The sequence below is a fragment of the Rhinoraja longicauda genome, chromosome 14 (genome assembly GCF_053455715.1).
Source record: "Rhinoraja longicauda isolate Sanriku21f chromosome 14, sRhiLon1.1, whole genome shotgun sequence".
Taxonomy (NCBI): domain Eukaryota; kingdom Metazoa; phylum Chordata; class Chondrichthyes; order Rajiformes; family Arhynchobatidae; genus Rhinoraja; species Rhinoraja longicauda.
Window position 1 is genome coordinate 19474876 of NC_135966.1, and position 110946 is coordinate 19585821.

The 110946-nt window shown below is 41.7% G+C and overlaps 3 protein-coding genes across 5 annotated transcripts; 2 read left to right on the top strand and 1 right to left on the bottom strand.

Moving 5' to 3' along the window:
* Positions 1 to 13368: 13368 nt before the first annotated feature.
* On the bottom strand, positions 13369 to 27002 carry LOC144599843 (eukaryotic translation initiation factor 4E-1A-like). The gene is made up of 6 exons (XM_078411094.1): positions 26914 to 27002; positions 23336 to 23431; positions 18615 to 18678; positions 16939 to 17052; positions 15927 to 16066; positions 13369 to 13483 (listed from the first exon to the last, which is right to left on the bottom strand). The coding sequence occupies exons 1-6, from the start codon at positions 27000 to 27002 to the stop codon at positions 13369 to 13371; spliced, it is 618 nt and encodes a 205-aa protein (XP_078267220.1).
* Positions 27003 to 38122: 11120 nt separating this feature from the next.
* On the top strand, positions 38123 to 93721 carry sncb (synuclein, beta). 2 transcript variants are annotated; one of them, XM_078411095.1, is made up of 6 exons: positions 38123 to 38511; positions 38783 to 38926; positions 39439 to 39477; positions 47855 to 48006; positions 62545 to 62646; positions 93145 to 93721. In XM_078411095.1, exons 2-6 carry the CDS (start codon positions 38806 to 38808, stop codon positions 93175 to 93177), a joined length of 447 nt encoding a protein of 148 aa, XP_078267221.1. In that variant the 5' UTR covers positions 38123 to 38511; positions 38783 to 38805; the 3' UTR covers positions 93178 to 93721. The 2 variants fall into 2 exon arrangements, with proteins under 2 accessions (XP_078267221.1, XP_078267222.1); XM_078411096.1 differs by lacking the exon at positions 38123 to 38511 and adding an exon at positions 38534 to 38669.
* Positions 93722 to 97756: 4035 nt separating this feature from the next.
* On the top strand, positions 97757 to 98989 carry adirf (adipogenesis regulatory factor). 2 transcript variants are annotated; one of them, XM_078411098.1, is made up of 3 exons: positions 97757 to 97869; positions 97954 to 98040; positions 98328 to 98989. In XM_078411098.1, the coding sequence occupies exons 1-3, from the start codon at positions 97791 to 97793 to the stop codon at positions 98429 to 98431; spliced, it is 270 nt and encodes an 89-aa protein (XP_078267224.1). In that variant the 5' UTR covers positions 97757 to 97790; the 3' UTR covers positions 98432 to 98989. The 2 variants fall into 2 exon arrangements, with proteins under 2 accessions (XP_078267224.1, XP_078267225.1); XM_078411099.1 differs by having other exon boundaries at positions 97785 to 97869; positions 97978 to 98040.
* Positions 98990 to 110946: the final 11957 nt, after the last annotated feature.

The following is a 110946-nucleotide window of genomic DNA, read 5'->3' on the forward strand; positions in this document are numbered from 1 at the left end:
TGACAATCAGGTGCCTGATTGGCACCTGATTGGCAGCATCTGTGAGCATGGGCCCTGCTACAGTGGTCAGTAGGTGTCTGCTCCACGAATCAGCATGCCACATTTGACTGATCTGGATAGGGCCCGTGCGATAGGGCAACTTCAAGCTGGTGTTCCGCAAAACCAAGTTGCAGCATTATTTGGAGTGAGCCCTAGTACCATCTCCAAAGTGAAGGCCAAGTTCTATATAACGGGGGATGTCAGAGACAGGCCACGAAGTGGGCGTCCCAAGAAGACGACACCCGAAGAAGACCGTTTCCTCACCCTGTCAGCACTTAGGAACCGTAGGCTGTCTTCTCCAGATTTGCAGTCAAGGTTTGCAGGACGATATGGCCGACGGCTCTCTGCCCAGACAATTCGGAACAGACTGCACACAGCCGATCTCCGGTCTCATAGGGCTGCCAGGAGGCCTGCCATGACTGCCCTTCACCGTCAGGCCCGTTTGCGCTGGTGTCGGCAACATGTGCACTGGAACCTGAACATGTGGAGGAACGTTATGTTCAGCGATGAGTCCAGATTCTGCCTACGGCAGTTGGATCATAGGGTCAAAGTGTGGAGAAGACGCGGAGAACGCTATGCTGATTGCTGCACCAATAGAGTAACATCTTTTGGTGGAGGCAGTGTGATGGTGTGGGGCAGCATCTCCCTCACTGGAAAAACGAGGCTTGTCATCATTGGAAGCAATCTCAATGAGATTCTGCAACCAGTTGCAATCCCATATCTCCACAGTCTGGGACCGAACTCTATCCTCCAAGATGACAATGCTCGCCCCCACAGAGCAGGGTTTCTCAGAGACTACCTCCAGAATTTGGGAGTGGAGAGGATGGAATGGCCTGCCAGCAGTCCTGACCTCAACCCCATTGAACACTTGTGGGATCAGCTTGGGCGTACTGTTCGTGCCAGAGTGACCAACACAACCACGTTGGCTGACTTGCGACAAATGCTGGTTGAAGAATGGGATGCCATCCCACAACAGTGTGTGACCAGGCTGGTGACCAGCATGAGGAGGTGGTGCCAGGCTGTTGTGGCTGTGTATGGTTCTTCCACACGCTACTGAGGCTCCTGTTTATTAAATGAATAAATTGTTAAATTGCCAATATGTCTTGTTTCTTCAGACTTCAATCATCCAATCCACCAAACAACACCGAACAAGAGTCAATGGCAGAATAAGCTGTTTGGCATTGGCAGAGAAGATTTGGCAGATTTTTCATGGGCGCAACCCACATACTCAGCTCTGCTGCTCATCCCACAAATGCATGTTCCTTACAAATGTGGCACCATTTAAAAGGGAAATAAACAGGCTTTCCAACGATATAAGATTTATTGCCAAGAAGCATTGTTACAACAAAAAAATAATCTACCAAACACAAATGTCCTTACTTTTTGTGCTATGTTTACATGTACAATAAAGAACCTGGCAGAATGCAATGGAATTAAATCCTTACGGGAAATGAGTTTGGATTGTGTGTAGGAAGGAACAGCAGATGCTGGTTTAAACGAAAGATAGACGCAAGATGCTGGAGTACCTCAGCGGGACAGGTAGCGTCTCCGGAGAGAAGGAATTAGTGGCTCTGGTTGATTACTGCGCAAACACCTCATAAGTGGTTATCTCACGCAGGTCAGAGTGAGTAGAATAGTGATTAAATTTTGAAGTGGGCCTTTTTGACCAAGTTGCTCAATCCCCTTTTGGGCGTTGGTTGGGTGGTAACATGTTCCATTCCCTTATCGTCCTAGGGTAAAGGGAATATTAGTAACAAAATTTATTGAAATTCAGCGAGTTGATGATGTAGGGACCGGTATTGTGTCTTGTTTCATGGCAGTTGGTGCTCTGGGATGACGGAAGTTTTGATGGCGTGATTTTGTGAATCTCTTTGTAAATTACAATAAGTCTTAGCCTGATTCTGTGGAGCTCTAGGGTATCCTATCCGAGAGAAATCAGCATATTATTCACGCTTGATTTGCACTTGTACTCATTACATACAAAGCGAGCTGCTCGGCGTTGTACTTTCGGGGTTTTGGGTCGAGACCCTTCTTCAGACTGAGAGTCAGGGGAGGGGGAGATAGAGATAAGGAAAGGTAAGGTGTGAGAACGAGACATCAAAGGGAGTGGAGATCAAGGAAAATGTAGAATAGATCATTGTTAGCTAGGAGCAGGTAACAACAAAGTAAACAAAAGCCCGTTCTTGCAACGTAGAGAGACCTTGGTCATCATCCTGATCAGCCTCCCAACCAGCAACAGGGAAAATGCATACATGATTACTTCCCACATCAAATATTAAACTGGTTGGTACGTAGTTACGTGAATCATTTTACAGAACAAAGATGTAACAAAGATTTTTGCATTGGCAGTTCCTTGCGACTCCAAAGCCAGGAGGCCGTGGCTGAGGTACATAATGCATGCCTCATCAGTTTTCAGCGAGGAAGGCGATGCCTTTGTCGTGTTGGCAGGATCGATACAGAACTGATTGAGAAAGGAATGTCAGAAGGTCGTGGTCTGGGGGCAAGTACAAAGTGCAGTTCTCAGTACTAGATCCAGTGCTTTTCTTTGTTATGATTTCGATGTGGAGTCACAGGATAAATTTACTGGTGATAATCTTTGGCAGAAGAATATTTCAAAAGAGATAAACCGTTTGTTGGAATGAGCAGATAGGTAGCAAGTGAAACTTAATGCTGGGGACTCCAATGTTTGATATTTTGGGAGGAAGCATGAAGTCGAAGGCATTATTCTAAAAGTACAATGGAGATCTGAATTTTTATGGATAGTTCATTGAATTGGTAGGGCATCATGAGAAAATGGTTAGCAAAATCAGTCAGGGTCCTGAATAATGTAGAATGCAGGAGCAAAGTTGTGATTAAAAAGTGCAAGACTGTAGTTCAGCCATAGTTGGTGCATGATCCCACAGATGAGCACCAGGCCTTAAACTCAAGCACCATTACTGATTTCATCACTTCTGCCTGTCTGCCTTCCATAGCCTCCAAACTTATCTTTCCCCAGCCCCTCACAGCCCATTTTTAACTTCTCCCCAAAATCCACAAACACAACTGCCCTAGCAGACCCATTGTTTTTGCCTGCTCCTGTTCCACGGAAATGATTTCCTCATACCTTGACTCCATCCTATCCCCCCAGTCCAAACTCTCCCGACCTATGTCCAAGATACCTCTCATGCCCGTCATCTCTTTAATGACTTCCGCTTTCCGAGCCCCCACTCCCTCATCTTTACCACCATCCCCCACCAGGAAGGCCTTAAAACCCTCAGTTTCTTCCTCGGCTGCAGAACCATCCAATTTCCCTCTCCTGACACTCTACTCCGCCTAACAGAGCTGGTCCTCACCCTCAACAACTTATCCTTTGACTCTCCCCACTTCCTCCAAGTGGGACCCAGCTATGTACCCTGCCTCTTTGTAGGGTACATCGAACAATCCCTCTTCCAGGCATACACTGGCCCTATCCCCGAACTCTATCTCCGCTACATTGATGACTGCATCAATGCTACCTCCTGCACCCATGCAGAACTCATGGTCTTCATCAACTTCACCACCAATTTTCATCCTGCACTCAAATTTACTTAGACCATCTCAGACACCTCCCTCCCCTTTCTTGATCTCAGTCTCCATCACAAGAAATAGACTATTAACTGCATCTATTACAAACCCACTGACTCCCACAACTATCTCGACTACACTTCTTCCCACCTTGCTCCCTGCAAAGACTCTATCCTCTACTCCCAATTCCTCCATCTTCGCCACATATGTGCTAAGATGAGGTGTTCCTTACTAGGACATCTGAGACGTCCTCATTCTTAAGGAAACGGGGTTCCCCTATCCCATCATAAATGAGGCCCTCACTCGTGTCTTCTCAGTACCCCGCAGCTCAGCCCTTGTTCCCCTAGTCGCAGAGACAGAGTCCCCTAGTCCGTACCTTCCACCCAATCAGCCGTCGCACACAATCCTCTGAAATTTCCACCACCTCCAACGGGATCCAACCACAAGCCGTATTTTCTCATCTCCACCCCTTTCTGCCCTCTGCAGACTGTTCCTTCCACAACACCCTAGTTAACTCATCCCTTCCCACCCAAACCACCCCCTCCCCAGGTACCTTTCCCTGCAACTGCAGAAGATGCAACACCTGTCGCCATACCTCCTCCCTCATCTCTGTCCAGGGATCCCAACAGTCCTTTAAGGTTAGGTTCACTTGCACCTCCCCCAACCTCATCTACTGTATCCGTTGTTCAAGATGTAGACTCTTATACATCGGCGAAATCAAACACAGGCTGGGCGATTGTTTTTGCGGAACACCTTCACTCAGCCTGAATGAACCAACCTGATCTCCCGGTTGCTGGATGCTTTAATTCTCCTTCCCATTCCTACATAGCCCTTTCTTTCCTCGGTCTCTTCCATTGTCAGAGTGAGGCTAAATGCAAATTGGAAGAACAGCATCTCATATTTTGCTTGGGCAGCTTACAGCCCAGTCGTACGAGTATTGATTTCTCTCACTTCGGGTAGCCCTGGCATTCCTCCTCTCTCTATCCCTCCCCCACCCTAGTTTCACTAGCTTCTCATTTTCCCCCAAACAGATGACAATGGCCTGTTTCCTTTATCATTGTTACTGTTTTGCATATCTTTCATTCATTGTTCTTTGTCTCTCCACATCACTGTCTTTATCTCTCATTTCCCTTATCCCTACCAGTCTGAAGGGTCCGAAAGGTCACCCATTCCTTCTCTCCAGATGCTGACTGTCCCGCTGAGTTACTCCAGCTTTTTGTGTCTATCTTCGGTTTAAAGCAGCATCTGCAGTTCCTTCCTGCACATAGTTGGTACTGTGTTCAATACAGGCAATGCACTTTAGAAAAGAAATAAAGGCTTTAGAAAGGGCACAGAAGAGATTTACTATAGTGATTCCCAGTATTCGTTGAGTTTGTGGATAGGCTGCTGAAGGGGTGCCAGTTCTCCATCAAACAGAAGAGGTTGTGTAGGCATCTGAATAATGCATTAGTTACTTGATTTCGTTGTGGATCCTTTTACTGAACAAAACTGCAACAATGTTCCAATCATCAGGTACGATGCTCAAGTGTAAAATAAAGCGGGAAAGGGGAGCATAGGACCAGGCTGATTGTAGGAAGCTCAGGAATGGGAGTATAAATGAAAGGATACAAGAGGGAATCCAAACATAATCTGTAGGCACCTAATCGAAATGTTCTGAAAGGAAGAGCTGAGCAGATTAAAAAATTCTGATTGTACGCCTCGTCCTCACTTTCCCATCAACTAACGATGAACCATTGTACATTTCCTTGATCAATCATCCCCTATGATCTGTGTTTTCACACCTTACCCTTCCATATCTCTATGTCTCCCTCTCCTCGACTCTCAGTCTGAAGGGTCTCGTCCCAAAACGTCACCCATTCCCTCTCTCCAGAGATGCTGCCTGTCCAGCAGAGATACGGCAGCATTTTGTGTCTATCTTCAGTGTAAACCAGTATCTGCAGCTCCTTCCTACAAAACTTTCCGAAGGTTGGCTATGGGCACCCAAGCAGTAGTGATGTCAGGCATCACACAAATCTTGATCAGTAAAGGTGTCTGGGGAGAAGGCAGGTGAATGGGGTTGAGAGGGAGAGATAGATCAACCATGATTCAATGGCAGGGTAGATTTGATGGGCCAAATGGCCTAATTCTGCTCCTAGAACTTATGAACAAGTCAGCTAATGCGAGGCACGTGTATAAATGATAATAAAATTAGTCTAAAATATCTTAAGCAAATCAAATCACCAGTAATAGTGTGGAGGATAAAGTAAATGATGAAGTGATTATCTAAACTAGTGTAGAGTCACAGCTCAGAAACAAGCTCTTCAGCCAACTGATCCCTGCCATACAAGATGCCCCATCTAAGCCAGTTCTATTTGCCCATGTTTTACCAATGTCCCTCCAATCCTTTACTATCCATGTACTTAACTGTCCTTTCAGTTATTGGGGTATGGGGAGAAGGCAGGAACGGGATACTGATTGCGAATAATCCATGTACTTAGGATATTTTAGACTAATTTTGTTATCATTTATACTCGTGCCTCTCATTAGCTGATCACATTGAATGGCGGTGCTGGCTCGAAGGGCCGAATGGCCTCCTCCTGCACCAATTGTATCTGCCTTAACTACTTACCCTGGCAACTTCTTCCATGTACCCACCACCCGCAGTGTAAAAAGGTTATTAATCAATATCCCATTTAATCTTGCCCTCTCACCTTAAACCGATGCCCTCCAGTTCTTAATTTCCCTATCCTGGAAAAAGAACTCTGCATTCACCCAATCTATTCCCCTCAATTTTATACGCCTCTGCAAGATCATCCCTCAGCCTCGTGCCCTCCAAGGAATAGTGCTAGCCTACCCAACTGAACACAATACATTACACCCAGCCTTGTACAACTGCAACATAGTGTCCAACGTCAAACAGCTCCCTAACTGATAAAGGCCAGCATGCCAAAAGCTTTTTCACCAACCTGTCTAACTCTGATGCCACTTTCAGGGGACTACGTATTTGTACAATATCCCTCTGTTCAGGGTTATTAATAATCTGGTGGTCAAAGAGAAGTAATGAAATTGAGTGATATAGTTCAATCTGAAACTAGAGTTCCAACTCTAAACAGAGAAAACCATGAATGAAGGTACAGAGCACAAATTGGCACAATGTTTAAAGGAATTAATATATAATTCAAAATAACTATTGGAGGAAACAAAAAACAGCAAAAAACTATTCTTTTGTGTTTAAAGACCAAATGGTGATGATATATTGCCAAAAAATGTAAACCTAAGGTTTGAGGAAACTCCATTCAGCAGGAAGAACCAGACATTGGAAAGAAAAGTAGAATGTGTAATGTTGCAAGAAAAATCTGAATACATAATTATGCAAGAAATGGAAAAGATCAGTTGAAGTTAATGTTGGTCACTAAACACCCCAAGATAGAGGTTATACTGGGGAAATGGCAGAGAACTTTAAACAATTTGTCTTGTTTTCACAGGTGACAAAGAAACCTCCCCAAAAGTTATCAAGAGTACAATGGACACAGAGTGGATAAAGAGCAGGATGAAATTGGTGTTTGAAAAAATAAAGTGATTTGAAACCACCAAATTCCCTGCATCCAGAGTTTGCAAGTAAAGTTTCTTTAGAAATAGTGGTTACAGTAGGGGATATAGAGGCTAATTAAATGGGCAAAGACATGACAGATGGAATACAACATGGAAACATATTTGCTCTGCTAAAATGGATGAGCATGTAAGAAAAAAGTTTTTAACGATGCAAGATTGATGTGTTCAGTGGAATAGAGCTGTCCTCTTCTGCTAAATCAGTTAACATCCAGGTGCAGTAACAATTCGGAAGACAAACACTATAATGACCTTTATTTCAATAGATTTGAATACACACATAAAGACAATTTAACCCAATATATAGGGATCCATGCTGGAATATACTGGACAGAATATCCAGAATATAGACTCTCCCTCCCTACCCAAGGAAGAATATACTTGTGACAGGAATTATAACAAAAGGTTCAACAGATTGATTCCTGGAGGAGTGGGGGTGGTTGTGTAAAGGAAGGAGACTAAGACTACTGTCTAGAGATTAAAATTTTAAAAAGTTACCTCATTGATTAATTTTCAAAATATGCTATTCAGATGCAGGGAGTCTTGGAACAAAAGGCCGCTCTTAAAATAAGTAACAGAAAACAGCAAATGTATCTTCACCCAGAGAGTAATGATCGTTGAAATTCTCTATTCAAGGGATCTAATGAAGCCCGATTACCAAGTATATTCAAGACAGATCTATAGATTTTTGGTTAATGAGGGCAAATTAGGGCAAACGGGGTTAGTATAAAAAAGTGACAAAGTAACAACTATAATCTTATTAAATAACAAGCAGGCGCATAAGGCTGAACAGATTGTTTCTGTTGTTAGTTCCTTAAACACTTTCTCTTTTGGTTACTTTTTTTAAATAATGGTTTCAATTTACATCTTTCATTGTTTACAATTTGTTGATATTAAGTGGTATTTCATTGGCCAACAACTTAGAAAACCTCTTAAGCAAAAATTCTATTATATTACTAGGCTTATAACAAAATATTCAACCTATGCGCACAATTTATAAGCGGGCACAATTTCTGGTATAATTCTGCCATATTGTGTTAATGTCTCATAATAAATCCCAAAACTTGTATTCTCTACTAGCGAGAACAAGGGACTGAACAGAAATCACATACACATTCTCAAAGGCAAAATAAAACATCCAAATAAGAAATGCTTTGGAAATACTTTGGAAAGCTCTCATCATTAGAACAACTCCAGCAGAAGAGCTTAAATAGTTCAGAGGCAGGCTAGCACTTCAAGGACAAACAGGAATGGGAAGTCAATGCTGGCTTTAGCAACAACCCACAACATTCATCCTATAAATGAACAAAAAAAAACTAAGCCCAGAGTTGTATATTTATCACACAAATTACCAAAGATATAATGGAGAATGAAAATACTCTTCAGTTATGAGAATAGTGATTGAATTAAAGTGGGGAAACCAGTCCAGTTATCCTTCACTTCAAGCCTTCAATTTCTCCCAAGTGCTGTAATTACAGGCAATAATCTGTAGGTGGCACCCCTACTCTCCTTTTGGCCTTGCCACCCCCCACCCCCCTCCCCAACCCTCCATAAATCTTGAACATGTTTGGTCCTCCACATCCCTTTACAATAAAATCAGACATTGATTTACAAGTGTCCAAGAATGTCATGCACATTGGAGAGAAAATGTTTTATTCAATTATTGTATAAATGAAGGACACCGGAACAGCAGAGGTACTACGAGATTTAAGAGTCCATTGGCAATGCTCTGGCATGATTAATATCCAGGAGAAATCACACCAAGGAGTCAACCTGCGTTTTATAAGGCAAGTCGTCTTGTATATCAGCTTCGTTAATCTAGGTTGACAATTATATACTGGAATCCCATGCCAACTCCATCCTTTCTTGGATTCTCCTTATCTGCCAGAATATTCTCCAGCCCCCTTTTTGCACTACTGATTTACTTGAATGTGTGCCCCCCCCAAATTTCTTCCAGGGATATAGTCAATCTCTGGACTATGCATCCTCCTTTTTCATGAGCAAAGCCTAATTTCCCTCGTCATTCAGGCTTCCTTACTCCAAACTGCCTTGTCACACTTTCCAGACATCCCTTTGCCTCCAAAACACCTATTCCAATCAACTATTGCAAGTTCCTGTCCAATACGATCAAAGTTGGCCTTGCTCCAATTGAGAATTAACATGTGGGCCCACCCTGCCTTTATAATAAATATTTTAAAACTCAGGTCCCTTGTTCCCAAAGGCTCACCCGCAAACACTTCAGTCACTTGCCCTTCCTAATTTCAAAAGGGTAGATCAAGCTTTGCCCTCTCGCAGCACCCTCTTCCTCTTGCCCATGGAAACTTTTCTGAACACATTTGCAAGTTAAAATCACCTCTGATAACCCTATTAGTGTTGGAACTGCCTGCAATCTCTGGCATTTGTTCTTTTAATTCGCATGACTATTTGGGTTTCTGTAGTGCACTCCCAAGAAGTTGATCGTCCCCTTTTTATTTCACAACTCCACTGTAGCTTCACTGGATAATCCTTCAGTAGTCATCTTGGACTATGGCTGTGAGATTTTCCTTAATCAATACAGCAACACCCCACCCTCTTTTACCCCTGTCTCTATCTCACCCATAGCACTGCACCATTAAGCCTCCAATCCTGTCCCCCTCGTGACCAGCTTTCTGTAACGACCATAATGTCCCAGTCACATGCACTTAGCCACATTCCAAGCTAATCTACCTTGCCTGCCATGACTCTCAAGTTAAAAATCAGTGCAATTCCGTCCTACAGTCCTTCCTTGCTCCTGCCTATCCCATCTACTGAACTCTCATCACCTTCCATACCAAATTCCAGTCTCTCCCCTACCTCAGTCCTGCACTGGATCATGTCCCCTACTAATCTAGTTTAAAATCCACCCAAGTAACACTAACAAACCTGCCTGTCAGGCTATTGGTTTCCCTCCAGTTCAGGTATAATTCATCCCTCTTGAACAGATCACCTCTGCCCCAGAAGTGATCTCCATTGTCTAAAAATTGGAATCTGTACCCCCTGTATCAAATCCTCAACCACACATTTCCATGCCCCATTTTCCTGCTCCTACCCTCACTATCACGTTGCTCCAGAGTAAGCTGGAGATAACTACCTGGTAGTCTTGTTTTTGAACTTTTTGCCAAACTCTATTTCATTGGATCTCATCCCTATTCCTACCAACTCCCATTTGTTCCATGCATGGCCACAGTTTCTGATCAGGCAAAACCTGGTGCAGAAAGAAACACAAGAGTGCTTCAGTTACAAATAGAAAGATGCAGACTGTCGTTTGGAGGTTCAAGGATAGGTGGACAATGATAACTTAGATGAAATGAGGCCGAAATGGGACAAAAATGGATTGCAAATGGTGTGCACATAGACACCATCACCCCCCCAGCAGATAATGAATGGAGGCAGCACCAAGCAAAGCCATCAATCCGAATGTGTAGAAAGGACCTGCAGATGCTGGTTTAAATTAAAGATAGACACAAAGCTGGAGTAACTCTGCTGGACAGGCAGTATCTCTGGAGAGAAGGCATGGGTGACGTTTCAGGTTTCGACCCAAAACGTCACCCATTCCTTCAGTCCAGAGATGCTACCTGTCTTGCTGTGTTACTCTAGTATTTTGTGTCTACCATCAATCTGAATGGTCCTCAAACTGCTTTGAACCATTGACAGAGAACACAGAACAGAACCTTTGGCCACCTATGTCTGTGGGAAACAATGCCAAGTCCAACTTACCTACTTAAAATTTTGAAATTAAATATTTAGAGGATAAATATCAAGGAATAAAATATCTCATATCTGCAACAAAAAAAGTGTCAATACCAAGGCCAGATGATTTGCACTACAATTTATAATTCCAGTCTGTCTCAAGTGGGGTTTTTTCAAGTGACAAAGAGCCACAAGATACCAAGTGCAAGCAACTCAGCTTGAAAATGCAATAAATTTTTAGTACTCAACGACAGGTAGCTACTTTATCCCGGATCAAGCTTATAAAATGCATGCAATTAGAGCTGGGAACCCTTGCCATAGGTTACTGAAAGCAGCCATAAAACAATATTAAAGGCTAAGTGGAACATTGGCCTCAGAGTGCAAGTACTGAAATTGATTTAAAGCAGGCTTACCTTTCCGGAAATAGTGAAAGTGAAGGGGTTTGATATTCCATCTTTTTCAGAAAAAAAGCAATTTAAGATAAACAGGTGGAGGGGAAAAATAATATCCAACCTAGGAGAGTTTAGGATAAGAGGCAAACATTTCAGTAAATCCTCTCGGGTGAAAAGTGATAGACATGTGGAATTATTCCACAGAAAGATGGGAGCTTATTTTAAAATACACGATTGATTATAGTACAAGATCTCTAACAAAATACAGCTCAACTGCAAATCCCATTTGCACTTTTCTAAATAACTACACAAAGACAAGACCATGGCCAGATGTAGACATGTTTAGGATAGCTCGAGCTTATAAATCATAAAGGTATTATGCAGGTATACTCAGCCTCCACAATGCTCTGGGTTAAGTGATACTGTAAATTCACTGCAACAGCTTACTTAACATTACAATCTCATTTTCACAGCATTGTTTCTTTTAAAGTGCCAGATTCTTTCGACCCAAGTCATTTTACTTGCCTAGCTTGCATAATTTTACATGCATTCACAGTGAGTGCAAAACAGCCCTTCAAACTTTGTTAGTTAAAAACAATATGCAGGAATCAAACTTAGATCCAATGTACCTGGAATGCACATCAATGAGAAAAGGAATGTATTTAAAAAAAATAATCTTTTCAGCCCACCATGTCAGTGCCCATTCATACCATTCCCATACGACAGCACCGTGCTGGAACGGAGCCGGCCGGCCATCAAAGTGACCGAGAGAGAGAGTTGGACAAGGACTGCCGAGAACAAGGAACAATGACAGGCCTGGGGGTCGATGAGAACAAAGACCTGCTGGCTGCAGAGAACGAAGTCCCAACGGCCACATGCAACGCAAGCCCCGAAGACTAAAGGGTCAAGGGTGGAGCCGCTGGTGGCGACGGATGCAAGTAGTGAGATCGGGATATTACCTCCAGTACCTTCAAAGTCTGCTGCAGGAGACACCCCCTGTGATAGTGGTCGGCAGAGTAGAGGGTCACCAGCCTGCAGGTTTCCTGGACGGGGTGCGTTCCAGGACTTTAACATGTGGACTGAACATTGGATTGTTTGTGTCTTGTTTTTTTTTAATTTTCAATGGTGCAAAAATTGCAGTGACAATGCATTTTGTGGTTGTGCAAAATAACTTCACTGTGCATATGAGACAATAAAAAACCATTAATCCATAGCCTTCTATGGCTTAGTGATTCAAGTTCTCACTGGATGCTGAAGATGTTGAGGTTGTATATCCCGCCACCGCCCATTCTGGCAATGTGGGAGATTCAACAAACCCGAGTGAAAGTTCTTCTGCTGATCTCCAAGGCTCTTGCCCCAAATCCATACCCTTTAATCTTAGATAATTCAATTCAATAGGGAATAGTTCCTGACTATCTACCCTATCTACATATGCCGTTAATTTTGTACAGCATCTCCTTCACTCCAGAGTCCCTTCATTCCAAGGAAAACAAACCCAGCCTATGCAGTCTCTCATTATAGCCGAAACACTATCCCATGTAACATACTCCATGAATTTCCAGTCCATAAAATTGGTTTAAAGACGCTACAAAGAAAGCAAAATCAAAAAAAGTGCTTTATTTCAATGTTAATTTTACATCTTTGAAAAAGACAAATTTAAATATTCTACATTAAATGTTTGAAACTCACCTATAATTCTTCATTCTTAACAATAAGCAAAACATGCAAAATAGTGTATTAAAGGAATGGCAGAACTACAGATCAAATACAATTACACCAGGATCAAAACTGTTGCAGGTGATTAATCTTCACCAAGAGTACAATGCTTCTTTTATTGGTCGAACATCAATTATACTCAAGAACAAAAATTAAAAATCCTGCAATTTAAAAGGAAAACTTGGGTACATCTTTCATATTTTGTTCAAAATGATAATTAACAGTCATACAGTTGAATAAACCAATTGCTGTTGTTGGAACAAGAGATTGCAACTGCCTTGGATTTAACAGTTTAATTTGGGGAATTTGCTCAAACCCGATTTAAGTATTCCCCAAATCCAATTTTACAATTTCATATTCGATTTACGATTCAAAACCATCTTCAAACAATGAATTTGTTGTTAACTCCTACTCCACTCTTTGTAGCTGTATCTGCATGTGCTTGATAACCAATCACAACCTTAACAGGCAAGCCGAGCCTTTCCTTGTAGGTTTTTCTGTGCAAATGATAAATATTAAATTCAATATTTTTATAATAATATTGCAAAAAATGTTTTAACACAAGTGTACCATTTATATTCATGATCTGATTAAATAGTTATTCAAATGTTCAGCCAATTAATCAAACAATTTTGAAATACAAGGTGGGTTGACAGTCTGAAGAAGTGTCCCGACCCTAAACATCACCTATCCATGTCCTCGAGAGACCCGCTGAGTTACTCCAGCACTATCTTTTTTGTAAACCAGCATCTGTAATTTCTAGTGTCTAACAATTTCGAAAGTTGCTCTGGTATTGAAAGCCAGGCATCCAAACCACTTTAGCAGCAACTTATGACACTTCACAAAGTATTATTGCCAACTGTCACATGAAATGTGAAGTCAGGCAGCTAAACCTTTGGGCCAGAGTTAAAATGTCAGTTCTCATGCAGTACCTTGGGATATTTTGGCATGTTAAAGGTACACAAATTAAGTTTTATAAAATAAAATGTTTGACATGGGTACAAAATATTTAACTTTGTTACTATTGAGGTTTGCAAAAATACTGCCCTGGCAGTAATTTATCAGGCCATATCCAAAAATGTTAGCAATAGAATTTGCCTTTGAGTGGTGCTTAAAATCTACATGGGTAATTAAGAGTTCACTTTTTAAATAAAGATTCAGATCGATCAATATCTGTAACCACACAATAGAATGGTGGAAGGGAGTAGTTGTGCATTGTGATATATTCTGTGGTAATACATAATGTATTAACACAAATTCCCCCAGAAACTGAAGCATGTGGATATCTGGTACAGAAAGTCATAAAGTGCTGGTCCGATGAAACAGAAGAGTTCCTCAGTAACTGCTTTGAGTCAGAGGATTGGCTCACATTCAATGACTCGGCAGCCATTCTAAAATGAGTAAGCCACGACCGCCACAGACTTAATTAGTAATTGTGTAGAAGTAATTGTGGCATCAAAGTCAATACAAGTGTTTGCCAAGCAGAAACCATGGATGAGTGACAAGATCCACTCCCTATTCAAGTCAAGGTCTGAGATGGTTAAGTCAGGTGACCCCAACCTGCACAGGAAGTCTTGGTACAAACCTCATAAAGGCATCAGGAATACCAAGAGACAACACCAGGCCGAGTTAGAGTCCCAGACTAACCACAGATACCCATTGATTGTGACAACATGTATATAATATTACAGGCTACAATGCAAAAATCACTGACACCAAGGCATCCGTCAGGTGCACCTGCACCCAGTTACTTCAGATTGGCCTTCCCAAGACGGAACCCGTGGAAAGCAAATAGCTCAATTGAAGTCCCCAGCTATGTCTTTAGAACTTACTTGGGCACGCTGTTAGGAGTATGCATGGATAATTTTAACTTCCCTCTACTCTAATTTGAGGTTCACACCCATTTTAAAATCTCAATTATAGAAAACAAAGTAACGTTCTTTAATGACTACTGCCTTCATCATGAAGTATTTTGAGAGGCTGGTTATGGCATATATTTACTTTAGTCTCGCAGATAAATGGGGAATACGGCACTTGAAAAGCCTTTAAAAAAGATAAGTGCTGGAGTGACTCAAATGGACATCTCTAGAATGTAAAGGTGACATTTTGGGTCAGGACCCTCCTTTTAACCAAAGAAATCTTAAGGATTAAAGAAGTGGCAAGAAAGTTTTATTCTCATAATGTGGGCAAGAAGAGATTACATTTGTAAATTGGAATGAAAGGAAGCAAATGTTGAAGAATTGAAAGTGAAATGCATCCATTGTTGAACAATGATTTTGCTCTTGTATAGCTCCATAACTAAAAATACAGGAAGCAGATAAAAAGAGAACCATATTCACTGAATATGTTGTAAACACTTTTACTGCTTTCAAAAATTGTAAAGTAAAAACGGATCACAAACTTTGCCTCACCAAATTAGTTTGCACCAAAGCTTATCTAGCATAAATGAAAATCAAAACAGCAAATGCTGGAAATCTGAAATAAAAACCAAAACATGTTCCAAAGTTTCATTGGGTTAGGCAGCATCAGTTGAAAGAGAAATAGTAATTTTTTAGGTCTGTGACCATTCAGCTGAACAATTATTATACATCCTGCACCACAAGTTAATATTACCTCATCCCTCGATATGGCAGTTTTCCCAGCAAGAGTCAATATCAAGCTATCCAAAATTAAAGCATGTAAAATGGTAGTGCTACCTTACAACAGGGACAGGAAATAAAGGGTTATATGCCAAATCATAATGCAATATCTATTAATTGTAAGAGAGACAATGTAAAGAATAACAATGAAATTGACACTTTGGGGAAATAACTAAATGGACAATTTAGATTCAGCCAATTGACAAGGTAGACAGATGAGGACATCATTAACTGCTCAGATTTTAAAAGGGAATAACCAAACAATGATCAAAATACAGCCCAATCTAACACATCAACTTACCCTATACACAAAACAGCATCTTGGTTTTCAGTGTCACGGGTCCAGATAGCTATTTTATCTCCTTTTGCTCGAATATTAATTACAGCACCACAAACATCATTGCTATGTTCATCAAAAGCTTCTCCAATTAGGCACAACAACTGATAAAATATCAAATACAAAAAGATCAATGAAATTGTTATAGCAGGCTCTTGCATGTTAAAAAGGTAGTGGCTGAAAGAAACTCATTGAATTACAGCAAGTTGACGAAATGGAACATAACAGAAAGATGTTTTAGTTCAGTCCTACTATACAGATTAAAAACAAATTGATTTTTTAAAAATAGTTCTACAATATCACAGCACAATTAAACAGTCTACTAGAATGAAACATGACAAATAATATGCGCACAGCGATCAGCTTTAAAACAATGCGATTGTATCGCGATAACATACTGAAATGGATAGATTAGGAGGGAGAGATAGATCAGCCATGGCGAGGTAGACTTGATGGGCCGAATGGCCCATTTCTACTCCTATTCCTTATGACCTTGTGTCAGAATAAGCCATTGTGAATAACCCTCCTGCTTTTTGAAATACTGAATCGATCTCATACCCACTGAGGAAAAAAAGACAGGTTTCAAAAAGACTGCGCAATGAACAGGCCTGAATTCCTTCAATCCGAGGTTCAAGATTTTCCTGTTACAGTCCTTGGAGCTGGGCTTAAACCTACAACTTTCTGACTCAGTGGCAAGTATGCTACTAGCCAAATTCTAACACTGAAAGGGTGTCTTCACAATCACAAGTGCCGTAAATAGATACCTCTACTTTGAAGAATTTTCTCACGTATATCAAGTATGACTAATAACGATGCAAACCGAAAAATACATGAAATTTAAAATCAAGAATGCTTGCTGACATTTTTTTTAAATCAAGATGACAAGAACACAATAAGGTCCTGGGGGAGTTAAAGGTGGTCACTTGGAGATGCACTGCCCAAAAACAAAACAAAAACAAAAACAGATTGGACTCACTGTTTCAAGCCAGAACCGATCTAGTTCCAACATCCTTTGCTGCTTCGACAAAGTAATCAACCATCGTCCACCACACTTATTTCTGCTGTCCTCCCACATGGGCTCAATACCATCCTACAGGAAGAGGACAAAAATAAGTTACTAAGATAAGTGACCGGTTTAAAAATTCAGATCTTAAGTCACTGGAATTGAGAAATTCCCCATACCCTCGTCCTAATGAATGCTCATGTATTCATTCACAGTTGAAATAATCTTCATTACATTCATATATGATAATGAAAGCAATGAAATTTCACTCCTGCATACTAAATATTCAATATTGTGCACATTTCAAGTGTAATGCTTGGGCTGCTTTGAATATGTAACTGTAAACCTTTAGGCAACAAGGTCAAAAGAAGTTTCTAATTTCAGTGAAATCAGCTGCCACAGAGCAAGATAATATTTTGGCAGGGAGGTGAAGCCAAAAGAAATTGGGTCTTTGTTCAAGGGAATTTTCACACAAGCAAGTTTATAATCTGGAATTACCAGAATTTGTTCTGCAATTACATATTGCATTTCCTCTGGCAATATTGCTCAAGATTCATTAGTAATGTTTACAAATTCAGTAAAAGATTCTCTGCTACTGTAAAATCTTTGCAAAAAGAGAGAAGCATTTTGATTAAAAAAGACAAAGTGCTGGAGTAACTCAGCGGGTCAGGCAGCATCTCTGAAGAACCAAATGTGATGTTTCAGGTCAGGTCCCTTCTTCAGACTGTTTGTGGTGGTGGGGGGGGGGGGAGAAAGCCAAAGATGGAGGGGCAGGGGAAAGCCTGGCGAGTGATAGGTGGATACCAATGAGGGATGGTGGGGTTTGATAGGTAGATGGTAGGATAAAGGCCAGAGATGAAAAGACAAAAAATGAGATACGTATAGTAAATGCATAAATTTCAAAGCCAGAGGAGGAGAACTGAAAATGAAGCGAGGAGGAGAGAAATGGGTGCGAGTTCACTTGGGACACAGGGAATAACGTGGGGGGAGGAGGAGTTTAAAGATTAGCTACCCAAAATTTGAAATTCAATCTTCAAACCGTTAGGTTGCATGTGGCCTCACTCTAGCAATGGAGGCCCAGGAGAGAAAGGAGAGTTAAAATGGTTAGGAACCAAATGATCCAGCAAGCCTTAGCAGAAAGAGTGCCAGCGTTTGGTGAAATTGGTGCCAAGTTTACGCTCAATCTTGCCAATGTACACGAGGTTTTGATTGATTGAAAGATCATTGAAAGCCTGGAAACACTTGCTCCAACACTCCCACCTACCACCCATTCACACTAGTTCTATGTTATCCCTCTCTTGCATCCACACCCTACATTCAAAGGGGAAATTTAGAGACCAATTCACCTGCAAACACATACATCTTTGGGATGTAGGAGGAAATCCATGATAAATCCAAGTTTGGCGTTATCATGTAGAATTCTACACTGGGCATGAATGTGCTTTACTTGTGCTAGATGAGAAGACCAGACATAATTAATTAGTTGGTAAAGGAACTAAAGTACATTTCTGCACACAAACATTTCCCCACTGTGTACTTTGAACTGCATTCTTTACAAATGTGACTATGATACAGAACAATATATAGTTTAAAGTGTATGCAATTCCCTTTGGAACTAGTGGAAGCTTCACTCAATTAAGTTGACAAACCTTAAAGAGAGAGTAGTCACAGCCTGACATCAGCCTACTGGCAAGTTGAATATGATTGTATAGTCTATTGAAACAGAAACAAACAAAACATTTCAGTTTGAGGAAGAAAGGAATCAAATCCTATTGAATATTTACCTCAAGGCTACATTGCAAGTAAAAATAAATGATCAAATACAGATAAAATAGACCAAGTATTGTTAGGATCTCAGTATTTGTACTTGTAACTCAAAGTTTAGTTGAGATATACAGCACAGAAACAGACTTTTCAGCCCACCATTCCACGCCGACCACAGACCCCTGTACACTCCTGCACAATCCTACACATTAGGGACAATTTACAATTCTTACCAAAACTAGTTAACCTACAAACCTGTATGTCTTTGGAATGCAGAAGGAAACCAGAGGTCCCGGATAAACCCCATGTGGTCACGGGGAGTACATACAAACGCTGTAGAAACAGCATCTGTAGTCAGGATCAAACCCAGGTCTCCAGCGCTGGAAGGCACCAACTCTACCGCTGCCCCAGTGTGTCTTACTAAAAGAAATGGTCTGAAGTAACTCAATAGGTCAGGCAGCATAGCTGGAGAAAATAGATAGATGAAATTTCAAGCTGGGACTCTCCTTTCAATACTCTAAAGTCCTTTGGGACATTTTGTAACTTTGCTTAAAGTCATTTGAGCAAAGGAAAGATTCAATGTAGAAGATAAGCCACCTAAAATAGGATGATAGAAAAGGAAAGGCTCAGTTAGAGGTTGGTAGGTATGACATTGTAGGGATCACAGAGACATGGCTGCAGAAGGATCAGGACTGGGAACTGAATATTCAGGGTTATACGTCCTATAGAAAGGACAGGAAGGTGGGCAGAGGAGGTGAGGTAGCTCTGTTGGTGAGGGATGTAATTCAATCCCTTGCAAGGGGTGACATTGGGACTGACGAAGTAGAATCACTGTGGATAGAGTTGAGGAATTGTAAAGGTAAGAAGACACTAATGGGAGTTATCTACAGGCCCCCAAAACAGTAGCCTGGATATAGGGTGTAAGTTGCAGCAAGAGTTAAAATTGGCATGTAACAAAGGTGATGCCACTTTGGTTATGGGGGATTTCAATATGCAGGTAGACTGGGAAAATCAGGTTGGTTCTGGACCCCAAGAAAGGGAGTTTGTTGAGTGCCTCCAAGATGGATTTTTAGAGCAGCTTGTACTAGAGCCTACCAGACAAAAGGCAATTCTGGATTTAGTGTTGTCCAATGAACAAGATTAAATAAGGGAACAAGATAAAGGAACTGCTTGGAGGTAGTGATCATAATATTAGTTTTAACCTGCAATTTGAGAGGGAGAAGGTTAAACCAGGAATGTCACTGTTGCAGTTGAACAAAGGGGACTATGAAGGCATGAGAGAGGAGCTGGCCAAGGTCGAATGGAAAAGGATACTAGCAGGAATGACAGTGGAACAGCAATGGCAGGAAATTCTGGGCATAGTCCAGAAGATGCAGGATCATTTCATTCCAAAGAGGAAGAAAGATTCTAAGGGAAGTAAGAGGCAACCATGGCTGACAAGGGGAGTTGGAGATGGAATAAAACCAAAAGAAAATATGTATAAGATAGCAAAGAGTGGTGGGAAGCCAGAGGATTGGGCAACTTTCAAAGGACAACAGAAGATAGCAAAAAGGGCAAAAGGGGCTGAAAAGATGAGGTACGAAGCGAAGCTGGCCAAGAATATAAAGGACAGTTAAAGCTTCTTTAGGTATGTCAAAAGAAAAAGATTAGTAAAGACAAAAGTGGGTCCCTTGAAGGCAGACATGGGTGAAATTATTATGGGCAACAAGGAAATGGTGGAAGAGTTGAACAGGTACTTCAGATCTGTCTTCACTAAGGAAGATACAAACAATCTCCCAGATGTACTAGAGGACAGAGGATCAAGGGAGACTGAGGAATTGAAAGAAATTTGCATCAGGCGAGAAATAGTATTGGTAGACTGATGGAACTGAAGGCTGATAAATCCCCAGGGCCTGATGATCCGCATCCCAGGGTACTCAAGGAGATGGCTCAAGAAATCATGGACGCATTAGTGATCATTTTCCAATGTTCAATAGGTTTAGGAACAGTTCCCGTGGATTGGAGGGTAGCTAATGTTATCCCACTTTTCAAGAAAGGAGCAAGAGAGAAAACAGGGAATTATAGACCAGTTAGCCTGACATCGGTGGTGGGGAAGATGCTGGAGTCAATTATTAAAGAGGTAATAACAGCGCATTTGGATAGTGGTAAAAGGATTGGTCCAAGTCAGCATGGATTTATGAAGTGGAAATTCTGCTCGACTAATCTTCTGGATTTTTTTTTTTTTTTTTTTTTTTTTTTTTTTGAGTACGCAACAAGTAAAATGGATGAAGGAGAGCCAGTGGATGCAGTGTATCTCGACTTTCAGAAAGCCTTTTGATAAGGTCCCGCACAGGAGGCTGGTGAGCAACATGAGAGCACATGATATTGGGGGTAGGATATTGACATGGATAGAGAATTGGTTGGCAGACTGGAAGCAAAGAGTAGGAATAAAGGGGTCCTATTCAGAATGGCAGGCAGTGGAGAGTGCAGGGCCGCAACTGTTTACAATATATATTAATGATTTGGATGATGGAATTAGAAATGACAGTAGCAAGTTTGCGGATGACAAAGCTGGCTGGCAGTATGAACTGTGAAGAGGATGTTAGGGTGACTTGGACAGGTTGAGTGAGTAGGCAGATGCATGGTAGATGCAGTATAATGTAGATAAATATAAGGTTATTCACTTTGGCGGCAAAAATAAGGAAGCAGATTATTATCTCAATGGTGTCAGATTAGGTAAAGGGGAAGTGCAGAGACCTTGGTGTCCTTGTACACCAGTCACTGAAAGTAAGTGTGCAGGTACAGCAGGCAATGACAAAAGCTAATGGCATATTGGCCTTCATAACAAGAGGATTTGAGTACAGGAGCAAAGAAGTCCTTCTGCAGTTGTATAGGGCCCTGGTGAGATCACATCTCGATAATTGTGTGCAGTTTTGGTCTCCTAATTTGAGAAAGGATGTCCTTGCTATTGAGGCAGTGCAGCGTAGGTTCACGAGGTTAATCCCTGGGATGGAGTGACTGTCATATGAGGAAAGACTGGGCTTGTATTCACTGAAGTTTAGAAGGATGAGAGGGGATCTTATAGAGACATAAAATTATAAAAGGACTAGACAAGCTAGCTGCAGGAAAAATGTTCCCAATGTTGGGGGAGTCCAGAACCATGGGACACAGTCTAAGAATAAAGGGGAAGCCATTTAAAACTGAGGTGAGAAGAAACCTTTTCATCCAGAGAGTTATGAATTTGTGGAATTCTCTGCAACAGAAGGCAGTGGAGGCCAATTCACTGGATGAATTTAAAAGAGAGTTAGAGAGCTCTAGGGGCTAGTGGAATCAAGGGATATGGGGAGAAGGCAGGCACAGGTTACTGACTGTAGATGATTAGCCATGATCACAATGAATGGTGGTGCTGCCTCGAAGGGCAAAATGGCCTCCCCCTGCCCCCCTGCTTCTATGTTTCAACATTAAAATATCAAGGAGCACAGGGTACAAAGTGTTAAAGTACAGAGGATGATTGGCAAAGATCCGACCATCACCGCAATGTCTATTTGAGAAAACAGTTACAGAAACCAAATCTACACATTGCCATAAAATATACCAAATAGCATTAACAGTAGTAGGCCCGGTTTACAATCAAGCACTACAATTGCATTCCAGAATCTGTAAAAATTATGCCATGCAGAATGCAGTTATTCTGCACATCCAACTCAATATTCAGTCGCTATTTTTCCTTAGCAATTTCTTACTGAAGAATTGAACAGCATTTCTATAATATATACAAAACCATTCTCTTTAGTACTAATTTATTGTTTGAAGAATATGACTGTCAGCAAGCAAGGAAACAATGTATAATTTTAACGATCATGATCCCAAAAGTATATTAACAAAACCAATCTAGGAAATTAATAAACTGTTTGTGGTCCTTTTCTACTAATCAAATTGTAGTACTGTACTTAAAATGGAGCAAGATGCATAATCTGATATCCCAATGTCAAATATTACTACAGCTCTTAAAGACCAGGGCTAAAAACAAACAAAATTTAAAATTATCCAAAACAACTTGTGATATTGTTGATCTTCATTACAAGTGAATTAACAAGGGATTTTGGCAGGTAGCATAGGTGGCTGCCTTCAGGGTCACAATTGCAATTACAACAATCCTCAAGCAAGTACGAAGACATGTGTTTATCCTGACACACCGATCAAAGCAACCCTCCCCGGCACTCTCCCAAACCTGTGTTTTAGTTCTTAGTGAGGAAAATAATCCACTGTTTTAGTCAGTCTATTAGATTCTGCAAAATTACCAACAACTTAAACTGTTTCAATTATTTCAACATTTGCAGCCAATTTAAGACAGCAAGTTTCATTCCCACACCTGACCCTAGCACCAGCAGAATATTGAAAGGAGTCGAAAAATAAATCTGAACCTGAAATATCACCTATCCATATTCTTCAGCTATGCTGCCTGACTTAGAGTTACTTCAGACTTTGTTTCTTTTTGTAAACCAACATCTGCAGTTCCTCATTTCTCCATATTGAAAGGTATCAACGGACTTAAAATTGTCTTTAAACATTTTCCACTTTGTGAATATTATTCCATTTAAAATATTGTTGAAATATTAGTACATACGCCCAAAAATCCTCCACAGTGTCAAATTTAGTGACAAGGCGAAGGTTTGCCTCCCAGGGTTTGCTTTTATCATTTTTGAAAAACCAGAGGGTCCACCTGTATTTGGAACAAGAATAAAAATAGGCAAAAAGTGAGAACTCTAAATAAAAGCAGTTGGTACTACTGAATTCAACTTTTCATAAAAACACAAATAAAATTTATTATTGCAGCACCACAAACCTAATTAAAAATATGTATATCAAATACTGTGCATAAAGTTACCTTAAATGGACATTACTTGATTCATTCACTAACTGGAATCAAGATTGAAAACAGACTTGCTGGAAAACTTCAGGGAAAAAAGCAGCTGTATCTGTTTACAGATGCTGCTTGATCCAGTGAGGTTCTTGCTTTGAGGCAAAATCAGGAACATGAAATCTTTTATTCAAGTAACAAAATTCCTACAATACCCCCTCTGCTCCCACAAAATGCAATGCAACCATTTTATCTGCCAGCACCCTAGAAAAACAGGTATTCACTATAAGAGTCAAACATTCATTAACACCTGCCTCAGGAGAATGCTAAACATCTGGAGGAGACAAAGTAAGTAATGTGGACCTGTGGAAAAGAACGAGCCAGGATCCCATTGACTTACAAATTCGAAGGAGAAAATGGAGTTGGATTGGACACACCCTCAGAAAACCTGCCACAAACATCACCCGGCAAGCCCTAAAATGGAACCAACAAGGAAAAAGGAAGAGGTCACCCCAGGAACAGCTGGAGAAGAGGTGTCCAGGCAGAAATGTCTGGGAGTGGGCTCAACTGGGAATATCTCAAAAGAACCGCCAACAACTGAGTGAGGTGGAGGACATTTGTCAATGGCCTATGCTCCCTAGAGGAGCAAAGGGCTTAAGAAGAAGCAGAAGAAGAAATATAAGAGTCATCTGTACAATCATATTTCTAGAAAAAAATACTGGAGCAGATTTTTTTCATGAAACATAGCTACATTTAGAACATTGTTCTGATTTTGGATGGGTTGGATTGCAGGGTGGAGCAACCATGGAGAAGGTCCAAAGTGGTTCATTAACATGGTTGATCCTCTGTGCATCTGATTATCACAGGATTAAGAGAAAGGTCTATAGCAAAGTTATTTAGATACTCCAAATAGCAGGGATGACGTTGAAACACAATGGCAGGTATTTCTGGGAATAATACAGAAGGTGCAGGATCAGTTCATTCCAAAGAGAAAGAAAGATTCTACGGGGAGCAAGGGTCAACTGTGGCTGACAAGGGAAGTCGAGGAGAGTATAAAAATAAAAGAGAAGTAGTATAACATAGCAAAGATGAGTGGGAAGCCAGAGGATTGGGAAACTTTTAAAGAGCAACAGAAGATAACTAAAAAGGCAATACAGGGAAAAAGATGAAATACAAAGGTAAGCGAGCCACAAATATAAAGGAGGATAGTAAAAGCTTTTTTAGGTATGTGAAGAGGAAAAAACGTTAAGAAAAATGTGGGTCCCTTGAAGACAGAAACAGGTGAATTTATTATGGGCAACAAGGAAATGGCAGACGAGTTAAACAGGGATTTTGGATCTGTCTTCACTAAGGAAGATGCAAACATTCTCCCAGATGTACTAGTGGCCAGAGATCCTCGGGTGACGGAGGAACTGAAAGAAATTCACATTAGGCAGGAAATGGTGTTGGGTAGACAGATGGGACTGAAGGCTGATAAATCCCCAGGGCCTGGTGGTCTGCATCCCAGGGTACTTAAGGAAGTGGCTCTATAAATCATGGATGCATTGGTTATCATTTTCCAATGTTCTATAGGTTCAGGATCAGTTCATGTAGATTGGAGGGTAGCTAATGTTATCCCACTTTTTAAGAAAGGGAGAGAGAAAACAGGGAATTATCGACCAGTTAGCCTGACATCAGTGGTGGGGAAGATGCTGGGGTCAATTATAAAAGATGAAATAGCAGCACATTTGGATAGCACTCCAAGTCAGCATGGATTTATGAAGGGGAAATCATGCTTGACTAATCTTCTGGAATTTTTTGAGAATGTAACTAGGAAAATGTACAAGGGAGAGCCAGTGAATGTAGTGTACCTGGACTTTCAGACGGCCTTTGATAAGGTCCCACATAGGGGTTTGTGGGCAAAATTAGAGCACATGGTTTTGGGGGTAGGGTACTGACATGGATAGAAAATTGGTTGGCAGGCAGGAAACGAGGAGGTATTAACGAGTCCCTTTCAGAATGGCAGGCAGTAACTAGTGGGATTCCGCAAGGCTTGGTGCTGGGACTGCAGCTATTTACAATATACATTAATGATTTAGATGAAGGGATTAAAAGTAACATTAGCAAATTTGCAGATGACACAAAGCTGGGTGGCAGTGTGAACTGTGAGGAGGAAGCTATGAGGATGCAGGGTGACTTGGACAGTTTGGGCGAGTGGGCAGATGCATGGCAGATGCAGTTTAATCTGGATGAATGTGAGGTTATCCACTTTGGTGGCAAGTAAAGGAAGACAGATTATTATCTGAATAGTGTCAAGTTAGGAAAAGGGGAAGTACAAGGTCTGGGTGTCCTTGTACATCAGTCACTTGAAAGTAAGCATGCAGGTACAGCAGGCAGTGAAGAAAGCTAATGGCATGTTGGCCTTCAAAACAAGAGGAGTTGAGTATAGGAGCAAAAAGGTCCTTCAGCAGTTGTACAGGGCCTTGGTGAGACCACACCAGGAGTATTGTGTGCAGGTTTGGTCTCCAAATTTGAGGAATTTGCTATTGAGGGAGTGCAGCGTAGGTTCACAGGGTTAATTCCCAGTATGGCAGGACTGTCATATGTTGAAAGTCTGGAATGACTGGGCTGGTATACACTGGAATTTAGAAGGATGAGAGTGGATCTTATTGAAAAATAAGATTAAGGGATTGGACACACCAGAGGCCGGAAACATGTTCCTGATTTGGGAGAGTCCAGAACCAGGGGCCACGGTTTAAGAATAAGGGGTGGGTCATTTAGAACAGAGATGACGAAAAACTTTTTCACCCAGAGTGTTGTGAATCTGTGGAATTATCTGCCTCAGAAGGCAGTGGAGTCCAATTCTCTGGATGCTTTCAAAAGAGAGTTAGAGAGAGCTCTTAAAGATAGCGGAGTCAAGGGATATGGGGAAAAGGCAGGAACGGGGGACTGATTGTGGATGATCAGCCATGATCACAGTGATTGGTGGTGCTGGCGCAAAGGGCTGAATGGCCTACTCCTGCACCTATTGTCTATCACTAAAAACCTAATTGCACAGTCTAGGCATGCTGAATAAATCTAAAATAATTATGTAAAATGCTCTCAATTGCCAGGGGACCAATGCTGGACAGCATTATGTTTATGTCTGCCAAATGAAACATTGTGCTATGCAATCAAATGGATGATATTTTATCTGGGTTTACATTTGAAGGCAATGCCTGGCTGTTATTGAATTATACCTAGCAATTGACATTTCTCTCCTCCCCCCCTCCCCCACGAAACAATAATTGGATTTTTTGCTTCAGTCGCAAATATCAAATCTAATTTTCCATCAGTGAATTTCAGGATAACTAGAGAGGTTGTACCTGTTCTGTAAAGGATGTTTCACCCGAGGTTGAACAGTCAGATCCTCTTTCCTAGGGGACTTTGTTTTCTCCGACTTTCGGATGGTCATGTGAACCTTAAATAGCAATCAGTAAGGTACATGTATAATACAAACTGCACATTTCATCCATTATTTTTTTTTTTTTTACTTTATTTTTATTATTTTTTTTTTACATACATACAAACACAAACTAAACAACCATAGGAGATGCATATTGAATGTAAATACCCTTACTTTAAGTTCCCAAAAACGGAAGAGACTCGAGTCCCGGCATTGCCTGTATTAATAATGACCATCTTTTATCAAACATGTCTGTTGTCAACTGTAACCTTGCTGTGATTTTTTCCATTATATACACATTTTTTACCCTATCTCTCCATTGCATTATGCTTGGAGGCTGTGGTTTCAACCACGAAGTTGTTATCGTCTTCTTTGCTATCAGCAGCAGGATTGTCAGTAAATGTTTCGAACTCTTATCTGTCATACTGTCAAGAATTATACCCAAAATGTAAAGTGCTGGTTCCAGAGGGAAGTTAATGCCCATAATCTGTTTAATTTCCTTTTGAATATTCTTCCAGAAATCCTGTATTTTTGGGCAATCCCAGAATATATGAGTGGAGTCCCCAACTTCTCCACACTCCCTCCAACATAAATCAGTTGTATTACTATATTTCGATGTAATGAATGGAGTATAAAAGTAACGCATTTTAACTTTCCAGTCAAATTCCCTCCATGTTGGGCTCTTAGTTAGTTTATGTCCCTCTTTAAATGATTCCTCCCACCCTTCTTCTGATATTATGATATTCGCTTCCAGTTCCCATTTTTCTTTGATATGTAAGTTGTTCTCTTTGGATTCATGTTGTAGTGCTTCATAAATTTTTGATATAATCCCTTTTTTTGACTTGTCTTCCGAGAACCCCCACAACACTTCCTCTAATTTAGATGGAGTCTTGCAGATGTTCTCCCATTCCTGATGTTTCTGTAGGTAATCTCTTAGCTGTAAGAATTTGTAAAAGTCATGAGCAGGTAAATTGAATTCTTTTTGAAGTTGTGTGAATATTTTCATTGTTTGTCCCTGAAACATTTGATCTATGTATATTAGCCCTTTGTCAGCCCATCTGTCAAATCCTGAGTCCATGGTAGATGGTACAAAGTCTGGGTTTTTTGCTATTCTAGTAGCCCTGCTTACAGAATTTGACAGCTTCAGCTTCTTTCTTACTGCTGACCAGATTTTCATTGTTACCCTAATCCACTCGTTGCCCATCCTGAGCCTCTTCAGGGCCTTCTCGTTTAAAAATGGGAGTGATTCTAAAGGCAAATTTTTACAAGCGTTTTGCTCCATCTCCACCCACATTGAATCTTTCTCTTTAGTGGTCCACATGATTAAGGCTCTGAGTTGCGTTGCCCAATAATAATTTCTTAAATTAGGCAAGTTCAACCCTCCCTTTTCTTTTTTGCTAAGAAGCGTCTTGTATTTAATTCTTTCTTTTTTATTTTGCCATAAGAATTTCGATATAATTTTATCCAGTTTTTTTAGAAAAGCTCCCGAGATCATAATAGGCAACGATTGGAACAAAAACAACAGTCTTGGCAATATATTCATTCTGACTGTTTCTACTCTTCCCACCAGAGTCAACGGTAAAATCTCCCATCCAGCTAAATCATCCTTTATCTCAGATATCAGTTTCCCATAATTAGCTTCAAATAGCTGTGCTGTATTCGAAGTGATAATTATACCAAGGTATCTAAACCCTTTTTTGGTCCATTTAAAATGGACTTTTTCTTTAAGTTCCACTGGACAATCTCCTGAGAGCATCATTGCTATTGATTTGGCTTCATTTGTCAAATATCCTGATATTTCACCATATTCTTTTAGGTTATCTAGTAGAGCTGGTATAGACGTGGAGGGCTCCACTATGTATGTTAATAAATCGTCCGCAAATAATGACGTCTTGTGTTCTATGCCCCCTTCATCTTTTATTCCTTTAATGTTTTTATTTTGTCTTATTGACTCTGCTAACGGTTCAATACTTGCAGCAAACAGTAGCGGGCTCAGGCAATCTCCTTGCCTGACTCCTCTTTTGAGGTAGAAGAAGTCTGAGCAGCAGCCATTAATTCTGATCCGTGATTTGGGATTTTTATAAACAATTCTTACCCAGTCTATAAACGTTGAGTGAAACCCAAAAACCTTCAATGTTTGATATAAAAAGTTCCATTTCACACGACATTTCATCCATTATAATGCAAAATTAATATTTTGGCAGAAAATATGTGTTAAAAACAAAATGCTGCAAGTCCTACTAAACAAATTAAGAGAGCAACTCCAGAGAAAAAAAGACCACTGAACAAGCTGATGACCCAACACCTTATTCTGAGGAAATGTTGTATTAGGCACAAGTGTTTTCTCAGTAGCATCCTCCACAATCAATTAAAAACACTTAACTGTTCTAAATCAACTAGCAGGTGATGTGGGGTGGGGCAACGGGGGCAGGGGGGAGTTTGCCAGGACAAGACAATACTAAAATAGGGTTCAAATCATTCAAAAGGAGGTCAGCAAAGTTACTTTAGCAGCATATTTAGCATGCAGTAAAACCCAAATAATATCCAGGACATACAGATCAATAATTTATACCACATAATTGTCTGACAAAGACCATAATCAATACTAACTTTTGACATTAAATCATATTCACATGAACAACTCTTCCATCATAAGAATCCTTAGGGTGTTCTAAGGCAGATGATAGCAAACAAACAAATTTGGACCTTGAAACATAACCTGGAAAATATTATTTTAGTACTGTGATAAAGTATGCCATGCTTCACAAGGCCAGTCACACAAAAGGCAAAAACAAACTGAACGTGCAGGAAGAAACTGAACATTGACTGGTCTAAGATTTATATAGACATTTGTTATTATACATATAGTCTACATAATCCAGCAACTGAACTGGAGTACCCATATACTCCATCAGTGGGCCCCCAGAGGCCTGCAGCAGCCTAGGACTCAATTAGATCAGATGCCAGACCAAGTGGACAAGTGCACGGATTAGAGGCAGACTGCAAAGGCTCAGAAAGGCAGAGCAACAGTGGTGGACAGCAACAGCAAGCCAACCTTGTAATTTTGACAGTGCCAAAACCTGGACAACTGGCCTAACATTTATGGCAAAGTTAAGAATCTATATTGCTAACAACATCAAACTTAAATCACACAAAATGACACCAGAAAAATGGTGACTCTTGTGTACTGCCTCAGTGTAATCTACAATTGATACACTTGTACTTAAGTATGATTGTGCCTATACATAGTAAGATTTGTTTTTACTGAACTGTATGCAAACATGGAATTTCACTGTAAACTAGGTACATGTGACAATAAATTACCATTGAACCACAATAAATGTGGGCTTCAAGTGGAAGTTGGGTTAAGGATCCTGAAGTAACTCAACTCCTAACTTCCCAAACTTTGTTCAACATCTACAAGGATCATATCAGGAGTGGTGTAAAATATACTCCATTTGGCAGGATTAATGCAGTTTCAACAACACTCAAGCAGTTTTGTACCATGTAGGACATAGCAGCTCACTTGATAGTCACCCTGTCCACAACCAATTACTCTATCCACCTCTGATACATTTTGGCAACAGTTTGTACCATCAACAGGATACACTACAGCAACTCACCCACCCACCTTCCAAAGCCACAACTTCAATCAGCTGGAAGGACTAGGGGTGCACCAACTGGACGTTGTCTTCAAGCTACTCACCATCCTAACCTTGAAATATATCATCATTCCTTCATCAGATCAAATCCTAGAACAATCTCTCTGATAGCATTGTGGGCACATTCACTTTGCAAGAACTACAGCAGTTCAATAATGCATCTCACCACCACCACCACCTCCTTAACAAGGGCAATTAAATGCTGGCTCAGTCCACATCCCTTCAATTAATTTTAATCTAAATTATATTGAATTTGCATATATTACCACCCTCCATCTGATTTTTAGAGTTCCTATAAATATGCAAATTATTTCAGTTAAATAATTCCAATAAGCTGTTCTATTTTTTAAATGGCCTTATCCAGCCATTTTTAAGAAAAATGGTATGGATAGGACTTTGAGAATGAGTTTGCTTCCTTATGGTATAGCACTGCTATCTTGTAGATTCATAGCATCATTTCTTCACTAGGGAAACAAATTCCTCTGTGATCACAACAATCCTCTAATGGTTTAGATTAGGCTGATTTTAACTGGTTTCTAACCAGCATACAACATTAGAGTAAAATCTTATACCAAACTAAGTACAGGAAAATTCACTGCCATTTCCTCAGATATTTTGCCACGTGGAGTCTTATCCTCAACGTTCGCCCATCCACCAAAGTCATAATGTGTCGGAAAGGAACTGCAGATGTTGGTTTAAACCGAAGATAGACACAAAATATTGGAGTAACTCAGCGGGACAGGCAACATCTCCCATTCCTTCTCTCCAGAGATGCTACCTGTCCCGCTGAGTTACTCCACGAAAGTTAAAAGTTCTCCCTCAATCCATGGAAAGAAACAAACCATTACCGGCTGTGCTACCGCCATGCTGAAGTGCGAAGTCACCAAACCAATCTCACCAAGCTCCCATTTAAGGAGTTAATTGAGCACTTGTTAGTGGCCCTGCTCCAACCAGATTTGGTATTTGTGAAGGGTGTTATAATCCTCAAGTTATCCTCCAATTAAATGACAAGACGTCATCGGAAGCTTTTTTTTTTGGAGTGAATTTAACGTCGGGGAGTAAGTAATCTTGGTCCCAAAAGTTCACCATTTGGGAAGTTTGTAAATATAGGAAGCGTAAGAGTATAGAGTTGCTTATGAGGATACACTTAAAGGATTGTTCACTTGCATCTGTTTTTGCAAAAGTAAAAAGAGTAGTTTTTGATTATAAGTATTTCCAATGCCCCTTTTAGTCTTTGGAAGTCAGCTAACATAAAATCTATCAAAATATCAGGAGTTTACCAAAGTGTGTTACACAGGGTGTTGTAAGGTGCCCCGGGGAAGGTTTTGAACAGCAATATGGCTATTTCTGAATTATTTACTTTTAACATGAAAAATTGGCTTCATTGCGCCCTCTGGGTGCTAAGAAACCTGGTTTGACTTCAATAGTATGATCAATGTGTAAATTCATGGTGTTATTCACGCCGCCCGCCATATGGATAAGAGCATCACCATGTATGTGCTCCGCTGGTGCCTGCTGGATAGATGCAGAGCAGAATGATCTTTGCATCCGTTCACAAACAACGGTGATTGAATGCCAGCTCTGCTAGCTTGTCGCTTCATTGTTTTAACCCAGTGTGGCGGAATATGTATTAAACAGCAGGTGAAAATCCCTCTCATCGCCCAACGCGGCAGACGCGGCACGCACACAACACACAATGTCATTTAAAGGGACCATCAATGACTTGGAAATACCGTGGTGATTATATTCTACAATCTGTTCATACATAAACAAAAATGCTTTAACTCTGCAGCACCTGTGAAGAGACGTTTTTGGTCAGTGACTTCCTCAGAACGGGGAGGGGAGGGGGGGAGGAGGGGAGATGGGGAGGAGGGGAGGAGGGAGGAGGGGGGGGCAAGAGTGGAGGGTTTACAGTTTTTGAAGCAGATCTGGGAGGAATGAGAGGCAAATCAGAAAACTATACGAGATAAGTTAAGACAAATGAAGTGAACTGGCTGTGAGCAAGACAGTTTAAAGAAACAGATTGAGAAAAGGACATCAATATGGGAGATGATGGAGAGCAGTATATATATATCTCCATGGTTCACTCATCCCTTCCCATCCAAACCACACTCTTCCCAGGTACTTTCCCTAGCAACTGCAGAGGATGTAAACCTGTTCCCATACATCCTCCCTCGCATGCATCCGGGGACCCTAGCAGTCCTTCCAGGTGAGACACATTGTCATGTGCACCTCCTCTAACCTCATCTACTGCATCCAGTATTCCCGATGTGACCTCCTATATGTTAGTGAAACTAAGCATAGACTCGGTGACTGTTTGCTAAACACTTGTGATCGGTCAGCCAAGGCCTACTGGGTCTCCTTGTTGCTAACCATTTTAAATCCCCTTCCCATTCCGATACTGACCTTGCTGTCTTGGGCTTCCTCCATTGCCAGAGTGAGGCGTCGCACAAAATGGAAGAACAGCACCTCATAATTTGCATGGGTTGCTTACATCCCAAAAGTATGAACATTGTATTCTCATCTATCCATGTTCTCCAGAGATGCTGCCTGACGTGTTGAGTTAATCCAGCACTTTGTGTCCTTTTGTTTTAATCACTTTTCAGATTTGTTCTGCCCCATCTACTTGATTTTAAGTGTACTACCATGAAAAATCAGTCTACATGGAAAAATTAGCGGTTGAGTTAAATTATTAATTTTGGCTATTCTTCAAAAGGTTTGCATGTTTAAGAGTTCCAATATATTTTGAGGTTTCCAGATTTACCAGTGTAGATTAAATCACTGTCAAAAGAATAAGACCTTCGTCTATGTTTGAACAAGACAGGTGGATGGATATAATTTTTTATGTAATTCTCACCGTCCAGCTCCTGAATCTACCTGTTTACCTTTTCCTAAGTGCCACAGTGGAGTTAACACTATTTCTTAAAATAATAACACCGACACACCAGGGATGATGGCACAGAGACACAACTGGTGGAGCCGCTATCTCACCGTTCCAGCAGCTCATGGTCAATGCTGATTCCCAATTGTATTGGTTTCGAGTTTGTACATCCTCCTTGTCGTCATATTTCCCCCAGGCACTCCTGCCTTTTCCAATGTCTGAAAAACACACAGGTTCATAAGCTAATTGGCTTCTTTCAATTCTCGCTAGTGAGTAGGAAGAAGAATCAGAATGATGTTAGAAGTCCTTCTTCGGACTCTGAAGAAGGGTCTTAACCTGAAATGTCACCCATTCCTTTGGGTTACTCCAGCATTTTGTGTTTATCTTCGGTGTGAACCAGCATCTGTAGTTTCTTCCTCTACAATCAGAATGGTGATAATGGGGCATGTGTGAGTGAACAGACTACCAGGCCCTGAACTGATAGAATTCTTCTGAGAGTCAACACAGACTCAATGAGCCAAATCGGCTGCTTCTATGTTGTAAGAAAATATATAAAACATTGTTCATATTTAGTTTCAGGATGTAGATCCAACAGGATCAGGATTGATATACATTCCTAGTGGATTCTGTGTGCCTGCTGCTTTTGTCCTCCCAGGTTGTTTGAGAGTTGAGATCAGAATTAAACACACAGTGCTGGAGAAATGTAATGGGACAGGCAGCATCTGTGGAGGGAATGGACAGGTGACATTTTAGGTCAGGACCTTGAAGAAGGGTTCCGATCCAAAACATTTTTTTGTCCATTCCCTCCACAGATGCTGCCTGACCCACTGAATTCCTCCAGCACTTGTGTTTTGCTGAAGATTCCAGATCTGCAATTTCTTGAGTCTGCTGTCAGAATTTGTTTGCCAAGAACTGCAGTACATTTCGATTTATTCACAAAATGCTGGAGTAACTCAGCAGGTCAGGCAGCATCTCGGGAGAGAAGGAACTGCAGTACATTTTGTTGTTCCAATCCAGATGCATCACAGCTTGGTATGGCAACTGCTGAGCCCAAGACTGCAAAAAATCGCAGAGTTGTGAACGCAGCCCAGTCCATCACACAAACCTACTTCCTCCCCCCCCCCCCCCACTAATCCCCCAGCCTCACCCACATCCACCCCCCAAACCCCCAAACCAACTTCATCTACACCTCAGGAAAGCAGCCAACATAATCAAAGACATCTCACAACTCAGCCATTCTCTCTTCTCACCCCTCCTGTCAGGTAGATTGAAAAGCTTGAAAACAGTACCATGAGATTCACAAAAGGCCGATGAAAAGACAAAAGGTGTGAGATGAGGATAGAAGAGGTGAAAATTGTGAACCTAGAGGAGCGAATAGACAATAGACAATAGACAATAGGTGCAGGAGTAGGCCATTCAGCCCTTCGAGCCAGCACCGCCATTCAATGCGATCATGGCTGATCACTCTCAATCAGTACCCCGTTCCTGCCTTCTCCCCATACCCCCTCACTCCGCTATCCTTAAGAGCTCTATCCAGCTCTCTCTTGAAAGCATCCAATGAACTGGCCTCCACTGCCTTCTGAGGCAGAGAATTCCACACCTTCACCACTCTCTGACTGAAAAAGTTCTTCCTCATCTCCGTTCTAAATGGCCTACCCCTTATTCTTACACTGTGGCCCCTTGTTCTGGACTCCCCCAACATTGGGAACATGTTTCCTGCCTCTAATGTGTCCAATCCCCTAATTATCTTATATGTTTCAATAAGATCCCCCCTCATCCTTCTAAATTCCAGTGTATACAAGCCTAATTGCTCCAGCCTTTCAACATACGACAGTCCCGCCATTCCGGGAATTAACCTAGTGAACCTACGCTGCACGCCCTCAATAGCAAGAATATCCTTCCTCAAATTTGGAGACCAAAACTGCACACAGTACTCCAGGTGCGGTCTCACCAGGGCCCGGTACAACTGTAGAAGGACCTCTTTGCTCCTATACTCAACTCCTCTTGTTATGAAGGCCAACATTCCATTGGCTTTCTTCACTGCCTGCTGTACCTGCATGCTTCCTTTCAGTGACTGATGCACTAGGACACCCAGATCTCGTTGAACATCCCCTCTTCCTAACTTGACACCATTCAGATAATAATCTGCCTTTCTATTCTTACTTCCAAAGTGAATAACCTCACACTTATCTACATTAAACTGCATCTGCCATGTATCCGCCCACTCACACAACCTGTCCAAGTCACCCTGCAGCCTTATTGCATCTTCCTCACAATTCACACTACCCCCCAGCTTAGTATCATCTGCAAATTTGCTAATGGCACTTTTAATCCCTTCATCTAAGTCATTAATGTATATCGTAAATAGGTGGAAAGGGAGGGGAATGGGCAGAAATGGATGGGGCACAGGAAAGAGAGGTGGGGGAGGGGGTGGTTTGTAGATTAATAACCTAGTTAGGTTGTAAACTACACAAGCCGAATACGAGGTGCTGTTCCTCCAGTTGGCCTGTGGCCTTACTCCAGTAATGGAGAAGGCCCAAGGAAGAAAGACCCATGAGAATGGAAATGGGGAGTTAAAATGGTTCTCAACCAGAAGATGGAGCAGGCTTTGCCCAAGTATTCAGTGCCCTTGGACCGAGCCCAAGTATTCATCAAAAACAGTCGCCAAGTCTACACTTGATCTCACTGATGTAACAAAGGTTTTAATTGACTGAAAGATACAGTGTGGAAACAGGCCCTTCAGCCCACACTGACCACGTTTCTAAGTTCTCTACCTCCTTCCTCTACTCCTTCCCTTCATTGTTTATGATCCGGCCCACCGCAGCGGTGTCATCTAAAAACTTGTTGATGGAGAGAGAGCTGAATTTGACCACACTGTGGTGAGTTTAATGGAATTTAATAGGGGACTGAGAACGCATCCTTGTGAGGCACCTATTTTGAGAATTTACTCAAGGCTGCAGTGGCAGAGGCGGGGGTGCTAATTCCTAGATCCAGGAGTTTGGAAATTAGTTTGGAAGGGATTATGGATTTGAAAGCAGAGCTATCGTCGATAAATAGGAGTCTAATGTCAGAGTCATTGGTGTCAAGGCATTCCAGAGATGAGTTTAGGGCCAGGGAGATGCTATCTGCGGTGGATCTGTTGCAAAGGTAAGCAGACTATAGTGGATCAAGGCTGGCTGGGAGGCTGGAGTTAATGTGGCCATCACTTGTCTCTTGTAGATGGTGGATGTTAAAGCCACTGGATGATAGCTAATAAGGCATGCAACCTTACATTTCTTTAGCACTGGGTTGATAATGGTGTTCTGGATCCGCATGGGTCTTTAGACCTTAGGCTTCAGAGATACAGCGTGGAAACAGGCCCTTCGGCCCAACAAGTACACGAGCACCACCTACACATTGGGGACAATTTACAATTTACAGAAGTCAATTAACCTACCGTTGGACCGCGAACCTACTAACGTGTCCGTCTTTGGCGTGTAGGAGGAAACAGAAGCACCCGGAGAAAACCCACGCAGTCACAGAGAGAACGTACAAATTCCGTACAAGACAGCATCCATAGTCAGGATCGAATCCGGGTCTGTAAGGCAGCAACTTTGGGTGATTAAAATTAAAAAAATAACGTGGATAAATCACAGAACATATAAAATTCTTAAGGAGTTGGAGAGGCTAGATGCGGGAAGATTGTTCCCGATGTTGGGGAAGTCCAGAACCAGGGATCACAGCTTAAGGATAAGGGGGAAGTCTTTTAGGACCGAGATGAGAAAACATTTGTTCACACAGAGAGTGGTGAGTCTGTGGAATTATCTGCCACAGAAGGTAGTTGAGGCCAGTTCATTGGCTATATTTAAGAGGGAGATAGATGTGGCCCTTGTGGCTAAAGGGATCAGGGGTATGGAGAGAAGGCAGGTACAGGTTACTGAGCTGGATGATCAGCCATGATCATATTGAATGGTGGTGCGGGCTCGAAGGGCCGAATGGCCTACTCCTGCACCTATTTTCTATGTTTCTATGAGCTTGATTTATGAGATTTATTGACTTATTTCTTTCCCAGGACAACGAGCAAAGCAAGGGAGGGTATTGCTGTGGCCTTGACAGTGGTCTTTTGTATTCTCCCGTGGGTTTGGACAAGGTGCCCGAAACCGTGGAATAAGCCGAAATGATACATAAATAAATAGGCAGGGAACTGAGGGGTCCGACCTGGCTCAGGCAGTTTGGACAAGTTTAAATTGGGATCATGTTTGGCACAGGTGTGGTGGGCTGTTTTATGTAATCCAGGTAATTTACCAACAAGTTGCAAACTATACTTAAGAAAATATGAGTTTAAAGTTCCCCAGGTTTCACAGGTCCCACGGGGGTCTTTCTCCACAGATGCTGCCCGACTCGCTGATTATTTCCAGCATTTTCTGCTTTTATTAGATTCCAAAAGCCGTGCACTTCGGAAGTGTACTTTCTGCCATCCGACTACTGTTGTCCATAATAGTTTATAGAACAGACTCCGTTAATAAATTAATATTTCGCCTCGGAAAGACCCCAAAACGCTGGAGTAACTCAGTGGGTCAGGCAGAATACGTCTGAATACGTCTCCAATATTTCGCCTACTTTGGAATCGTTTTCCGAAGTCCCTTCTACCTTGGAAATGTCTTCGTTGATTTAGAGTAGAGCGATGAAACTCGTCAAATGTGCTTGAAAGAGAAAACCGAAGATTGTTCGGGCCCCATAATTACAGCGCAAACACCCTTCGAGGCAGAAATCGTGGTTACGGGAGAGACGCGAGATCGTCGGTGAAAATAATGTGACTCGTCTCAGGGGGGGATTACATTCCTCGAAAGGGGAGGATGTGTGAGTGTGTCCGTGTGTGGTTGCACGGCACTTTGGTGAAATCACACGCGCTTCCACAACAGCAATAGATAGATACGGAAGAGGACTAGAGGAAGCAGCTTACTGCAGACAGCGCGAAGGAGCATTAGTTTGACAGGTCAGTTAATCGGTGGCATCATCATCCCAGAACAAGATGATCTCTCTCCTCTGTTAATCTGAAAGCACCCCCCCCCCCCTCCCCCCACCCCCTCCCCTCCCTCCCCGACGGTGTTGTGCTCAAATCCAACCAATCCATTATTATCCAGTTTGACCAAGGTCAGTGTATGTTTGTATAATTTGTTGGTCGATGCCTGTTGTTGTTCTTTTTTTTGTGGGGTAGGGGGTGGGGGATATAAACAAATCACATTTAGTAGATGTTTATTCTGCAGTGCTCCGTTTACCGAGGACCAAAATGGATGTTTTTATGAAAGGATTGTCCAAGGCAAAGGAAGGGGTGGCTGCGGCGGCTGAGAAAACCAAGCAGGGAGTAGCAGAGGCGGCTGAGAAAACTAAAGAAGGGGTGTTTTACGTTGGTATGTACAGACTGGCCAGGGTCAATGTTAAAGCAATGTAAGGCAGTGGCGTTACACAATGAAACATCGCCTTCGCAGGTAGCTGACTACTAAGTCACTTCTACAGTTGTGCTAAAGCGATGTTATTTTAATGAATATTCCAAATACACATTAATTGGAATCGGTGGCTAAAAATAAACTAGAAGCGGTTTTTTTAAAAATTCTCGGGAGAACGTCGTATTCTCCTTTCAACGCTGATCTCGTTACTTGCTGGGGTCTGATTCAGTCTCAAAGGACTTATTTACGCTGAGCAGATGGACCAGCCATTTGGCACTCTCCATCGCCCTGCAAAATATATCCCTTTCCAACGATTTACATACATCCATTCTCTTCAGCGGGAATCCCTTCAAATGTAACAAAAACAATGGCGACGCGGAGCGATATATATATATATTTTAAACAATCAATTGCAGAACGACGGTTTCGTGAAAAATGCACAAAAATAATGATATTTATATGTAATATTTCCTTAGGATCCAAAACTAAAGAAGGCGTTTCAAGCGTCGTTTCAGGTAAATTCACCATAATGTTGACGTGATTAAAGAATTAAAATGTATAACAATCCAGAAGTAGCAGTTTTGTATTCGTGTTAATCAGTGTTTCGAAAGCAAATGATTTCTATCGTCTACTGTACATCGAGGACTGGCGATCGGTTTTGGTTCTTCAATGGGCAGGTTGTTAATGTTAGTACAGTGATCCGTCTGTCGACATGATTTGGAGTAATACCAGTAACTTTTACATGCCAATAGCGTTTACGTTAAAATAATCCCTCATCAGGAGTGTATTTTACATTTACTACGTACCTGTAGCTGAATACCTTATCCTCCTATATAGCTGTTAACTGTAATTACTGTTTTGCAAATGGCCAAGTTAAACCCGAGATCAAATCCCACTGCATTGAGCAAAACATTCCACAAAAAAAGGTTGCCTGCCATATAAATCTATTGGTAATTCAGTTTTTGCAATAAGCAAAATTAAAATCACATTGAAGCATAGTACTGTCTTATTTTATAATAATAATAATAATAATAATAATAATGCATTACATTTATATAGCCCTTTTCATATACTCAAAGACGCTTTACAGGGATTTAAAGAACATAGGGAAGTGAATAAATAGATAAATAAGTAAACGAACAGAGAAAGGAGACAGAAGGTGAGGTGACCTTCAGTGGTTGAAGGCAGTACTGAACAGGTGAGACTTCAGTGATGTTTTGAATGTGGTGAGTGAGGAGGAGTCTCTGATGGTTTGGGGTAGTGAGTTCCATAGGGTGGAAGCAGCGATGGAGAAAGCCCTGTCCCCCCAGGATCTGAGTTTGGTCCGGATGTGGGGGGATAGGAGATTGGCAGCAGCAGAGCGGAGGGTGCAGGTGGGAGTGTGCCTGTGGAGGAGGTCGGTCAGGTAGGATGGGGCCAGGTTATGGAGGGCTTTGTAGGTCATGAGGAGGATTTTGTACTGGATTCTCTGGGGGATGGGGAGCCAGTGGAGTTTGTAAAGGACGGGGGTGATATGGTCACGGATCGGGGTGTGGGTGAGTAGACGGGCAGCGGAGTTTTGAATGTATTGAAGTTTACTGATGATTTTTGAGGGTGCGCCATAGAGGAGGCTGTTGCAGTAGTCCAGACGGGAGGTGATGAAGGCGTGGATGAGGGTTTCTGCAGCTGTGGAGGAGAGGGATGGACGGAGACGGGCAATGTTTTTGAGGTGGAAGAAGGCTGTCTTTGTGATGTGTTTGATGTGTTTGTCGAAGGAGAGGGTTTGATCAAAGATGATTCCAAGATTCCGGATGTGAGGGGAGGTGGATACTGGGAGACCATCAATGTTGAGGATGAAGTTTTGGGTGGATTTGGTGAGCGTTTTTGGACCAATGATGATGATTTCAGGAACAGGTAGAGGATGAAGAGGAGGGGGCCAAGGACTGAGCCTTGGGGGACACCTTGGGGGAGGGGAGTGGTGGGGGATTTACAGTTGTTAATGGAGATGAACTGGTGCCTGTCAGAGAGGTAAGATTTGAACCAGGATAGGGCTGTGCCGGTGATGTTAAAGGAGGTTTCAAGTCGGGTGAGGAGAATGGAGTGATTTATGGTGTCAAAGGTGGCGATGAGGATGTTGAGGTTGCCAGCGTCGGAGGAGAGGAAAAGGTCGTTTGTGATTTTGAGGAGCGCAGTTTCAGTACAGTGGTTGGAGCGGAATCCGGATTGGAAAGTTTCATACAGATTATTGGTAGAGAGGTGGTATTTGAGTTGGGAAGCTACAGCACGTTCCAAAACTTTGGACAGAAAGGGTAGGTTGGAGATTGGTCTGAAGTTGTTTATGGTATGAATGCTTAATATATTCATAAAGTATTATTTTGTTCATTGACATTTAAAATATGTTAAAGTGTTCATTTTATAAGTTCATTAGTGACAGGAGCAGAATTAGGCCATTCGGCCCATCAATTCGATGATGGCTGACATATCACTTGCTCTCAACCCCCTTCTCCAGCCTTCTCCTCATAACCGTCCTAATCAAGTATCTATTTATCTCTGCATTAATAATGTCCATTGACTTGGCCTCCACAGCCTTCTGTGGCAAGATTCACCACCCTCTGACTAAAGAAATTCTTCCTCATCTCCTCCCTAAAGGAACCTCCTCTAATTCCGTGCGTATGACCTCTGGTCTTAGACTCTCCCACGAGTGGAAACATCCTCTCCATATCCACTCTATCCAAGGTGCACAAACTAATATCATAATTGTTATTTTAATGCACTGCTGTTAAAACAACACAGCAATTTTTAGCCAACGGTTGTGGCAACAACACGAACTTGACTAACAGCAAGTTTATGAAAAGTCTGTTAAATAGATCAAGACTGTGGTTATATTGCATTCAAAGGCTCATAGAAGTAAGATGCTGCCTGATTCACTGATTTACTCCAGCACTTTGTGACTTTACCTATTTCATTACTTAGCTGAACATCTTCAACGGTGTATAAAACCATGGGGGCTAAATTGGTAGCAGTGGTAAACGAGATTTAGGATTGCAATGCAAGATTAAAGCACTCTGTTCAATACAGTGCAAATCTCAAATGAAGACAGGTGCCTGATCACATTAATATGGTTTCTGCTACTAAACAAGGCTAGAAACATTGGTGACATGTGAAACTACAGACGCAGCTTTACAAATAAAGACACTGGTCAGGCAGCATCTCTGGAAAATATGGATAGGCAGCATTTCGGGTTCTGACCCAAAACTTTGCTTATTCATGTTCTCCACAGATGCTGCCTGATCCGCTGAGTTTCTCCAGCACTCTGTGTCTTTTTCAGAAACATTGTTGATTGGCTTTGTGTTTATCATGAGTACAGCGTTGTGATTGACTTGGGTGAATAGCGCAAGGTAAAGCTGATTTCAGCCTAACTAGTACCTCTTAAAAGACAGATAAATGATGGCTGGCATTATTGCTGCAAGTCATTCCAAAAGTCTTTACACTTTATAGTAGAATATGTGTGGCCAGAATGAGCTCTCGGATGTTCAGATGGAGTACAGGAGGTTTGGTAGTGTAAGATTTTTAGTCAGGGTTGTTGCAGAGTGAGTGGAGGGCTGCACGTTCAGGAGGGGAGAGGTTAGAGTTCCTTCTCTCCTGAGATGCTGCCTGACCTGCTGAGTTACTCCAGCATTTTGTGAATAAATACCTTCGACAGGAGGTTTCGTAGATGAGCAAAAGTGGAGAGATTTTCTAGTCGTAGAGACGTATTTTCCCTCCAAATAGATGTGGAGTGGCAGTGGGGAAACAGCTCTCGAGAACATTGTGGGTCTTGCAGCCCCACACATAGAAATGCAATGGGACAAAATATACTGTGGTTATATAAGCATGGCCAAGGTCAGTGAACACATCTTCAAATGCTGTATCTTCCCCAAGGCACCACTAGTCTTCTTCAATGCACATGACCTTATCATTCACTAACAACAGTCTCTGTCAGCTCGGGACCAACATTTCATTTGGCACATCACATCATCATATACTTACCTCTACTCCAGACATTATTTGCAAATCTCATACTCTCACACACTGCCAGATATTGTACCATGACAGGCATGTCATCTAAACATACTGTATTGCATTCCTTAAAACATTTCTTGCTTTCTTTCAAAAAGGGTCTCGGTCCAAAACGTCATTCATTCATTCCTTCCACAGATGCTGCCTGACCCACTGAGTTACTCCAGCACTTTGTGTTTTACTCAAGGCCAAGCACAGGTTCTGCTGCAAATGACTGATCAGATGAATACTTTGAATGAGCAGTCTGTTGAAGCAAGGTAACAAGCTGCATGATGAAATGCTGGATGCATTGATAGGTAGAGTGGAAAGTGTCCGGAAAATGCTGAATGCCAGGAGCCCAGCTACAACCTTGAAAAGTGCTTTGTATTGAGATTAGTTTTGTTTAGATTATAGATACAGCGCTGAAACAGGCCCTTCGGCCCACCGAGTCCAGAACAACCAGCGATCAGCCTGTACACTAGTACTATCCTACACACTAGGGACAATTTACAATTTTTACTGAAGCCACATTAACCTACAAACCTGTACATCTTTGGAGTGTGGGAAGAAATCGGAGCACCCGGGGAAAACCCACGCGATCACAGGGAGAATGTACAAACTTCATACAGACAGCACCTGTAGTCCGGATCGAACCCGGGTCTCTGGCGCTGCAATTGCAATTAATTTGTTAGCCAAGTATGTAAAAACATACAAGGAATTTGATTTGCCATAGTTATACCAAAAAAGCAACAAGATACACAACTACATAAAAAATAACATAAACATCCACCACAGCGCACTGTGATGGAAGGCAATAACATATTACCTTCTTCCCTCCTTTTCTCCCGCTGTCAGGGCAGGCAAACCATCTGCAGTCGGGTCGATCGAAGCTCCTGCAACCGGCGATCAAAGTTCCCATGTCGGGCCAGTCGAAACTCCCCCGATCAGGACGGTCGAAGCTCCTGCGGTTGGAGCTCCTGAAGTCGATCCCTAACCAAGCTCCTTAACCGAGCTCCACAACATTAAGTCTGCAGGCTCCTGTGGTTGGAGCTCCTAAAGTCGATCCCTGACAAAGGGATCGCAAGCTCCACGATGTTAAGTCCGCAGGCTCCCGCGGTTGGAGCTCCCGAAGTCGATCCCCAGCAAAGGGACCGCCAGCTCCACGATGTTAGGCCACAGTGCGGATGGAGATATGATCCGGAAAAAGTTGCATCTCCGTCGAGGAAAGAGATTTAAAAAGTTTCCCCCACCCCCCACACCCCACATAATACAAAACCAAAGATACACGAGAACATACATTTAACAACAGACTAAAAACAACAAAAGAAGAATAGGATGAGACAGACTGTTGGCGAGGCTGCCATGGTACGGCGCCACCCGATGTAAAGCAGCAACGCTACTGCTGCCCCACCGTGCAGAGTCCTTTTTAAATTTAGAGTCCTTTTGGACCCCTTTAGGAGATTAGGGCCTGTCAATAGTCAATAGTCAATAGTCGTTTATTTGTCACATACACATAAATGTGTAGTGAAATGAAACATTACCCGCAGTTAAACAATAAGACCAATAAGAATAATCAATAAAAATGCAATAACACATACAATCACAACTAACACCAAACAAAAAGAAACATCCATCACAGTGAGTCTCCTCCAGTCCCTCCTCACTGTGATGGAAGGCCAAAAATGTCTTTTTCTCTTCCCTGCCGTCTTCTCCCGCGGTCAGGCTGTTGGATTTGCCACGTCGGGGCGGTCGGGGCTCCCGATATTGAAGCAGCCGCTGGGCGGTGAAAGGTCAACGGCCTATTTCAGGCCGCGCCGGATGGTGAAAGGTCCGCGGGGGGCCGACCCAAGCCCCGCGATTCGGGGCGGGCGAACACGCTGCCTCTGCCGCTGCCGGAGCTCCCGATGTCGGCCCCCATCCAGGGGCCTGCGGGCTTCCGACGTCCACGCGGCCCGCGCCGGAGCCTCCGGAGACGAGTCGCAGCCGCTCCCGTAGCATCCGCAGGCAGCCAGCGCCGCAGGTGGTGAGTCCGGGCCGCGGGCTCTGCGAACCAGAGCCCCAGGTGGTCCCAGGTGCATGGCCGGTGGTAGGCCGCAGCGGGAACGGAGACACGACACAGAAACATAGGTCGCGTCTCCGTTCGGGAGAGAGAATTTTACAGTTCCCGTTCCCTCCCACCCCCCCCCCCAAACATAACATACAAACACTACACCATATTAAAACTACAATTCATACAAAAACAACAAAAAACACAAAAGACAGACGGACTGCAGGCAAGCCGCAGCTGCGACGGCAGCGCTGGCTCCTCCTCAATACAAAAATGGTAGCAACTCCTAAACTAGCACACCTAATCACAATGTTTGGCTGGATTGATTAATATTTCAGCTGCCATTTCAGCATAAATGTTGGAGTGAACACTCCAACATGAACCTTGTGAGCTTAGACTGCTCTCGTGTAAGGTTATCTTGCAACCATGCAAACTTTCACTGTTACCATCATGGCCCTGGGTTCAAATGTCTAAAGGGGTTTTGCAGAAGTCATACCACTCCAGCAATTTTTCCATGAGAATCTTTGAGGTCTTAGCTTGGAAGATTGATCGTGAATCTGTGGAGCATGAACCAGCTGCTCCCCTCAGGATAGCGGTTTTAATAATTTCACTACAGCCACAATCAAATGCCTTTGCTGTTTCTCAACTTCCAGCCAGCTTAGACACCACGAGTCATGGCAGGAGTTGCAATCCAAAGCTGAACCTAATGGGCATTCTCTCCACTGAAAGTCAGCAGTTGTCTGGAGCCCTGCCATAGCTATTGGCAAAGCACTAGATCAAGAAATGATGCATAGGATGCAAAATTCACAGTGATGAATTAAAGTTTGTATAGATTAGTTTGTGGTTAGATGTCTAAATATAGTTTGAAATGTTGATGGCATTGTGTTTTTATTCTGTCAGTGTTGTCAAACAGACATCGCTGTTTAACAGCAGAGAGAAGGTAAAATGAATAAAGACACAAGGTGCTGGAGTAATTCAGCGGATCAGGCAGTGTCTTAGTGTGGGTGTCAGGGCTTATGGGGAGAAGGGAGGAGAAAGAATGGGGTTGAAGGGGAGAGATAGATCAGCCATGATTGAATGGCAGATTAGACATGATGGGCCGAATGGCCTAATTCTGCTCCTATCACTTATGAACATGAATTTATGAGTGTCTCTGGCGGACATAGATAGGCAACATTTTGGGTCGGGACCCTTGTCGGACTGATTGTAGAAGGAAAGGGAAAGCTGGAAGAGTGGGGGGGGGCAGGATAAAGCCTGGCAAGTGATAGGTGGATACAGGTGAAGGGCAGTTTCAATTGCCACATCGTTAGTCAAAGGTCAAAGATGAAAAGGCCAAAAGAGTGAAATGAGGAGATAAGAATAGAAGAGGCGTGAAACATGAAGCCGGAGGAAGGAATATAGATAGAATGGGGCGGGGGGGGGGGGGGGGGAGGAGGGGTGGGGGGGAGAAATGGGTGTGCGTGCAGGGGAGGCAGAGGAAAGAGAGGGGGGGAGTGGGGAAAGGGGGAAGGGTGTTTGCAGGTTATTTATCTAAAATTGGAGAATTCAATCTTTCATTAAAGTTGTTCACTCATTGTCAAAATGGACCTTCATATGTTGCCTGTATAGGAAGAAACTACAGATGCTGGTTTACACTGAAGATAGACACAACATGCTGGAGTAACTCAGAGGGTCAGTCAGCATCTCTGGAGCAAAGACTGCTGGCTTCTCCGGTCTGAAGAAGGGTCTCAACCCGAAACGTCACCTATTCCCTCTCTCCCGAGATCCAGCTTAACCCACTGTATTACTCAAGGATTTTGTGCCTCTCTTCATATGTTGCCTCGTGTTCTACCTGTGCCCTTTTCTCCTCTTCTTACTCTGCTATTATTGGAAAAGGAAAAGTTTGCTTGTTTGCCCAACATTGTGGCACATAACAGGTTGGGAGACTCAGAAATACGTGACCGCAGATGCTGGAACCTGGAGCAAAAGAAAACCAGCTGCCAGAGGAATTCAGGAGGTCAGGCAGCATCTGTGGAGCGAAATGATCAGTCGATGTTTCCAGCCGAGACCCTTCATGTGGACAAAAAGCCTAGAGGGTGGGAATATGGTTTTGAGATAGATGATCAACCCATATGAGTGGTGGAACAGACTCAAAGGGCCAAATTATCATCTTGTACTCGTGTTTTATATCTTTTCACGCTTTATAATCTTATTTTACATGTAGTCACAATAGTTGGTCTTTAAGGACAGATCTTTCATTTTCTAAAATAAAATCATTGTTGCATGACCATGTAAGGACAGGCAGCTTATTTAAAACCTACCAGCAATCAGAAATAAGTTAGATTATTTTCTAAATGTACAGTATTTCTCTCAAAATGAGGAGCCAAGAGTGTTTTATTATTACATGCACAGAAAACGGAACAACAAAATTCTTACTTGCAGCAACAGCACAACAGGTTTATAAACACATATATAGTATGATAAACAAACCAAAAAAAGTGCAATAAATAAAAAACCCAGTAAGGTGCAAAAAAACACAACAAACCCAAAGTTCCTAGCACAAACAGGCAGTTAATAGTTTGGAGTTTAGTTGGAGTTTGTAGTGTTCAATAGGCTGATGGGGAGAAGAGTTGATGGGGAGAAGCTGTTCCTGAATCTGGACGTAGGCTTCTACACCTCCTAATATTGAACCTATGAATATAAACTTTTAAAAGGTCCCCTTAAAAAAACAAACACTTGGGGTAATTCACTTAAAATCGATCAGGAAAAGTGCCATTGGAAAGTAGGAACTGACATAAGAAATGTTCTTTCTGAATATGCATCAACATATTTTCACACTTGCTTTCTAGTGGCTGAGAAGACAAAGGAGCAGGCCTCTTTAGTGGGTGGAGCTGTTATCACAGGGGTCTCAGCTGTGGCTCAGAAGACCGTGGATGGAGCTGGAAACATTGCAGCAGCCACTGGTCTGGTGAAAAAGGATGATTTCCCATCTGAAATAAAGGTCAGCTTTCATCAAGCATGCACCCCCACCCTCTGCAACTGTATTTATAAATCAAAACCACTCATTATAAGCTTCTCATATGCTTAAAATAATAATGACGAACAGCCAGCTTCCAATGATTACACCCCAGAGAAAACTGAACATCTTCTACTTATTTGGATGACAATATTCACAAGCAGTTTTTGGAAATATATTTTCTCTATTAACTTGCATGTTATGGAGGTTGACAAAAATTCAAGAGGGGGCTAGATATTTTGCATACATTGTTTAAGTCAGTAATGCTCAAAATGTATAGATGTGATCACCTATTTGGTAAGTTTGTGTTTGCACAGCTTACCACTAATAGCTGAATACAGAACTGAAAGAAATGTGGTATAAATCAGTCCACATTATTGATTTGACATTAACCCAATTATTTTCTAATTCTACACTGCAGCCAGTGCTCTTTCTTAATTTACTGGGTTTTTTTACATTCTTGTTTAATGTATTAGAGTTGGCATGTACTGCAGTTTTGAACATAATGAAACTGTTGTGTTCTGTCACAATAGCAGCAATCTGAGCTTATCTCAGAATCTGAGCCTTCTGCAGCAGTCCCATACTTCCCAAAGCACATCTCGGGTCTTTTATGTTAGCTGTCTGTGCGTTGAGCAGAACTAATTGTGGCCTAGCCTTTTAGCAAGCAAACAGAGGTCATATTCCTGCCCTCTGCTCCATATATTATAGATCTGAGGTCTCATCATGAATAAACCCTCCTTTATTCTAGTTCTGAAACACATCGTGTCTCTGACCAGAGCTGTTTTTTGCCTCATTGGTTGCTTCCTCCCTACTATAATTGGGAGTAAGTTCCAGTTTTTGAGCCTCTGAAATGGAAAAGGGACAAGGCCATGCTGACTGAAGAGGAGTAAGCAAGATGTATGGGTATGTGCCATTTTTAGCTTGGTGGATTAGAAGTTGTGAGAAAGAAGAGTAAGGAGGAAAGGAGAATTGGATATGCAAATATCCCACAAATTATTCCTTATAATATTGGTTTTTCCCTTGATCATCAATATCCTGTCCTTCAACCAGCCTTGTCCTCCTCCGGTCTATTTGTGATTCTCCTGTTATGTGCTACATCCTCCTGAAAAAGAAAAGTGGATACAGTTGTCATCGTGTTTCCAACAACATGTGAGCCTCATGTGTGAATTGCTGGGTGAATTGCTGCCAATGTTTGCAGATTATAATTTGTGGGTGAGGGTTTTGCAATGTGCAGATTATGTGAGGTGAGGCATAGGAATCACAATAAAGTATATAGCAGATGGATAGACTATTGGCAGGTAGGTGATGAGAGGCACAGTACAATAGCAATTAATGCTGTTGCTTCATGCCTCGGTGAACAATGGTACTTTGTGTCTGAAGAAGGGTCTCGACCCGAAATGTCACCCATTCCTTCTCTCCAGAGATGCTGCCTGGCCCGCTGAGTTACTCCAGCATTTTTTGTCTACCTTCAATTTATACCAGCATCTGCAGTTTTTTTCCTACAATGGCACTTTTATTGTCACACTAGACTTAGGTGGACTCGTTGGGTCCAAATCTCTCCTGCGGTCCTCTCCTGGGGCAACCCTCCCCCAACTGACGATCCTGCGGGCCCGGCAACCCACTCCAACTGACGAAGCTCATCGCTGGGCGGGGAGTGTCCTCTGGGGCTGTGGGCGGGCGAGGGGGGACAGGGAAGGGGAGGGGTCCTGACTGTTGTCACCCCCATCAGAACACAATGTAAAAGTTAGTTAACCAGCAAATCTATTCTTTAAAAATGTATTAAAGTGTCAAAGCAATTAACAACATTCTTGTGCGCAAGTGAATATCTGGTATTTTTTGTGTACAGAACAGCTGGCATCTGTGAATCTTTATTAAGGTCATTGTTATTTTACAAGTAGATTGATGCTTATAATTAAGCTGGTCATTTGGACTGACAGTTGGGCCGAAGTGCCTGTTTCCTCACTGACTCAATAACTGCGAGCAAAGATAGAATCTTCAACCTAGATTCCAGACAAAAATAATGCTCCACATCTTGAGTTAGATTCAGACCTCAAATGAAGGAAAGTTGAGGCAGAACAAATGATTCAAGACAGAAGTCAGAATGAATCAGCTTTAGATGACAATGTTACTTTACAATCTTATGCACTGAGCCTCTTAAAAAATCATGAGTATGTAAAGATGTCCATGCAGTTGACTTTCTTTGCTCGCAGTTATTGAGTCAGTGAGGAAACAGGCACTTCGGCCCAACTTTCCCACAATGGCCAACATGTCCCATTTACACTAGTCCTACCTGCAGGCGTTTGGCACTTATCCCTCTGAACCTATCCTATCCATGTACCTGTTTAAATGTTTCTTAAACGCTGCAATAGTACCTGTCTCAACTTCAGCAGTTCGTTCCATACACCCACAACTCTATGTGTGAAAAAGTTACCCCTCAGTTCTCAAAACCGATCTTATGAAAAAACGTGTAAGCTGCATCATGATTGTCACATCTTTGAGGCCACAGCAAATATTATGCTCGGAAATTCAATTGTTGTGGCTCAGAAAAAGGGCAGAATTTAATTGAGAAGTCCTGCAGTACGCATCTACATTGGATGATGCCATTGGACAATGACAAAAATGTGGATTCCATTTTAACAGATGTACGAGAATGTTTAGGCATTAAAGATTAAGAGGACAATTTGCATCTTCACCACTACAAGAACTGTGCTTAGAATTATCCCAAGTAAACTTAAGGGCCTGTCCCACTTAGGCGATTTTTTAGGCGACTGCCGGCGACTGTCATAGTCGTAGCAGGTCGCCGAAAAACCGGCGACTGGACCTCTCTACAACAATGTCTACGACAAGCTACAACCTACCACCTAGTCGACGTCAAGCTACGGCAAGCTACCAACAACCGGCGACACAATCGTCGCGAGTGGGAAGTCCATCTACGACCGCACCTACGACAACCTACAACCACACAGGCGACAACTTACGACAACTGAAGTCAACCTACATTCACTCGCGACAAGCTACGACAAGCTATGACCCTGTCGGCGACAACTGAAGACAACTGAAGACAATTCACGTCATTTTGGCCTCCGGTTTTGACGTCGGTACCTGTCGCCGGTTGATGTAGGTTGACGTAGTAGTCGCCAATGGAATTCACTGAAGTCAGAACAGGCGACAACCTACGTCACCTGGCGACAACCTACGACAGCACCTACGTCAGGAGACGTCAAGCTACACTCATTGGTGTCAAACCCACTGTCGACCAGCGGCGACCAGAAAGACGCTACGACTCTTTGGAGACTACTCACGACCATATAGGTGACACCCCGGTGACCATGTGGCGACAGCCTAGTTGCCTGTAGGCACCTAAAAAATTGCCAAAGTGGGACAGGCCCTTTAGTACTCCTGGTACACTAGACCCATGACCTTCTATGTTTCTGCAATTCATGTGCTCATCTAGACATATATTAAATGCTGTCAGTCACCCAGTCCAAACCATTCTCCCAAGCAGTGCATTCCAGGTACTGGCCACTCTGGGTAAAGAAGGCCCCCTCAAATCCCCTCTTAATCGATCCCCTTTACTCTCAAATGATGTCCTCGGTGTTATCTATCTCTGATATGCGGGGAAAGTTTCCTGCAGTCTTGCCTATCTATACCATTCACACTTATATATACCTCAATTATGTCCTCTCCTTACCTTCTATGCTCCAGGGAGAACAAACCGAGTTCCTTCTCCAGTTTCTCTTCATACATTATATGAAACCCCATCAATATGATGAAATCATTCCTCCATTTAGGGATAAAATATCATGATTTAAATAGGTTTTATATTGTTAAATGAGCCCCGGGCTTTAAAATAAAATCTATTATCAGGTGAATAATTTCAATTTAGTTGTTTTACTTAAAATGCACTTAAAAGCATAATGCAGAGCAAGATGAATACTTAAGCCAAAAAGAAGCAGCTCTCCAAAGAAGCATTAAAACAATAATCAAGTTGCTATGAAATCTAAAAACACCATTACAGCTAAGGTGTGCATATAGTTGCAGTGGGAACTCAAGATTTGCAAGTAGTTCAATTAAAAGAAAGTACTTTGGAACAAAATATGTCTTGGTTGAACCTGTTTGACTTGTTATGTGGTAGGAATTAATATCCAGCATGCATTTATGGGCCCAATTGTACCAGATGCCATATTTGTGAGGAAGTTAATGTGTATTTAGTCATTGTTTCCCACGGTATTTCTGAACCTGGACAAATGGCTTTGTGGTGTTTTTGGTATTCAGCATTGCTAATGTGATAAACCCTCCAGGTCATGATATCATTTGGCATAGATCTGATATGATAATACTTGGCCATTTTGGAGGCCTACTTCCAAAACTGACATGTTCAACGACAAATAGCTGATGTAAGGTACTTGCGGGTTAGTTGCTGGTTCATTAATTCTATAAATGTTTAGTGTTTCTTATTATTATTTCAAGTGCAATGAATCTTTAGGGAGTGGTTGCCAGGGCTGAATGGAATTTAGCCTATCATATCATATCATATATATACAGCGCGGAAACAGGCCTTTTCGGCCCACCAAGTCCGTGCCGCCCAGCGATCCCCGTAACATTAACACTGTCCTACACCCACTAGGGACAATTTTTACATTTACCCAGCCAATTAACCTACATACCTGTACGTCTTTGGAGTATGTCCAATCATTTTCTATGTCCGATCATTTTCACATACTGATGTTCTCCCACATCGGACGCTAGTAAGAATTGTTCTTTCAATAAAGATAGAAAATGAAACTCTCAGCAGATCAGACAGCATCTTTTCTTATAATGTCAGTAACCAGATCCAACCTCTAGACAGTGCATTTCGGTTACTTGTCAATCTCTGGGTGAAGAAGGATACCCTACCAGCCCCTCTCAATCTTATCTCCCTTTCTCTAAATCTATACCCTTTCTCTAATCTATCTCTGACATGGACAAAATATTTCCTGTTACCTACCTGGTCTACACTTTTATATTCCTTGATCATGCCCCCTCTTAACCTTCTATGCTCCAGGGAGAACAGACCTAGTTTCTCCACATTGCTCTCATATATTAAAGTTGTGCATTGTAAATGGTGGAAATATTTTTTGGGAGGTTTAGAGGCAAGTTGTTTTCTGAGCTCCTGACATGGTCTTTTAGCCGCAATATTTCAAAGTCTGGACTAATTATATTTCTGTTTTATGGTGTTCGATGTATTCACCTCTGGTAATATCATTGAATGTGGAGGAGAAGTGATCAGCCTCTCTCAGCTGAGATGGTAATTTCTTGGCACTTCTGCAGCACACAAGTCACTTCCCACAAATAAGCTGTTGCTTGAATATTGGTCCAGGTTTTGCTAGATGCCATTATGAACTATTCCATTATCCAAAGAGTTGTGACTGGAGCTAAACACTGTGTTCAGTGGTGAGTATTCCCACTTTTGACAAGGCACAGGGCAGGAGTACCTTGTCACCATATTAGAAGTTTTCTTCTATCACCACTAGTTGAAACAGCCAAGATACCTCCACTTGCACAACTCCAGCTATAGATGGGCTGCAGAACCAAAGTCAGAATTCATGATGCCTGTAGCATTTTACAAATCACGTCCATAAGGACATAAGAATTCAGAGCAGAAGTAGGCCTCACAGCCCTGCAAGCTGATCGTAACCTCATTTTATTGTCTCTATGAAGAGTGTCCTTTCCACTAGCATCTCAATGTATTGGTGTATTAAAAAGAAAAGCAGAGGCAATCTAGATTGTTCTTTTTCAGTCTGGATGCCTGTGATAAATTTAACCAAGTGTCATATCAAAACTGCAAAACTAATTTCCTCATTCACTATATTTTTATACCTTTTCACTGCCGCTAAACATCACAGCTTCTGCTTGGCCAGAATCCAAAAATAAATGCCTCTACAAAATAAACATACCAAATAAAACTTATAAACAAAATTATTTCAAACAAAATTGTTCTTTCCAATGGTTCTTCTATTGTCACATGTACCAAAGGTATAGCGAAATACAGTTTTGCACATAGATCAGTGATTATTGTCATAAAGTCAATGTATTCATGTATTACCCTGGAGTATTCTCTTAATGACCATATTTGCATTTCCATTGCAATGTTATCTCAGTGGCTACGACATAGTTAGCGGAAGATGGCAAACTTTCAGCGGATGAAGTCCCTCCCCCAAACTCTCTTCCTCTCCCCTTCCCTCTGCCCCACCTGGTCTCCATTTTTTTTCTCCACTTACCACCACCTTCCTGCCCCCCTCCATCCTGTCCCCCGCCAGTTTCCTCTGCCTTTACATCTACAACTCGTCAAGTCTGTCTCACACCTCCTTTCCTTTTTTTAAATCTCTGCCCTTAGTTCCAACCATCTGCTAACTGATTATGTTGACCGATTACCTGCCATGCTTTGTCCTGCCTCTCCCCTTTTCCAGATTTCTTCCCTCATTCAGTCTGAAGAAAGGTCTTGATCCAAAAAGTCACCTGTCCATGTTCTCCAAGGATGCTGCCTCACCGACTGAGTTACTCCAGCACTTTGTGTATTAACCAGCATCTGCAGTTCTTTTTTTCTAAGTCTTGGATGGTGTCTTAAGCCAAATTGGCCCAGATGCCCCTGCCATAGACTGCATTATCACAGCAGAACAGCAGCAATCCTGACCAGTTGATAGGCAAGGATGTTGTCGGAATGGCCCATTGGAAGCCTGAACACTATCAACCTGATAAAGGTCAACACATTTCTGCTCTAGGAAGCCTCTACCATTCTTCAGGACAGTGCCTCAGTCATCCGAGTAATCCTTTGGAGGACAAACTGACATGTGAACGTTTGAACACAACATCAGCAATGTGAACTGGCATGCAGCAACAAGACCTCGCATGGCCGCACTCCGAGCCTTCACTGTAGCCCTCAGGTGATGGGTAGCCGCTGCAAGTGCTGCAGTGCAAATCATAAAACTGCCCATCAGATGCTACAATATCATTCACTCCACGAGTGATCTTGAAAGGATGGGCTCCAAGCTCTGAGCAGAGCTCTGTACCAATTTACTGCCAATTTCTTCTCTTCTCTGAGACAGTAAACGTTGGCTTCCCAATGTACTTAGCATTTGATCGTGCTTATTCATTAGCCCACATATGTAGATTGCCTTTTCATTATCCACATTTGAGGATTTGTGCCTGGAAGAGTAATAGATTAGGATTTTAGGAGATCTGGAGGTGATGCCAAAAGAGGTTAGAGATTGTGATTTGTTGGGACCTTAAAATTGCTAAATGTTGAACAGATCAAGAGATCAGTAGATGGGAAAGCAGGGAGAGATTGACCAAGGCTCAAGATCTGTGATGGTGGGCAGACTGCGGATGTGCAGGGAAATGTAGATACGCATCTTTTTTTTAAACATCCCTGTCACGATTTCCTGGGCCTCAGGTGAGGCCAGCTTAAAAATCACAGTGCTTTAGATTAACCAGTACTTAGTTGTCCTGAGAGTGCTCAAGACAGACTCACCTCAGAACACGTTGAGCTAATCTCCATGGTGACACCTCAAAGGAGAACTTTGCCCATGAGGTGACGTTATGATGTGGAAAACAAAGAGTGTCAGTACATGTACAATTTGCAATTGGAGGTACCAGTTGAATTTGCAGAGTGGCGTAATCAACCTCAAAATTATTAAATTCACATTCCACTCCAGGGAAAAATAAATGATTTTTACATACTTAATGCTAAAAAAATGTTCTGCGTCCAGATTTCTGGACCATAATCTCTAGGTACCTAATCTACCACTGCTGTATTGTGAGCTAAGATATAATTTATTTAACAAATTGTCATCAAAACAGTTTTGCATTTATTGTTTTAAAAGCAATTACTTTGGCCTTCATGCCATTGATGCCCTGGAGAATAATTTCTTCAAAAGTTAGCAGAGAATGTGTCTCAGGGAATATCAGCACTAAGTGCTCAACCAGCTCAATTAAATAGACTTCATGCCGGAGGCTAGTTCTCACTTTTAGCTAGATAAAGACCCTGGAAATGTTTTTCCTTATATGCTTAATACCATTCTGTGAGTGGTTCTGGATTGGAATCACCATTCCAAAGAAAACAGGGATGATTTTAAATGCGCCACAAATGATTAGCACCATCTGCTCCTGTTAATCACCTCATATTGCTTCTCCATCACGTCAATGTAAGTTCCAGAGAAACAAACCTGCACTGACCCTTTGAGTATTAAGCTTCCTTATAAATTTTCCAACACAAGCATTTGTTTTGCATCAAGCGTTTACAATCTTAAGAAATCAAAATAAGAATAAAGTAAAGAATGTTTTTTATATGTTGCATTTCATTAACATTTATTAATGTACAAATATATCATAATGTTAAATGTCAGTATTTAATGTTATATATCAGTATTCTAGTTATACAGTGTATAATGTTATTGTTTAACTACCAATGTAATTCTTAGACAGAAAGTGTCAGAAAGACTCAGCAGAGCAGGGAGCATCTGTGGAAAGAAATAAAATAATGCAAAGGCAGTTCTGATGAAGGGTCTTTGACCTGAAACATTAAATCTGTTTTTTTTCCACAGATGCTGCCTGATTTGCTGAATGCCAGCATTTTTTTCTTTCCGTTTTTTGATTTACAATATAATTCTTAATTTGAGAAATAGTTCACAGAAAATAACACAGATGTAAGCATATTATTGCATATGTGGTTTTAATTTCAAAATATCATAAGGGGAGACACAAGAGACTGCAGATGCTGGAAAAACAAACTGTTGGAGGAACTCAGCAGGCCAGGCAGCATCAGTGGAGAGAAATTGACAGTTAACATTTTGGGTCGATTATATCATAAGATTTAAAAATCCCATTCAAACGCATCGTCTTCATAATCTAACAAATAGAATATTACCTGAAAACAAAGTGCTAGCTATGATGGGTAAGGCGAGTACAGTGGCACAGTGCTTGAGTTGCTACCTTACAATGCCAGAGACCCAGGTTCGATCTTGACCATATGGAGTCTGTATGTACGGAGTTTGTACGTTCTCCCCGTGACTTGCGAGGGTTTTCCCCGGGTGCTCCAGTTTCCTCCCACACTCCAAAGACGTACAGGTTTGTAGGTTAATTGGCTTTGGTAAAGATTGTAAATTGTCCCTAGTGTGTAGGATGGTGCTAGTGTATATGGATCTCTGATGTCAGTGTGGACTCGGTGGGCCAAAGGGCTCTGCTGTCAGTGTGGACTCGGTGGGCCAAAGGGCTCTGCTGTCAGTGTGGACTCGGTGGGCCAAAGTGCCTGTTGCTGTGCTGTATTCCTGAACTAAAACTAAACTAGAATCTGATGTGCACAGTGTGTAGGAAGGAACTGCAGATGCTGGTTTAAATCGAAGGTAGACACAAAATGCTGGAGTAACTCAGCGGGTCAGAGATGCTGCCTGACACGCTGAGTTACTCCAGCATTTTGTGTCTACCTTTTGATGCGCACAGCACTGATTTTGAATTTAGATTCTTCAATGTACGACTTGTTCACCAATGGAGGCAGCAGGTACAGGAACAATGACATCACTTGGCATCTGATGGACGATTCACATAACTCTCAGGATAACGTAGTAATTGCTTTGTAAATGGTTGAGACAAACACAAAGGCAGATCTTCACTCAAGGTTGGCAGCCTTCTCTAGTATTACTTGAAGGACATATACCTTTCCAGGCCGTTAAAAATGCCTTGCTGATTTCCTATCTGCACTCTGCTGCTGGAGTTTGTGGAATTCTGCTCCTGAGTGGTACTTTAGGCTAAAGTTAGCACAGAAGCACAGTCACTAATTCCAAAGCCAACTTTATGTTAGATTAAGGCACGTTACACTTTTGAATTATAAACTTAAAAGTGCTCAGCATGTCAGGCCGCATCTGTGGGAAAAGAAACAAAGTTAACATTTCAGTTGAAGACCCTTCGTCAGAACCAGGAAGGAGACAAAATAAATGTGTAGGAAGGAACTTCAGATGCTGGTTTAAACCGAAGATAGACGCAAAAAGCTGAACTAACTCAGCCGGACAGGCAGCATTTCTAGAGAGAAGGAATGGGTGACATTTTGGTTCGAGACTCTTCTTCAGACTCGACCCGAAACGTCACCCATTCCTCCTCTCCAGAGATACTGCCTGTCCCGCTGATTTACTCCAGCTTTTTGTGTCTATCTTCGGAGACAAAAGAAGCTTGTTATGGTGCAGGGAAGGCGGAGGAGGATTGATATTTCTGAGAGGACCAAATACGTAGTGAACATGGAGATTCATTGATATCAGATCAATGAATAAATAGGAGCAGTTAAAGAGTGAGAACATAAACAAAAGAACATAAACAGGTAAGGTCCCAGAGGACTGGAATGCAGCCAATGTTGTTCTTTTGTTTAAGAAGGGAAGTGGATAGAATCCAGTGAATTATAGGCCGGTGAGCTTTACGTCAGTGGTGGGGAAGCTACTGGAGAGGATTCTTTGCGATAGGATTTACTCCAATTTGGAAGGAAATGGATTGATTAAAGGCATTCAGCATAGCTTTGTATATTTTCCGTTCATGTCTTACGAGCTTGATCAAATTTTTTGAGGAGGTGGCGAAGGTAATGGAAATGGAGATAGCGGCAAATTTAGACATACAGCTATACAGTTGCGATTGTATGGGAAGTATTGTAGGGGACTGAAAATGCATCTTTGTGAGGCACCAGTGCTGAAAATTATTACGGAGGATGTGTTGTCACCAGTCCTCACTGACTGTGGTCTGTGGGTCAGAGAGTGAATGATCCAGTGTCATAGTGGGGGGGTGCTGATTCTGAGGTCCAGGAGTTCGCATATGAGTTTGGGTGGGAATATGGTGTTCAATGCAGAGCAATGGTTGATAAAGAGCAGTCTAATGTGGGAGTCCCTGTTATCTAGGTGTCCCAGAGATACGCTTAGGGCCAGGGTGATGGTGCCTGCTGTGGACCTGTTGTGACTGTAAGCAAATGGCAGTGAATCAAGGCCGGCTGGGAAGCTGGAGTTAATGTGTACCATCACCAGTCTCTGAAGCACATCACAATGGTGAATGTCAAAGCCATTGGACGGTAGTCATTTAGGCACAGTACCTTAGTTTTCTTTGACATTGGAATCTGTGGGGTTAAGTCCCACTCAAAGGCTTGACAATAAACTTTAGAGTTACACTAAGTAAGTGTTATACACACAGAGAATCTGCCCTTCAGATGAAATAATAAACCGGAGCAATGTCTGCTTCCTCAGAGAGAAATAAGATATCTTGTGACACTTTATTAAAGCAAAACAGGCTGCTTGCCCTTACACTTCAATCAGCATGAGCTAATCAGAACAATCTAATCATTATCACCATATTTTTGTAGAAACTCGTGTGCAAATTGGCTGCTTTGTTTCCGACATCACAATAATGACTGCATTTAAAATGTATCTCATCAGCTCAGGGGTGAAAGTAAACCAGTATAGTCTTGTACAGTTTACTGGTAATAAAGTGGCGGACACAATCATAGTAAATGGATTAAATAAGCAAGGTATGTAAACATGTAGGAAGGAACTTCAGATGCTGGTTTAAACCGAAGATAGACACAAAAAGCTGGAGTAACTCAGTGGGACAGGCAGCATCTCTGGAGAGAAGGAATGGGTGACGTTTCTGGTCGAGACCCTTCTTCAGACTGTATCATTACTTTAAACCCTTCTTATCAATAAAACCGATGAAGATATCTTTGAAATATAAATTCTCATATGGAAGTTACTTGATTCCGACACAAATGAATCAATACCATATTCTTATTTAACCTCCCTAGAATTAAATTGGACCAAAGATTGTCACCTTTTCTCACATGAATCACAAATCACTGAAAACCTTCTATGACTCATGCGAGCATATTTGCACATTTAAGACCACGACATTAAATTTAAACTGTTAACGCAATCACTCTATCACATCAGGAAATGAAAAAGGAGCCAAATTTAGTATATTCAAGTGTGATAGTATTTCCTGCTATAAACTCAGATGTTTTTCTTAAGGCTAGCGATCTGAAGGAAATACTTCTCAGATTTTCAATTTGCGAGCAATGAGAATCTAAGCATTTAGAGATCGACAATGTGATCTGACAGGAAAATAAAGTGAAGCCTTTTGCAGTTATGGCAGTTATTTAAGGGAACTAACATCTGCATATGTTGGATTTAGTATCTGTAGCATACACCATAATGAGTTCTGACTAGATTGCTCAATATTAAGCTCTCTGCTTATTTTTAATCAGGGCTGAATCTATGTGTGCAACTTATTATAAAGAGATTTTTATTTGTAAACTACAATATAGAGCAAGATTAAAGCATAGTCCTGATTGATATATTTAACAGAAGGTCTGCAAAAATATTGGTAAATGTTTTTACATTTTAAAAGTTAATCACGATTGTAAAGGATTTACTTAAATATCAAACTTTATTGGGACCAGACATGATAAGCTTTCACCTGCTGTAAAGATTTATTATCAAGTAAGCAGAGGGAAAAAAGCTGAATGATTAATGATAAATATTTTCAAGAAGAATAATTACCAATAAATTCTTACCATCGATAATATGATGTAATTGACAGTGCTAGCAAGTGGCACTTACTGATCATAACAGATCATCAAGTTGGAAAAAGTAGAGAGAAGATTTATGAGGATGTTGCCAGGACTCGAGCTATAGGGAGAGGTTGAGCAGGCTGCAACTCTATTTCTTGGAGCGCAGGAGGAAGAGGGGTGATCTTATAGAAGTGTATAAAATCATGAGAAGAATAGATCGGGTAGACACGCAGAGTCTCTTGCCCAGAATAGGGCTATTGAGAATCAGAGGACAAAGGTTTAAGGTGAAGAGGAAAAGATTTAGTAGGAATCCAAGGGATAACTTTTTCACACAAAGGCTGGTAGGTTTTTAGAACGGGCTGCCAGAGGAGGAAGTTGAGGCAGGGACTATCGCAATGTTTAAGAAACAATTAGGTGGGTACATGGATAGAGCAGGTTTAGAGGGATATTGTCCAAACGCAGACAGGTGGGACTAGTGTAAACATCACACTCCTGGCCCACACATAAACCAAAGATCAGATTTCCACAAGTCAGGTAAGAGTGAGCACTTGACATCGAGGCAGCAATTGATGATCAAAGCAAGCTGGTGAAATTGAAGTCAATGGGCATTGAAATGCTAACCCTGCTCTTGTTGCGATATAATTTATGCAAAATTGATTGTCTTGTCAATGCTGAACCCCAGGATGTTAATGCTGGGACACATGGCAGTGGTAATGGCATTGAATGTCAACTGGTCAGATTTTCTCTTGTTGGAAATGGTCACTGCCCAGCTCTTTTATGGATCTTGAATCCAGTCTAGGTCTTACTACATCTAGAGAGCTACAACTGTCTAAGAATTAACCAGACCTAGACAGTTAATTCAAGTTCTGTAGAATTACCTACCTGTCCAGGACTCATTAATTCTGATAAAATAACGATTAACATTAATTAATCAGAATTAATGTTCTGATTCTTTAGCCGAAGAGTCACAGGTGGAATTGAACATTATACAAATATCTGTGAATGCCCCAATTCTGACCATATAATGAGAGGAAGATTATTGAAGAAGCAACTGAAGAAGGTTAGGCCTAACACACTGCCCAAGGAATTCTTCCAATGATGTCCAGGGGCTGAGATGATAGACCTTTGGCAACCTTTGGTTGCACAAATGACTCACTTCATGGCACCCCATTATGTACAATACGCAAGTAAGGACCGAGATGGAATAGTCTGTGCATGTCTGGATAGGTTTAGCTGCAACAATGGTCAACAAGCTGGACACCATTTAGGCCAAACTATTTGCTTGGTTGGCAACCTAGTTACCCATTGTCTCCTTCATTGGTACCATCTACAAGATAGATTGTAGTTACTTGCCAAGGCAACTCCAACAGCATCTCCTCAATCTGCAGTCCCTGCCAGCAAGAATAACATGAGTAGCAGTACGTGGCAATACAGCCCTTTATTTTGGAACTCTCCCCCCATCGGGACTGTTGGGAATATCAGGATGTCTACAAGCTGCTGAAGACAGTGAGTCAGCCACACATGATCAAAGGCAATCAGGAGTGCACAATAACGTTTTTCCCTGTAGCAACCTAAAAAATGAATTAACAATGATTAATAAACCAAACCTAATAATCGTCAAACTTTTAGCAAGAAATATGTAACCTATTTTCTATCTTGATAAGAAATTGTAACAGATTCAAAATAGATTCATGGAGAATTTCAATCACCATAGTTCACCGCTATAGATTTTAAGTAATACTTCTTGTTTTAAATTGTTGACCCAATGTGTAATTTTATATTTTCACTACAATTACTCCCACCAACGCTTCCATGTGGATCCTTCTGAACTGCCATCTGAAAATAAAAGATGATGATATCCTTTGCATGTGCACATTTAAAATGGCCATTTTAATTGCATCCTCACATTAGTTAAAGTATAAACCTATGAATGAATGTATTTTGCTTTGCGACAGCCTGAAGAACTCGGGCAAGAAGCTGTGGAAGAAATTTTTGAGGGAAGTACAATGGAACCAGAAGGCGAAATTGAACCTGAAGCATATGAAGACGCCCCGCAGGTAAAATAATCACATACTTAGCTGCTGATAACAGATGTAAACATGCTGGTGAAATGATTGTGTTATGACACCCTGAATTGAAGTCTTTGGGCACCTTTTCATTATATGTGGTGAAATAAATAAGGTGTAAACTTGATTTCATTCCATAATACTGCTTTGCTGCATACCTTTAGCCAACAGCCCATTGACAGTGATTGATCAGACAAAAAGCTGTTAATCTAATAGCATGACTTGCAAGAAGGCTTCAAAAATATGCATCGTAAGGTAAATGATGGAGAACTCCTCATGGAGTACTTTTATGCTCAACAGAAATATTATTCCGAATCTGAGTAATAAATGGACTGAATAAAGATGTGAATCATTGAGCTGTTTGAATAGATTTATGGCTACTTGATATACACGTTTGAAACCAGTTATAAAGTTATTTAAAAGCAAAGGGTGCTTTTATTGGAATACTGTTTATACAGGATGCAATATTATTGGAAGTAACTGAAGACATTCAATTGGCTGAGACTTTTTACATTTACATGATTGAAATTAATTGTTATATGAATCCCTCAGTGTATGAAGTAGATAAAGCAAACAAAAAATGTGTGTGTTTTCATACATGTTCTTTGTATGAAGCATTAGGACTACACTGGGCTAATCTAAAGATAATCCCTCCATCATAATCAATTGATAACAGCCTTGTAAAATTGATTCACATATCTGAAAATACTATGCAAACAATAAACCAGAAAGAAGCTCTGAAGTACAATGACATTTCCTGGATCTGTTCTGCTGAAACACATCATTATTTACTTGTGGGTTTCCTGGGCTATTGAGCAGTGTGAAGACTGTTGCTGGAGGTTTTGGAGTGATTTTCTGTAAATTTAAATTCAAGATACTTAGTAAAGTTCCCACTCTGCCTCCAGCACACCTAGGAGCAGGAGACCAGAAGACAAAGACAAGGCTTCTTCAGAAAGGAGGCCAAAATAGATAGCTAGCCAGGAGGGTATTTCCCTCAAGAGTTTAGTTTGGAGATATAGCATGGAAACAGGCCCTTCCACCCAATGCATCCATGCCAACCATCGATCATCCATTCACATTAGTTCTATGTTATTACACTTTCTCATCCACTTTCTCATCCACTCCCTACCCACTATTGTGCAATATTGCAATGCCAATTAACTCACAAACCCACACGTCTTTGTGATTTTGTCACTGTCCCCTGTACATCCATCCTCATCATCTGACAATCATGAGTTTTTATGTTGCATTGCACCAAACATAAAATACTTTCCTAAAAGATTGACCCGAATCGACGCGGTCACATGGAGAATGTGCAAGCTCTACACAGATAGCACTCGGGGTCAGGATCAAATCTGGGTCTCTCACTCTGTGAGGTAGCAGCCTGATAAACTGCACCACTGTGCCACCCTGCATCTTCTTGCGGTAAGATTTTCAGATGCCATTGTTCAGTGAGACCTGCCACTGGATGCGTGCAAACTCCAGGCATGCATACTTGCACGGACCACTGCCTATGGAGGTCCTGGATGCCCCAGCATCTTTAGCCTTCGTATCATTCCAACGACGGTTACTGATATAAGACATTTCTTCCGATTGTCTCCACAACGGTACATATGGGAAGCCATGGATGCTTTTGGCTCCAGTGACAGTGCAGTAACAACACGGCAGACATGTAACTTTGCACATATTGTGAGATACCCTGAATCCTGGGGAACATTTTGCTCACCTAATTGCCTTCGGATGCACATGTGAGTACAAAGTGCTTCATCAGGCACAGATACAAATAAAGCACTATTGAACTATTGGTTTATTGCATCTTGAGCATCTGTATGATAAGTGACAGCCAATAGTACATCCCCATTATGGCTGCCATGCACATGTATTCTGATGCAGTCTGTTGTACTGGTCCTGTTTCATTTGCCACATTGTTGAGGGAGGGCTCTTGTAGGCAAAAGCTATCCCCCCTTTCCTTGGTGCATCACACCATACATTCACCTGATCATGGTGGAGAGGGCAATTGTAATCTTGGCTATGCAGCCATCAGGAGCTTTGTGGGAAGTGTCACTAAATGTCCCCTCTCTCTCCGGTGCTCCACTTGGACTTGCACCTATGTCTCCCCTCCCCCTCCTGTCTACATTCGTCTGCTATCTTTACAATTCACAACTCTTCAATCATTTTGTGCTCACACCTGTCTTTTCATCTCTGGTCTTTGTTCACCATCTGCCAATCACCCCCCCCCCCCCCCCCCCCCCACAATATCAATTTATTACTCGCCAGGCTTTGTCCTGCCCCTCCTCTCTTCCCACTTTCTTTCCTCCTCTCTACCCCACAATCAGTTTGAAAAAGGGTCCCAACCCAAAAGGTCACCTATCCACGATCTCCAGAGATGCTGCCATACCTACCTGAGAGGCTCTGCAGGAGACAGTCTCAAGATGGGGTCTTGTGTTTTGTCACCATCCCCTGTACATCCATCCCGATAATCTGACAATCATGAGTTTTCATGCTGCATTGCACCGTACATAAAATACTTTGGACTTAATTGCATATTCGCATGCACACAATGTGCAAGAAATATTTCTTTTCTTTTTTTCAAAAACAATGTACAAATCAAATAGAAGTAAGATCTATATAAAGAGTGGGAATATACAGATCTCCAGGTTCACGGTTCTGAAGAGATGCTGGCATTTACAACAAATGAACTGATGAATTAGGAGCAGAACTATATTATTCAGCTCCTTGAGTCTACCATGTAATTTGACAATAGGCTGATTTTCATCTATTAGTAATCTTTCACCCCTGTGCCAATCTGATATCTGCTTACCACTGCCTTAAAAATATTCCAATATCCTTCTTCCACGTTTCTTTGAGGAAGAGAGTGTCAAATATTTACAACCCTTTAAAATGAAAAAAATGTTGCCCTCCCCTCCATTTTAAATAAATAATCCCTTATTTTTAAACAATAATCTCAAGATTAAGATTCTCCCACAAGAGGAAAAAACCTCTTTACATCCACCCTGTCTATCAAGAACCCTTGGGATTTTAATTGCTTCAATCAAATCCCCTCTCATTCCAATAAAATTCTAGCAGAAGTAGGACTAGCATTTCTGAAGAAGGGTCCCAACCAAAAATGTCACCTATCCATGTTTTCCAGAGATGCTACCTGACCCATGGTGTTACTCCAGCACTTTGTGTCCTTTTGTGTAAACCAGCATCTGCGGTTCCTTGTTTCTAGCATTTAATCTCCTGCTACCATGCTGGGCTGATCGTTGTGTGTCGAGACAGAGCACAAACATCCTGAACCATAGGTCTAGTTTCAATTTTCATCCAGTACCTTAATCTTGTGGTAGAGATGGCTTGTCATAAGTCATCAGGTCATAAGTGATAGGAGTGGTAGGCCATTCGGCCGATCAAGTCTACTCTGCCATTGAATCATGGCTGATCTAACTCTTCCTCCTAACCCCATTCTCCTGCCTTCTCCCAATAACCTCTGACACCTGTAATCAAGAATCTATCTCTGCCTTAAAAATATCCACTGACTTGGCCTCCACAGTCTTCTGTGGCAATGAATTCCACAGATTCACCGCCCTCTAACTAAAGAAATTTCTCCTCATCTCCTTCCTAAAACATCATCCTTTAAATCACACATTGCTCCAATCAGTTGAATGGGATCACCAAACCTGATTGAAATGGTGGTGCAGGTGGGTGTTAATTTCATTTTTGCTTTTGCTTAATGTTTCTGATTAATTTCTAAAACTTACAAGTGTTATAAGTGATAAGTTTAAAACAAATACATTTGTGGGAACAGTTTTAATTGTTCTCAGAGACAGTAACACAGAAGGATGAGCACAGTGAGTAGGTCAGATTAAACATGATCTAAAACAGTTTTTGAAAATAACTCGTCCATGGTATGCCATTGACAACTACCTTGCAGTTCAGTTATTGTCCTGATGTGGGCAGACGTGGAAAATGTTATGCTCAAAGCCTGGTAGTGCCAGGGAATCTCAAATGTTCACTTGATAGAACATTGATCTAAAGGGCAAACTCTCTGAAAATACAGTGTTTCCTCACTACTCCAGTCAAATTTCAGTTCAGGCGTTAAACTGAAGTGCAGCTCAAGTTTGTGGATAATTTTAGAAGTTATACTAGGTTATTTACAAGAGAGCATATTTAAGTTTTTGGTACCGATACCAATGATAATCATAACTAATGTCAAAGCCACAGTGGTCAGTTGATCTGTGAGATCAGAAGGATAAAAGGAGAACATTCACATTCACATTCTCACAAACAGTGGTGGGTGTGTGGAATGAGCTGCTAGAGGAGGTAGTTGAGGCAGGGACTGTTGCAACATTGAAGAAAAAATTAGAAAGGTACATGGATAGGACAGGTTTGGTGGGATATGGGCCAAATGCAGGCAGGTGGGACCAGTGTAGATGGGACATGTTGGCCAGTGTAGGCAAGTTGGGCTGAAGGGCCTGTTTCCACACTGCATGCCTCTCTGATTCTGTGTAAATGATTCTGTGCTGCCTTAAAGCACTTGCAGCGCCAGAGACCCGGGTTCGATCCCGACTACAGGTGCTGTCTGTACGGAGTTTGAACGTTCTCCCCGTGACCGTGTGGGTTTTCTCCGAGATCTTCGGTTTCTTCACGCACTCCAAAGACGTACAGATATGTAGGTTAATTGGCTTGGTGTATGTGTAAAATTGTCCCTAGTGTGTGTAGAATAGTGTTAATGTGGGGGGATCGCTGCATACTCGTTGGGCCAAAGGCCCTTTTTCCGTGCTGTATCTCTAAACTAAACTAAACTATAATGAAATAGTTGAATACATGATTGTTCTGGATATTACATTAGATGCAAAAGCCAGACTTAAGCTGGGAATTGCCTGGGCAAATTTCTTGAACAGATGTAACCTGGCTGTTACTGAAATAAATAGCAGTCCATAATTGAATTTCTAGTTCATAATTCTCTGGGTGTTTTTGTACAAATCAAACAACTGGCAAAGCATTGTGGATTTTATAAACAAGGCTTACTGTAGATGAAAAATGAAATCATGTCCTGGTACTTGTTGACTTCAAACTCAGTAAACTCTATGCTAAAATATGTATTTGACTTGACAGGTTGTGCATCTCTGTCATTGCTACCACATAATAGCCACCTTGCATTTGACAAGGTCAGAAGAACCCTTGCTCACAATAGCTGGAAAAAAAAATCTCTCACAAACTACAAACCATTGCCCTTGCTATCAAAACCGAATAAACAGTTATACTGTTGTAAAATATTTTTTTAATCATCAAAAAGTTTGCAATAAATTAAAATGGAGCATATATGAGAGATTAAAAATGTATATCTTCCTTGCACCTGTAAACCTCCATTGAAATGAATGAGTTTGTGGGACCCATACCAAATCTAACCTGGCATAATCAAATTCCTCTAAAGTCATTAATGGAGAATCCCTGAACGTTTGTGCATGGTGGCGCAGCAGTAGAGTTGTTGCCAGAGACCTGGGTTCGATCCTGACCACGGGTACTGCCTGTAGAGTTTGCACGTTCTCCCTGTGACCCCATGGGTTTTCTCCAGGAGCTCTGGTTTCCTCCCACGCTCCAAAGAGGTTCAAGTTTGTAGGTTAATTGGCTTTGGTTTAAAAAGATTATGTTATCCCTAGTGTGTAGGATAGTGCTTGTGATCGCTGATCGGCGTGGACTTGGTGGGCCGAAGGGCCTATTTCCGTGCTGTATCTCTAAAGTCACCTATGCATAGTTGTCCTCATGTAATCAGTGAGCAATAGAGAAAGAGGGTGCAAAATAAGGGCAAGACTTACAAGCATAAACAAAATGGAAGGAACTAAGTGGACAGTGTGCAGACTAATGGTAATGATTTCCCTATGAGCATTTTATTATGTTCTTTAACTAGACCAATTATATAGAATGATGAGTGTAGAAGCCACCAATACTCAGATCATTGCTCAATGATATCATCATATTATACTATTAACTGCCTTCGTACTTACAACCATTAAAATGGTAATAACTAATAGAGCTCACTTAATATAAAGGGCTTAATTATATTAACATCTTAATATTACGGCAAGATTTATTCTTAAAATTTAAACCATTAACTTTGCTTCTCATGCCACAGATACCCGACCTGTTGTTTTCTTTGTTGACTGCAATGGTTATCATTAAGTTTTATCCAATCCTTTTAGCAAATATAATGTGACTGAGATGCTTGCTGAGACTTGAAATGATTCTGCTGGTTAGGTAATCTGATTCCCCAAGCAGTGAGCCTACAGCACCTGGGATTTATTCCCAAGTGGTCTCCCAACCTATTAGAGTACCTTTTCAGCTATCCAGAAATGATATCCTCTCACCTATGGAATTTGATTGTGCAACAAACGGGCCAGATTTGAATTTTCAGCTAACAAACGATTTGTAGAATACTCAGGAGATTTCCAATGGAGCAGGATATAAATTAATCATTTGAGATCAAGTAGATGAATAATTCCAAATTAAGTGATGCTGAGGATTTAGGTGCAATTTGCATGATATAATCCGAGTATAAATCTTGTCACATTCATAAAACCACACCAGGAATCGAATAGGCAGGATCTATCTCTAAGGATGGGTAAAATTCCCCAGTGTAACCTCCTGCTTAAGTTCATTAACAATATAAATCCTAGTTTCCTGTTTTGGTCAGACTGAATGTTGAAAGGTTTGAATCTTTTCAAAGTGAAATGAAACTGGTGTGATAGATGAATGTATTTTACCTGGTTCCAGAGGTTGTGATACTGTATTAGGCAGTCTGCTCCCTTTTTAAAACAGTGAATGCATTTTTCAGATGAAGAACTGAGAGGTATTCTGATTTTAGTCCTCTACTAGTGCATCTGTTCATTAGATGCTAATATAATAGAAATCTCGTTATCTGGATATTAATTGCTTACAGTTACACAGCAGTTTCTGGACCATTGGGGACATGAATGTAAATCGCACCATGGCAGCTGGAGATTCTGAAGTCAATCAAATCAATGTACAATTTAAAAAATCACTAGTAGTTGGAAACGTGGTTATCATAACACCCACCACCCCACCTTTTCTAGTCCATGATTGTTCTTTATCTGTCCCCACCCTCTGGTGCATAAATAGTACTGAGGAGACACATCAAGGCAGTTTACTGGGTCCAAATATTTTCAACTGCCCGTTATTTTCTTTCATTCCACCACTTTGGGATGCATTGGAACATCTTCATCCAAGACCACAAGAAATCGCAGAGAGCTGTGGACGTTGCCTAGACCATCACGTAAACCAACCTCCTGCCTATTGACTCAATGCACACTTTACGCTGCCTCGGCAAGGCCCCCACGGCATAATCAAGAACCAGTCACTCCCTCCCCCCTCTCCCATCAGGCAAGAGGTACAGAAGTTTGAAAACGCATATCTCCAGGTTCAGGGACAGTTTCTTCTCAGCTCTCACCAGCTAGAGTGCGGTCCTGGCCTTCCATCTACCTCATTGGAGACCTGTGAACTATCTTCAATACGAAATGTTGTACCCTTTATCCATTACCTGTACACTGGGGACGGCTTGATTGTAATCATGTATAGCCTTTTCTTTGACTGGAAAGCACGCATCAAAAAGCTTTTCACTGTACCTCGATACATGTGACAGTAATAATAAACGAAGACGTCCACAGAAACAATCCTGAACTTCCAGTAATTTTAATTCTCCATCCTACTCGCACTCCTACTCTGTCTTAGTCCTTTTACACCACTTCATTGAGGTCCCATATAAGAAGGCCCTAGTGGAAGAACATCTCATCTTCTGACTAGGCATAATTCAACCCTCAGTTTTAATAGTGTTTAATGTCCCTGTAAACCATTCAAGAACTCCTTCATAACAAGAGGAGTTGAGTATAGGAGCAAAGAGGTCCTTCTGCAGTTGTACAGGGCCCTAGTGAGACCGCACCTGGAGTACTGTGTGCAGTTTTGGTCTCCAAATTTGAGGAAGGATATTCTTGCTATTGAGGGCGTGCAGCATAGGCTTACTAGGTTAATTCCCGGAATGGCGGGACTATCATATGTTGAAAGACTGGAGTGACTAGGCTTGTATACACTGGAATTTAGAAGGATGAGAGGAGATCTTATCGAAACGTATAAGATTATTAAGGGGTTGGACACGTTAGAGGCAGGAAACATGTTCCCAATGTTGGAGGAGTCCAGAACAAGGGGCCACAGTTTAAGAATAAGGGGTCAGCCATTTAGAACTGAGATGAGGAAAAACGTTTTCAGTCAGAGAGTTGTGAATCTGTGGAATTCTCTGCCTCAGAAGGCAGTGGAGGCCAATTCTCTGAATGCATTCAAGAGAGAGCTAGATAGAGCTCTTAAGGATAGCGGAGTCAGGGGGTATGGGGAGAAGGCAGGAACAGAGTACCGATTGAGAATGATCAGCCATGATCACATTGAATGGCGGTGCTGGCTCGAAGGGCCGAATGGCCTCCTCCTGCACCTATTGTCTATTGTTTATTGTCTATTAAAAGTTCGGCATTCAAGAGTAGGTTTTTAGGACTAAGCCACCCGAGGCCTATACACCACAGACCCACCACATTAAGTGCGAACAAGTGCAGGCAGATGGTTACTGTAGGTGTTGATTCCAGGTGGCATATATGGTCAAGGAATATCTGTCCTGCAGTTGACTGTTCATCTTAACTACAATGCATTTTAGCATTTATATAAGAATGTTAGACCACAGGAATAAAAGTAGGCCAAACAGCCCCTGAAGCTCACTGTGACAATTGCATGGTGAATTTCATATTAGGAAGGAAATTGTCAAGACATTGCATGAATTGATCTCGCTGGAGGGTCATGCATTAGTCACATTGTTATTTTGTCTTGGTCTTGTAAGATGCTAGAATGTCTTAAAAATGTCTAGCTATACAGTGTCAAAAATAATTTACTTGTTCATCATCAGTTTTTACCAAAAGGATGTTAATCACACCATAACCAAAGGGGTTATTGTGATCTGTTATTCGGAAGGCCTTCAGTTCTTTGGCAGGGCAATTTGTTTTTCCAAGAGGGGAGGACGGCTCTTCTAAGTCAATTGATGAAAACGTCCAATTTTTCAGTAAATTTTAGGACCCTGCGATTAGGCCAGTCAGTCATACGAATGGAATTTCTGATAAGAGAGTATCCATTCATTCTTGAAGCAATTAACGATGAACGAGAACATTGAAAATCACTGCGGCACTAAAATGATCCAAAAGCTTCCACTGCAAATAATTAATATTCTGTTCATGGAAGCAGAAGCAAAGCTCCTCAGGATTCTCTGAAGGACAATGTAATATTGTATTAACAGCTGTGTGCAAATTTGCATCGTGGCAGTAAAATTAATGTAACTAGTCAATCATGTTTCTCCGATGTGCAAAGCACCCATTGAAACACTGGGGTTTAGACATTCTTTTCAAGGAAATGTTGGGATGCTGAAACCAATTATAGAAATTTTCTCACATGATGTTTCTTTTCAAATTGCTTCTACAACATTGTTTTTCAAGCTGTCTGCACGCATTGAAACTCAATCCAATAATTTAGCAGTTTTGTTTTACTTCATATTTTTCTTATCAGAAAATCATCAGTCTGTTAAAGCCGATGTTTGCAAAAATCTTGAATCTTTCAGCAATTATAATTTCTGTACGTTACATTAAACTTGCCAATGAGTATTTCAAATGTGCTTAGGAATACTTTGATTTTTTTTTCTTCCTTAACGTATTTTTATATCAAAAATATTACCATTGATAAACCTGATAATTATATGGTACATTCATATGCCAACATTCTCAGTGTAGGCTACGTCATTCAGTTTACTTGACTTCTGTGTGACTTATTTTGTTTCAACCAGCACTCTGTTATTTTTAGAATAAAGGTTTAATTCCTGCAACATACAATGGCAAGGGGGGGGGGGCTTAAACAATGGCCTTTTTACCCCAAGAGACTTTGTGACAGCTGAACGAAGCTTCAGTGAATCCCTCACCATGTTATCCTGTACAATAGACACCATAATATTTGGTCATTATAGTTGAAAATCAGCAAATTTCAGACAGACCACATATCATCTTTCTCTAAGTGGCAAGATTGCAACCGTAAGTGGTGTTTGTACGATACGATACAATACAATACGATATAACTTTATTTATTCCAGGAGGGAAATTGATCTGCCAATAGTCATAAAAACACAAAATACATGAAACATGAAATTAAAGTGACAAGTGGAAAGAATTGGGGATGTGCAAAGTTTGTGAAGGTGGCCGGGAGGGGAGTCAGCCTCAGTCTACCCTACGACAGAGGGACGAGGAGTTATAAAGTTTGATAGCCTCAGGAAAGAAGGATCGCTTGTGGTGTTCTGCCCTGCATCTTGGTGGAACCAGTAATTTGGTATTGTTTAGTTGTTCAGCATGAATCTTGAGAAAGTCTACCACATCTCTTTCCATATCTTCTTGCTAATGTGCATTTAGGAAGTAGATGGATGATTGTCCATTTGCATGTTAGTCAAGAAGATCTAACATGAGGACAGCATGCTGCAGCTTACCTTTTTAACGAATGGCAAACATTTTGTTGAAATTAATAGAATCAAACTGCTTGTTCAGCGGGAGGTCAGATGTGCCCGCATCTCACCTCTAGTGTGTCCTGCATGTTTCAGTGCAAAGGATAGAGGTCAAGGATAAAGTTTTGTTCGAGAAAGATATTGACAATGTTTCTCTGTGGAACTGTCAGCCACAGTGTGTATCATGTGCATAGAGTCATAGAGTGATACAGTGTGGAAATAGGCCCTTTGGCCCAACTTGCCCACACCGGCCAACATGTCCCAGCTACATCAGTCCCACCTGCCTGCGCATGGTCCATATCCCTCCAAACTTGTCCTATCCATGTACCTGTCTAACTGTTTCTTAAACGTTGGGATAGTCCCAGCCTCAACTACCTCCTCTGGCAACTTGTTCCCACCATACACCCACCACCCTTTGTGTGAAAAAGTTACGTCTCATATTCCTATTAAATCTTTTCCCCTTCACCTTGGGGAAGGCCTACAGGGAGGAGGTGGCTGGTCTGGCACTCTGGTGTCAGGACAACAGCCTCCTCTTGAATGTCACAAAAACTAAGGAGCTGATTGTAGACTTTAGAAGGGCTGAACATCCAAGGACGTACACGCCACTGGAATTAAATGGGTTTACTGTGGATAGTGTGAGCAGCTTTAAATACCTGGGAGTCCACATCACAGAGGATCTGACATGAACAACACACATTGTGGTACTGGTGAGTAAGGCAAGGCAGCGCCTTTACCACCTCAGACAGTTGAGGAAATTCAGAGTCTCTCTGAGGATCCTTCAGTGCTTCTACTCTGGGGCTGTAGAAAGCATCTTGTCCGGGAACATCACAATCTAGTTTGGGAACACCTCTGCCCAGGACAGGAAGGCTCTGCGGAGAGTAGTGGGTTTGGCTGAACGCACTATGGGAACTACATTCGCCCCCCTGCAGGACCTATACATCAGGAGGTGCAGATCCAGAGCCAGCAACATTATGGGGGACCCCTGCCACCCCAGCAACGGACTGTTCCTGCTGCTACGGTCAGGCAAACGCCTCTGCTGTCACGCTGTGAAAACAGAGAGGATGAGACGGAGTTTCTTCCCACATGCCATCAGGACTGTTACACTCTCATATCACCAGGGACTAATTTAATTTACTGTATTAATTTATTTTTGGTGTTAACATTTTTTTTTCTATTCTGTTTTGTAGTTTAGCACAATCTGCAGGCGTTGCCACTTTCATTTCACTGCACATCTTGTATATGTATGTGACAAATAAACTTGACTTGACTTGAACCTATGTCCTCTATAATACGGCATGTGACTGTATTATATACAGATGAGCTGAAACTATGTTAGCTGAACAATCATATAGAGTACAGTGGTGGTGCAGCAGTTAAATTACCAGACTAGTAATGGACTAGAGACCTGAGGTCAAACCACAGAGTATTTCAATCAATTCTCCTCTTATTGCTTTAACCTCCCACAAATGCAAGCCCAGCCTGTCCAACCTTTCCTCACAAGAGAACCTACCATCCCAAATATAGTGCACATTTGTGAAATGTTCTAATGCATTTATTTCCTTTGTAAAATAAGGAGACCAATACTATGCACATTACTCCAGATGTGGTTTCAACACGACCTGGTAAGCTGAAACCTAACCTTCCTACCTTTGTATTCAGATCCCCTCTCAATGAACAATAGCATTCTGTTAGTTTTCCAAACTACTTGCAAGTTGCATGCAAGTTGCCTTCAGATCCCCAAAATATGCTTGTGAGGTTAATCAGCCACAGTAAATTACCCACATTGTGAATGTGTGGGAGGAGAATTAGTTGGTAGTAAATGGGCAATAGGAGAGAACAAGTTACAGGGAAATAAGTGGGAGAATAGAGACACAAGAGACTGCAGATGCTTGAAACTTGAGCAAAATAAACATATTGCTGGAGGAACTCAGTGGGTCAGGCAGCATATATGGAGCAAAATGAACAGCAACATTTTGGGTTGGGACTTTTTTCAACATGTACGAATAGGAGTAATGGAATAGTTCTTAAAGTTAGTATAAATAAATAAAAAATTAATACAGTAAATTAAATTAGTCCCTGGTGATGGGCCGATTGGCCTCATGGCATAAGGAAATATAGAAAATATAAGGAATTGTTGCAAAAATTAGGTTATTCCATGAGAGTTACTGCTGTCAATGGTAAATTATTTGCCTTGCCAGCTTATACCATTCCCAAATTTGATAGTTTTACAATACACTTCCTTTCTTCACTTTAAGAGTAGATTGCCCAGATGTTCAGAAACTTGATGCAGTTTCTCCAGCACCACATGAATTACAATATACCAGTTATTTCCACTACATTGTGATTACAGCCCTTTCAGGCTGCTCCGGATATTTGACCAGGCACTGCTATATATCGCATTTTCTTTGTTAATATTCCGATGATGCCTTTTAGAAAATTAGGTCATTTTATTCCAAGGATTGATTTAAAGAGAGCTTTAATGAACAATTCCTATTCTGAAGGTATCATCATATCATTATATCATATATATACAGCCGGAAACAGGCCTTTTCGGCCCACCAAGTCCGTGCCGCCCAGCGATCCCCGCACATTAACACTATCCTACACCCACTAGGGACAATTTTTTAAAACATTTACCCAGCCAATTAACCTACATACCTGTACGTCTTTGGAGTAGGTAGATTCTTTTTAATGTCGTAATCTCCACCTTTAACCTGTTGTCCGATACAATCCAAGCCACTCTGACGTCAATGCATTGAGACTGTTTAAGCCAGGTAGTACCTCTTTGCACTTGGAATGATTCTTGTTGTTGTTATATTATTCTCAAAATCCGTTATATTGTCCACCATTCTGAGAGACAGTAATCAAGATAAATTCTGACAAGTAACCTGTTTAATATCAAGTGGCAATTTATCTGAATGGTTCTATTTATACTACCTGATACAATGATCGGGTCATAGAGTTGTATATCACAGAACACATAACAGTACAGCACAGGAACTGGCCGTTCAGCCCACAATATCTGTGCCAAAAACAATGCAAAGTTCAACTAATCTCTATTTTCCATTCTATAACTCATCTAGCTTTGATCATAATTTTTTTTCCATATCCATGTTTTTACTTTGTAGCTCTTTATTGCTCCCTCTATACCTTTACGGGTATATATTTTTCTGTTTCAATGACAATTTTATTTCTTACAGAGTCATAGAATGATACAGCACAGGAATAGGCCCTTCGGCCCATTGACTCCACACTAACCACCAAACACCCAGTAACCCAATGGGACTAATCTTACATTATTTTATTTTCCCCACATTCCCATCAACAATCCCCCCCAGTTTCTACCAGTCACCCACATATCAAGGATAATTTTCAGTGGCCAATTAATCTCCCAATCAAGATGTTTTTGGGGCGTTAGGACGACACTGAAACACCCTGAGGAACCCCTCACGGTCACAGGGAGATAAATGTATATTCACATAGACATAGACAGCATCAGAGGTCGGGATCGATCCTGGTCACTGGAGCTGTAAGGCTGCAACTCTACCAGCTATGCTATTGTGCCTCAGTTGTTACTTCCTTTAGTTCACACTCACTTATTTCTACTTTTCTCTTCGACATAAATCATGATAATCAACATTATTTCGAATAAAAGGCCACATTGATTTTACCAGATTATGCAGCCCAGTGGTATGAATATTGATTTCTCTAACTTCAAGTAACCCCAGCATTCCCTCTCTCTATCCCTCCCCCACCCAAGTCACACCAGCTTCTCGTTTTCACCAGCACACAGCTAACAACGGCCCGTTTCTTTTATCATCGTTACTTTTTTGCATATCTTTCATTCATTGTTCTTTATCTCTCTACATCATCGTCTATATTTCCCTTTCCCCTAACTAGTCTGAAGAAGGGTCTCGACCCAAAACGTCACCCATTCCTTCTCTCCAGAGATGCTGCCTGTCCTGTTAAGTTACTCCAGCTTTTTGTGTCTATCTTCTTGCCAGATTATGTAACAGATTACATGGAAAAAATTGGGAAGAGATCCCAAACTCTGGAACTCTAAAAAATACCAGAGAAATGATCCAGAACAATTCATCACAATGATTCTTAAATCTGTGTTATATACAAAGTATGAATCCTTCATAAATAAAACTTCTTAATATCTTCAGTTGGAGTTTAAGCCATTGAATCGTGTCTGATTTATAATTTAATATTTATTAAGATTTGCTAAATGTAGGGACAAGAAACTGCAGATTCTAGTTTACAAATAAATAAATAAAGTGCTGGAGTAACTCAGTGGGTCAGGCAGCATCTCTGGAGAACATGGATAGGTGACGGTTCGGGCTGGGATCATTCTCCAGTCTGATTGTGGGGGGGGGGGGGAGAAAGCTAGAAGAGAGGAAGGGCAAGACAAAGCCTGGCAAGTAATAGGTGGATACAGGTGATAGGCAGATGGTTGGGCAAAGGCCAGAGGATGAAAAGACAGAAAGTGTGAGACAAAATGATTGAAGAGTTACAGATTGTGAAGCTAGAGGAAGTAATGTAGGTGAAATAGAAGGGGGTGGGGAGAGGAGAAATACTGAGTCCAAAGGGGGTGGGGCACAGGGTAGAAAGGAGTGGAAAGAAAGGGCGGGGAGGGGGGGGGTCGGGGTAGAAGGGGGAGGAGGGATTTGTAGTTATCTAGAATTGGAGAATTCAGTGTTTATTGTGTTGGGTTGTAAACTACCCAAGTGAAATATGAGGTGTTGTTCCTCCAGTTTATGTCTGGCATCACTCTGGCAATGCAGGGGGCCCAGGACAGAAAGGTCTGTATGGGAATAGGAAGAATTAAAATCGTTAGCTACTGGAAGATCCATTAGGCCTTCGTGGACTGAGCACAGGTGTACGGCAAAATGGTCTCCAAGTCTACGCTTGGTCTCACTGATGTACAGGAAGCCACGTGGGGAACACCAGATACAGTAGATGAGATTAGAGGAGCTGCATGTGAACCTCTGTCTCACCTGGAAGGACTGCTGGGGTCCCTGAATGGAAATGAGGGAGAAGGTATAAGGACAGGTCTTACATCTCCTGCGGTTGTGGGGGAAAGTACTTGGGGAAAGGGTGATTTAAGTGGGAAGGGATGAATAAACCAAGGAGTCGCAGAGCCAGTGGTCTCTGGAGAAGGCAGAAAGGGATGGGGATGGGAAGATGTGACTGGTGGTGGGATCGCTTTGAAGGCAACAGAACTGTTGGAGAATGATGTGTTGGATCCGAAGGCTGATGGGGTGAAAGGTGAGGACCAGGGGAACTCTATCCTAAATTGCATCTGGGGGGAGGGAGACGAGAGTAGAACAATGGGACACAGAGGAGATGTGAGTGAGGGAACCATCTACAACACCAGAGGGAGAAACCACATTTACTAAAGAAAGAGGACATCTCAGATGTCCAAGAATTGAAAGCCTCATCTTGGGAGCAGATGCGGCAGAGTTGGAGAAACAGAGAGTAGATTTGCCAAAAACATTTTACAGAGGGAAAAAAATCTTTCCCAACTATGATAGGTTTTATTGCCAAGTAACTCATCAAGTTAGTAATGCATTCATGGTGGATGGAATAACATATTTTTAGTTTTGTTTAGTTCAGAGACACGCCCTTCGGCCTACTGAGTCCACGCTGACCAGAGATCCAAGCACATTAATGCTATCCTGCACACACGAGGGGCAATTTACAGTTATACCAAGCCAATTAACCTACAAACCTGTACATCTTTCGAGAGTGGGAAAAAAACCACGCAGGTCACGGGGAGAATGTACAAACTCCATACAGACAGCTCCCGTAGTCAGGCTCAAACCAGGGTCTCTGGCACTATAAGGCAGCCACTACCACTGTGCCACCCTGCCACCCTCTCTTTGGATTACAATTTGGTAGCATAGCAGAACAAAACAGAAACAGATATTCCCCAAAATAACATTATCCCTCCTATTTAACTTGAGAAATCTATCATTTACAATTATTCTTCCCCCCAGCATTATGGAATGTTTAGAGAGTATGCTTCCAGTTATTATTATCATCATGCACATTTGGTATTTCCCCGTACCTCAATCATCTCACCTCTGAGGATAATTTATCGCAAGTTATGCAAAGGAAGAACATAATCAGGCCAGTGAATTGCTTGCGATTTTTACATATTTTGGATTGCTGGGGCTTTGATCTGTTTGCTGGGATTACCTTTGTGCATGAAATTAATGTTGTTCCTAAATGAAATACCAAAAGATGGTTTGAAACGGAGGGGAGTAGCATTCAGGCATAAATTCTCGTAAAAAGGGCATCACCATTTTAAACTCCGGAAGACCACTGACTCGAATAATGTGATTAATTAGAACTGGATAAATGTGCAATAGAACAAACATCTGCATCAATCCCTTCTATTTCTCACAGCAGTGTAATTACAAATACTGGCATAAATGTCATGGCTATTAAACAAGTGCTGACAGGCAATAATCTTCTTTGTGGATGTCATGTACTTGGTATTGCCAGAAATATTTTTGGTAATCATAATAATGGTGTGCAAGGTCTTAAAATTACAGTAGTTCATTCTATGCTTTTCTGTACTGTGGAGATTAATAAGATTTTGATGAGAGGCATAAATAAGTTTTAAAAAGCAAGCGTTCTGAAAAGAGCAGCCTCCTTAATTGCAGCTGACCTATTTTCAAAAAGAAACAGAATTATCTTCACAAAACAGGAACGAATATGGGAAGAACTCAGCAGGTCAAGCAGCATCTGTGGAGGCTAAAGGCGTAAACTCGATATTTCGGGTGGAGCGCCTGCCTCAGTCGTCAGTCCTTATGCAGAGTTTTGACCTGAAATATCAACTTACACATTTTGCCTCCATAGATGCCGCTTGTCCCTCTGAGTTATTCCACCATTCTGTTGTTTGCTCTTGATTCCCAGTATCTGCATGCCTTGTCTCCAGAATCATGTGTTCACTAGACTTTTATCATTAAATTGCTATTCAGCAATTGTTGCAATTGTTGCAACCAAAATTGAATTTTAAGTTAAAACTGTTGTTTTAGTTGTGTGTCCTGTTTGTTTAGAAAAATAATCAAATTAATAAAAGCAAATTTAAAATAGAATCAGAAACATTGTCCTCTCCTTTGCTTTTTCCACATCTACTTCATTCAGTGGAGCCATGAAACTGCCATTTTATTGCTGGCATTTTAGTCTCTTTGTACCATTTATTGCAACTTGGTATACAAGACCAATCAGTATTTTCACTAACCCGAAACCTACAGATTCACAAGGTAGCAATAGAATAAACATCTACATTCATATTCACATTACAACAAATTGATGTCAAAACATACTAATAAGGAAACAAGGAAAATTCAAAACAGTTAAAAGCAGTCGACCCCAGTGAAGCTTTTATTTTCTGCAAAAATGTCTTTTCTTTTATGAAAGTCCCTCATATTTCTGACATTATAAACTTCAAGAATTAATTAAAATAATTAATAAATAAATTTAATAAATCAATAAATTGATAAATACATTGATACATTTAATAAATTGATTCAAGAATAAATTAAAGCGCAGCGGTAGAGTTGTTGCCTTACAGCACCAGTGACCCAAGTTTGATCCTGACTACGGGTGCTGTCTGTATGGAGTTTGTACCTTCTTCCCGTGACCTGCGTAGGTTTTCCGTGGTTTTCTATGGGTGCTCCGGTTTGCTCCCACACTCCAAATGCGTATAAGTTTGTAGGATAATTGGCTTTGGTAAAATTGTAAATTACCGAGTGTGTGTAGGATAGTGTTAGTGGACGGGGATCGCTGGTCGTCGCGGTCTTGGTGGGTTGAAGGGCCCGTTTCCACGTTGTATCTCTAAAGAGTAGGAATAAACGGGTCCTTTTCGGAATGGCAGGCAGTGACTAGTGGGGTACCGCAAGGCTCAGTGCTGGGACCCCAGTTATTTACAGTGTATATTAATGATTTGGACGAGGGAATTGAATGCAACATCTCTAAGTTTGCGGATGACACGAAGCTGGGTGGCAGTGTTAGCTGCGAGGAGGATGCTAGGAGGCTGCAGAGTGACTTGGATAGATTAGGCGAGTGGGCAAATGCATGGCAGATGCAATATAATGTGGATAAATGTGAGGTTATCCACTTTGGCGGCAAGAACAGGAAAGCAGAGTATTACCTGAATGGTGACCGATTGGGAGAAGGGGAGATGCAACGTGACCTGGGTGTCATGGTGCACCAGTCATTGAAAGCAAGCATGCAGGTGCAGCAGGCAGTGAAGAAAGCGAATGGTATGTTGGCATTCATAGCAAGAGGATTTGAATTTAGGAGCAGGGAGGTTCTGCTGCAGTTGTACAGGGCCTTGGTGAGACCGCACCTGGAGTATTGTGTGCAGTTTTGGTCTCCTAACCTGAGGAAAGACGTTCTTGCCTTAGAGGGAGTACAGAGAAGGTTCACCAGATTGATCCCTGGGATGGCGGGACTTACATATGAGGAAAGACTAGATAGACTGGGCTTGTACTCGCTGGAATTTAGAAGACTGAGGGGGGATCTTATAGAAACATATAAAATTCTTAAGGGGTTGGAGAGGCTAGATGCGGGAAGATTGCTCCCGATGTTGGGGGAGTCCAGAACCAGGGATCACAGCTTAAGGATAAGGGGGAAGTCTTTTAGGACCGAGATGAGAAAACATTTCTTCACACAGAGAGTGGTGAGTCTGTGGAATTCTCTGCCACAGAAGGTAGTTGAGGCCAGTTCATTGGCTATATTTAAGAGGGAGTTAGATGTGGCCCTTTTTGCTAAAGGGATCAGGGGGTATGGAGAGAAGGCAGGTACAGGCTACTGAGCTGAATGATCAGCCATGATCATATTGAATGGCGGTGCAGGCTCGAAGGGCCGAATGGCCTACTCCTGCACCTATTTTCTATGTTTCTATGTTTCTATGTTTCTAAACTAAACAAAAAAACTAAATTCTGAATATATATACTTTTCCTTTAGTAAATGTGTACCATATTCCTACCATTTCTTCTACCTTCCTTATTGAAGTACCCAACCTATTCTCTCCTTTTAGTCAATGTGTCCGTGTCTTATCGTGGCGTTATTTTGTGTGCCTTAGAGTCAAAGGTCCATAGATTCAAGCCTTAGTCCAGGATGTGAACACATAAGTCTGCCGTTACAGGAACATAACACGTTGCTGAGGTGCTATCTTTCACATGAAAGTTTTTATCATGTTTCCTGTTTAGACAAAGCACATGGTAATACTCAGCACTGGGGAATTTGGCTCTTTTGTTTTTTGCACAGAGTGTTTTGTTTTATTTATTGAACAATTTTATCTTTGTTTATTATATTATCTATTGAGTACAGCGTTTATAAAAGCTGTTGTGCTGCTGCAAGAAAGAATGTCATTGTTCCGTTTCGGTACACAAGACCATAGACTTTCTCTTGACTTTCATTTGACTCTTGTGGTAAAAGCAGGTGGCATTGTTGGTGTCGCTACCTGTTCCTCAGTCAAAAAAATACATGAGATAGTAATTTAGAACATAGAAAATAGGTGCAGAGTAGGCCATTCGGCCCTTTGAGTCAGCACTGCCATTCAATATGATCATGGCTGATCATCCAAAATCAGTACCTTGTTCCTGCTTTCTCCCCATATCCCTTGATTCCGTTAGCCCTAAGAGATATATCTAACTCTCTCTTGGATACATCCAGTGAATTGACCTCCACTGCCTTCTGTGGCAGAGAATTCCACAGATTCACAAATCTCTGGGTGTTTTTCCTCATCTCAGTCCTAAATGGCCTACCCCTTATTCTTAAACTGTGACCCCTGGTTCTGGACTCCCCCAACATCGGGAACACCTTTCCTGAATCTGGCCTGTCTAATCCCTTAAGAATTTTATATGTTTCTATAAGATCCCCACTCATCCTTCTAAATTCCATTGAATATAACCCCAATTGATCCAATCTTTAATCGAAGCTCAGTCGATCCATTCTATCGACCTTGTTGTGCACAAAGTTGCCATCAGTCAAGCTCTCTTAGGTTAGTTACTTCAAAATTATGGAGTTTCCAACAATATATTTTCAAGACTACCACTAAAACTACAAGTGAGAATTGGTAACAGAAAAGTTAAGTGTAATGTAGGCAACACAACAGTTACTTTGAGGAAAATATCATGGAACGGTAGCATTAGTAACTAATGAATTAAAACATCTTGCGTGGAGTGTGGCACAGCATGATGGTATTTATAAAGCTGTACAATGTAGAGGCATAAAATGCTGGAGTAACTCAGCGGGACAGGCAGCATCTCTGGAGAGAAGGAATGGGTGACGTTTTGGGTCGAGACTCTTCTTCAGACTGAGAGTCAGGGGAGAGGGAACATCATCCATTCCATCTATCCAGAGATGCTGCCTGAATTACTCCAGTATTTTGTGTCTATCTTCGGTGGAAAACCAGCATCTGCAGTTCCTTCCTACACTGTAGAGGCATGATGCACTGCATTAAAGATTAGTGGTGGTATTACCTCGCTGATATTAGTGTTAATGAACAAGTCGCAACTTAATATCAGCTTGTTGGATTTGGTACCTCATTATGCTGTGCCTGATAAAATGTATTAAATATGTAAAGCATTCTAGCAGGATGGAGGATAGAACTGGTTCAAACGTGTGCAATCGTTGGTGACTCAGGAAAATAATCCCCCAAATTTAAGTTTTGTGTTAGTATTGGATCGTCCACATATCTGGCAAAATAATGTGAACCACTGTTTCTTTGGACTAGGGTTTCCGACAGTCTCATATTGACTGGGATGTCTCCTATTTAAAACATAAATTGGCTGCCTTGTACAAGATCAGTTACTTAATGGAGCTTGTAATGGGTTGGACTTATTTGCCTTGCTGGAAAGCATTCTGGAGATATATGGAAATTCCCGCTGCGAGGACCATTGCAAGATTAGCTACTCTAAGGTTTAACTGACCCTTATACAGCCTACAGTAGGTCAAGTCTGGCCTAGAAATGCAAGCAATATTTTGCATTCACAGATGAGCAGCAATGTGGAAATTAAAGGAGAACATACCTTGGAGCAAGCAGTGCCCTTCCAACGGGTACTTTCGAAAACTGTAGGGAGGAATTATTTATGGTGAGGGATAACAAGCCTTGCTAGAATAACTTTGACCACACATTAGGCCTTTCCCCCAATCCAGACAGCTTCTACGATCTCTTATCTGACTGTGCAAGAGGAGTAAGTGTAAGCAAGGAGAGCAGGGTGGAAGCGTGAGTGAGAGGCAGGAAAAAGAGTGAAGACAGGGAGGAAATAGCGAGAGGACAGAGAGTGGTGGGGGAATGTGAGAGGGAAGCAGAGGAAGCAAAAGAAATGGAAGGAGTATCAATAGACAATAGGTGCAGGAGGAGGCCATTCGGCCCTTCGAGCCAGCACCGCCATTCAATGTGATCATGGCTGATCATTCTCAATCAGTACCCCGTTCCTGCCTTCTCCCCATACCTCCTGACTCCGCTATCCTTAAGAGCTCTATCTAGCTCTCACTTGAATGCATTCAGAGAATTGGCCTCAACTGCCTTCCACAGAGGCAGAGAATTCCACAGATTCACAACTCTCTGACTGAAAGCGTTTTTCCTCATCTCAGTTCTAAATGGCCTACCCCTTATTCTTAAACTGTGGCCCCTTGTTCTGGACTCCCCCAACATTGGGAACATGTTTCCTGCCTCTAACGTGTCCAACCCCTTAATAATCTTATACGTTTCGATAAGATCTCCTCTTATCCTTCTAAATTCCAGTGTATACAAGCCTAGTCGCTCCAGTCTTTCAACATATGATAGTCCCGCCATTCCGGGAATTAACCTAGTAAATCTACGCTGCACGCCCTCAATAGCAAGAATATCCTTCCTCAAATTTGGAGACCAAAACTGCACACAGTACTCCAGGTGCGGTCTCACTAGGGCACTGTACAACTGCAGAAGGACCTCTTTGCTCCTATACTCAACTCCTCTTGTTATGAAGGCCAACATTCCATTGGCTTTCTTCACTGCCTGCTGTCCTTGCATGCTTCCTTTCAGTGACTGATGCACTAGGACACCCAGATCTCGTTGTCCGTCCCCTGTTCCTAACTTGACACCATTCAGATAATACTCTGCTTCCTATTCTTACACTTCACACTTATAACCTCACACTTATCCACATTAAACTGCATCTGCCATACATCCGCCCACTCACACAACCTGTCCAAGTCACCCTGCAACCTCATAGCATCTTCCTCACACTACCACCCAGCTTTGTATCATCTGCAAATTTGCTAATGGTACTTTTAATCCCTTCATCCAAGTCATTAATGTATATTGTAAATAGCTGTGGTCCCAGCATCGAGCCTTGCGGTACCCCACTAGTTACTGCCTGCTATTCTGAAAGGGACCCATTTATCCCCACTCTTAGCTTTCTGTCTGTCAACCAATTTTCTATCCATGTCAGTACCCTACCTCCAATACTATGTGCTTTAATTTTGCCCACTAATCTCCTATGTGGAACCTTGTCAAAGGCTTTCTGAAAGTCAAGGTACACCACATCCACCGGCTCACCCCTGTCAATTTTCCTAGTTACATCCTCAAAGAATTCCAGAAGATTAGTCAAGCATGATTTCCCCTTCGTAAATCCATGCTGACTCGGAACAATCCTGTTACTACTATCCAAATGCTCCACAATTTCGTCTTTTATAATTGACTCCAGCATCGATTTATCAGAGGTTGAGTGTGTCAGAGGTTATGGGGAGAAGGCAGGAGAATGGGGTTAGGAGGGTGAGATAGATCAGCCATGATTGAATGGTGGAGAAGACTTGATGGGCCAAATGGCCTAATTCTGCTACTAGCACTTGATCTTATGAATCATCCTTTATTGCACAGAATGTCCCCACGCACATATGTGAAGCTGGTTATCGCTCACAATACACCTATCTCCAGATACAGTTTTCCCAACCTGGGTAGCTGACCTCTGAATCTTAATTCCTGAGCCAAACAGTATTTGTCTTGGAGTCACTTAACAACACAATGTGCAGTCAGCGACAAAATAAATTGAAAATTATCTTGCAATGATCTTCCCAGTGGGAATTTCCAAATATCGTCAGGTTGATTTCTAGCAAGGCAAAAGACATGCCACTCATAACCAGCAAGTCTGAAGAAGTGTCTCGATCCGAAATGTCACCCATTCCTTTTCTCCAGAAATGAGTCACTCCAGCTTTTTGTGTCTATCTTGAGAACACATCAGTTCTTTATTTGCGATGACAGCCTTGGTTTAAGTCCCCTTCTTATCCATTCCCTCACCCTGCAGCCCGCCACATTCATTGATCATCTATGCTTAGACAAAAAATGCTGGAGTAACTCAGCGGGACTGAGATCATCTCGGGAGAGAAGGAATGGGTGATGTTTAGGGTCGAGACCCTTCTTCAGACTTGGCTTCTGTTCTGCTTGATAATCCAAGTGCCTGGAATCAGGAGGTTGCTGCCTGTTAGTATTTTAACAAAGCCCGGGTCTCAGAAAGGCACCGCTTCCTCCTGTTTAAACAGTAGTCTGTGCCAATACTTTACCCCAGACAGTTACTCTAAAAAATACAATTGACCATAGAAAGTAAAAATGTAATGCATAGAAATAAATGAAACTGATGCACAGGAAAAGCCAGCTGGATCATCAAATCTCTCCAACACCATGATGGTTCGAACATCACTTTTAAACATTTATTCTTGGCATCCTACCCCCGAACACCTTACAGTGCCAGAGACCCGGGTTCGATCCTGACTACAGGTGCTGTCTGTATGGAGTTTGTAGGTTATTCCCATGACCCACATGGGTTTTCCGAGCTCCGATTTCCTTGTACACTCCAAAGACCTACAGGTTTATAGGGTAATTGACATTTTAAAATTGTAAATTTTACCCTAGTGTGTGTGGGATAGTGTTAGTGTTCGTGTGAGGGGATCGTTGGTCGGCATGGACACAGTGGGTCAAAGGGCCTGTTTCCGTGCTGCATCTCTAAACTAAACATAATTTGCAAGAGTGCTGGAGAAATCTTGCTTGCCCATTTACTGTCTCAAATAATGTTGCATGTACAGGTAATAAAATGAGGATACAACATATATATATTTTTTAAAATAACAAATAAGCAAGGGAATGAAGATATCACCCTGGAGAGTCATATTTGCACTGTGAATGGATGCATGAGACTGTCTTTGATTCATCCTGTCACAGGGTTAAAAATAGCACTGACGCAACTGTAAGGTTGACTGATTCCAAAGAACAAAATGAAAAGGAAAGAGAATCAGAAAGAAGGATTAAGAGGATTGTCTAAAAACAAGAGAAGGATTGTTAATTGATATGCAATGGACGTAAAGCCCTTGAATTTTCAGTTAGGCACCTGCTGAAGAAATTAAATATTTTAATTTGGATTTCTGCAGACTGTGCATAATTGCACAAATTCCTTTCACTTGTGCTCTATTATTTAGCATTGCATTATATTTGCTTTGATTTGTAATCTTTTAACATTGAAGAGCACAGCAAACTATAAAACTACAGTAAAACTCAGATAATCCAATGGCTTCAGAAATTTGGATAATGCGACATCTGGCTCACCAGGTGATTTGTGCGTGAGTCCATTCCATTCATCAGGGCCACAGTACATGAACACTCAAGGGCCCCTAGATCTTGTGTCCCCTTTAAAGTTATCTATTTCACTAGAAAATGTATTAAAAGTGTTTAATCATTTAAAAAATATAATTGAAAATGTGTGAGGTTATTACGATCTATAACATCGCAATAGCCTGAAAAATCCGGCACTATCAAATTCCCAAGCTTGCCGGATTATCAGTTGTGCTCTATTGCAGTTTAGAGTTTAGGGAGGTATATCGCGGAAACATGCCCTTCGGCCCATCGTGCCCGTGCGACCAGCGATCCCACTTACACTAGCAAACATTACACACTCGGGACAATTTATAATTTTTACGGGATCCGATTAACATACAAACCGGTAAGTCTTTGGAGTGTGGGAAGAAACCAGATCACCCGGGGAAAACCCACGTGGTCACGGGAAGAACGTGCAAACTCCATACAGAAAGCACCCGTAGTCAGGATTGAACCCGGGTCTCTGGCGCTATAAGGCAGCAACTCTACTGCTGCACCACCGTGCCGCCCCAAATTAACAGGCATAACATTCCCCAAATTAGTACTGTACATCTGCATCAAAGAAAAAGGTGCAAATTAGTTTTTCTCTCTCGTGGGTCTCATTTTTTTCTGCATTTTCATGTGATGCAGGGCAAATTCACTTTCTCACTTTTCATATAGTAGTAAGGAATGCCAAATGTAGGTACAAATTACCTCAGAAACATTTACCAAGACTAAATCTGCATTGTAATATCTATAAAAATGGTAAATCAAAATTTTAGCACAAAAAAAGGGAATCTGTAGTGGGAATTCTAAAAAGTTAAATTCTGTGTTATAATGATTTCTCCATGTTGTTGAAGTTTTGGCTTCACGTACTATTTTGGTAAATAAATTATTTATTCTGCTACCTGCCAAACCAGCTATTAAGATTAATATGTATTGACTCACTTCTGTTCTCAATTTGTAGCTAGAGGATAATTAATGTAAAGAATATATTTGGTTAAATGCCAATTCTTATACCCTGCTGTACTCGGTCAATGATAGGTATATTAAAAATATTATTTTATTGATACATTGACATATGATGACTTGCATTGAAGCATATTTCAGGGCCAGTTTATAAATGAGACATATTTCAAAATTTGTTTTGGATGATCATCTAATAGCATCACATTTTTTTTTTCAATTCTCAAAAATTGCTGCACTCCCTCAGTTTTGTGCCAACATGTCAAACAATGTAATAAGATTGGATTTCCTGGTTGATTCTTTAGCCTTTTAGCCTTTAGCCTTTTGTGTGCCCTTATCCTAGTCAACCTTGCCCCAAGCCTCTTCTTGTCTTCTGCCTTCTGGCCTATTCATCCACTAGCTTCCAAAGCTTGGATCCCACTGGTTTGCCACCTCCATCCTTCTCTGCCAGTCCTGCTTAAGTTTTACCTTTGCCGCCCAGTTTAGCAAATCTCTTTTATCAGCGGTCAAAAATGCCCACTTTAACCCAACTTCATTGTAAAACAGCACGTGCTTTGAACACACCTTGTGTAATATCACTGGAACTCAGTTGATATTTAGAAAGAAAGACATACACTAGCCAAATTTTTGTTAACATCACATTTAAATTGATTGAAATGTCAAAGGCTAGTAAATTTGTAAGTAGAGATTTCATAGCATGTCCAGTATACACATCAGACCCAGTACATTTCAGTTTTACATCACAAATGTTAAAGAAGTAAAGAAACAAAAGTTGGTGTCATTTGGCAAATACAAAATGATCAATTAAGTGGAATTACCTTCACTGTTATAAGAAACAAGATACTGAATTTCTTTTTTTAGTCTTAGTTTAGAGATACACCATGGAAACAGGCCCTCTGGCCCACCGAGTCCGCGCCGACCAGCGATCCCCGCACACTAACACTATCCTACACACTCTAGGGACAATTTACAATTTTACCAAGCCAATGAGCCTACAAATCTGCATGTCTTTGGAGTGTGGGAGAAAATCGGAGCTCCCAGAGAAAACCCACACAGGTCTCTGGCGCAGTAAGGCAGCAACTCTACTGCTGCACCTTGAAATACCTTGCAAAGGTATTTCAAGGTTTTTTTTTTTTATTTCAAAGGAGCACTTTAAACTAGTAATCCAAATTGGGAGCAGAAAAACAAACTTTTCATGATACACAATAAATGATCATTAATGAAAGACTTACCTACTTTACCAGACTAACAAAACAGGCAATTTGTTGGTTAACACTGACACAATGTGTGTTACTCCTGCACAGAGATACAAAGCATTATTGAAAGAGAAAGAAAGCGAGAGATTTATTCAACTACAAACCGGCATACTCTTAAATTATTTTTATGTCAATATTTCTGAACAACAGTAAGCATTTACTCAGGAAATTGTACTTTAGCTGCCAAACATTAATAGGATGCAATAAAATATAAACTGATCAGGGTGTGCAGACAAATTTAATACTCATTATAGCAAATGACATTCATGGTATTTGAGTATTTTATTGTACGTCTTTAGCAATTTATTTTCTATTGATTTTTTTCCTACATGAATCATTATTATTAATGGAATTATTTATACTTTGTCTCAGCATGAGAGTAAAGATGAATTGGTATCAAATTAAACTTCCTTGACTACAAATTCACAAGAGTAGAATTATGGAGAGCCTTAAGCTTCAGACTTAGGAAACATAGAAACATAAGACACAGGAATAGAAGTAGGCTATTCGGCCTTTCAAGCTTGTCCACCATTCAACACAAACATAACTGATCATTCACTTTGGTAAACCATTCTCACCATTCCCCCATTTCTGTTTCTTTTCACTTTTCCTCTTTAAGAAATAAGAATTGTATTAAGCATCAAGAAATAAGACTTGAATCCATTTTTGACTGGTTTGAGATGACCAAAAGAATCAGCTAGATCATCATTATCATTTCATCATCAATATCTGTCTCTGCATTTCTGAAGATATGGAAAACAATCCACATCGTCCAGGGTCACACTGTAGGGCTTTATTTTCAGAGAGTAGTTTTGTACAGATGTGACAGGACGATAGAGGATTTTTCTTTTGCCAATTTTAAACGTAAGGCCAATTGTCTTATTTGTTTCAGTACACTAGTTGACAATGGTTTTAAGATCGACCTCAATAGGTGTACTGTACTTTGTTGGGTAAAGTTGAGATGAACTTGGTTCTGGAGTAGAGCTGACATAGGTTGAACAGATGCTAATCATCCTATTGATTAACTACACTCAAGTAAGAAACGTGTGGATGATGAGATGCAACATTGCAGCCAAAAAGATTGAGAAATGAAGGGGTCATGGGATAACTTAGATTTGGACTTTAGGCTTTAGAGATACAATGTGGAAACAAGCCCTTCAGCCGATTGAGTCAGCACTGACCAGCGATCACCCCGTACACTAACACTATCCTACACACTAGGGACAATTTACAATGTACAGAAACCAATTACAGTACGTCTTTGGAGTGTGGGAGGAAACACATGCATTCACAGGGAGAACGTACAAACTCCCTACAGACAGCACCCTTCGTCTCGATCGATCCCGGGTCTGTGATGCTATAAGCTTTTTTGCTTGTCACAAACCTTCATTGAGAATGGGTCTTTATATCGGCCAGCTATATAAGATCACGGAGTCACAAGAAACTGGACTACTGAACAAAACACAAAGTACTGGAGTAACTCAACAGGTCAGGCAGCATCTGTGGAGGGAATGAATAGATAATGTTTTGGGTTGGCATACTTCTTCAGACTGACTGTAATATGAGTTAAGATGGGAGCAGGACCAGACCTGACAAGTCATAAACCAGCACCTGCAGTTCTTTCCTGCACAAGACCTGGCAAGTAAAGAGTGTCCCCTCCCATTCCACTTCCACTTTTATCCATCCCTCTGGCTTCACATTTCACTCATTTCCTCTCCTTATCTAACACCCTTTTGTCTTCCTTTCATCTCTAGCCTTTGTCACCATCTGCCAACCAAACCCTCCTTATCTGTATAGGAAGGAACTGCAGATGCTGGTTTAAACCAAAGATAGACACAAAAAGCTGGAGTAACTCAGCAGGACAGGCAGCATCTCTGGAGAGAAGGAATGGGTCTCAATGAGACAGTCATCTGAAGAAGGGTCTCGACCCAAAACGTCAACTATTCCTTCAGAGATGCTGCATGTCCCACTGAGTTACTCTAGCCTTTTGTGTCTATCCTCCTTATCTGTATCCATCTCTTAAGGATAGCGGAGTCAGGGGGTATGGGGAGAAGGCAGGAACGGGGTACTGATCGAGAATGATCAGCCATGATCACATTGAATGGTGGTGCAGGCTCGAAGGGCCGAATGGCCTCCTCCTGCACCTATTGTGTATTATTGTCTAAAATGGCAATCTTGGTGGGCAGACAGATTTCAGGAATATGTTGCACAATTCCTGTCAATTTAGTTCAGTTTAGTTTAGAGATAGAGTGCGTAAACAGGCCCTTCGGCCCACCAAGTCCGTGCCGACCAGCAATCCCTACACATTAACACTATTATACACACACTCGGACAATTTTCTTTCACACATACACCAAACAATTAACCTACACACCTGTACATCTTTGGAGAGTGGGAGGAAACCGAAGATCTCGGAGAAAACCCACGTGGTCACGGGGAGAACATACAAACTCTGTACAAACAGCATCCATAGTTGGATCGAACCCGGGTCTCCGGTGCTGCAAGCACTGTAAGGCTGCAACTCGACCACTGCGCCACCATGCCGCCCTTGATTAACAGCCAAAGATTTTTATGAGGGCAAAATAGGCCCCATTTAGTGTTTGATGCTGCTCCCAACATTTCTTTTGGAATTGTTGAGTGAATTTATCTAACAATTGAGAAACTGTAGTTGCAGCTTGTAACAAAAAAAAGTGAAGCAGAAATATGATAACTTCCACCATTTTGTGCAAAGCAAATTGTTACTAGGAGGGTAATTCATAAACTATTTCAAACGACGGAAAAATGGTGAGGAAGGAACTCCAGATGCTGGTTTAAACCAAAGATAGACACAAAAAGGTGGAGTAACTCAGCGGGTCAGACAGCATCTCTGGAGAAAAGGAATAGGTGACCTTTTGGGTCAAGATCCTTCTTCAGACTGAGAGTCAGGGGAAAGGGAAACGAGAGATAGATGGTGAACTAGAGAGATATAGAACGAATGAATGAAAGATATGCCAAAAAGTAACGATAATCAAGGAAACAATGGAACCATTTTGTCTTTTTTTTTCCCTTCTTAGGGGGTCTATGAAGAATATGAAGCAGAGGCATGAAGCACAAGATGACCAAGAATATAAAAAGAAAAATTGGTATAAACCAATTTCTGTAATTGTCTTCTATTGATCCAATGATTCCTTAACTTTTTTGTTATTTTCTTATGCAGTGTAAAAGAATCCTTTGTTAGTCATACTGTTGTCATAAAATGTTATCTGCCGTGGCTCATTTTATTGAATTCCTCCTACTGAAATGAGACCTTGACTTTGTAGAGATTACATTGTTTGTGAACTGTTTCTACGTATGATATCATGTGTTTAAGAAAGACAAATATTAATATTAACTTCAAGTTTGAACTTCAAATTAAATAGCTATCTTGCTGTACATTGCTTGTTTGTGACCAAGTATTTCATATTGACTAATTTTTTATACATTGTTGAATGTTGTTTTATTGTAACCACCAAATAGGAACTAAGTAGAATCTTTATTATATTGAATTGTGGTATAAATGTGTCCAGGTGAGTCGCAAACCAAACAAATATAAGAGGATATGTTTTTGTGTTGATAAGATTGCCCACCTGTAAATAAAGTGATAGAATTACACTTACAGAATACAGAGTTTTATTTGTCATTCGATACCGAGGTACCGAACGAAATTACATTTCCAGCAGTCACACAAAAAAAAAGAACACAAGACACATAACCCCAACACAAACATCCATCACAGTGACTCCAAACACCCCCTCACTGTGATGGAGGCAACAAAACTTCCGCCCTCTTCCCCACGCCCACGGACAGACAGCTCGTCCCCGACCGACCCGCACAGTCCCCGCAAGGGGATGGAAGTCCCTGCGGCCGAGCTGCACCGGGCGCTGAAACAGAAACTTAGTCTGTTTCTGCAATTTTTCTCTGGGATATAATGGGGGGGTTTTGTTGTTAGGGCGGCACGGTAGCGCAGCGGTAGAGTTGCTGCTTTACAGCGAATGCAGCGCCGGAGACTCAGGTTCGATCCTGACTACGGGTGCTGCACTGTAAGGAGTTTGTACGTTCTCCCCGTGACCTGCGTGGGTTTTCTCCGAGATCTTCGGTTTCCTCCCACACTCCAAAGACGTACAGGTATGTCGGTTAATTGGCTGGGTAAATGTAAAAATTGTCCCTAGTGGGTATAGGATAGTGTTAATGTACGGGGATCGCTGGGCGGCACGGACTTGGAGGGCCGAAAAGGCCTGTTTCCGGCTGTATATATATGATATATGATATGATATGAATTACATATAATTTGGGCAGCACGGAGGTGTAGCAGTAAAGCTGCTGCCTTACAGTGCCAGAGACCCAGGTTCGATCCTGACTACGGGCGTTGTCTGTACAGAGTTTGTACCTGCGAGGGTTTTCTCCGGGAGCTCCACATTCCTCCAAAGACGTACAGGTTCATAGGCAAAATTGGCTTGGTAAAATTGTAAATTGTCCCTAGTGTGTTTAGGATAGTGTTAGTGTGCGGGGATCGCTAGTCGACACGGACTTAGCAGGTCGAAGGGCCTGTTTCCATGCAGTATCTCTAAACTAAACTAAACTAAAACTAAGGTAGACACGCAATGCTGGAGTAACTCAGCGGGTTATGCAGCATCGCGGGAGAGAAGTGAATGGGTGGCGTATCGGGTCGAGACCCTTCTTCAGACTGATGTCAGGAGAGGGGGTGGGACAAAGATAGGATGTAGATGGAGACAGGAAGACTAGTGGGAGAATTGGGAAGGGTGGAGAGAGGGAAAGCAGGGACTATCTGAAGTTGGAGAAGTCAATGTTCATACCACTGGGTTGCAAACTACCCAAGCAAAATATGAGGTGCTGTTCCTCCATATTGCGCTGGGTCTCACTCTGACAATGGAGGAGGCCCAGGCCAGAAAGGTCAGATTGGGAATGGGAGGAGGAGTTGAAGTGCTGAGCCACCAGGAGATCAGATTGGTTAAGATGGACTGAGCGGAGGTATTCAGCGAAATGATCGCTGAGCCTGCGCATGATCTCACCAATGTAGAGAAGTTGACATCTGGAACAGTGGATACAATAGATGAGGTTGGAGGAGGTGCAGGTGAACCTCCCTCCCTGGAAAGACTGTTTGGGTCCTTGGATGGAGACGAGGGGGGAGGTAAAGGGACAGGTGTTGCATCTCCTGCAGTTGCAGGGGAAAGTACCAGAGGGGTGGGGTGGTTTAGGTGGGAAGGAACGAGTGGACCAGGGAGTTTCGTAGAGAACGGTCTCTGCGGAAAGCAGAAAGGGGTGGAGATGGGAAAAAATATTTTTTCCTAAACTAAAACCTTGGGATATTGCAATTCTAAAGTAGGGAAAAAACCCTTATTAACTGCTACATTGTAACAATGAGTGTTGATTGCTCTTTAAATCAAACTTTATTCTTGTACTAATTTCAAACTCAGTCAATTGTGAATTGCTGACACTGTTGGAGCAGCTTCTATGGTGAAATAGGTGCCTCATTGGTGGGTCTTGAGCAGAGAGACCTGATGGCACCGATCACCCCTTCAGGCAAAGCCCATGGTACCTGGACTAATCTTCAGCCTCACATCACTCTCAGCCCATATTCCCTTATGATTCACAGCTGCTGCTGCTGGTGTAGTCATCCTCACTGATTCTCTCTTTCCCCGCACCACAGATAAGCCCTTGTGCCTTTCTCCTGTTGGATCACAGCAACCTGGACATCTGGTTAATGCAAGCAAGGATGATGCAGAGAACTAAACATCACCACCCAATTTAACACTCCCATGGGTTTCGATTAGCGGTGGAATCTTGGTGAGGTGAGTCACCGGAAAATGAGGAGCTAACAGCAAGTGAAGGGGGAAGGGATTGCCCAGCTCCCAGCTCCCAGGAAACAACCTCATGTGCAAGTTTCACTGGAGGGACATCAGAGAAGCATTTCAAAGGGAGTGGCCACAACAGATGGCAGATGAGCATGCACAATATAATGCTTTGGGCTCTAAGTTAACCTGCCTGAATACATGCAAGCATTGCCAAGGAACACATAGACCACGCATCAGTAACCTTGCACAAAGTTTTCGGCAGTGCTTGGAGCTCACCATTTAAAGCGTTTATATGATTATCAACTTCATTTCAACATTTGGCAATGCAATCATAATGCAACTTCCGATGGAATCGGAAGCCTCAGCTACCTTTGCAGGTAAATCTGAAGCTGCCCATGATCTGGGTACAGCAGGAACAGAACAGACTTAGCTCATACAGTAGTGTACCCAAAACGTCACCCATCATTCCTTCTCTCCTGAGATGCTGCCTGACCCGCTGAGTTACTCCAGCATTTTGTGATACCTTCGCTCATACAGTATCAGCATGCTGCCAAACAAAACTCAGACTGGGGTCGGGATCCCAATATTCTAAAGGCCTAGAGGGTGTGACAGCAGCCCAGCAATCTGCCCTGCAACAGATTAGTGGAGCAGTCGATTCTTTCAGTGGAGCATGCATCTGAAAACTCCTGGACAGCTATCCCAGCATCTGCAAATCAAGAGTCAAGCGTGTTTTATTGTCATGTTTTATTGACAGGACAATAACATAAAGAATGATGTATCTGTGGAATTCATTGCTGCAGATGGCTGTGGAGGCCATCAATGCATATTTTTAAGGCAAATATTGACAGATTCTTGATTAATAAGGGTGTCATGGGTAATGGGGAATAGGAGAATAGGATTGAGAAAGAAAGATAGATCAGCCATGATTGAATAGCAGAGTGGACTTCATGTGCCAAATGGCCTAATTCTGCTCCTATAACTTATGAATTTATTCTTACAATAGATTTGTAAACATCATATTCAATATATAACAACAACCAAACAAAAAAAGAAGTTCAACAAATAATAAATCCAATATCGTGCAAAAGCAAAACAGAGCCCAAAAATCTTAGAGCAACCCTGAACATTGGGCTTGTCCCAGAGTGAAGCACAATAGCCAACATTTTCCAGTTATTGCATCAGATGAATCAAATGCTTGGTGTCAAGTCCATGCATCAAATTGACACCAGGCATTTGATGTATCTAATACAGTTTTCCTTTGGTAGTGTTTAATGGCTGTTCAACACGCCTCACAGCTGAGACTCGCTGTCATATATGCAAATTGCCACACCAAGCTCACAATCAAAATGATTCTTAGCACACTGGAAATTGACCACATAGTGCACCTTCTTTGATGTACTTCAGTTTCTAGGATGCCTTTTCTGTTTATGGCCTATCATTTTGCCAAGCATTTCACCAATGAATGTGGTTCATACCAAGCCTAATCCATATGGTATTCACTGTTATTGAATTAGAGCATGACTAGGTGAGCAGCTGTCCTTTTCAGACCAAGCCATTAAAAATCAGATGATGCCACATTCACTGACACTCAGCTACATCACATGGGCTTTTCAGTATTTTAAAATGCTAAATCTGCAATTCCATTTAAAATCGCATTCGTTTGCAAAGGGAGATAAAAGAAAAGGCACGTGCCTAAGCTGTCTGTACTGAATAACTCTACTAATCTCTTTTTTTTTACAAAACATTCTGCTTCACTAATCGCGGTTTATCAAGCTTCCGCCTCAGGGCATGGGCAGCAGAACTATTAAACCCAATGTGAAGTTGCTGCTGCCTCATTTATTGCATTGAACAGGACGGAGCAGAATAACATGGCAGCGATGAAAAAAACATTTGAAGAGCTGAAGAGCACAACGCAGACAGCTGCAAAGGGAATGGCAGACACAACAGGTTAGTAGCTGGGCAAACAGGTGGAGTGGGGAGGGGCTCATTTGGCACATCAGAAAAGTATAATCACGTTACTGTTTTTAATAGTTAAACTTCTTCCTCACATTTTAGTGCTGGCCGCTCAAGAAGCAGTGCAGCAGGTGGCTGATTCATCCAAGGACACCACTAAAACAGGTGAACTGTGATCTCCACTGCTTCACAATCTGTCTATTGCAAACGCCAATCAGTAACAGAGGATAACATTTCTTTGAAATACACTGTATCTCCACAGAAGATAAATGAATGAAGTGGAAACAATATATAGAAATCATATCTTAATGCACTAACATTTTAAAATACTCCTGTTTTGTGGAAAAAGCTTTGAAGCATAAAATTCTGTTGTAGCATCTTTTAATCTTACAGTGACTGTGCGGAGGTGTTGAATGCTACTCACTCAGATTTGTTTTCATGTGTGTCTCTAGCCACCGAAGAAGCATCAAAACAAACACAAACTGCTATCAACTCCGTTGCTTCCAAGGCACAGGAGGGTATCAAAGGTTTTGGTCAGAGGCTTGTGCAGAAATGAACCTTTGGATTTTCTTTTGCAAAACTAATAAGATTCACAAACATTACCATTCAATTGTACGCAATTGATGTAATTAGATGTAATACCTGGAACTACAAAAAAGATCCAGAGAAGCCTAATTGAGGATTCATGCTTTAACCCCTTTGATAGTTCACATTTGAAGACAGCATGGTTGTCTGTTTATTTTAAGGTCAATACATTGTAAATGAAGTAAAATAAAAGCAGTGTTGTGCATATTAAAGTAAGAGAAACCAGAACAAAGCCAAGGGTTTGAAAAAGTAGTAATGCCAAAATAACAGAGGCATGTTAAAATAACAAAGTACCTTTACAATTTAAAATAAAATCCTCTGTATGAATAAAGTAGAAACATTTCTTAATTACAAACTCTTCCTCAACCCAAGACATTTAGCATGCAGTTCTATGTACAATTTTGTAATGTCAGAGAGAAAAAAAAGCTTTAAGCATTTAATTAAATAAAAGAAAATCTTTCATGCTGAGCTATTATAGGGCACAATGGGTGTTCAATTATGTCCAAAACTACTGGACATATTATATTATAATAGACTGGAACTATTATATTATCATCATTGCCTATAGTGGTATGATGAAACGTCATCATTTCAGTATTTGATGCTTTTACTACAATGCAATAAAATGTAAATTGTGATAAATATAGAGTATGGTACTTCCTCTCAAAAAAAAAAAAAAAAAAAAAAAGAGATGAAAACATGCAACCTTCAAGCCTGTCTCCTTTATCAACATTTTTAAAGTGAATCTAATTTTCAATAAGGCACCCTACTGATGAAAATAAGGAAAAAAATGTGCTAGTTAGTGGCTGCAAGATTTCCAACAAGGCATTCACATAGTTCATCCAATAATGTCATAAAATGAAAGGGGAAAAGTGCGTTCAGGCACGAAAGCTGAACCACCCACATTCCATTCATAAAAATGACCATTACATATCTCTTAAAATCAATCACTGCCTTATTTATTGAAATACAGATATATTGGAGAGTTGAATCCTGCACCTAATTGTGACTCAAATTAAGTTCAGTCAAACTAACATATACCTCTCTATTTAAGAAACAGGACGTGCATGTAATCCACTCTCCTGGCAACCACGGATAAAGTAATAATAATACTTAGAAGTATTAGTTTCAGCATTAGTTTATCATTATATATAAGCTGATACAGGAGAAGTTTCTGACTAAATTTAAATTTAAATTTAAATCTAAATATTGAAACAAGGGCTACTGATGGAAGCATTGAAGAAATTATTGATTTCATATTGCTAGGATTTTGTGCTGGTGTTTCTTTGCTGTTGGCACTTAGTTTTCCAACTATTATGTCTTTGGATATCATGGTATACAGTTTCTTCTTTTTCAATAATTCTCAAAAGGATTACTTGTCAAATCTTATCATAGATGATTGTTATTTTGTCTATTTCTTTAATACAATTTAATATGGAAATTAGATCAATATATTTGTAAAATATTGAACCATATTTTAATATTCAAGATTTTCAATCAAACATATTGTATGGATGCTGCTAAACAACGTTTTCATTTTAAGACTTATAATGAATGTATGTTAAAGACATTATGTCCTTAGTTAAGCAGTTAAGATGATTAAAAATGATGTACAATTAACAAAAGCAGAATTTTCTTTTCCTGTGCATGTTTAAGTACAACATTAATAGTTCAATTGTACTTTATTGTCACATGTACCCTATGTACAGAGAAATCCTTTGTTTTGGATATAGTTCAGTGAAAGTCTTACTATACATAGGCACAATAATACTTAAGTACAAGAGTGTAGGAATAGTAGATTATACTGAGATAGTACACGAGTCGCTACATTTCTGGCCCAATTTGTATTCAAGGTATTGATTCAAGTTAGGTCAGATGTACATTTTGTCTGAGTTTAGTTTAGTTTAGTTTAGGTTAGTTTAGTTTAGTTTAGGGATACAGCATGGAAACAGGCCCTTCGGCCCACTGACTCCATGTCAATCTGATGAGGAGGGCTGGGGTTAATGGGATGGTTACTGTGCCAAGGGTGAGGAATCACATCTCATTCCTGACAGGCCAACAATCAGACATCGACTCATGCTCTTTGAAACTAACCATCTGTTTAAAACAATAAAAAATAAAAGTAGATAAACAATAGGAAAATCAGAAACATTTCATGCTCTAAGGCACAGTATATAAAATTGTGAAATCTTATAGAAATAATTTTGAGTATTACATATTACATTTTGGCTCTGTCAGCAAAATGATTTGGTTTAGTTTGCATTGCGTGATTTAATTTTAATTACAGGGTGAATTTATCGTTAAGCTTTGTATTAAAGCCTTGTATAAATCCTGCAGATAAAAAATGACTAATATTCTTAGATTGATGGCTCATGTAAGATTTGCAGTATATTTGAATTTTAGTTCTGAAAATGTATATAAAATTTCAATTTTTAATTTCTATTTATTCTGATGACATTAAACTTTTTATTACTAACAATAAATTGCTTGAAAGCATATTTTTACCTGAATTGACAGCAATTAATTATGAAGAGTTTTACAGGACAGCCACACACATTATAAATATTCATGATAGACACAAAATGCTGGAGTAATTCATCGGGTCAGGCAGCATCTCCAGAGAAAAGGAATAGGTGACGTTTTGGGACGAGACCCTTCATCAGACTGAGATTCAGGAAAGAGGGAAACTGGAGGTATGAAAAGGTACAGGACAAATCAGAGCCGGCATGGATGACCAAGGAAAGGTGGAGCCCACAATGGTTCATTGTTGGCTGTGGAAAAAGTGACAATGAAGAGATATATGGATGCAAACAGAGGGACTAGCAGGGGCGGAGAGAGAGGGAATGCAAGGGTGTCCTGAAATTAGAGAAATCAATATACCACTGGGTTCTAAGCTGCCCAAGCAGCGGGGAGTAGTTCATGAGACCATAAGATCATGTGATAGTATAATTAGTCCATTCGGCCCATCAAGTCTACTCTGCCATTCAATCATGGCTTATCAATCTCTCCCTCCTAACCCCAATCTCCTGCCTTCTCCCCATAACCTCTGACACCCATACTAATCAAGAATCTATCTATCTCTGCCTTAAATATATCCACTGACTTTGCCTCCACAGCCTTCTGTGGCAAACAATTCCACACCCTCTAACTAAATAAATTCCTCCTCACCTCCTTCCTAAAAGAACATCTTTCGTTCTTCGAATAGTTCATCGGGGCAGAAGACGTTTCCAGTCCGAGTGGCGGACCTGTTGGCAAGGATACTCGACAGGGGAGACCGAAGTCTGGAAGAGCCGTAGTGGTCGGTGACTCCATAGTCCGAGGGACGGACAGAAGATTCTGTGGCAGCAGGAGGGACTTGAGGATGGTCTGTTGCCTCCCTGGTGCCAGGGTTCAACACATCACAGACCGGCTTCAGAAAATCCTAGTGAGGGAAGGCGATCAACCTGAAGTCGTTGTGCACGTGGGCACGAATGACGTCGGGCGGAAGAGGAAGGAGGTGCTACAGCGGGAGTTTAGAGAGTTGGGAAAAGCACTGAGAAGTAGGACGTCGAAGGTAGTTATCTCTGGACTGCTACCGGTACCTCGTGCTGGTGAGGCCAGGAACAGAGAGATAGAGGGTATGAATTTATGGCTGAGGGGCTGGTGTAGAGAGCAGGGATTTAGATTTCTGGACCACTGGGATCTCTTCTGGGCTAGGGGTGACTTGTACAAAAGGGACGGGTTGCATCTTAACAGCAGGGGGACAAACATTCTGGCAGGCAGGTTTGCTAGTGTGACACCTGTGGCTTTAAACTAAGTAGTGGGGGGGAGGGGTTAACAAATTGTGAATATGAAGATGAGGTAAAAGGGAATACAGGAGATATTGCAAAAGACTCTCGGAAGAATGGGAACAGAAGTTCTAGAGCGGAAAAGAAATTAAGGGCAGGGCCAATTGTGAACGATGTGAGAGGGGAGGTAAATACAGAAGTTAAAGTGTTGTATTTAAATGCGCGTAGTATAAAAAATAAAGTGGATGAGCTTGAGGCTCAGTTAGTCATGGGCAAGTATGATGTTGTAGGGATCACTGAGACATGGCTACAAGAGGACCAGGGCTGGGAACTGAATATTCAGGGGTACACAACGTATAGAAAAGACAGACAGGTGGGCAGAGGGGGTGGGGTTGCTCTGATGGTAAGGAATGATATTCATTCCCTTGCAAGGGGTGACATAGAATCAGGAGATGTTGAATCAGTATGGATAGAAATGAGAAATTGTAAGGGTAAAAAGACCCTAATGGGAGTTATCTATAGGCCCCCAAACAGTAGCCTCGACATGCGGTGCAAGTTGAATCAGGAGATAAAATTGGCGTGTCAAAAATGTAATGCTACGGTGGTTATGGGAGATTTCAACATGCAGGTAGACTGGGAAAATCAGGTTGGAAATGGACCCCAGGAAAGAGAGTTTGTAGAGTGCCTTCGAGATGGATTCTTAGAACAGCTTGTACTGGAGCCTACCAGGGAGAAGGCAATTCTGGATTTAGTGTTGTGTAATGATCCTGATCTGATAAGGGGACTAGAGGTAAAAGAGCCATTAGGAGGCAGTGATCACAACATGATAAGTTTTACTCTGCAAATGGAAAGGCAGAAGGGAAAATCGGAAGTGTCGGTATTACAGTATAGCAAAGGGGATTACAGAGGCATGAGGCGGGAGCTGGCCAAAATTGATTGGAAGGAGGCCCTAGCAGGGAAGACGGTAGAACAGCAATGGCAGGTATTCCTGGGAATAATGCAGAGGTTGCAGGATCAATTTATTCCAAAGAGGTGGAAAGACTCTAAGGGGAGTAAGAGACACCTGTGGCTGACAAGGGAAGTCAGGGACAGCATAAAAATTAAGGAGAGGAAGTATAACATAGCAAAGAAGAGTGGGAAGACAGAGGATTGGGACTCTTTTAAAGAGCAACAAAAGTTAACTAAAAAGGCAATACGGGGAGAAAAGATGAGGTACGAGGGTAAACTAGCCAATAATATAAAGGAGGATAGCAAAAGTTTTTTTAGGTACGTGAAGAGGAAAAAAATTGTCAAGGCAAATGTGGGTCCCTTGAAGACAGAAGCAGGGGAATTTATTATGGGGAACAAAGAAATGGCAGACGAGTTAAACCGTTACTTTGGATCTGTCTTCACTGAGGAAGATACACACAATCTCCCAAATGTTCTAGGGGCCGGAGAACCTAGGGTGATGGAGGAACTGAAGGAAATCCACATTAGGCAGGAAATGGTTTTGGGTAGACTGATGGGACTGAAGGCTGATAAATCCCCAGGGCCTGATGGTCTGCATCCCAGAGTACTTAAGGAGGTGGCTCTAGAAATAGTGGAAGCATTGGAGATCATTTTTCAATGTTCTATAGATTCAGGATCAGTTCCTGTGGATTGGAGGATAGCAAATGTTATCCCACTTTTTAAGAAAGGAGGGAGAGAGAAAACGGGTAATTATAGACCAGTTAGTCTGACATCAGTGGTGGGGAAGATGCTGGAGTCAATTATAAAAGACGAAATTGCTGAGCATTTGGATAGCAGTAACGGGATCATTCCGAGTCAGCATGGATTTACGAAGGGGAAATCATGCTTGACAAATCTACTGGAATTTTTTGAGGATGTAACTAGGAAAATTGACAAGGGAGAGTCAGTGGATGTGGTGTACCTCGACTTTCAGAAAGCCTTCGACAAGGTCCCACATAGGAGATTAGTGGGCAAAATTAGGGCACATGGTATTGGGGGTAGGGTACTGACATGGATAGAAAATTGGTTGACAGACAGAAAGCAAAGAGTGGGGATAAATGGGTCCCTTTCGGAATGGCAGGCAGTGACCAGTGGGGTACCGCAAGGTTCGGTGCTGGGACCCCAGCTATTTACGATATACATTAATGACTTAGACGAAGGGATTAAAAGTACCATTAGCAAATTTGCAGATGATACTAAGTTGGGGGGTAGTGTGAATTGTGAGGAAGATGCAATAAGGCTGCAGGGTGACTTGGACAGGTTGTGTGAGTGGGCGGATACATGGCAGATGCAGTTTAATGTAGATAAGTGTGAGGTTATTCACTTTGGAAGTAAGAATAGAAAGGCAGATTATTATCTGAATGGTGTCAAGTTAGGAGGAGGGGGAGTTCAACGAGATCTGGGTGTCCTAGTGCATCAGTCAATGAAAGGAAGCATGCAGGTTCAGCAGGCAGTGAAGAAAGCCAATGGAATGTTGGCCTTCGTAACAAGAGGAGTTGAGTATAGGAGCAAAGAGATCCTTCTACAGTTGTACCGGGCCCTGGTGAGACCGCACCTGGAGTACTGTGTGCAGTTTTGGTCTCCAAATTTGAGGAAGGATGTTCTTGCTATGGAGGGCGTGCAGCGTAGGTTCACTAGGTTAATTCCCGGAATGGCGGGACTGTCGTATGTTGAAAGGCTGGAGCGATTGGGCTTGTATACACTGGAATTTAGAAGGATGAGGGGGGATCTTATTGAAACATATAAGATAATTAGGGGATTGGACACATTAGAGGCAGATAACATGTTCCCAATGTTGGGGGAGTCCAGAACAAGGGGCCACAGTTTGAGAATAAGGGGTAGGCCATTTAGAACGGAGATGAGGAAGAACTTTTTCAGTCAGAGGGTGGTGAAGGTGTGGAATTCTCTGCCTCAGAAGGCAGTGGAGGCCAGTTCGTTGGATGCTTTCAAGAGAGAGCTGGATAGAGCTCTTAAGGATAGCGGAGTAAGGGGGTATGGGGAGAAGGCAGGAACGGGGTACTGATTGAGAGTGATCAGCCATGATCGCATTGAATGGCGGTGCTGGCTCGAAGGGCTGAATGGCCTACTCCTGCACCTATTGTCTATTGTCTATTGTCTATTGAAATACTCCATGCATTGGTTTTATTGGTTATGAGGCCCTCTGCTTGGAAGAAGCTTAATGGTTGAAAGTATCACAAGGTCAATAAATTAAAATTCTCGATGGTAGCATTAAAAATAAGGTGGGCAGTAGCATTTGGGTGATTTTCAACATTGAACCTCTTGAAAACAAACCGTTTTTAATATTTCCATTGTTATCAACTGAGAAGAGAGACATGTGACTCTGCTGTGCAGATTAAATTAACGTGCAATTTCTAGTCCATTGACCACTGCAGTTTCCCACCTCTCCTCCAACCCATGATGACATTGGTGTAACTTTAATTTAAGTAATTTACTGGAGCTTCTGCTCAACTGTTTAGAGAGTATAAACAACTGCAATGCAGATTGATGCAGACTGATGAATCGCACTTATCCTCCTTGACAAGTAGAAACCACACTACACATGTCTAATTATTCTGAATGAATCAAATTTTCATTATACACCACCCAAATCAGATAACTGGTATCCTGAGATCATTGCTCAGGGTAAATGTTCCAATAACATTCAGCTTTCTCCTGTTTAAACTCATGGATTAGCTACCTCTTTTTTTCTGGTTCCAAAATTTGCAACAAAAAAAAAACATGCTCCCTTTCCCAGATGATCTGTCAGAAGAGTTTGCTTTGGACAATCCAATTATCATGTCACATTACAAAGACACAGGCGACACAGTGGCGCAGCGGTCGAGCTACTGCCTAACAGTGCCAGTGACCTGAGTTCGATCACGACTATGGGTGCAGTCTCCGCGGAGTTTTTCCGTTTTCCCTGTGACCGTGTGACTTTTTCTCCAGGTGCTCTGGTTTCCTCTCACATTCCAGATATGTGCAGATTTGTAGGCTAATTGGCTTCTGTAAATTGCCCCTATTGTGTAGATACGAAAGTGGGATAACATTGAACTAGTGTATGGGTGATCGATGGTCGTCATTGACCTGGTGGGCTGAAGGGCCTGTTTTCATACAATATATACCTTTATTGTCATTGTACAGGGGTACAACGAGATTGGGAATGCGCCTCCCATGCGATGCAATAAATTAATTAGCTAATCAGTATAAATTTATACAACCCAGTGAAACAAAATTAGAAACAGTTTTAAGATAGTATAAAGTTCAAGTAGGTCTGTGCCGGTTCACTGTGCGATGTGACCATCCGGCTCAGCAGGACCGGTTCATAGCAGCTATGGCCCTGGGGATGAAGCTGTTCCTGAGTCTGGAGATGGGGGCATAGAAGGCCTTGTAGCGTCTGCCCGATGGTAGAATTTCGAACAGACTATTGCAGGGGTGTGAGGAGTCTTTGTGAATGCTGGTGGCTTTTCTGAGGCATCATGTGTTGGAGATGTCCTCCAAGTCTGGTAGCTGTGTTCCGATGGTTCTCTGAGCTCTATGGACTACCCGCTGAAGAGCTCTCCTCTCTGCCTCGGTGCAGCTGAGGTACCACACAGGGATGCCATGTGTTAGGATGCTCTCTATGGTGCAGCGGTAGAAGGTAGTCAGCAGCTGTTGGGGCAGGCAAGACTTTTTCAGTGTTCTCAGGTAGAACAGTCGTTGCTGTGCCTTCTTGACCAGCGCAGCAGTGTTAGTGGACCATGTGAGATCCTCCAAAATGTGAGTGCCCAGAAACTTGAAGCTGGACACTCTCTCCACACTGTCCCCATTGATGAAGATCGGAGCGTATTCCCCGTTGTGTGATCTACGGAAGTTGATGATCAGCTCCTTGGTCTTGGAGGTGTTTAGGGACAGGTTGTTAACTGAGCACCAGTCCGCCAGGTTCTGCACCTCCGCTCTGTAGTTTGTTTCATCATGCTATATCTCTAAACTAAACTAAACTAAACTATCAAAATAATTCATTAAATTATTTTATTCATCAAAAGGGGAAACTCCTCTGGAGTTGCTAGTTTTCCCATTTTTATCAAATTCATTGTACAGTTGAGTAAAACAACGTGCAGGACAACGTGCAGGACTGAAAAAGTCTTGCCTGCCCCAACAGCTGCTGACTACCTTCTACCGCTGCACCATAGAGAGCATCCTAAGTTATGAACGTCTGACTTACGTACAGTCTGTATATATATCGAGCGTCTGGGAAACTATTGGGAAGAATTTGCTGCCTATAGGCTTCTTCAACTGCATGGGAACTCAATTCATGGCAATATCTCAATGTTTATTATAAATGCCCTTATTTAGCTACACTGTGCACTCAGATGGTCTTGAATTTTATTTTAGCCGGGCAACCGCATTTCTAACTTATTCAGAACTATTCAGGTCACAAACAGTTCCTAGAAAGAAGGACCCTGTTGGAAATTGGGGAGACCCTGTATGTTTATATAGCAGGGACCACACGTTGTTTACAAGCAGTCATTTATTGCTGTGGTTCATTTTCTTTTATTCCTATTATCTGTATGTTATTAAAACTCTCATCTTGTATATTTGTGGGTTTGTGGTTTTGTGGATAGATTTGTTCCCAATAAACAGCCAAAGCGGTGATAGCGCAACAATTTTAGGCCCACCTTACTCACCATTGGCCTGCGGTTCAAATGGTTGTTATATTTTAAAAGTTATTCACTTTTTAAACTTTAATAACTCCCTTTGCCACATGCCCAGCCCCTCAGCCCCGTCAGCCCGCACCTGCCTCTGTTTTCGACGTCACAATGGGAGAAGGTCCGCACATGCACAGTTGACAGCTCGGAGGGGGGCAGGACCCGCCCGCGTGACGGGAGTGGCGACCAATGGGGGGCTGGTGAGGAGCACGGAAGAGGCGGGACCTGGAGGGGGAGAGGACGGGACCCGCAGGAGGGACGGGAGCGGCAGCCAATGAGGGGTGTGGGAGTGAAGTGGAAGAGGCGGGATCAGAAGGAGACGGAGGGGGAGGTTCCCGCCCTCCAATGAAGAGAGGAACCACGGGGCGGGAATGGCAATCAGGAGAGGTTTGGACCCAATGCACAGTTGGGAGCTCGGAGGAGGGCGGTTTGTAGTTTAATTGACTTCTGTAAAATTGAAAACTGTCCCAAGTGTGTAGGGTAGTGCTAGTGTTCGAGGTGATTGCTAGTCGGCGTGCTTTAGTGGGCTGAAGGGCCTGTATCGACGCTGTATCTCTAAAGTCTAAATGAATCTATACCCAAAACCTGTAAATCTGAACTAGCTTTACACTTTCAAAAATACGTATTTTTATTTAAATACAAATTTGAAAAGTGTTTTTTGAACAACAAATCATCACTTTTAGACAAAGTTCCAGAACTCCCGGAAGGGTAAAAAACAGAAAGCCATAAATTACAATCATATTTCCTGACGTTTTTGAATGCTACCAATTAAAACTTTATTAAAAATACTACCTACCAGATGGACCAAATTGCTTCTGCGTACTTGATGCATTTACACGTCGATGCACTAAGACAGCTGCAGTGAAATCCAGCTGTGTTTAGTCGGCAGTTGGACAGCACTCATCTACAATTCTTCACCAAATGCAGATCTTAATAACCTATGCAAGGCCTGCTTACAACAAACCAAAAGGGGTTGTGGCTGATCAGGTCGGGCTGTGAATATGTCGAATACAGACACAAACATCTTGAGTCACAGTGGGTCAGGCAACATCGGTGGAGAAAGGAATAGGTGACATTTCGGGTCAAGACCCTTCTTAAGACTGAGAGTCAGGGGAAAGGGAAATGAGAGGTAGAGGATAAATGAATGGAAGATATGCAAATGATAATCAGGGAAAGGTGGAGCCCACAATGGTCCATTGTTGGCTTTGGACAGGTGATAACGAATTAGACAGACACTGAAACTCAACAGGACCACAGTGAAATGAGTACAACGACTTGGGTGCGGGAGGAACAGAGAGAGATGGGATGCAATGTTTACTTGAAGTTAGAGAAATCAATATTCATACCGCTGGGTTGTAAGGCGCTGTTCCTCCAATTTACATTTTGGTCCACCTATTCAACAATCCTTTTCAAGCTGCCTACATATGCTTAAATTCTAATACTTTCTCTAACACCTTCTCCATGTCTCCATTGAGGCTACTACAACCCAACCACAGCCTGGTTCTCCAATTCCATCCATTCTGCCATCCTAATCATAAACCCAGAATTCATTCCAGACAACGACAAATCCCAAGTCCAACCTGACCTTCAGGATCCCAATTACCCCCTTCCCACAGAACCGAGGTACTGACCCTCCAGTCGTTAACTGCACCTCAGGCCCCTTTCTACCAAGCGTCGCCATGCCCCTGATGTCAGGGGAGGGGACGGGACAAAGATAGGATGTAGTTGAAGACAGGAAGACAGTGGGAAAACTGGGAGGGGAAAGAGAGGGACAGAGGAACTATCTGAAGTTAGAGAAATCAATGTTCATACCGCTGGGGTGTAAGCTGCCCAAGCGAAATATGAAATGCTGTTCCTCAAATTTGCAGTGGGCCTCACTATGACAATGGAGGCGGCCCATGACAGAAAGGTCAGATTGGGAGTGGGAGGGAGAGTTGAAGTGCTGAGCCACCGAGAGATCAGGTTGGTTCAGGCGGACTGAGTGAAGGTGTTGAGCGAAACAATCGCCGAGCCTGCGTTTGGTCTCACCGATGTAGAGAAGTTGACATCTGGAATAGTGGATACAATAGATGAGGTTGGAGGAGGTGCAGGTGAACCTCTGCCGCACCTGGAAGTCTTGAATCCCTTCACACCAATGTCATTAGCTCTACAATGGCAAATGTCATCTGTATATCTTCTTTGTATTATAGTTAATGTGAACTAATACTCATCGATATTTACTTTCCCCACTGTGGTGTACTATGAACCAATAGATCATCGAGGTAGTGCCAAATAAGATTAGTAAAAGAAAGTACTAACTCATCAACTCCAAAGACGTACAGGTTTGTAGGCTAATTGACTGGGTAAATGTTAAAATTCTCCCTAGTGTGTAGGATAATGTTAATAATAATAATAATAATAATAATGCATTTTATTTATATAGCGCTTTTCATATACTCAAAGACGCTTTACAGAGATTTTGAGAACATAGGGAAATGAATAAATAGATAAATAAGTAAATAAATAAATGAACAGAGAAAGGAGACAGAAGGTGAGGTGACCTTCAGTGGTTGAAGGCAGTACTGAACAGGTGAGACTTCAGCGATGTTTTGAATGTGGTGAGTGTGGAGGAGTCTCTAACGGTTTGGGGTAGTGAGTTCCATAGGGTGGGAGCAGCGATGGAGAAAGCCCTGTCCCCCCAGGATCTGAGTTTAGTCCGGATGTGGGGGGATAGGAGATTGGCAGCGGCAGAGCGGAGGGTGCAAGTGGGAGTGTGCCTGTGGAGGAGGTCGGTCAGGTAGGATGGGGCCAAGTTATGGAGGGCTTTGTAGGTTATGAGGAGGATTTTGTACTGGATTCTCTGGGGGATGGGGAGCCAGTGGAGTTTATAAAGGACGCGGGTGATATGGTCACGGATCGAGGTGTGTGTGAGTAGACGGGCAGCGGAGTTTTGAATGTATTGAAGTTTATTGATGATTTTTGAGGGTGCGCCATAGAGGAGGCTGTTGCAGTAGTCCAGACGGGAGGTGATGAAGGCGTGGATGAGGGTTTCTGCAGCTGTGGAGGAG

Bases quoted from the DNA above. Each gene is read 5' to 3' on its own strand.
- LOC144599843 (XM_078411094.1), bottom strand. From the start codon at position 27,002: ATGACCATCCGAAAGTCGGAGAAAACAAAGTCCCCTAGGAAAGAGGAT. The intron at 23,432-26,913 runs GTACAACCTCTC...TTCCAAATACAG, and splicing joins AAACATCCTTTACAGAACAG to GTGGACCCTCTGGTTTTTCA. The intron at 16,067-16,938 runs GTGAGTCCAATC...ATATTTTATCAG, and splicing joins ATCGGTTCTGGCTTGAAACA to TTGTTGTGCCTAATTGGAGA.
- sncb (XM_078411095.1), top strand. From the start codon at position 38,806: ATGGATGTTTTTATGAAAGGATTGTCCAAGGCAAAGGAAGGGGTGGCT. The intron at 38,927-39,438 runs GTATGTACAGAC...ATATTTCCTTAG, and splicing joins AGAAGGGGTGTTTTACGTTG to GATCCAAAACTAAAGAAGGC. The intron at 48,007-62,544 runs GTCAGCTTTCAT...GCTTTGCGACAG, and splicing joins ATTTCCCATCTGAAATAAAG to CCTGAAGAACTCGGGCAAGA.
- adirf (XM_078411098.1), top strand. From the start codon at position 97,791: ATGGCAGCGATGAAAAAAACATTTGAAGAGCTGAAGAGCACAACGCAG. The intron at 97,870-97,953 runs GTTAGTAGCTGG...TGTTTTTAATAG, and splicing joins GGGAATGGCAGACACAACAG to TTAAACTTCTTCCTCACATT. The intron at 98,041-98,327 runs GTGAACTGTGAT...GTGTGTCTCTAG, and splicing joins CAAGGACACCACTAAAACAG to CCACCGAAGAAGCATCAAAA.